This window comes from Cebidichthys violaceus, unplaced genomic scaffold, assembly GCF_023349555.1.
Source record: "Cebidichthys violaceus isolate CVI_PGR_0920_01 unplaced genomic scaffold, fCebVio1.0.p SCAF_115, whole genome shotgun sequence".
Classification (NCBI taxonomy): domain Eukaryota; kingdom Metazoa; phylum Chordata; class Actinopteri; order Perciformes; family Stichaeidae; genus Cebidichthys; species Cebidichthys violaceus.
Genome location: NW_027176280.1, coordinates 14,743 through 158,921, shown reverse-complemented (window position 1 = coordinate 158,921; position 144,179 = coordinate 14,743). Strand labels below are relative to the sequence as shown.

The following is a 144,179-nucleotide window of genomic DNA, read 5'->3' as shown; positions in this document are numbered from 1 at the left end:
ACTATGACTCTTTTGGACATGCTGTACTATGACTTTTTGACATGCTATACTATGACTTTTTTGGACATAATATACTATGACTTTTTGACATGCTATACTATGACTTTTTTGGACATACTATACTATGACTTTTTTGGACATGCTGTATTATGACTTTTTGACATGCTATACTATGACTTTTTCAACATACTATACTATGACTTTTTTGGACATACTATACTATGACTTTTTTGGACATGCTGTATTATGACTTTTTTGGACATGCTATACTATGACTTTTTTGGACATACTATACTATGACTTTTTTGGACATGCTGTATTATGACTTTTTTGGACTTACTATACTATGACTTTTTTGGACATACTATACTATGACTCTTTTGGACATGCTGTACTATGACTTTTTGACATGCTATACTTTGACTTTTTTGGACATAATATACTATGACTTTTTGACATGCTATACTATGACTTTTTGACATGCTATACTATGACTTTTTCACCATACTATACTATGACTTTTTTGGACATACTATACTATGACTTTTTTGGACATGCTGTATTATGACTTTTTTGGACATGTTACACTATGACTTTTTTGGACATAATATACTATGACTTTTTTGGACATGCTGTATTATTACTTTTTTGGACATACTATACTATGACTTTTTTGGACATGCTGTATTATGACTTTTTTGGACTTACTATACTATGACTTTTTTGGACTTACTATACTATGACTTTTTTGGACATACTATTCTATGACTCTTATGGACATGCTGTATTATGACTTTTTTTGGACATGCTGTATTATGACTTTTATGGACATACTATACTATGACTTTTTTGGACATACTATACGATGACCTTTTTGGACATACTATACTTTGACGTTTTTGGACATACTATACTATGATCTTTTTGGACATACTATACTATGACTTATTTCGACATGCTATGACTTTTTTGGACATGCTATACTATGACTTTTTTGGACATACTATACTACGACTTTTTTGGACATGCTATATTATGACTTTTTTGGACATACTATACTATGACTTTTTTGGACTTACTATACTATGACTTTTTTGGACATGCTGTACTATGACTTTTTTGGACTTACTACACTATGACTTTTTTGGACATGCTGTACTATGACTTTTTTGGACTTACTATACTATGACTTTTTTTACTTTTTTGGACATACTATACTATAACTTTTTTTTGACATGCTATACTATAAATCTTTTGGACATGCTATACTATGACTTTCTTTTACATACTATACTATGTTTTTTTTTAACTTTTTTTGACATACTATATTATGACTGTTTTGGACATGCAATACTGTGACTTTTTTTGACATACTATACAATGACTTTTTTGGACATACTATACTATGACTTTTTTGGACATGCTGTACTATGACTTTTTTGGACTTACTATACTATGACTTTTTTTTGACATGCTATACTATAAATCTTTTGGACATGCTATACTATGACTTTCTTTTACATACTATACTATGATTTTTTTTTTACTTTTTTTGACATACTATATTATGACTTTTTTGGACATACTATACTATGACTTTTTTGGACATATTATACTATGACTTTCTTTGACATACGATACGATGATTTTTTTAACTTTTTTGGACATACTATACTATGACCTTTTTGGACATACTATACTATGACCTTTTTAGACATACTATACTATGGTTTTTTTCGACATGCTATACTATGACTTTTTATAACATGCTATACTATGACTTTTTTTACTTTTTTGGACATACTATATTATGACCTTTTTGGACATACTATACTATGACTCTTTTGGACATACTATACTATGATTTTTTTGGACATACTATACTATGACCTTTTTTGACATACTATACTATGACTTTTTTGGACATACTATACAATGACCTTTTTGGACATGCTATACTATGACTTTTTTGGACATGCTGTATTATGACTTTTTTGGACTTACTATACTATGACTTTTTTGGACATACTATACTATGAATCTTTTGGACATGCTGTACTATGACTTTTTGACATGCTATACTTTGACTTTTTTGGACATAATATACTATGACTTTTTGACATGCTATACTATGACTTTTTTGGACATGCTGTATTATGACTTTTTTGGACTTACTATACTATGACTTTTTTGGACATACTATACTATGACTCTTTTGGACATGCTGTACTATGACTTTTTGACATGCTATACTATGACTTTTTTGGACATAATATACTATGACTTTTTGACATGCTATACTATGACTTTTTTGGACATAATATACTATGACTTTTTGACATGCTATACTATGACTTTTTGACATGCTATACTATGACTTTTTCAACATACTATACTATGACTTTTTTGGACATACTATACTATGACTTTTTTGGACATGCTGTATTATGACTTTTTTGGAAATGCTATACTATGACTTTTTTGGACATACTATACTATGACTTTTTTGGACATGCTGTATTATGACTTTTTTGGACTTACTATACTATGACTTTTTTGGACATGCTGTATTATGACTTTTTTGGACTTACTATACTATGACTTTTTTGGACATACTATACTATGACTCTTTTGGACATGCTGTACTATGACTTTTTGACATGCTATACTTTGACTTTTTTGGACATAATATACTATGACTTTTTGACATGCTATACTATGACTTTTTGACATGCTATACTATGACTTTTTCAACATACTATACTATGACTTTTTTGGACATACTATACTATGACTTTTTTGGACATGCTGTATTATGACTTTTTTGGACATGTTATACTATGACTTTTTTGGACATAATATACTATGACTTTTTTGGACATGCTGTATTATTACTTTTTTGGACATACTATACTATGACTTTTTTGGACATGCTGTATTATGACTTTTTTGGACTTACTATACTATGACTTTTTTGGACTTACTATACTATGACTTTTTTGGATATACTATTCTATGACTCTTATGGACATGCTGTATTATGACTTTTTTTGGACATGCTGTATTATGACTTTTATGGACATACTACACTATGACTTTTTTGGACATACTATACGATGACCTTTTTGGACATACTATACTTTGACGTTTTTGGACATACTATACGATGATCTTTTTGGACATACTATACTATGACTTATTTCGACATGCTATGACTTTTTTGGACATGCTATACTATGACTTTTTTGGACATACTATAGTACGACTTTTTTGGACATGCTATATTATGACTTTTTTGGATATACTATACTATGACTTTTTTGGACATGCTGTACTATGACTTTTTTGGACTTACTACACTATGACTTTTTTGGACATGCTGTACTATGACTTTTTTGGACTTACTATACTATGACTTTTTTTACTTTTTTGGACATACTATACTATAACTTTTTTTTGACATGCTATACTATAAATCTTTTGGACATGCTATACTATGACTTTCTTTTACATACTATACTATGTTTTTTTAACTTTTTTTGACATACTATATTATGACTGTTTTGGACATGCAATACTGTGACTTTTTTTGACATACTATACAATGACTTTTTTCGACATACTATACTATGACTTTTTATAACATGCTATACTATGACTTTTTTTACTTTTTTGGACATACTATATTATGACCTTTTTGGACATACTATACTATGACTCTTTTGGACATACTATACTATGATTTTTTTGGACATACTATACTATGACCTTTTTTGACATACTATACTATGACTTTTTTGGACATACTATACTATGACCTTTTTGGACATGCTATACTATGACTTTTTTGGACATACTATACGATGACTTTTTTGGACATGCTGTATTATTACTTTTTTGGACATACTATACTATGACTTTTTTGGACATGCTGTATTATGACTTTTTTGGACTTACTATACTATAACATTTTTGGACATACTATACTATGACTCTTTTGGACATGCTGTACTATGACTTTTTTGGACATACTATACTATGACTTTTTTGGACATGCTGTATTATGACTTTTTTGGACTTACTATACTATGATTTTTTTGGACATACTATACTATGACTCTTTTGGACATGCTGTATTATGACTTTTTTGGACATACTATACTGACTTATTTCGACATACTATACTATGACTTATTTCGACATGCTATACTATGACTTTTTTTCGACATACTATACTACGACTTTTTTGGACATGCTATATTATGACTTTTATGGACATACTGTACTATGACTTTTTTGGACATGCTGTACTATGACTTTTTTGCACTTACTACACTATGACTTTTTTGGACATGCTGTACTATGACTTTTTTGGACTTACTATACTATGACTTTTTTTACTTTTTTGGACATACTATACTATAACTTTTTTTTGACATGCTATACTATAAATCTTTTGGACATGCTATACTATGACTTTCTTTTACATACTATACTATGATTTATTTAACTTTTTTTGACATACTATATTATGACTTTTTTGGACATACTATACTATGACTTTTTTCGACATATTATACTATGACTTTCTTTGACATACTATACGATGATTTTTTTAACTTTTTTGGACATACTATACTATGACCTTTTTGGACATACTATACTATGACCTTTTTAGACATACTATACTATGACTTTTTTCGACATGCTATACTATGACTTTTTATAACATGCTATACTATGACTTTTTTTACTTTTTTGGACATACTATATTATGACCTTTTTGGACATACTATACTATGACTCTTTTGGACATACTATACTATGATTTTTTTGGACATACTATACTATCACCTTTTTTGACATACTATACTATGACTTTTTTGGACATACTATACTATGACCTTTTTGGACATGCTATACTATGACTTTTTTGGACATACTATACGATGACTTTTTGGACATGCTGTATTATTACTTTTTTGGACATACTATACTATGACTTTTTTGGACATGCTGTATTATGACTTTTTTGGACTTACTATACTATGACTTTTTTGGACATACTATACTATGACTTATGGACATGCTGCATTATGACTTTTTTTGGACATGCTGTATTATGACTTTTTTTGGACATGCTGTATTATGACTTTTATGGACATACTATACTATGACTTTTTTGGACATACTATACTATGACCTTTTTGGACATACTATACTATGATCTTTTTGGACATACTATACTATGACTTTTTTCAACATACTATACTATGACTTTTTTGGACATGCTATATTATGACTTTTTTGGACATACTATACTATGACTTTTTTGGACTTACTATCCTATGACTTTTTTGGACATGCTGTACTATGACTTTTTTGGATATGCTGTACTATGACTTTTTTTGTACTTACTACACTATGACTTTTTTGGACATGCTGTACTATGACTTTTTTGGACTTACTATACTATGACTTTTTTTACTTTTTTGGACATACTATACTATAACTTTTTTTCGACATGCTATACTATAAATCTTTTGGACATGCTATACTATGACTTTCTTTTACATACTATACTATGATTTTTTTTTTACTTTTTTTGAAATACTATATTATGACTTTTTTGGACATACTATACTATGACTTTTTTCGACATGTTATACTATGACTTTCTTTGACATACTATACGATGATTTTTTTAACTTTTTTGGACATACTATACTCTGACCTTTTTGGACATACTATACTATGACCTTTTTAGACATACTATACTATGACTTTTTTCGACATGCTATACTATGACTTTTTTTTACTTTTTTGGACATACTATATTATGACCTTTTTGGACATACTATACTATGACTTTTTTGGACATACTATACTATGACCTTTTTTGACATACTATACTATGACTTTTTTGGACATACTATACTATGACTCTTTTGGACATACTATACTATGACTCTTTTGGACATGCTGTACTATGACTTTGACATGCTATACTATGACTTTTTTGGACATAATATACTATGACTTTTTGACATGCTATACTATGACTTTTTTGGACATAATATACTATGACTTTTTGACATGCTATACTATGACTTTTTGACATGCTATACTATGACTTTTTCAACATACTATACTATGATTTTTTTGGACATACTATACTATGACTTTTTTGGACATGCTGTATTATGACTTTTTTGGACATGCTATACTATGACTTTTTTGGACATACTATACTATGACTTTTTTGGACATGCTGTATTATGACTTTTTTGGACATACTATACTATGACTTTTTTGGACATGCTGTATTATGACTTTTTTGGACTTACTATACTATGACTTTTTTGGACATACTATACTATGACTCTTTTGGACATGCTGTACTATGACTTTTTGACATGCTATACTATGACTTTTTTGGACATAATATACTATGACTTTTTGACATGCTATACTATGACTTTTTTGGACATACTATACTATGACTTTTTTGGACATGCTGTATTATGACTTTTTTGGACATACTATACTATGACTTTTTTGGACATGCTGTATTATGACTTTTTTGGACTTACTATACTATGACTTTTTTGGACATACTATACTATGACTCTTTTGGACATGCTGTACTATGACTTTTTTGGACTTACTATACTATGACTTTTTTTACTTTTTTGGACATACTATACTATAACTTTTTTTTGACATGCTATGCTATAAATCTTTTGGACATGCTATACTATGACTTTCTTTTACATACTATACTATGATTTTTTTTAACTTTTTTTGACATACTATATTATGACTTTTTTGGACATACTATACTATGACTTTTTTCGACATATTATACTATGACTTTCTTTGACATACTATACGATGATTTTTTTTAACTTTTTTGGACATACTATACTATGACCTTTTTGGACATACTATACTATGACCTTTTTAGACATACTATACTATGACTTTTTTCGACATGCTATACTATGACTTTTTATAACATGCTATACTATGACTTTTTTTACTTTTTTGGACATACTATATTATGACCTTTTTGGACATACTATACTATGACTCTTTTGGACATACTATACTATGATTTTTTTGGACATACTATACTATCACCTTTTTTGACATACTATACTATGACTTTTTTGGACATACTATACTATGACCTTTTTGGACATGCTATACTATGACTTTTTTGGACATACTATACGATGACTTTTTGGACATGCTGTATTATTACTTTTTTGGACATACTATACTATGACTTTTTTGGACATGCTGTATTATGACTTTTTTGGACTTACTATACTATGACTTTTTTGGACATACTATACTATGACTTATGGACATGCTGCATTATGACTTTTTTTGGACATGCTGTATTATGACTTTTTTTGGACATGCTGTATTATGACTTTTATGGACATACTATACTATGACTTTTTTGGACATACTATACTATGACCTTTTTGGACATACTATACTATGATCTTTTTGGACATACTATACTATGACTTTTTTCAACATACTATACTATGACTTTTTTGGACATGCTATATTATGACTTTTTTGGACATACTATACTATGACTTTTTTGGACTTACTATCCTATGACTTTTTTGGACATGCTGTACTATGACTTTTTTGGATATGCTGTACTATGACTTTTTTGGACTTACTACACTATGACTTTTTTGGACATGCTGTACTATGACTTTTTTGGACTTACTATACTATGACTTTTTTTACTTTTTTGGACATACTATACTATAACTTTTTTTCGACATGCTATACTATAAATCTTTTGGACATGCTATACTATGACTTTCTTTTACATACTATACTATGATTTTTTTTTTACTTTTTTTGAAATACTATATTGTGACTTTTTTGGACATACTATACTATGACTTTTTTCGACATGTTATACTATGACTTTCTTTGACATACTATACGATGATTTTTTTAACTTTTTTGGACATACTATACTCTGACCTTTTTGGACATACTATACTATGACCTTTTTAGACATACTATACTATGACTTTTTTCGACATGCTATACTATGACTTTTTTTTACTTTTTTGGACATACTATATTATGACCTTTTTGGACATACTATACTATGACTTTTTTGGACATACTATACTATGACCTTTTTTGACATACTATACTATGACTTTTTTGGACATACTATACTATGACTCTTTTGGACATACTATACTATGACTCTTTTGGACATGCTGTACTATGACTTTGACATGCTATACTATGACTTTTTTGGACATAATATACTATGACTTTTTGACATGCTATACTATGACTTTTTTGGACATAATATACTATGACTTTTTGACATGCTATACTATGACTTTTTGACATGCTATACTATGACTTTTTCAACATACTATACTATGATTTTTTTGGACATACTATACTATGACTTTTTTGGACATGCTGTATTATGACTTTTTTGGACATGCTATACTATGACTTTTTTGGACATACTATACTATGACTTTTTTGGACATGCTGTATTATGACTTTTTTGGACATACTATACTATGACTTTTTTGGACATGCTGTATTATGACTTTTTTGGACTTACTATACTATGACTTTTTTGGACATACTATACTATGACTCTTTTGGACATGCTGTACTATGACTTTTTGACATGCTATACTATGACTTTTTTGGACATAATATACTATGACTTTTTGACATGCTATACTATGACTTTTTTGGACATACTATACTATGACTTTTTTGGACATGCTGTATTATGACTTTTTTGGACATACTATACTATGACTTTTTTGGACATGCTGTATTATGACTTTTTTGGACTTACTATACTATGACTTTTTTGGACATACTATACTATGACTCTTTTGGACATGCTGTAATATGACTTTTTGACATGCTATACTATGACTTTTTTGGACATAATATACTATGACTTTTTGACATGCTATACTATGACTTTTTTGGACATAATATACTATGACTTTTTGACATGCTATACTATGACTTTTTGACATGCTATACTATGACTTTTTCAACATACTATACTATGACTTTTTTGGACATACTATACTATGACTTTTTTGGACATGCTGTATTATGACTTTTTTGGACATGCTATACTATGACTTTTTTGGACATACTATACTATGACTTTTTTGGACATGCTGTATTATGACTTTTTTGGACATACTATACTATGACTTTTTTGGACATGCTGTATTATGACTTTTTTGGACTTACTATACTATGACTTTTTTGGACATACTATACTATGACTCTTTTGGACATGCTGTACTATGACTTTTTGACATGCTATACTTTGACTTTTTTGGACATAATATACTATGACTTTTTGACATGCTATACTATGACTTTTTGACATGCTATACTATGACTTTTTCACCATACTATACTATGACTTTTTTGGACATACTATACTATGACTTTTTTGGACATGCTGTATTATGACTTTTTTGGACATGTTACACTATGACTTTTTTGGACATAATATACTATGACTTTTTTGGACATGCTGTATTATTACTTTTTTGGACATACTATACTATGACTTTTTTGGACATGCTGTATTATGACTTTTTTGGACTTACTATACTATGACTTTTTTGGACTTACTATACTATGACTTTTTTGGACATACTATTCTATGACTCTTATGGACATGCTGTATTATGACTTTTTTTGGACATGCTGTATTATGACTTTTATGGACATACTATACTATGACTTTTTTGGACATACTATACGATGACCTTTTTGGACATACTATACTTTGACGTTTTTGGACATACTATACTATGATCTTTTTGGACATACTATACTATGACTTATTTCGACATGCTATGACTTTTTTGGACATGCTATACTATGACTTTTTTGGACATACTATACTACGACTTTTTTGGACATGCTATACTATGACTTTTTTGGACATACTATACTACGACTTTTTTGGACATGCTATATTATGACTTTTTTGGACATACTATACTATGACTTTTTTGGACTTACTATACTATGACTTTTTTGGACATGCTGTACTATGACTTTTTTGGACTTACTACACTATGACTTTTTTGGACATGCTGTACTATGACTTTTTTGGACTTACTATACTATGACTTTTTTTACTTTTTTGGACATACTATACTATAACTTTTTTTTGACATGCTATACTATAAATCTTTTGGACATGCTATACTATGACTTTCTTTTACATACTATACTATGTTTTTTTTAACTTTTTTTGACATACTATATTATGACTGTTTTGGACATGCAATACTGTGACTTTTTTTGACATACTATACAATGACTTTTTTGGACATACTATACTATGACTTTTTTGGACATGCTGTACTATGACTTTTTTGGACTTACTATACTATGACTTTTTTTTGACATGCTATACTATAAATCTTTTGGACATGCTATACTATGACTTTCTTTTACATACTATACTATGATTTTTTTTTTACTTTTTTTGACATACTATATTATGACTTTTTTGGACATACTATACTATGACTTTTTTCGACATATTATACTATGACTTTCTTTGACATACGATACGATGATTTTTTTAACTTTTTTGGACATACTATACTATGACCTTTTTGGACATACTATACTATGACCTTTTTAGACATACTATACTATGGCTTTTTTCGACATGCTATACTATGACTTTTTATAACATGCTATACTATGACTTTTTTTACTTTTTTGGACATACTATATTATGACCTTTTTGGACATACTATACTATGACTCTTTTGGACATACTATACTATGATTTTTTTGGACATACTATACTATGACCTTTTTTGACATACTATACTATGACTTTTTTGGACATACTATACAATGACCTTTTTGGACATGCTATACTATGACTTTTTTGGACATGCTGTATTATGACTTTTTTGGACTTACTATACTATGACTTTTTTGGACATACTATACTATGACTCTTTTGGACATGCTGTACTATGACTTTTTGACATGCTATACTTTGACTTTTTTGGACATAATATACTATGACTTTTTGACATGCTATACTATGACTTTTTTGGACATGCTGTATTATGACTTTTTTGGACTTACTATACTATGACTTTTTTGGACATACTATACTATGACTCTTTTGGACATGCTGTACTATGACTTTTTGACATGCTATACTATGACTTTTTTGGACATAATATACTATGACTTTTTGACATGCTATACTATGACTTTTTTGGACATAATATACTATGACTTTTTGACATGCTATATTATGACTTTTTGACATGCTATACTATGACTTTTTCAACATACTATACTATGACTTTTTTGGACATACTATACTATGACTTTTTTGGACATGTTGTATTATGACTTTTTTGGAAATGCTATACTATGACTTTTTTGGACATACTATACTATGACTTTTTTGGACATGCTGTATTATGACTTTTTTGGACATACTATACTATGACTTTTTTGGACATGCTGTATTATGACTTTTTTGGACTTACTATACTATGACTTTTTTGGACATACTATACTATGACTCTTTTGGACATGCTGTACTATGACTTTTTGACATGCTATACTTTGACTTTTTTGGACATAATATACTATGACTTTTTGACATGCTATACTATGACTTTTTGACATGCTATACTATGACTTTTTCAACATACTATACTATGACTTTTTTGGACATACTATACTATGACTTTTTTGGACATGCTGTATTATGACTTTTTTGGACATGTTATACTATGACTTTTTTGGACATAATATACTATGACTTTTTTGGACATGCTGTATTATTACTTTTTTGGACATACTATACTATGACTTTTTTGGACATGCTGTATTATGACTTTTTTGGACTTACTATACTATGACTTTTTTGGACTTACTATACTATGACTTTTTTGGACATACTATTCTATGACTCTTATGGACATGCTGTATTATGACTTTTTTTGGACATGCTGTATTATGACTTTTATGGACATACTATACTATGACTTTTTTGGACATACTATACGATGACCTTTTTGGACATACTATACTTTGACGTTTTTGGACATACTATACTATGATCTTTTTGGACATACTATACTATGACTTATTTCGACATGCTATGACTTTTTCGACATGCTATACTATGACTTTTTTGGACATACTATACTACGACTTTTTTGGACATGCTATATTATGACTTTTTTGGACATACTATACTATGATCTTTTTGGACATACTATACTATGACTTATTTCGACATGCTATGACTTTTTTGGACTTACTATACTATGACTTTTTTGGACATGCTGTACTATGACTTTTTTGGACTTACTACACTATGACTTTTTTGGACATGCTGTACTATGACTTTTTTGGACTTACTACACTATGACTTTTTGGACATGCTGTACTATGACTTTTTTGGACTTACTATACTATGACTTTTTTTACTTTTTTGGACATACTATACTATAACTTTTTTTTGACATGCTATACTATAAATCTTTTGGACATGCTATACTATGACTTTCTTTTACATACTATACTATGTTTTTTTTAACTTTTTTTGACATACTATATTATGACTGTTTTGGACATGCAATACTGTGACTTTTTTTGACATACTATACAATGACTTTTTTGGACATACTATACTATGACTTTTTTCGACATATTATACTATGACTTTTTACAACATGCTATACTATGACTTTTTTTACTTTTTTGGACATACTATATTATGACCTTTTTGGACATACTATACTATGACTCTTTTGGACATACTATACTATGACTCTTTTGGACATACTATACTATGACTTTTTTGGACATACTATACTATGACTTTTTTGACATACTATACTATGACTCTTTTGGACATACTATACTATGACTCTTTTGGACATACTATACTATGACTTTTTTGGACATACTATACTATGACTTTTTTGACATACTATACGATGACTTTTTTGGACATACTATACTATGACTTATTTCGACATGCTATACTATGACTTTTGGACATACTATACTATGACTTTTTTGGACTTACTATACTATGACTTTTTGACACACTATACTATGACTTTTTTGGACATGTTATACTATGACCTTTTTCGACATACTATACTATGACTTTTTTGGACATGATATACTATGACCTTTTTCGACATATTATACTATGACTTTCTTTGACATACTATACTATGATTTTTTTTACTTTTTTGAACATACTATATTATGACTTTCTTTGACATACTATACTATGATTTTTTTTACTTTTTTGAACATACAGTACTATACTATGACCTTTTTGGACATACTATACTATGACTTTTTTGGACATACTATACTATGACTTTTTTGGACTTACTATACTATGACTTTTTTGGACATGCTGTACTATGACTTTTTTGGACTTACTACACTATGACTTTTTTGGACATGCTGTACTATGACTTTTTTGGACTTACTATACTATGACTTTTTTTACTTTTTTGGACATACTATACTATAACTTTTTTTTGACATGCTATACTATAAATCTTTTGGACATGCTATACTATGACTTTCTTTTACATACTATACTATGTTTTTTTTTAACTTTTTTTGACATACTATATTATGACTGTTTTGGACATGCAATACTGTGACTTTTTTTGACATACTATACAATGACTTTTTTGGACATACTATACTATGACTTTTTTGGACATGCTGTACTATGACTTTTTTGGACTTACTATACTATGACTTTTTTTTGACATGCTATACTATAAATCTTTTGGACATGCTATACTATGACTTTCTTTTACATACTATACTATGATTTTTTTTTTACTTTTTTTGACATACTATATTATGACTTTTTTGGACATACTATACTATGACTTTTTTCGACATATTATACTATGACTTTCTTTGACATACGATACGATGATTTTTTTAACTTTTTTGGACATACTATACTATGACCTTTTTGGACATACTATACTATGACCTTTTTAGACATACTATACTATGGCTTTTTTCGACATGCTATACTATGACTTTTTATAACATGCTATACTATGACTTTTTTTACTTTTTTGGACATACTATATTATGACCTTTTTGGACATACTATACTATGACTCTTTTGGACATACTATACTATGATTTTTTTGGACATACTATACTATGACCTTTTTTGACATACTATACTATGACTTTTTTGGACATACTATACAATGACCTTTTTGGACATGCTATACTATGACTTTTTTGGACATGCTGTATTATGACTTTTTTGGACTTACTATACTATGACTTTTTTGGACATACTATACTATGACTCTTTTGGACATGCTGTACTATGACTTTTTGACATGCTATACTATGACTTTTTTGGACATAATATACTATGACTTTTTGACATGCTATACTATGACTTTTTTGGACATAATATACTATGACTTTTTGACATGCTATACTATGACTTTTTGACATGCTATACTATGACTTTTTCAACATACTATACTATGACTTTTTTGGACATACTATACTATGACTTTTTTGGACATGCTGTATTATGACTTTTTTGGAAATGCTATACTATGACTTTTTTGGACATACTATACTATGACTTTTTTGGACATGCTGTATTATGACTTTTTTGGACATACTATACTATGACTTTTTTGGACATGCTGTATTATGACTTTTTTGGACTTACTATACTATGACTTTTTTGGACATACTATACTATGACTCTTTTGGACATGCTGTACTATGACTTTTTGACATGCTATACTTTGACTTTTTTGGACATAATATACTATGACTTTTTGACATGCTATACTATGACTTTTTGACATGCTATACTATGACTTTTTCAACATACTATACTATGACTTTTTTGGACATGCTGTATTATGACTTTTTTGGACATGTTATACTATGACTTTTTTGGACATAATATACTATGACTTTTTTGGACATGCTGTATTATTACTTTTTTGGACATACTATACTATGACTTTTTTGGACATGCTGTATTATGACTTTTTTGGACTTACTATACTATGACTTTTTTGGACTTACTATACTATGACTTTTTTGGACATACTATTCTATGACTCTTATGGACATGCTGTATTATGACTTTTTTTGGACATGCTGTATTATGACTTTTATGGACATACTATACTATGACTTTTTTGGACATACTATACGATGACCTTTTTGGACATACTATACTTTGACGTTTTTGGACATACTATACTATGATCTTTTTGGACATACTATACTATGACTTATTTCGACATGCTATGACTTTTTTCGACATGCTATACTATGACTTTTTTGGACATACTATACTACGACTTTTTTGGACATGCTATATTATGACTTTTTTGGACATACTATACTATGATCTTTTTGGACATACTATACTATGACTTATTTCGACATGCTATGACTTTTTTGGACTTACTATACTATGACTTTTTTGGACATGCTGTACTATGACTTTTTTGGACTTACTACACTATGACTTTTTTGGACATGCTGTACTATGACTTTTTTGGACTTACTACACTATGACTTTTTGGACATGCTGTACTATGACTTTTTTGGACTTACTATACTATGACTTTTTTTACTTTTTTGGACATACTATACTATAACTTTTTTTTGACATGCTATACTATAAATCTTTTGGACATGCTATACTATGACTTTCTTTTACATACTATACTATGTTTTTTTTAACTTTTTTTGACATACTATATTATGACTGTTTTGGACATGCAATACTGTGACTTTTTTTGACATACTATACAATGACTTTTTTGGACATACTATACTATGACTTTTTTCGACATATTATACTATGACTTTTTACAACATGCTATACTATGACTTTTTTTACTTTTTTGGACATACTATATTATGACCTTTTTGGACATACTATACTATGACTCTTTTGGACATACTATACTATGACTCTTTTGGACATACTATACTATGACTTTTTTGGACATACTATACTATGACTTTTTTGACATACTATACTATGACTCTTTTGGACATACTATACTATGACTCTTTTGGACATACTATACTATGACTTTTTTGGACATACTATACTATGACTTTTTTGACATACTATACGATGACTTTTTTGGACATACTATACTATGACTTATTTCGACATGCTATACTATGACTTTTGGACATACTATACTATGACTTTTTTGGACTTACTATACTATGACTTTTTGACACACTATACTATGACTTTTTTGGACATGATATACTATGACCTTTTTCGACATACTATACTATGACTTTTTTGGACATGATATACTATGACCTTTTTCGACATATTATACTATGACTTTCTTTGACATACTATACTATGATTTTTTTTTACTTTTTTGAACATACTATATTATGACTTTCTTTGACATACTATACTATGATTTTTTTTACTTTTTTGAACATACAGTACTATACTATGACCTTTTTGGACATACTATACTATGACTTTTTTTGACATACTATACTATGACTTTTTTTGACACACTATACTATGACTTTTTTTGACACACTATACTATGTCTTTTTTAACCTTTTTTAGACATACTATACTATGACTTTTTAGACATACTATACTATGTTTTTTTTTACTTTTTTGGACTTACTATACTTGACTTTTTTAGACATACTATGACTTCTTTTACTTTTTTGGACATACTATACTACAGTATGTCATGAAAATATTTGTGTCATATGGAACAGACTTCAGTCCCTCCACACTGCATAGTTTAAGATACAGTATTTAATGAATACTTTAATCAGCTGTATCACAATAATCAAATCAAACTAAATAAAACCATATATTAATTCCATCATTATGACTGTTAGTTTAAAACTAACCTAAATCAATGCTGCTAATAGAATCCTCTCAATGTGATGATTGTTATGAACACAATATTCAGAAAAATGCATCAGACTTTATTTGTGGTTTCCACAGTTACACGCAAACAAATGCAACTTCTGTCCCAAAATAAACAACTGTTTTTGAATTGGCACAATAAAACTTTACAGTAAATACAAAATGAAGAGGAGAGGCTGAAGAATCCAAACAGTACTGATTCTTTATAACAGACGGCTTCAGAATCCAAACAGTACTGATTCTTTATAACAGACGGCTTCAGAATCAAACCAAAATCAAAAAACTGTGATCATATTTTCAGTGAACTTAGTAAATGAAAATAAAAAGCTGCTCCCTCAGGACAAGGAGACTTCAACAGTTCATCATTATGTTTCCTGGAAGGCTGGTCCTGGTGGTGAGCAGGGTCGGATGGGTTCATCACTGGTTTGTTGCTGGTTCATTTTGAGACTAGCTCTTTGAACTATCCGACAAGAACACAACGGCGTTGTAACCTTCTCTGTTTCGGGCGATTTCAACAGCAAAGAACTGAGTCCTTGTGGCTGAAATCAGAAAAATATTCATTGCTTGTTTTAAATAACAAAACATTTTCCACACTGAGTTACAAACTTACCAAATATAGTGTTCTCCTCTGTGTAATCTTTCTCACAGTCCAGACGAAGCAGAGTGCCGTAGTTGAAATCTTCGATGAGTCCTTCAAACTGGTTACAGAACGGACGCCAGACCTACACACACAAACACTTCACCACTTAAACACTGAATCAAATACATTTCATGGTTGGTTTTAGTCATAGTCATAGTTTGTTAAACATTGGGGGATGTCCTCACATCCAAAGTCAGCAGCATTCAGTTTGTTTAATTTCTCTTTGATCACAGAGCTCCTTATTTAATTTCAGAATATATTTCATGTAGTATGTTCTTGTTGCTTTGTGTTGAGACAAATGACACAAAATAAAACACTGCAATATATATATATATATATATATATATTTATATTATATATATATATTATATTATATTATATATATATATATATATATATATATTATATTATATATATATATATATATATATATATATATTATATTATATATATATATATATATATATATATATATTATATTATATATATATATATATATATATATATATATTATATTATATATATATATATATATATATATATATATATATTATATTATATATATATATATATTATATTATATTATATATATATATATATTATATTATATATATATATTATATTATATATATATATTATATTATATATATATAATATATATATTATAAATATAATATATATATATATATATATATATTATATTATATATATATAATATATATATTATAAATATAATATATATATATATATATAATATATATTATAATAAGCTTGGTGTTTATCATCTAAAAAGTGGTGCCGACCTCTTTGGCCTCGTCAGATTTCAGGTCGTCTGGTTTCAGCAGCTTGATGTCGAGCTCCTTGAAAGTTTCTCTGAAGGACGAGTAGATTTTATCATCCAGCTTCGTCAGTTTCAGGAACTTTGGATCGACCGATGAAATGAGCTGAAGACAGAAGAACAGTTTTAATTCATCCGTTAGTGGTTTACAATAAACAAAGATATATATTCATATACATAGTGTTAGTCCTATTTATTGTGGTCACACTATAACAACTTTATTAGAAATCACAGAATATTAATTTATTTGATTTGTTCTACCCTTTATCAATAATCACTGTCTATAATATGTTGTTATTGTGTTTATGCATTGAATGGATAACCACAAAATATAATACCACACCGTTATATGTTATTATATGTTAAATAGCGGATTACAATATATTTGATTCCTATACTTTGACTGCAGCATGATTTTATGTCTTAAATATCAAATGAATGTGCAAGGTTTTCTTTCTAATACATATTTGTGGGCGTTGATGGAGGAAAGTAAGAATTAATAAAGACTAAAATACAGTATCTATTAACATAAATCCAACTAACAAAAACTATTTCAAATCATGAAGTCTGTTTGATTCGTTGTACTGTTTTGTGTTGTTTGTGTTTGTGTTACACCTGTTTAGTCACCTTTTGTAATATGACGCACTCCACTAATAAAAAAAGAATTATGTGATCTCTATTCAATAATGAGAGCTCTCTATTTAACAATTAGTGCTCTCTATTTAACAATTAGTATTCTCTATTTAATAATTAGTATTCTCTATTTAATAATTAGTGCTCTATTTAATAATTAATGCTCTCTATTTAATAATTAGTGCTCTCTATTTAACAATTAGTGCTCCCTTTTAACAATTAGTATTCTCTATTTAATAATTAATGCTCTCTATTTAACAATTAGTGTTCTCTTTTAACAACTAGTGCTCTCTGCTTCCAGACTAAACTTTGCTTTAGAGACAAACAAACAAACATTGGTGTTTTCATCAGCAGAACTTTACTCTGAATTTAAGAGACTAAAGCTTTGAACTAAATAAATCCTCAGGTTAGAAATACTAACTTATACTAAATGATATAATTGACATATTTGAACATGTTAGTTTGTGTTTTCTCACGTTGAAGTAAACTTCTGCGTGGTTGTAGGCCTTCATCGCCCACATGACCTCAAGACGTGGCTGAGAGAAGGAGGAACACAAAGTTAAAAGGTTTGTCAGTTACTAACATTTTATTCTTCATGTTCTCATTTAAAATCTCTCCTCTAATAAAGGGTTCACTTTAACCAGATTGTGTAAAAACATTAAACTGTGAACTCCTCAGTGAAACTATGACGTCATGATTGATTCATCTGAGACCAACAGTCATGTGACAAGAAACCAGAGAAGCTTTGACCGAACTTCAGGAAGTGAACACAGAGAAGGGAGGAGAGGAGAGGAGAGGAGAGGAGAGGAGAGGAGAGGAGAGGGGAGGGGAGGGGAGGGGGGGAGGGGAGAGGAGAGAGGAAAGTAGGGGAGAGGAGGGGAGAGGAGAGGGGAGGGGAGGAGGGGAGGGGAGGAGGAGGGGAGAAGCTGAAACATGTCAATAGATTAATATTTATAACACATAGAGACTCGTTTTTTTCTTCTAACATTGTTAACATTTGTAGACAAATATATATATATAAATATATAAATATAAATATATATATACATATATATATATATATATATATATATATATATATATATATATATATATATATAACAGTTAGATTATTCAGAACAGAGAACATTTCACGGCGGTCACAAATACACATTCATAGAATAAATATTATGAGGTTTACTTTGTTGTATCGATGTAGTACCTGGATCTGTATTAGCATGTGTGTACTTTCTCTACTTTAATTCTAGTACATGAGTACTAGTACAAGTATCACTGAAGTAACATTTTAATTGCAAACATCACAGTGTGATTTGGATTAAAGGCTGAAAATATATAAACAAACACTTACGTCATTGCCATACGCATCTGCTGGGAGAGACAGAGCATGAGCAGCAGCTGAGGCTCCACCCACTCCCTGAGAACCAGAACACACTGTAAGTACAACAGGAAGTACTCATATCACACTGTAACTCCAACAGGATGTACCAATACCACACTGTAACTACAACAGGAAGTACTCATATCACACTGTAACTCCAACAGGATGTACCAATACCACACTGTAACTACAACAGGAAGTACTCATATCACACTGTAACTACAACAGGAAGTACAAATACTACACTGTAACTACTACAGGAAGTACAAATACCACACTAACTACAACATGAACGACACATATCACACTAACTACAACAGGAAGTACAAATACCACACTGTAACTACAACAGGAAGTACAAATATTACAGTAACTATGTTTCATTTTAATTGTTTTTCTGGTTTTCTGGTTATCTATTGATGGTTCACATTCACATATATATATTTATAGTTTAGCTGGAAGAAGAGCCTGAACACAACGTGAACTAATAATAATAAAGACAAAATAAACACATAATAAATCATAATAAACACATAAAGACATAATAATAAATCATAATGAAGACGTAATAATAAATCATAATAAACAATAATAAATCATAATAAACACAATAATAAATCATCGGGACTCTGTCACTCATCTGATTTAATAAATAAAACACATATAATATGTAATATAATAGATATAATACCACGTGTTAGAGCTCTGTTTCTACACGTGTTTTCATTCTAAGCTAGCTAGCATTAGCACAGTTAGCTCATTAGCACAGTTAGCTCCATAGCACAGTTAGCTAGCTCTCGTGCATCGGTAAACCTTTACACTTTCATCTTACTAATCCCTCAGACTCGTTACGGACTCATTGGTGGAGCAGCTCGGTAATAATAATTAATAATAATTATAACGTTAGAGAGCATTTACCAGAGAGGCCAGCGCTTCTTCAGACGCCATTTTCACTCAACCAAAGATCGTCTATGAGATAGAGATGTAAGACAACGACTGTTTAGCTGTACGCATGCGCTGTTCGTTCGAGTGATGAAATACAAAAGCAGAAATAATAGAATACGAATATTAAATATATGATTGTATCTGTCATGTCATTATACGGGTCACTATTCTGTTTATGGATCCCCACGGATCATTACAGTAACTATCATCGAACGGAGTGAACCGTCTTCATTATTTCTTTACTCTCTGTGCTCCTCTATGACGCCACGGTGCCGTCACGTGATTTAAAGGGCCAGTGTCACAATTAAAGACGAGTGAGACGTCACATCAACAAATATTTATTAAAGCGATATTTCTCAAAATGCTCAGATATTGACAACAAATGTAACTTTTTAAAATGATGAACCAGAATTTATTTTGACCATGGTCTACTTTCAATTACCGTTTGGACACGAATGAAAGAATATATTTAGTGTCAAATGAATCATTAAATCAGTTTTTTTGTGTAAAAATGTAATTTTTCGTTTTGAATATGACAAAAAATAACATGAATTCAAATGAACAGAATGATTTTTATTTGAATTTAAAGAATATATTTTAAACTAATAATGTATTATTTTTGTCATTATGATTTTATGTTATTAAAGTTTTCCAATTTTATTTCTTTAAGCATAATTAAAGCATAAAAAAAATGACTGTAATGTAATTATTTTCATTTCTTTATTTAATTTGTTGTATTTGTTATTTGTTTGTATGTTTGAAAACTTTAAAACAAGAAACAATAAAGTTAATTAATTAATTAAAAGATAAAGATTGTTTCAATAGTTGAAATGAATAAAAACGTATTTATTTTATAATTATAATTATTTCATATACATAAAGTATTGCATTATGTCAGACCTCTTTTTCATTATTTGACATCATGAGTTTATTCCGCCACCTTGTGGACAAAATGTGAACATCACCTTTTCTTCTTTATTTTCTCTCGTTATGTCACAAATATAAAGTTTAAGCTTTTATCCGTTTGGCGGTTTGAGTTTTATTGAGGTGAAAAATAATAATAAATAAAGCTACGGAAACACACAAAGAACATTTTAAATAGATACAAATTAAAATAAATAAAAAACAACAGAGAGAAAAACAGGTTTAGGTTAAAAAAGTGTTTCATTTTCACCTACATCTCTTATTGATTATTTCTTGTTGGTGCATTAATGTTAAGAATTCATGTTAATATTAACATTAATATGAATATTAACATGAATATTAATGTTTATATTAATATTAATGTTAATGCTAACATTCCTCTCTGTCTGCAGGAAGATGCTGAATCATGTTTCAGACATTATGTAAAGTCATCATAACACAGCGGTGATTGTTCACATCTTCCTCCTCCTCCTCCTCCTCCTCCTCCTCTTCCTCCTCTTCCTCTTCCTCTTCCTCCTCTTCCTCTTCCTCTTCCTCCTCCTCCTCCTCTTCCTCTGGAGGTCACATCAGCCCCCCTGCTCGGCTTAAAAGCAGTCTGCCGCCTCATCACATAGCCCCCCCCCCCTCCCCTTCCCTCCTCATCTCCTCCGCCCTTCCTCCTCATCTCCTCCGCCCTTCCTCCTCATCTCCTCCGCCCTCCTCGGCTCTAGTAGGAGCGGCTCGTCCCCGTCGGTCCTCCGGTCTTCCGGTCTGGTTCGGGCGGATCTGTGCGCTTCACTCTTCAGTGTTTGGAGGTAAGAGGACCGGGTCCATGAGACCGGATCCATGAGACCAGGTCCCGGATCTTTTCCGTGTTGAACCGGAATATTCGTGCTGTGTTTTTATCGTGCTGCTGCAGACGCACTTGTCTCCTCTCCTCCTTCCTCCCTCCTCCTCCTCCTCGTCCTCCTCTTCCTCCTCCATCGACCACGAGCTTCTGTTTTAACGTCGAACGATCGTTTCTCTCTTTGATCAAATCTCTATTTTAATATTTTAATATTCATCTGTTTCCAGCAGCGTGTTTATTACAATAATCATAATAATACTGTGACGATGATGATCGACACTCAGACATCAGGCTCCAAGTTTAATTATATTATATATTATATTATTATATGATATATTATTATATTATATTACATTTAATTAGTCCTCAAAGTCAGAAAATCATAGTGAATATGTTTAAATATATATAAGTCCTTAAATTATGTTTCTGTTTCACAAACAGAGACATCATAATTATATTAACAATAATAAACTACGTTAGCTAATATTTGAATTTTTAAGGCTCCATTAAAGATCAATAAGTTGATTAATGTTGGTGAAATATTTTAATATCTTGTTCTCTAAAACAAAAACAAAAACGCAACATTTATTAATAACAAAAGTTCTCTTTGGTCTGTAAGATTCTGAACATTTAAAATGATGTGTGTGTGTGTGTGTGTGTGTGTGTGTGTGTGTGTGTGTGTGTGTGTGTGTGTGTGTGTGTGTGTGTGTGTGTGTACTAATGGACCACACACACACACACACACACACACACACACACACACTTATTGACAGTTAAAGCTCTTACTGATAACAACATGAAGCTCTCAGGCGATCAGTTTGTCCTCAGAGACTCAAACAGCTGACGAGTAAAGTTCAGAAGTACTTCAATCATTTACTGCTGTAAAAGTACAAATACCTCAAACTAAAAGTTCCCCAATGTTCTCTAAATGTTCCTTCAGTTAAAGTACACTTAACTGAAGTATAATCAGCAGAATGTACTTATATTATACTTTATTATATATCATTGTACTTATGTTATATTATAATATAATATCATATTATTAAGTGTTTAACTATTCTCATCTAAACATCTTTTATTATGACGTCATTGAAAAAAACTGTAAAAACTGTTTCTCTCTCAGAGTCAGACGTCTGTAAATATGAAGCTGATTAGCTTAGCTTAGCATAAAGACTGGGAACAGAGGGAAACTGTTAGCCTGCCTCTGTCTAAAGAAACAAACTAATCCGGTCTGTCTACCAGAGGACAGGTGTGTGTGTGTGTGTGTGTGTGTGTGTGTGTGTGTGTGTGTGTGTGTGTGTGTGTGTGTCTACCAGAGGACAGGCGTGTGTGACTATCAGAGGACAGATGTGTCTGTCTACTAGAGGACAGGTGTGTCTGTCTACCAGAGGACAGGTGTGTGTGTGTGTGTGTGTGTGTGTGTGTGTGTGTGTGTGTGTGTGTGTGTGTGTGTGTGTGTGTGTGTGTGTCTACCAGAGGACAGGTGTGTGTGACTATCAGAGGACAGATGTGTCTGTCTACCAGAGGACAGGTGTGTGTGTGTCTACCAGAGGACAGGTGTGTCTGTCTACCAGAGGACAGGTGTGTCTGTCTACCAGAGGACAGGTGTGTGTGACTATCAGAGGACAGATGTGTCTGTCTACTAGAGGACAGGTGTGTGTGTGTCTACCAGAGGACAGGTGTGTCTGTCTACTAGAGGACAGGTGTCTGTGTCTACCAGAGGACAGGTGTGTCTGTCTACCAGAGGACAGGTGTGTGTGTCTACCAGAGGACAGGTGTGTCTGTCTATCAGAGGACAGATGTGTCTGTCTATCAGAGGACAGATGTGTCTGTCTACTAGAGGACAGGTGTGTGTGTCTACCAGAGGACAGGTGTGTGTGTCTACTAGAGGACAGCTGTCTATGTCTACCAGAGGACAGGTGTGTCTGTCTACTAGAGGACAGTTGTCTATGTCTACCAGAGGACAGGTGTGTGTGTCTACTAGAGGACAGGTGTCTATGTCTACCAGAGGACAGGTGTGTCTGTCTACTAGAGGACAGGTGTGTTTGTCTACTAGAGGACAGGTGTGTGTGTCTACCAGAGGACAGGTGTGTCTGTCTACCAGAGGACAGGTGTGTCTGTCTATCAGAGAACAGATGTGTCTGTCTACTAGAGGACAGGTGTATCTGTCTACCAGAGGACAGGTGTGTCTGTCTATCAGAGAACAGATGTGTCTGTCTACTAGAGGACAGGTGTGTCTGTCTATCAGAGGACAGGTGTGTCTGTCTATCAGAGAACAGATGTGTCTGTCTACTAGAGGACAGGTGTGTCTGTCTATCAGAGGACAGGTGTGTCTGTCTATCAGAGAACAGATGTGTCTGTCTACTAGAGGACAAGTGTGTCTGACTATGCTAAGAGACAGGAACATGCTAACAGACTGGAACATGCTGACAGACTGGAACATGCTAACAGACAGGAACATGCTAACAGACTGGAACGTGTTAGCAGACATAAACATGTTAACAGACAGGAACATGCTAACAGACAGAAACATGTTAACAGACTGGAACATGCTAACAGACTGGAACATGCTGACAGACTGGAACATGCTAACAGACAGAAACATGTTAACAGACTGGAACATGCTAACAGACTGGAACGTGTTAGCAGACATGAACATGTTAACATACAGGAACACGTTAACATACAGGAACGTCTTAACAGACAGGAACATGCTAACAGACTGGAACATGTTAACAGACTGAAAGATGTTAACAGACATGAACATGTTAACAGACTGGAACATGCTAACGGACAGGAACATGCTAACAGACTGGAACATGTTAACAGACTGAAAGATGTTAACAGACATGAACATGCTAACAGACTGGAACATGCTAACAGATGGGAACATGTTAACAGACTGAAAGATGTTAACAGACATGAACATGTTAACAGACTGGAACATGCTAACAGACTGGAACATGCTAACAGACTGGAACATGTTAACAGACATGAACATGTTAACAGACTGGAACATGCTAACAGACTGGAACATGCTAACAGACTGGAACATGTTAACAGACAGGAACATGTTAACAGACTGGAACATGTTAACAGGCAGGAACACGTTAACAGACTGGAACATGCTAACAGACAGGAACATGTTAACAGACTGGAACATGTTAACAGACAGGAACACGTTAACAGACTGGAACATGCTAACAGACTGGAACATGTTAACAGACTGGAAGATGCAGAGTTCAGATGAGTTCAGGTCTGGAGTCATGAAACAGGAAGTGAAGCTGTTTGTGTTTGAGTCTCTGGAGGAGGAGTGTAACCACAGAGAGACTGTTGAGGAGCAGCAGGGCGTTGGCCTGACTGGAGGAGCTGATAAACTGGGGGGGGGGGGGGGTGAAAGAGAAGACACGACATAAGGGAGGTGGTTCACAGGAAGAAACACCCTCCTGCTCCTCCTCCTCCTACTCCTCTTCCTTCTCCTCCTCCTACTCCTCCTCCTCCTACTCCTCTTCCTTCTCCTCCTCCTCCTCTTCCTCCTCTTCCTTTTCCTTTTTCTTCTTCTCTTCCTCCTCTTCCTCCTCCTCTGCAGCAGAAATTAGATTTCATGATTTTGTTGTTTTGTCCTCAGACTCGAGGTTCTGACGAGTCATTCTGAACCTCGTTGACAAAATGTTGTTTAATATTTCACATTTCATATTTAATCCTTCTGTTTGTTTCTGTTCCAGCTGGTTAAAACCAACAAGAGGAGTTTCTGTGCAGTCATGCAGAAGGTAATCAATAATTCATAATTATTAATCAATAATTCATAATAAATAGTCATAATTAATAATCAATAATCACTTAGAGACTCAGAATCAATATTACTGGATAATTTACAGAAAACGTTGACTAACTTTGTTTCTAAACTAAATTGGTTTTATATATATATATATATATATATATATATATATATATATATATATATTCCAGTATTTTTTTGTTCCGTCCTTCTGAATGAGAGGAACCGAAACACAATATCACTGAATACAGCAAACTGAATGTTAGTTCTATGGAGGACTAAAGATGTCATTATAAGACATGAAATATTAATTAAAGTAAATTACGCAATAAATAAATTCATGAAAAGAAAAAGAAAGAAACATAGAAATTAAAACCTTAATTATCAAATCAATTTGAAAATAAATAAATATTCATAGAAATAATAAAATAATGAATAAAATGTATTTACTTATTAAAAGGTTAACATGATTTCTATATTCAGCTTTTAAAATATATTCATAAAATAGAAAAATAAAAAATTAATTTCCATTATTTTTAATGACACAACATCACTAAATACAGCAAGCTAATCTTTATAGCATGTTAGCTTAGTAGCATATTGGTTGTTAGCATTGAGTTGAATCCAGCTCCATGCTAATGTTAGTTCAAACGTTATTACTCTGTTAACTGTTCACCTTTGTTTTCTAATAAGTTTGTTTTCACATATTTCATATTTTATGACTTAAAGCTTATTGTTGATACCTCAGATAGAAAGACGAATAAAACCATAAAAACAACATCCAGGTTGTAGAAAACAGGAAAGACTTCACCTCCTGAATGTGTGTGATGGTCTCAGGTGGAGGGACGGGGGACTCCGGTCAACCTGCCGTCATCCAGGGGCCCAAGCACCCCGGGGTCTCCTGCTACCGGCATCATGGTAACACCTGCTCCAACACACCTGAAACACACCTGAAACACACCTGAAACACAACTGACACACACCTGAAACACACCTGAAACACAACTGAAACACAACTGACACACACCTGAAACACACCTGAAACACAACTGAAACACAACTGAAAAACGCCTGACACACACTTGAAACACACCTGAAACACACCTGAAACGCACCTGAAACACAACTGAAACACACCTGACACACACCTGACACACACCTGAAACACACAACTAAAACAAACACCTGAAACACACCTGGAACACACAACTAAAACAAACACCTGACACACACCTGAAACACACCTGACACACACCTGAAACACAACTGAAACACACCTGACACACACCTGAAACACACAACTAAAACAAACACCTGAAACACACAACTAAAACAAACACCTGAAACACACAACTAAAACAAACACCTGACACACACCTGAAACACACCTGAAACATACCTGAAACACACAACTAAAACAAACACCTGACACACACCTGAAACACACCTGAAACATACCTGACACACACCTCAAACATACCTGTTCCTTGTGTGTGTGTGTGTGTGTGTGTGTGTGTGTGTGTGTGTGTGTGTGTGCGTGCGTGCGTGCGTGCGTGCGTGTGTGCGTGTGTGCGTGTGTGTGTGTGTGCGTGTGTGCGTGTGTGTGTGTGTGCTGCGTTCAGGCGCGAGTGAACGACCAGGTGGTCGGCTACAGAGACCTGGCAGCTCTGCCCAGAGATAAAGCCATCCTTCAGGTGGAGAGACCCGACCTGATGACCTACCAACCACACCTCACCTTCTCCCCCCTCGACCCGCCGCGCAGACAAGTACACACACACACACACACACACACACACACACACACACACACACACACACACACACACACACACACACACACACTAAACTGAATAGTCTGGAATATTCTCACCTGAAACACCTGTAGACATGTTCAGCAGGTGAAGTCTCTCCATTATTATTTTATCGTCCCTGAAAACACAAACGGGTCAGAATGTGAACTAACACATGAGAGAGTAATAATAATAACAAAAATAATATTAATATTATTAATGATACAATAATAATGATTAGGTTACTTTATGTAATTCTGGTTAATTAATTACAGTTTGTCTCATTCAGCCTGAAAACATGAACCTTCCTCAGTTTGAGTGTTAATGTGTCTCATTGTGTCTCATTGTGTATCTTTGTGTCTCATTGTGTATCTTTGTGTCTCTTTGTGTCTCTTTGTGTCTCATTGTGTCTATTTGTGTCTCTTTGTGTCTCTTTGTGTCTCATTGTGTCTCTTTGTGTCTCTCTGGTCTGCAGAGGTCTCTGTCTCCTCCTGCCTCGTCTCCCACCATGTCTCCTGAGGTAAGACCTGCTGCCTCCATCTCACAGCCTTCATCTGCTGCTGCTGACGATGACGATGACGATGATGATGATGATGAGTGGTTTCATACAGTAGATGAACCCTCCATGAGTCATTGGGGGGGTTTGACCCTCGTCTTCAGTTTCAATCACGTCTTTGTTCAAAATGAGACATTTAAAGTCTCTGGTTGTCCTCTGAGGACAGAGCGTCTCTGTTTCTGTCATGTTGTTCTTCATCATCAGGATTTTACTTTGAAAGGGCAAAGAGAAGCTTCCTTTTTCTACCAATTGGCTGAGAATAGTTAACAGACTTTCAACCAAAGTGATGGATTCTAATCTGTTGATGTAAGAAAGTTAATATGAAACAATAATTATCTCATTATGTTTTATTTCCAGGTGAAGGAACGCAGAGCAGAGAGTGACAGCGGTTCACCTGGAGGATCAACGCTGACACTGCAGAGTGGACGCAAGACCAGTGGAAGCCAGCAGCACTTCCACAGACCAGGTAACACACACACACACACACACACACACACACACACACACAGGTGTAACTCTACACCCCTGCAATAAAAAAGCATATTAAATCTAAATGTTGTCACACTTCATGGACACAAATGGGAAATCAAATTCAATCTTTTTATGTTTTAATACTCTAATAAAAGTCTGAACTTTGAGAACTATGTTTTCAGATAACGGAGCGAATATCTACAGGAAACCTCCCATCTACAAACATGGTGAGCTCTTCATCTTCATCAGTGTTTCTGTTGTTACTCTTCTTCACGTTGTTACTTTTCTTCATGTTGTTACTCTTCTTCATGCTGTTACTCTTCTTCACGCTGTTACTTTTCTTCATGTTGTTACTCTTCTTCATGTTGTTACTTTTCTTCACGTTGTTACTCTTCTTCATGTTGTTACTCTTCTTCATGTTGTCACTCTTCTTCATGTTGTCACTCTTCTTCATGTTGTCACTCTTCACGTTATTACTCTTCTTTACGTTGTTACCTTTCTTCATGTTGTCACTCTTCTTCACGTTGTTACTCTTCTTCACGTTGTTACTCTTCTTCACGCTGTTACTTTTCTTCATGTTGTTACTCTTCTTCATGCTGTTACTTTTCGTCATGTTGTTACTCTTCTTCAAGTTGTTACTCTTCTTCATGTTGTTACTTTTCTTCATGTTGTTACTCTTCTTCATGTTGTTACTCTTCTTCACGCTGTTACTCTTCTTCATGTTGTCACTCTTCATGTTGTCACTCTTCACGTTGTTACTCTTCTTTACGTTGTTACTTTTCTTCATGTTGTTGTCACTCTTCTTCATGTTGTCACTCTTCTTCACGTTGTTACTTTTCTTCACGTTGTCACTCTTCTTCATGTTGTTACTCTTCTTTATGTTGTTACTTTTCTTCATGTTGTTACTCTTCATGTTGTTACTTTTCTTCATGTTGTTACTTTTCTTCATGTTGTTACTCTTCTTTATGTTGTTACTTTTCTTCATGTTGTTACTTTTCTTCATGTTGTTACTTTTCTTTATGTTGTTGTCACTCTTCTTCACGTTGTCACTCTTCTTCATGTTATTACTTTTCTTCATGTTGTTGTCACTCTTCTTCACGTTGTCACTCTTCTTCATGTTGTTACTTTTCTTCATGTTGTTGTCACTCTTCTTCATGTTGTCACTCTTCTTCACGCTGTTACTTTTCTTCATGTTGTTACTCTTCTTCATGTTGTTACTCTTCTTCACGCTGTTACTCTTCTTCATGTTGTTATGTTGTTACTCTTCTTCACGTTGTTTCTCTTCTTCATGTTGTTACTCTTCTTCATGTTGTTACTCTTCTTCACGTTGTTACTCTTCTTCATGTTGTTACTTTTCTTCATGTTGTCACTCTTCTTCATGTTGTTACTTTTCTTCATGTTGTCACTCTTCTTCATGTTGTTACTTTTCTTCATGTTGTTACTCTTCTTCACGCTGTTACTCTTCTTCACGTTGTTACTCTTCTTCATGTTGTTACTTTTCTTCATGTTGTTGCTCTTCTTCATGTTGTTACTCTTCTTCACGCTGTTACTCTTCTTCATGTTGTCACTCTTCTTCATGTTGTCACTCTTCACGTTGTTACTCTTCTTTACGTTGTTACTTTTCTTCATGTTGTTGTCACTCTTCTTCATGTTGTCACTCTTCTTCACATTGTTACTCTTCATGTTGTTACTTTTCTTCATGTTGTTACTCTTCTTCATGTTGTTACTCTTCTTCACGCTATTACTTTTCTTCACGTTGTCACTCTTCTTCATGTTGTTACTTTTTTTATGTTGTTGTCACTCTTTTTCACGTTGTCACTCTTCTTCATGTTGTTAATTTTCTTCATGTTGTTACTCTTCTTCATGTTGTTACTTTTGTTTATGTTGTTGTCACTCTTCTTCACGTTGTCACTCTTCTTCATGTTGTCACTCTTCTTCATGTTGTCACTCTCTTGGTTTCTTCAGATGTCAACAAACATGTCGAAGGCGTCATTAAGTCAGCAAAGTTTCCAGCTGCTCAGCCTCCAGACCCAAACCTGCCGTCCAAGATAGAGACAGAGTACTGGCCCTGCCCCCCCTCACTGGCATCCATGGGTAACACACACACACACACACACACACACACACACACACACACAAACCTGATGCTCACCTAAAACCTGCCGCTGATCCGGTTTAATTGAAATGAAATGTCTGTAGCTCGACCTAACTTTGAGCTTGATCTTTCGTAGAGATCGAGTGGAGGAAGAAGAAGGAGCTGCAGGAGGAAGACGAGTTTGAAGACCTGACAGGAGAAGCTGAAATCCTGCAGGAACAAGCTCTGGAAAAGGTTTGCTAGTGAAACATCAGAGCAACACACAAACAGAAATAACCAGAAGTAACTGATGGTTTCTGTGTTTGTGGTGAAACCAGATCAAGTCCAACCTGGGTCGCCTCATCCTGAAGGAGGAGAAAGAGAAGGCCGTTCATGTTCGGAGGAAGACACAGTCGCTGCCGGACAGAACGCACATGCACACCAGTAAGACTCTTCTGTGGGCGGCGTCTTCGTGTTCCGGATGAATCTGATCTCAACACTCTTTCTTCTGTTTGTCTGCAGGTTTGTCAGCCAGTGCATCAAAGTCTCCTTCATGCTCCGGTCCGGGTCTGACCCGAGTAAGTGATCCATGTGATTGTGAACAAGTTCAATTACAACCCGAGGTAGAACACATGACGTACCGATGATCCACTGAGAGCTGAGTGTTCTGATTGTTGGACAGTGAATACAGGAATACTGGTTTTATATGTATTGTCAGTAAACATACATAAGTATACATGAGTTTGTATAACTGTTGATGTGGTGAATAGGATGTCATGGTGTTTGACATGTAAATTCAATGTTATTGTTATCTGGTACTTGTTCTGTAGATGGAGATTAAATCTATTCAATCTAAATATTTCTATTTCTAGGGAGCATAAAAAACACATTTTGTTGAAATATTTAATATCAAATGTAAAATGATTTCCTTTGTGTGTTTGCAGATGCAGTCTGCAGAGTTTTCCACAGACGGAGATAAAGGAGAACCAGGTAGAAGTTCTACCTGGTGGGGTTCACTTTTACAACGTTCCACAAATGCATCACGAATACAGGAAACACAACATATCCTTGAAAGAGTAGTAATAATACTACTACCTATGGTAGTAGTACTATTAGTACTACTAATAGTAGTACTAATAGTACTAATGTACCGTAGGTAGTAGTACTATTGCTACTGTAGTAATAGTACTACTACCTACGGTACATTAGTACTATTACTACTGTACTGTAGGTAGTAGTACTATTGCTACTGTAGTAATAGTACTACTACCTACAGTACAGTAGTAATAGTACTAATACCTACAGTACAGTAGTAATAGTACTACTACCTACAGTAAAGTAGTAAAGTAGTAATAGTAGTAATACTTACAGTTTAAACTAGAGTTAGCTTCAAGGCCAACGGTTAGCATTTCATTAGCTAACTACTTTATGTTGAGAGTTTGATATGACGATCATATTTTATTCCACTTCTGTTGATGAATAATTGATGAAGTCACACTGAATCTGATATATATATACTGATATATAAAAGGTTTCATGACTCACCTCTCACAGTATCTGCCCGTCTCTTGAAATCCTCTGATCTAGAACACAACATAACACAACATAACACAGCATTATAACAGTTCTAAACATTATTTAATAACTTTTGCACACGTCACAGTCACATATATAATAATTTGAGAGCACAAAATAATATGACAGGACATAAAATCGTTGTTTATTCACTGTTGGATCTTCCTGTCGTTGTGTCTTTACAGCTGCTCAGGTAAGCATGTCGTCTGCATGTCGCCTGCATGTCTCCTGCTAGTTGTGTCCATGTCAGCTGTGTGTTGCCTGCATGTCGTCCACGTCATCTACGTGCCATCTACGTGTCATCTACGTGTCATCTACGTCATCTATGTGTCATCTACGTGTCATCTACGTCATCTATGTGTCATCTACGTGTCATCTACGTCTCATCTGCAGACAAGTTGCCTGCGTGTCATCTACGTGTCATCTACGTGTCATCTACGTGTTATCTACGTGTCATCTACGTCATCTACGTGTCATCTACGTCATCTATGTGTCATCTACGTGTCATCTGCAGACAAGTTGCCTGCGTGTCATCTACGTGTCATCTACATCATTTACGTGTCATCTACGTCATCTATGTGTCATCTACGTGTCATCTGCAGACAAGTTGCCTGCGTGTCATCTACGTGTCATCTACGTGTCATCTACGTGTTATCTACGTGTCATCTACGTCATCTACGTGTCATCTACGTCATCTATGTGTCATCTACGTGTCATCTGCAGACAAGTTGCCTGCGTGTCATCTACGTGTCATCTACATCATTTACGTGTCATCTACGTCATCTATGTGTCATCTACGTGTCATCTGCAGACAAGTTGCCTGCGTGTCATCTACGTGTAATCTACATCATCTACGTGTCTTCTACATCATCTACGTGTTATCTACGTGTCATCTACGTGTCATCTACGTGTTATCTACGTGTCATCTACGTCATCTACGTGTCATCTACGTGTCATCTACGTCATCTATGTGTCATCTACGTGTCATCTATGTGTCATCTACGTGTCATCTACGTGTCATCTGCAGACAAGTTGCCTGCGTGTCATCTACGTGTCATCTACATGTCATCTACATCATCTACGTGTTATTTACGTGTCATCTACGTGTCATCTACGTGTTATCTACGTGTCATCTACGTCATCTACGTGTCATCTACGTGTCATCTACGTGTCATCTATGTGTCATCTACGTGTTATCTGCAGACAAGTTGCCAGCGTGTCATCTACGTGTCATTTGCAGACAAGTTGCCTGCGTGTCATCTACGTGTCATCTACGTGTTATCTACGTGTCATCTACGTGTTATCTACGTGTCATCTACGTGTCATCTACGTGTTATCTACGTGTCATCTACGTGTTATCTACGTGTCATCTACGTCATCTACGTCATCTACGTGTCATCTACGTCATCTACGTGTCATCTACGTCATCTATGTGTCATCTACGTGTCATCTATGTGTCATCTACGTGTCATCTACGTGTCATCTGCAGACAAGTTGCCTGCGTGTCATCTACGTGTCATCTACATGTCATCTACATCATCTACGTGTTATCTACGTGTCATCTACGTGTCATCTACGTGTTATCTACGTGTCATCTACGTCATCTACGTGTCATCTACGTCATCTACGTGTCATCTATGTGTCATCTACGTGTTATCTGCAGACAAGTTGCCAGCGTGTCATCTACGTGTCATTTGCAGACAAGTTGCCTGCGTGTCATCTACGTGTCATCTACGTGTTATCTACGTGTCATCTACGAGTTATCTACGTGTCATCTACGTCATCTACATGTCATCTACGTCATCTATGTGTCATCTACGTGTCATCTGCAGACAAGTTACCTGCGTGTCATCTACGTGTCATCTACGTGTTATCTACGTGTCATCTACGTGTCATCTATGTGTCATCTACGTGTCATCTGCAGACAAGTTGCCTGCGTGTCATCTACGTGTCATCTACGTGTTATCTGCAGACAAGTTGCCTGCGTGTCATCTACGTGTCATCTACGTGTTATCTACGTGTCATCTACGTGTCATCTATGTGTCATCTACGTGTCATCTGCAGACAAGTTGCCTGCGTGTCATCTACGTGTCATCTACGTGTTATCTACGTGTCATCTACGTGTCATCTATGTGTCATCTACGTGTCATCTGCAGACAAGTTGCCTGCGTGTCATCTACGTGTCATCTACGTGTTATCTACGTGTTATCTACGTGTCATCTGTGTTATCTACGTGTCATCTACGTCATCTACGTGTCATCTACGTCATCGACTTGTCATCTACGTGTCATCTGCAGACAAGTTGCCTGCGTGTCATCTACGTGTCATCTACGTGTCATCTACATGTTATCTACATGTCATCTACGTGTCATCTACGTGTCATCTATGTGTCATCTACGTGTCATCTGCAGACAAGTTGCCTGCGTGTCATCTACGTGTCATCTACGTGTTATCTACGTGTCATCTACGTGTTATCTACGTGTCATCTACGTGTCATCTACTTCATCTACGTGTCATCTACGTCATCTGTGTCATCTACGTGTCATCTGCAGACAAGTTGCCTGCGTGTCATCTACGCGCCATCTACGTGTTATCTACGTGTTATCTACGTGTCATCTACGTCATCTATGTGTCATCTACGTGTCATCTGCAGACAAGTTGCCTGCGTGTCATCTACGCGCCATCTACGTGTTATCTACGTGTTATCTACGTGTCATCTGTGTTATCTACGTGTCATCTACGTCATCTATGTGTCATCTACGTGTCATCTGCAGACAAGTTGCCTGCGTGTCATCTACGTGTTATCTGCAGACAAGTTGCCTGCGTGTCATCTACGTGTCATCTACGTGTTATCTACGTGTCATCTACGTGTCATCTATGTGTCATCTACGTGTCATCTGCAGACAAGTTGCCTGCGTGTCATCTACGTGTCATCTACGTGTTATCTACGTGTCATCTACGTGTCATCTATGTGTCATCTACGTGTCATCTGCAGACAAGTTGCCTGCGTGTCATCTACGTGTCATCTACGTGTTATCTACGTGTCATCTACGTGTCATCTACGTGTCATCTACGTCATCTGTGTCATCTACGTGTCATCTGCAGACAAGTTGCCTGCGTGTCATCTACGTGTCATCTACGTGTTATCTACGTGTTATCTACGTGTCATCTGTGTTATCTACGTGTCATCTACGTCATCTACGTGTCATCTACGTCATCGACGTGTCATCTACGTGTCATCTGCAGACAAGTTGCCTGCGTGTCATCTACGTGTCATCTACGTGTCATCTACATGTTATCTACATGTCATCTACGTGTCATCTACGTGTCATCTATGTGTCATCTACGTGTCATCTGCAGACAAGTTGCCTGCGTGTCATCTACGTGTCATCTACGTGTTATCTACGTGTCATCTACGTGTTATCTACGTGTCATCTACGTGTCATCTACTTCATCTACGTGTCATCTACGTCATCTATGTGTCATCTACGTGTCATCTGCAGACAAGTTGCCTGCGTGTCATCTACGTGTCATCTACGTGTTATCTGCAGACAAGTTGCCTGCGTGTCATCTACGTGTCATCTACGTGTTATCTACGTGTCATCTACGTGTCATCTATGTGTCATCTACGTGTCATCTGCAGACAAGTTGCCTGCGTGTCATCTACGTGTCATCTACGTGTTATCTACGTGTCATCTACGTGTCATCTATGTGTCATCTACGTGTCATCTGCAGACAAGTTGCCTGCGTGTCATCTACGTGTCATCTACGTGTTATCTACGTGTTATCTACGTGTCATCTGTGTTATCTACGTGTCATCTACGTCATCTACGTGTCATCTACGTCATCGACTTGTCATCTACGTGTCATCTGCAGACAAGTTGCCTGCGTGTCATCTACGTGTCATCTACGTGTCATCTACATGTTATCTACATGTCATCTACGTGTCATCTACGTGTCATCTATGTGTCATCTACGTGTCATCTGCAGACAAGTTGCCTGCGTGTCATCTACGTGTCATCTACGTGTTATCTACGTGTCATCTACGTGTTATCTACGTGTCATCTACGTGTCATCTACTTCATCTACGTGTCATCTACGTCATCTATGTGTCATCTACGTGTCATCTGCAGACAAGTTGCCTGCGTGTCATCTACGCGCCATCTACGTGTTATCTACGTGTTATCTACGTGTCATCTACGTCATCTATGTGTCATCTACGTGTCATCTGCAGACAAGTTGCCTGCGTGTCATCTACGCGCCATCTACGTGTTATCTACGTGTTATCTACGTGTCATCTGTGTTATCTACGTGTCATCTACGTCATCTATGTGTCATCTACGTGTCATCTGCAGACAAGTTGCCTGCGTGTCATCTACGTGTCATCTACGTGTTATCTGCAGACAAGTTGCCTGCGTGTCATCTACGTGTCATCTACGTGTTATCTACGTGTCATCTACGTGTCATCTATGTGTCATCTACGTGTCATCTGCAGACAAGTTGCCTGCGTGTCATCTACGTGTCATCTACGTGTTATCTACGTGTCATCTACGTGTCATCTATGTGTCATCTACGTGTCATCTGCAGACAAGTTGCCTGCGTGTCATCTACGTGTCATCTACGTGTTATCTACGTGTCATCTACGTGTCATCTACGTCATCTGTGTCATCTACGTGTCATCTGCAGACAAGTTGCCTGCGTGTCATCTACGTGTCATCTACGTGTTATCTACGTGTTATCTACGTGTCATCTGTGTTATCTACGTGTCATCTACGTCATCGACGTGTCATCTACGTGTCATCTGCAGACAAGTTGCCTGCGTGTCATCTACGTGTCATCTACGTGTCATCTACATGTTATCTACATGTCATCTACGTGTCATCTACGTGTCATCTATGTGTCATCTACGTGTCATCTGCAGACAAGTTGCCTGCGTGTCATCTACGTGTCATCTACGTGTTATCTACGTGTCATCTACGTGTTATCTACGTGTCATCTACTTCATCTACGTGTCATCTACGTCATCTATGTGTCATCTACGTGTCATCTGCAGACAAGTTGCCTGCGTGTCATCTACGCGCCATCTACGTGTTATCTACGTGTTATCTACGTGTCATCTGTGTTATCTACGTGTCATCTACGTCATCTATGTGTCATCTACGTGTCATCTGCAGACAAGTTGCCTGCGTGTCATCTACGCGCCATCTACGTGTTATCTACGTGTTATCTACGTGTCATCTGTGTTATCTACGTGTCATCTACGTCAGCTACGTGTCATCTACATCATCTATGTGTCATCTACGTGTCATCTACGTCATCTACGTGTCATCTATGTGTCATCTACGTGCCATCTATGTGTCATCTACGTGTCATCTACGTGCCATCTACATCATCTATGTGTCATCTACGTGTCATCTACGTCATCTACGTGTCATCTACGTGTCATCTACGCCATCTATGTGTCATCTACGTCATCTACGTGTCATCTACGTGTCATCTACACCATCTATGTGTCATCTACGTCATCAATGTGTCATCTATGTCATCTGTGTCATCTACATGTCATCTACGTCATCTACGTGTCATCTACGTCATCTACGTGTCATCTACGTGTCATCTACGTCATCTACGTGTCATCTATGTGTCAACTACGTGTCATCTATGTGTCATCTGTTTGTCATCTACGTGTCATCTACGTGTCATTTACGTGTCATCTGTGTCATCTACGTGTCATCTACGTGTCATCTACGTGTCATCTACGTCATCTACGTGTCATCTACGTCATCTACGTGTCATCTACGTGTCATCTACGTCATCTATGTGTCATCTACGTGTCATCTATGTGTCATCTACGTGTCATCTACGTGTCATCTACGTCATCTACGTGTCATCTACGTGTCATCTACGTGTCATCTACGCCATCTATGTCATCTACGTCATCAATGTGTCATCTATGTCATCTGTGTGTCATCTACGTGTCATCTACGTCATCTACGTGTCATCTACGTCATCTACGTGTCATCTACGTGTCATCTACGTGTCATCTACGTCATCTACGTGTCATCTATGTGTCAACTACGTGTCATCTATGTGTCATCTACGTGTCATCTACGTGTCAGTTACGTGCCATCTGTGTCATCTACGTGTCATCTACGTGTCATCTACGTGTCATCTGTGTTATCTACGTGTCATCTACGTCATCTACGTGTCATCTACGTGTCAACTACGTGTCATCTATGTGTCATCTACGTGTCATCTACGTGTCATCTACGTGTCATCTGTGTCATCTACGTGTCATCTATGTGTCATCTACGTGTCATCTGTGTCATCTACGTGTCATCTACGTGTCATCTACGTGTCATCTGTGTCATCTACGTGTCATCTATGTGTCATCTACGTGTCATCTGTGTCATCTACGTGTCATCTATGTGTCATCTACGTGTCATCTACGTGTCATCTGTGTCATCTACGTGTCATCTACGTGTCATCTACGTCATCTACGTGTCATCTATGTGTCAACTACGTGTCATCTATGTCATCTACGTGTCATCTACGTGTCATCTACGTCATCTACGTGTCATCTATGTGTCATCTACGTGTCATCTGTGTCATCTACGTGTCATCTACGTGTCATCTACGTCATCTACGTGTCATCTATGTCATCTACGTGTCATCTGTGTCATCTACGTGTCATCTACGTGTCATCTATGTGTCATCTACGTGTCATCTGTGTCATCTACGTGTCATCTATGTGTCATCTACGTGTCATCTGTGTCATCTACGTGTCATCTACGTCATCTACGTGTCATCTATCTTTAACCTTTAAGTCTTTACTGAACAGCTGCACTCGGCTCGAGTGTCTTTGAGTGTGTGTTGAATCTGCATCTTTACGCCAGGCTCCGATTGTGTGTGTGTGTGTGTGTGTGTGTGTGTGTGTGTGTGTGTGTGTGTGTGTGTGTGTGTGTGTGTAGAACGGAGATGCTCGGAGGGAGAGGATGGACAGAGGAAACTCTCTGCCCAGTATTCTGGAGCAGAAGGTGAGTTGATGTTGAGTCACTGAATCAAAGTGAATTAAAACGTGTTTCTGTTATTTTGTTCATGAATGACATCATCGTTTAGAATGTATGAAACATAAAACAACCAGTTATTGTTACAGATGTTTGATGACGTTAAGAAGTGATGATGTTACAGCTCATGATGTTGTGTTCAGATTCTTCCCTATGAAGCGCTGATTGTGACCCACAGAGGGCGCTGCAGGCTGCCACCAGGAGTGGACCGCACTCGACTGGAGGTGTGTGTGTGTGTGTGTGTGTGTGTGTGTGTTCATACTAAACAAATAGAGATTATGAAGTTAAACGGCATTTAAACATTTTGTTTATTTCATATTTAGATATATTTATGTATTATGACGACTACTACTCCTGAAAAAAACACAAAGGTTTTATTCAATGTAACTAACACTACAGTATAGAAATACTCTATTACAAGTATTACCATCCGAGTTCAATGATTCTGTTTTTATAAATAAAGTTTATTTAAACTGCTCTTCCTCCTCCTCTTCCTCCGCCTCCTCTTCCTCCACCTCCTCTTCCTCCTCCTCCTCTTCCTCTCTTCCTCCTCTTCTTCCTCCTCTTCTTCCTCCTCCTCCTCTCTTCCTCCTTCTCCTCTTCCTCCTCCTCTTCCTCCTCTTCCTCCTCTTTTTCTTCCTCCTCCTCCTCCTCCTCCTCCTCCTCCTCCTCTTCCTCCTCCTCTACCTCCTCCTCCTCCTCTTCTTCCGCTTCCTCCTCCTCTTCCTCCTCCTCCTCCTCCTCTTCTTCCTCCTCTTCCTCTTCTTCCTCCTCGTCTTCCTCCTCCTCCTCTTCCTCCTCCTCCTCTCTTCCTCCTCCTCCTCCTCCTCCTCCTCCTCCTCTTCTTCTTCACTTCCTCCTCTTCCTCTTCTTCCTCCTCTTTTTCTTCCTCCTCCTCCTCCTCTTCCTCCTCCTCTTCCTCCTCCTCCTCCTCCTCCTCCTCCTCCTCCTCCTCAGAGACATCTGGCTCCGGATCAGTTCCAGCAGATCTTCCAGATGTCGATGTCTGAGTTCGAGCGTCTTTCTTTGTGGAGACGAAACGAGCTGAAGAAGAAAGCTTCACTTTTCTAACAGGAAGTGACCTCATCCATTCAACTACTTGATGACCCGCCTACTTTTAGAGGAGGAGGAGACACACACACACACACACACACACACACACACACACACACACACACACACACACACACACACACACACACACACACACTAACTAACCCATCCTGTCTCTGGATGAGATCAGCTGGCCCTGATTAACCCTTTACTCACATGTATAACCTGCACTTATAATCACTACTGCTAGCAAACCTTCATCATCTTCATCATCAGAGGTCTGGTTTCATGAAGCTGGTTCACCATGGTTACCGCGTCTACCGACCAATCAGATCACTAGAAACATGAGAACTCATTCTACGGAAGCCCGACAGCGACAGAAGTCACAGCTTCATTATTTATGATACCAGAACAATGAATGCAGATTACATCAGACTGAAGAGAGTATTGATTCTACACTGAGGGAGGAAGATGAGGAAGAGGAGGGATGAGGAAGAGGAGGGATGAGGGATGAGGAAGATGAGGGATGAGGAAGAGGAGGGATAGGGATGAGGAGGAAGAGGAGGGATGAGGAAGAGGAGGGATAGGGATGAGGAAGAGGAGGGATAGGGATGAGGAAGAGGAGGGATGAGGAAGAGGAGGGATAGGGATGAGGAAGAGGAGGGATGTCGTCCCCCGTTAATCAGATTTTATTGATCAGGTCTTTCTGACTCTTTGATCTTTTATCTGACGTTTGTGTAAAGTAGAATCTGATTTTATTGTTTTTAGAGTTCCTCATTCAGACTGATGACATCATCGCTCTATATAGAGTGATCAATAACTCCTCCTCTTCCTGTTAATAACGGCTTCATGACGTCATTCAGTCCTCTGATGTTCACCATGATTCATGTTTTCAATGATTGTAAACTATTTATTTATTTGATGATTGTACTTTTCATGCTTTTATTTTGAAAATATCACTGTACAGTTGTTTTTAATTCCTCGCTTTAACTTCCACTTACCTTTATTATGAAGGAGTAGTTCGTACTAATCAACACGGCCTCGTCTTTATTGTCTCCGTCGTCTTCATCGTCATGCTCTCCTCCTCCTCTTCATCATCTGGTCTCATGTTTCTGTTTGATGTAAAGAAGTTAAAATAAACCAGTGAACAGATCGTTTGATCTCTTGTGTTCCTTTAATCCCTCGATGACATCACAACTTTTATTACTGATGTTAAACCAAACCGGATCTACTTTCTACCAGAGAAATAGTCCCAGTAGAAACATACTGATCAGATGACAGAACAAGTTGATCAATAACTTCATTGTTTTCTGAAGATCAAAGGTGTTAAAGAAATTCACTTGAAGCCGATGTAAAAGTCATCATCACAGGACATTTGTTCTTGCAGGAAGGAGACAGAGTTGAAACACATACTAGTCATGTATCAAGGCTGCTCACAGGTCTGTCTCCGAGTCTCTGATATTTATACTGCGGATAACACACAAGTGCGTTTGCACAGAATCATTTGCATAAAGCTACATTACATGTCTGGAACTCCTCCTTCTCCCCTTTCACACAAGCAAATGTCATCTTGACGTTTAGTGAGATTTACAATCGCCCCTTCCAGAAGGTCACAGTGACTGCTAAACGAGGCACATCTGAGGTAACGAGTGTGAAGAGAGTTCACACAGGAGCCACAGACTTCAGGGAGCTTTGTGTGTTAAACCATAAGAACTGATCATTCTAAAAGTTATTTTTCTCCAACATTTCCCTCTTGTTTATACAAAGTATAACTACTAGATTAGAATAAAAATAAATGAATGAATGTCCAATCAAACTAGTAATAAATGAATGCATAAAAACAAACATCAAAAATGTCATACGGATTATCCTAAGAGTAACATTTTAAACACAAAGGCGTGTCTTCACGAACATGCTGTGTACGTCGCTTCCAGCCCCTCATCACCTTGGTTGTAAATCTGTAAGTACACAGAGTCCGTTTCTTCATTTCAACATCAACTCATCACTAAAGAAACATTCTGAGTCTGAAAAGTGTCCTGTCAGTGCTTCCGTAGGTGAAATGATTGGTTCATTAAGCTCGAATACAGAGCCGGAGGTTTCTCTTTATTACATTTCATTTATATTAAATCTTGAATCCAGCAGCTGATTTGTTTTATTATGTTTTAAACCTTCATCAGTATAAACAACAATACTCTGTGAGGTACCTGAACACACCATCCTTGTGACTCGACGTCGTGTTCAAACTCCCCCGTACGAAGCAGCTTCCTCTTCGTACTCCTCGTCTTCATCGTTAACCTTTCCTGCTGCAGGTGATGAAGAGGAGGCAGAGTGTTGCTAGGCAACACGTTTCAATGCCTCTCGTCTTCCTCTCTGGACACAAAGCGCCCACGCAGGCCTCCGATTGGTCGGCCGAGAGGAGAAGAGAGACGGACGTCCTTGAAAGCCTCGTTGAACAGAAACACGACCACGTCCGTTTTATTTATCATTTTATTTGAATGAAGTGAAACATCTACAGAAACGAGGCCTCAGGTTCTCTTCTTATGTTTTATCAATTTAGCTGTAAAGAAAGAAAAAAGAAAATCTCTCGATTGAAACGTTTCTGTACATTCTGTGAGATATGTTCAGAAAAAAGAGGCCTCGAACGCACCACAGCTCCCGAAACAAAGAAAACAACAAATAAATGAAAGCAGGGTTCTCCTCCTCGAGTCTAAAGGGTTCTACTGTTCATATGAACCGGTTCTGTTCTTTAATATCTTTAACATGTGGAGACTGAGACCTGCAGGTCTTCATCAGGTCTTCATCGTGTTAATCTGAAGACGAGTTATCGTTTACACATTAATATCAACTCATCCGTTAGAAATCCTGCAGCCTTCAGGCCCCTGAACGCATCTTTGTTTAATAAAACGTCACCAGAACTCAAGGTCCACTTATTGATCTTCTTCTGGAGCTTTCTACCACTTCTCGATAAAGAAGAGCGACAGAGGAAAAGCAGTAAGAGACCCTTGAGTTAAGACTTCATCAAACCTGAACAACGAACCAGAGAAACCCTTTAAACCCCCCCCCCCCCCCCCCCCCCCGGATAATTATCCCTAAATCTAAATGTTGTAAAAAACAAAACAAAAAGCCGTCACATTGAAAAGAGGGAACAATTAAAATGTACATATAATATAATATAAATGTCAATACTCGCTCCTCAGAGCTCAGTCACACTATCATTGGCATAAGAAAGGGTGTGTGTGTGTGTGTGTGTGTGTGTGTGTGTGTGTGTGTGTGTGTGTGTGTGTGTGTGTGTGTGTGTGTGTGTGTGTGTGTGGACACGGTGTCACTTCCTCCCTCGCCAAAATAAAATGCTGATAGAAAGAAAGATGTCGTCCCAGAAACCAACAGACTGTAAAGTGGGTTTGCAAGACCAGATCAGACTGAACCGGACCAGACCAGATCTGGAACAGACCGGACCGGCCCAGATCTGGACCAGACCAGACCGGTTTCATCCCGTTAAATCCTCAAACTTTGATATTTAATAGATGAAATAAATTAAGCGCGGTGAGAGTCGCTCGGACCGAACGACCTCTTCTCCTGCTCTTAAAAGGAGAGAAGAGGGCAAGGGAAGGAAGCAAGGAGAGGAGGAAGGAGAGGAGATAAGGTGGGTGGGGGGGGGGTTTAGGCCTGTGCGTTGGTGCCGTTCTTGTCCGGCAGGTTGTTGGGGGAGGGGGGGGCCTCCTGCTTGCTGTCCCGGCGGGGGGGCATCCTCTCGTTGATCCGATCGAGACCTCGAGCTTCCTCAAAGCTCTGGATCTTATGCTGAGGGTCGAAGCCTTGGAGGGCTGAGAGGAGACACCAGAGGACACCTTAATATACTTTATAATATACTAAATATACTGACTTTATTATGTTTGGAAAGACACGTTTACATGAACTAAATATTCCTATATCCTTTCTTATTATAATATACTAAATATTCTGAAGACTTTACTATATTTAAAAAGACACGTTTACATGTCAACACAATATCAACATATCCCTCACATCTGAATATTCAAATAAAATATGTTTATATTTATTGTCTCTATTTTCACATCAGAATAGTATCATGAACGTGGTCAGTTACTACTGGCTTATGAATTCAGTTATTACTGTTTTATGAATAAGTTATTACTGGTTTATGAATACAGTTACTACTGATTTATGAATAAGTTATTACAGGTTTATGAATAAGTTATTACTGGCTTATGAATATAGTTATTACAGGTTTATGAATACAGTTATTACAGGTTTACGAATAGTTATTACTGGTTTATGAATACAGTTATTACTGGTTTATGAATACAGTTATTACTGGTTTATGAATACGTTATTACTGGCTTATGAATATAGTTATTACAGGTTTATGAATATAGTTATTACAGGTTTATGAATGCAGTTATTACAGGTTTATGAATAAGTTATTACTGGTTTATGAATACAGTTACTACTGGTTTATGAATAAGTTATTACAGGTTTATGAATAAGTTATTACTGGCTTATGAATATAGTTATTACAGGTTTATGAATACAGTTATTACAGGTTTACGAATAGTTATTACTGGTTTATGAATACAGTTATTATTGGTTTATGAATACGTTATTACTGGCTTATGAATATAGTTATTACAGGTTTATGAATATAGTTATTACAGGTTTATGAATGCAGTTATTACAGGTTTATGAATAAGTTATTACTGGTTTATGAATACAGTTACTACTGGTTTATGAATAAGTTATTACAGGTTTATGAATAAGTTATTACTGGCTTATGAATATAGTTATTACAGGTTTATGAATATAGTTATTACAGGTTTATGAATAGTTATTACTGGTTTATGAATAGTTATTACTGGTTTATGAATAAGTTATTACTGGCTTATGAAAATAGTTATTACAGGTTTATGAATAGTTATTACTGGTTTATGAATAGTTATTACTGGTTTATGAATACAGTTATTACTGGTTTATGAATAGTTATTACTGGTTTATGAATAGTTATTACTGGTTTATGAATAAGTTATTACTGGCTTATGAATATAGTTATTACAGGTTTATGAATGCAGTTATTACAGGTTTATGAATAAGTTATTACTGGTTTATGAATACAGTTACTACTGGTTTATGAATAAGTTATTACAGGTTTATGAATAAGTTATTACAGGCTTATGAATATAGTTATTACAGGTTTATGAATATAGTTATTACAGGTTTATGAATAGTTATTACTGGTTTATGAATAGTTATTACTGGTTTATGAATAAGTTATTACTGGTTTATGAATAAGTTATTACAGGTTTATGAATAGTTATTACTGGTTTATGAATAGTTATTACTGGTTTATGAATACAGTTATTACTGGTTTATGAATAGTTATTACTGGTTTATGAATAGTTATTACTGGTTTATGAATAAGTTATTACTGGCTTATGAATATAGTTATTACTGGTTTATGAATAGTTATTACTGGCTTATGAATATAGTTATTACAGGTTTATGAATAAGTTATTACTGGCTTATGAATAGTTATTACTGGTTTATGAATAAGTTATTACTGGCTTATGAATATAGTTATTACAGGTTTATGAATACAGTTATTACTGGTTTATGAATAGTTATTACTGGTTTATGAATAGTTATTACTGGTTTATGAATAGTTATTACTGGTTTATGAATAAGTTATTACTGGTTTATGAATAGTTATTACTGGTTTATGAATAGTTATTACTGGTTTATGAATACAGGATACTGGGAGCACTGGTTAGACGAGTAGAGAACACTTACTTCAGAACAGGACGAGGACGGCATGAAGACAAAGAAACAGACTTTTAGTAGAGACATTTCACTGCTGTTATTCTCATTATTAAAACAAACAAATATCAATAACATTATAGTAGTAGTAGTAATTATTATATTACGATTATAGTACAAATAATAATCATAGTAGTGCTACTACTAATAACAATAATAATGCTAATTATTTACTGCTATGATGTAAATAATGTCATTAATAAATAAAACAGGTCTGTTACAGTCAGAGAGGCGTTTGTGTTATTTTGTCTACCCTCGTTGATATAAAAGGGGTGGACAAAATAATAGAAACAGATGAGCAGGAAGACACAAAGTGAACAACATCACTTTGTTGTTACTTTAGTTTGAGTTCAGTGAACTTAAAAAACTGATTACTGATGTCTGCTCACAAGCACTATTAATAAAGCACATATACTATCCTACTTATAATACTAAAGTAATAGTTATTAAAGCACATATACTATACTACTTATAATACTAAAGTAATAGTTATTAAAGCACATATACTATACTACTTATAATACTAAAGTAATATGAGCCACATTAAAACAGGATTTAAACCTCAGACACAGAATGAGTCATAAGAAAGGAGACTTCATCACATCAAGAGACAGGTAAAGACAGGTAGAGACACAGAGACAGGTAGAGACTCAGAGACACACAGGTAGAGACACAGAGACAGGTAAATACAGGTAGAGACACAGAGACAGGTAAATACAGGTAGAGACACAGAGACAGGTAAATACAGGTAGAGACACAGAGACAGGTAGAGACAGATGGAGACACAGAGACAGGTAGAGACACAGAAACAGGTAAAGACAGGTAGAGACACAGAGACAGGTAGAGACAGATGGAGACACAGAGACAGGTAGAGACACAGAAACAGGTAAAGACAGGTAGAGACACAGAGACAGGTAAAGACAGGTAGAGACACAGAGACAGGTAAAGACAGGTAGAGACACAGAGACAGGTAAAGACAGATGGAGACACAGAGACAGGTAGAGACACAGAGACAGGAAACAGACGGTTGCATACCTTTTGCCTCCTCTGCCTCTACGGTGGCTGTGAAACATGAGTAGAAGAGCCCAAAACCAAGAGAGAGAGAGAGAGAGAGAGAGAGAGAGAGAGAGAGAGAGAGAGAGAGAGAGAGAGAGAGAGAGAGAGAGAGAGAGAGAGAGAGAGAGAGAGAGAGAGAGAGAGAGAGAGAGAGAGAGAGAGAGCGTTATCAATGCATTCAGTCAGTTACATTATCACAAGCCCCTCCCACATCCACCATGGGGTCAGAGGTTAGAGCAATAATCATCATCATCAGAACATTAATGTTGGACAAACAACATGTGGGAGAGAGTCGACACCATGCTGCTCTAGAAGAGGAACCAGGGGCTAGCCTAGCTTAGCATAAAGACTGGAAGTAGAGGGAAACAGCTAGCATGGTTCTGTCCAAAGACCAAAGACTGTACTAAATCATAAAAAATATAATCGTCTTTACACCTCACATGAAAATATGATCTGATCTCTCTGTCCAAAGGGCTGAAGACTCCACAGGCTGCATTATTATTACTATCATCATTATTACTATTACCATCATCATTATTACTATTATTATTATCATTACTATTATTACTATCATTACCATTACTTGTATTACCATCACCACTGCTACTACTGCTGCCATTATTGCTATCACTACCGCTATTATTGCTATTATTACTATCACTACTGCCATTATTGCTATCACTACCATCACTACTGCTATTATTGCTATTATTACTATCACTACTGCCATTATTACTATCACTACCATCGCTACTGCTATTACTACTATCACTACTGCCATTATTGCTATCACTACCATCACTACTGCTATTATTGCTATCACTACTGCCATTATTGCTATTATTACTATCACTACTGCCATTATTGCTATCACTACCATCACTACTGCCATTATTGCTATTATTACTATCACTACTGCTATTATTGCTATCACTACCATCACTACTGCTATTGTTGCTATTATTACTATCACTACTGCCATTATTGCTATCACTACTGCTATAAATGCTAGTATATGCTATTATTACTATGGTTAAAAGAAAACACATAGGTATGGCTGATATCTCCAACACTAGACAGCGCACACCAAAACTATGTAGAATAAAGAGGACAAATGAGCTGTCCCTTTAAGTGTGAGGGTCTCTTTCTTTAATTATAATTCAATCTTGATTTTATATTAGTTACATTATTTTGACCATCTTTTTTTAATATAATAAATAAGTATAGACTATATAATACATTACAATTACTATATATATATATATATATATATATATATATATATATATATATATATATATAATTTTTTATTATTTATTTATTTTTTCCAGCTGACATTTCATTATCATGTTTATAATTCTACATTTGCATGTATCTGTACTTTTCCTCGTTCTTTCTTTTGAATCTATTTTTCATGCACAGATGAAAATGTGTATGCGTCTTACATGTTGCACTTAGGGTTTAAATCATTAACATTGTAAATTGATTCTACTGATAACAGTATAAATATGAACAGAAGTTTCCCTGAAGTCTCCGTAGAGCAGCATGGTGGAAAGGAAACATCTTCACTGTGTGTAGTGCTGATGAGGGTTCAGGGTCAGTCTCTCAGAGGGTTCAAGGTCAGTCTCTCAGAGGGTTCAGGGTCAGTCTCTCAGAGGGTTCAGGGTCAGTCTCTCAGAGGGTTCAGGGTCAGTCTCTCAGAGGGTTCAGGGTCAGTCTCTCAGAGGGTTCAGGGTTAGTCTCAGAGGGTTCAGGGTCAGTCTCTCAGAGGGTTCAGGGTTAGTCTCAGAGGGTTCAGGGTCAGTCTCTCAGAGGGTTCAGGTTGTTGGTTCTCACCGCTCTGCAGAGTTCTCCGACCGCCGGACAACACTCCCACCGGTAGCGTTCCTGTCGGGGTCAGACCCTTCAGCTGCAACACACTCTCGTTCTCCTCTCTGTGAACGAACACACACACACACACACACACACACACACACACACACACACACACATCAGTGATTCAATTATAACTTTATTAAACCAGCTATTTACAAGTTCACAATCCATGTTTTTTATCCGGTGTTCCTCAAGGATCCATCATAGGACCACTGAGTGTATTCTTATTCTTTTTAAAGGGACAGTAGTGATGTTTTTAAATGTATGAGGTACTTCTTCATAGTCAGTGTATTACTACAGTAGAACCAGATAGTGGTATTAGTACTTGTACTGCAGTAAAGGATCAGAGTACTTGAATGTAAACTAGTGATGAGTTGAAGAAGAGAAGACGTTCTCCTCGTCAACAGAAAGCAGAAATGAAGAACCTTGAATCACACATAAGAACTAAAAGAGGAAGAGCTGAGGCTTAAAATAACTTTCTTCATCATTAAAGGACAACCGATGGTGACACACTTCCTCAGGAAAAGAGGACAATCAAGAAAAGTCATTAGTTTTAGGTGAAGTGGAGCACAAACAGACGTCTCTTTATTGGAGTTCTATTACGATAAACATATTTATATTGTGAACCAGAGAGAAGAGAAAGCAGCACCTCTTTAGACCTGATGACTCCTCTGATGAGGCTGAACATGAAAACACTCATCTACACTCAGAGGTAGAAACTCACCTGAGCACAGAGAACACTCGAGCCATCTTTCCAATCGCCCGGATCTTATTTCTGATCACCTCCTTCCTGACGGCTGGAGTTCCTCCTGGACAACAAGAGGAACATCAAAGCTCTACATGTTCTGAAGCTCTACAGCCTCAACATCTACACTATGTGGAACAACTTCAGTTCAGCTGAAACTGTCTGCTCATTTAAATCAGAGTTTAAAACTCTGTTGCTTCAGCTTTCAAATTATAGAAACATTCCTTATTATCTGTAACCATTTATTCACTTACTTTTTGTTTTTATTGTCTTTTACTGCAAATGATTTTATTATGATTTGATTGTTCTCATATCTTATTGCGCTTTAATTTCAACGTCTTTTGAACCTTAACTATTTGTTTGGTCTCTTGAATAATATATTACTAATTGGCTTTTTGCTTTCATTGTATTATTGTAATAATTCTAGATTTAGTTTGAGGTCCTCAGACTAGAAGTAGACATTTCATCTTCAGTCTACACTCTGGAGCTCCTGATCAACACACAATCTGTGCATTAAAGGATCTTTATGAATAAAGTTTGTTCAATCATCATTAACATGGACACTCGGTCCTTTAACCCGTTCACACTTCAACTTCCTCCTCTACATAATTATTACATTCAGTGATGAAGAAGCTGCTGCACTGCAGCTCACCATGGCAACACCACACTTCTATTCAAGACACACACACACACACACACACACACACACACACACACACACACACACACACACACACACACACACACACACACACACACACACACACACACACACACACACACACACACAGAGAGAGAAAAGCAACATGTGGAATTGTGTGGTTGTTCCAACAGATAGAGGAAGAAGACGAAGCAGCAGCAGAAGAAGCAGAAGAAGAAGAAGAAGAAGGGCCTTTATGAAACAAAGAAGAGTTTGGTCCTTCAGAAGGGAGGAAACTGAACCATGTGTTGAAGTCTTTCATTAAACTCTGGGATGAAATGAAAAGCAGAAGCAGAGAGGTGTGAAGATGATGAAGATGATGATGATGGTGCTACTTCCTCTTACCTTCACACGTGTCGTCTCCTTCTGACATCAGCTCGTCGTCAGAGCAGATGTTCAACACGTTCACCAGCATCTCTGTGACTGAGAGCACAAGTTCATTCAGTCACAACATTAACGGGTTCATCAAGAGCTTCACTCTGCTAACCATCAAAGAACTAAAGACACTCACTTTACTGTCTCTATTCCAGAAGCTGGAACCAAAGAAGATTTGCTATTCTTGCTTTTAAAATGATCACATTGATTTATAAAAGAGCTGCCAACTAATCTTCTATTCAGTGTTAAATAACTGTCACTTTTCAGCAGCGAGGCGATTCAAAGTGCTTTTACATAAAACATTGAAAAACCAAGAAGATAGAAAATGAAAACAAGTTAAAAGAGAATAAGTTAGAGTATGAAATGAATAATCATTTGATTTATAAGAAGGCAGCTTCATGTAACACGTTTACACAGAGCTGAGAACTCGTTGTTTACACCATGATGTGTACATGTTTATACCATGTTGTTTACACCATGTTTACATGTTTACACCATGTTGTTTACATCATGATGTTTACATGTTTATACCATGTTGTTTACACCATGTTGTTTACATGTTTACACCATGTTGTTTACACCATGATGTTTACATGTTTATACCATGTTGTTTACATATTTACACCACGTTTACACCATGAAGTTTACATGTTTACACCATGATGTTTACATGTTTACACCATGTTGTTTACACCATGATGTTTACACCATGATGTTTACACCATGATGTTTACATGTTTACACCATGTTGTTTACACCATGTTGTTTACACCATGATGTTTACATGTTTACACCATGTTGTTTACACCATGATATTTACATGTTTACACCATGTTTGCACAGAGCCAGAAGAAATATGGATGTAAAAGAACAACAGTATTTTATCTTGTATTGTTTAGATCGATGTGTTGTTTGCCGTGTGTTGAAGCTTCTGCAGGTTTGAATTATTACGTTTTTCACCTCTGCCTTTAAGTGAATGCTGCTTAAAGCTACGCAGCGTTGACACAACATGTGACACGTATGATCATAGTGATGAACCTCATTAAAACATCACTATGACATCACAGCCTCACCTTTCTCTCCGACGAAGGGCAGCGACCAGGTGAAGACATCCATGAAGTTGGGCAGCCAGTAGGGGTGAGGAGAGCAGTTAAACTGACGGATGTTCATCACGTTATTCTCATATTTCAGCACCGCCGCTGGGAACACAACAGACACATTAACATTCTCTACTTCCTGTCTCCAACACACACATTAACATTCTCTACTTCCTGTCTCTAACACACACAAACATTCTCTACTTCCTGTCTCCAACACACACATTAACATTCTCTACTTCCCGTCTCCAACACACACACAAACATTAACATTCTCTACTTCCTGTCTCCAACACACACATTAACATTCTCTACTTCCTGTCTCCAACACACACATTAACATTCTCTACTTCCTGTCTCTAACACACACATTAACATTCTCTACTTCCTGTCTCTAACACACACAAACATTAACATTCTCTACTTCCTGTCTCCTGTTGCCAGGGCTTCAAGGTCTCCTACCCGTTTCCATGGTTGCTCTCACCTTTGTTATTGTACACATCCAGGTAGTTTGGAGCAGAGAAGATGGTGATTAGAGAAGGGAAGCCTGTCGTCTGACTCTTCCTGTACATTCGATACCTGAAGGACACAGTTTAGAAGATAAGATTCTATTAGATAAAGTATAATAAGATAAAAGATAAAATAAAAGATAAACCAAAGCTTTACTTTGATCTGCAGCTCAGAGACAAATGGAGGTAAGAAAACATACAAACTATTTAATATAAATAATCAACCTAAAACATTTCATCAGTCTGGACGTCCAAACCTTTTTGTCAGGATACCTTTAAAACAAAGTCATGTTCAACTGGACGTCGTCTCCAAAGGTTGAAAACAGAAAAGACGTAAACCTAACGAGTATTCAACAAGAATAAAGTAACGACTGTTTCACACTCGGGATTATTTTCATCGTCGGTCATTCTTTCCTCAATTAATGGAGTAGTTGTTCGTTCTATAAACTGGTGAAAAATGTCCGTCTTAAATTCAACACGATGTCTTCAAAAGTCTCGTTTTGTCCAAAAACTGAAAACATTGATGTTGAAAAAGCTGGAATCAGAGAATTATGTTTTGTTTCTTAAAAAATGACTCAAACTGCTAAATTGATTATCAAAATAGTTGAAGACTAATTTAATAGTTGACAACTAATCTAATAATTGATTCACATTAAAATTCATGAAAGGATTATTCATCTTTTGCAGCTGCTTAATCTGCCAAAACAAGACAAAAACTCATTCTAAAAGTGAACCTTGAAGTGAAATCTGAACGTATTTAAGTGCAGATATGTTATTATGTAAATGAGCCTCATACATTAAAGATGGAAACTTACAGTGAGATTATTATTCTTCAGACTGAAGACTCATTTATTAGTCGTGACAAAAAAAGTATTACGTCATCATCATGAAAATGATGCACAATTCATACTTTATCAATTCACCAGTCAGAATCATTAAAGTATGCAGTATTACATATAATACATGTGCAGTAAATGTTATACACACAAATACTAAACAGTAAATAACAATAGTAATGATAATATGTGTACTTTTGGTTGTTTAGTCACAAAATATGAACACAGAATTATTATCATTATTATATAGTAATATTAGTGAAGGAAACCACTCACCCTGCATCCTGAGCTTCATGAGCTCGTATTACAGACAACAGGTTGTTGTTCATCAGGAAGTCACATACTGCTGGGTAACTGGAACCACAGAAGAAGAAGAACAGCATTACTGGTTGATGTTAGCATGCTTACATTAGTTGATGTTAGCAGTTAGCATGCTTACATCAATTGATGTTAGCATGCTAACATCAGTTGATGTTAGCATGCTTACATCAGTTGATGTTAGCATGCTTACATCAGTTGATGTTAGCATGCTTACATCAGTTGATGTTAGCATGCTAACATTAGTTGATGTTAGCATGCTAACATTAGTTGATGTTAGCATGCTTACATTAGTTGATGTTAGCAGTTAGCATGCTTACATTAGTTGATGTTAGCATGCTAACATTAGTTGATGTTAGCATGCTAAGTAGAAGAATGCTGCTATAATCAAACTAAAATATGGATCAGCAATGATCAGTTTGACCCTCAGTTTAACCAACACATCTTTGATTTGACTCAGACTCTGAGTGTCTTCACATTAAAACCAGGAGTCGTGTTAAAGTGTTTGTCTTCACAGACATGAGATGTTACATTTAGTCCAGTAAGCAGCTCTGTAAACCAGAGGCGGAGCAGAACATCTCTCTGTGATTCCTTTAAACAAACTAACAGCAGGATATAAAAGAGGCTCTGAACAGGTTCTGACCTCCACATTGATGTCAACATTCAGAACAAATATTAAGACCGAGCACAGAATGCTAATATTTAGTTTCAGGATTTAACCAGAGATAAACCTTTGTTTGTAGAAGCTTCAGATGGTCTCAGGTGAATGTGGAACAGGTCCTACCTGTAGAAATACGAGCAGCCTCTCACGCTGTTGTGGCTGAAGTGTTCCTGGGTCTTCTCAGATCCGTAGTCCTCACCCGGGTCAGACCACAGCAGGTCACACATGGGCCCGAAGGCCGGAGGCTCTTTGAACCGGTCCAGCTGTGGACCAGAGAGACAGAGCAGAGAGACAGATTAGAGACCAGAGACACAGATTAGAGACAGATTAGAAACCAGAGAGACAGATTAAAGACCAGAGACACAGATTAGAGACAGATTAAAGACCAGAGACACATATTAGAGACAGATTAAAGACCAGAGACACAGATTAGAGACAGATTAGAAACCAGAGAGACAGATTAAAGACCAGAGACACAGATTAGAGACAGATTAGAAACCAGAGAGACAGATTAGAGACCAGAGACACAGATTAGAGACATATTAGAAACCAGAGAGACAGACCAGAGAGACAACACACGGTTTAGACTCTATTATTAATCTATTTATCTGTGTTTTTTAGAGTAAATGTACCAGTTTTATCTCAGAAATCCAGCTGTTTATCTGAATATTACTCACCGTCTCCATTGGCTCTCATGATTATATTTACAATGAATCATTTTTATATCCGAACCAGGATTTGAAAATGAGACTTTTTCATTCTGGATTAATCTGCTGATTATTATCTCCATCGGTCGACTGTTGAGTTTGTTCTAATAGTTTAAAACATTGAGAAACGGTGTCACACCTCTACAGTGTGTTAAATAAGAGAAAGAAGTAAAATGAGCAAATCCTCACATTTCATCTACTTTATGAATGGCTTTGAAATATGTCTTAAACAGCTGAGCTTCACTTCAGAGGGAATCTTGAATAACATCAGCTGTATTGTTCTATCGTTCTACATCGTGTAACGACGGTCCCGTAGAGGAGGAGCGCGGTCAGGCTTCGTGTTAGCGGCTCACCTTCCGGATGTCGTCCAGACAGGTGACCTCGGGGCTCAGGCCTCCGTGAACACAGAGGAACTGCTGGTTGAGGAGAGCGGCCAGAGGCAGGCAGTCGAACGCATCCATACAGGCGTCATAGACCCTCTCTGAGTACTTGATTTTACCTGTAGGACACACACACACACACACGTCACACACACACACACACACACACACACACACACACCTGTACAGGGCTAGGGCTTGTTTTGGAGGTGTGAGTGATGAGGACTTACACTCCTGTTTGAAGGTGAAGTACTCTGTGAGATGCCGGCACTCGTGGTTCCCTCTGAGGAGGAAGAGGGTGTTGGGATGGTTGATCTTCAGCGCCCACAGGAACAGAACACACTGTAGACACACACACACACACACACACACACACACACACACACACACACACACACAAATATGATGTAGTAACACACTGTAGAGAGACATTAAAGGTAAATATCATCCAGTAATCCTGCTGATTTAACTGGTTCCTGCTCTGCAACCCTTTTGATTGATTGGTGGATTTTAAAGACAAAGAAACAAAGCTTCTTTCTTTCACTATTGTTGACACAGTTGAAGTGTTTGGACTGTGACTGAACTTCTCTGTTGTCTCTTCTTTACAGACTGTAATGAATGTTACATGAAGCCGTGAATGTGCGGTTGAAGTGGAGACTTTAATTCAACGGATATAAATGAACCGTTGAGGACATAAAGACACGTTCACATGTTCATGTTTACATGTTCATGTCTACATGTTCATGTCTACATGTTCATGTCTGACAGACGGTTTCATGTTCACTCGTTTATTTCATGACAAACTAAGAGGATAAAAAGGTGAAATGTTGAATTGTAGTGTGAGTCTCTACCTCAATGCTGAAGTATCCTCGGTCTACGTAGTCCCCCAGGAACAAGTATCTGGTGCTGCTGGGTGATCCTCCGACCTCGAACAGCTTCATCAGGTCAAAGAACTGTCCGTGGACGTCTCCACACACTGGACACACACACACACACACACACACACACACACACACACTATATTTAAAGTCTGATATTTATTTTCTTTGATCTAGAAACTTGTCAGATATTTAATACATTTCTATAAAATAAAGAAAATGCCAAAAAGAAACATATTTAAATGTCTTGTTTTGTGCGACCAAAATCAGAAAATGTTCACGTAATAAACAAAGGAAACATCTTACAAAATGTAACCTTTGGATTTTAGGGATTTATTTTGTTTATGTAGCTTCCATTCATTGTATAAAACATCAGAAAACAATTAAAGATGAGTTATATTGAAACGTCTGTTTGTATATATTATATTTAGAAATATTTACTTTACTTTGATTTAAAACTCACATGAGGAGCTGAAAGCAACAACTGTACATAATTAAAATGATGTTTAAATAATAAAGTTAGATATTTTACCTGTGATGGGCGCCTCCACCTCCAGCATACACTTCTCCTGGCGTAGGATGGCTGCTCCGTCGTTGATGATCCTCAGAGCCGTCTCCTCCTCCAGACGGCCCTCCTTCACCAGGTGAGCCTTCAGGACCTCCACGCTGGGCCTCCCGTCCACGTACAGGTCCTTTACAGACAGACGGGTACCGGGGGGGTACGGGACCGCTACCGTGGGACGGACAGACGGACAAGAGTCACTCACACACATAGTGACTATCGGTAACACAGAGGAAATAAACTCAGGAGGTTTGATAGACTATTATTACCCGTCTTTATTTTCCAATTATAATAAAACAAAGGGTAGAGTAGTAGTAAAAAGTAGAGCGTTTAAAGGGTAGAGTGTTTAAAGGTGGTGTATTTAAAAAGGTAGAGTGTTTAAAGGTGGTGTATTTAAAAAGGTAGAGTGTTTAAAGGTAGAGTGTTTAAAGGTAGAGCGTTTAAAGGTAGAGCATTTAAAGATGGAGTATTTAAAGCCTCTTTGATTTATTCACATTACATTTATATTATTTGACTTACTGTTTACTACCTTTAAATATAAATACGTAATGCTTCTCATTAGACAAATATTTACTACATTATATGTATTTTTACATTGCAGTATTATTGTTATTTAACTAACCAGAGCACAAGTTGACATATTTAAAATCAGAAGACATTCACTTTATGAACAGAGGAGACAAAGAAAACATTTCAGAAGCTTTAATTATTGAATTCGAGGGATTTTTTTGTTGGAAAAGTTGTTAAAATTGGGGAAACATCTTAACTTTTGTCTCAGATAATTTTTACATATTAATGAGCAGTTTAAGGAAGTGAAACTGTAACCAGAGAATTAATAATGTTTGATCTCCATCAATAACGTGGACTCGTCTATCATCAGAAGCTGCTGCTGATGAAGTGAAACCTCTGATCTGACACAAATTAATTCAGACTTGTATTTATCTTTGTCACCACTGACTGGAAATAAAAGAATAAGTAAAAGAATAAATAAAATAAATAAAAGACCAAAACAAGAAATAAAAAAATAAATACGTAAAATAAAATCAGCCAAATCTTTCCTGGTTCCAGGTTCTTAAATGTGAAATGTTTTCTCCGAATATATGAACTCTGTAGATTATTGTTCTATATAAACTTGTTATTCTGACTCATAAACTGTTTTCTGGAGACGTCGTGAAAGTTTAAACGTGTTGAGACTCGACCTGAAGACAAAGGAGGAAATACCAGAACTCTTAACACCAGAGACTCACAGAGAGACAAGATCCTCATATCTACACAAATACTAAATCAACATGTATCTGAACCAGGAGACAACCTCTGGTTCTTTAAAGTTCTCCTGTTCTTCACGTGTTAAAGCAGCATTCTCTCTAGTGTCCACCAGGGGGCGACTCCTCTGGTTGTATAGAAGTCTAGTCTAAAATGACTCATTTAGTACATTATGGTCCATTTAGAGTCAAACAGACCATAAAGAGGGGACGCTTTAGGGGCGGGGCTACACGCTGATTGACAGGTCTCTGTGTCACTTGGTCTCCAGTGTCTGGTTTCTTCTTCTGGTGATGAACCAGTTCAGAGCGGCAGCTCAATGTGTGACCTGGTTTGGTTTCAGAGTGTGTGTGTGTGTGTGTGTGTGTGTGATCTCATTTCCTTCTCTGAAGCTCCTTCATGTGTCCTCATAAAAAGATGTAACAGTTCATCTCACGCTGTATTCAGGAAAACACTAAATATCTGAAAATATGAGTTCTTTGTCCTAATTTGCTCTTAAAACATGAAGTATTTAGTGTACATGAAGCTCCAGGTATTAAACACGTTGTGATTGTACTAAAGACCTCATTTAGATTTGACTCTTATGATTGCCTCTCTGTTGCGCTGAATTAAATCACTTCACTTTCATTCATATCAGAGAAGAACACGTCTCTCGTTGATTTGTGATGTTTTCAAGTCTTGAGTTCAGTGTTTTGTCCGTCACCATCTTTTTTTTTTGCAACCAGTGAACAGGAAGTGACCATATCTGGACTGAGGAGGAGTGACATAGAGACCTGTCAATCACTGTGTAGCCCCGCCCCTAAATCATCCCCTGCTTTATGGTCTGTTTGACTCTAAATGGAGCATAATGTACTAAATGAACATCATGCTGTATTGAAGAAGACTGTAAACTAGAGATTGAGACCATAAATTCATGTTTACAATGTTTACTGAGGGAATAAATCAAGAGAGAAGTAGAGTCATTTTAGACTAGACTTCTATACAACCAGAGGAGTCGCCCCCTGGTGGACACTAGAGAGAATGCAGCTTTAACACGTGAAGAACTGAAGAACTTTAAAGAAGACGTCCACGTGTCAGTGAACGTCTCATTTATAGCAGGACGTTTCATAAAGTCTTTTACTTCCTGGTTGTATAATGTTGTCTCTCTGGTCAGCTGACAGTCAAATGTAAACAAAACCAAAAACAATCAAACAGACGGTTCTTTGTTTCTGTGCTCTCTGATTGGTTAACAAGCAAACATCAGCAGGTCAACATCAGAGCAACAACAAACAACATCAACACAGGTGAATAAATACATTCAGAACCAACTCCATACTGTCTGTCTGTCTGTCTGTCTGTCTGTCTGTCCGTCTGTCTCTCCGTCTGTCTCCGTTCTCAAGAATCCATCTTTAACGAGTTGACGCTCTGCTGCAGCTTCACTCTGATAATCCTCGTTAACCCTCTGAGCCAATCAATGGAGGCCGTTGAGCTAGAGACACACGACCTCATCGTCCTGCTGGTTGAATAAATACCAACAACTAGTTAATAGTGAAGTCTATCTGTAGGAAACAACGGTATTATAATTATTTATTTAAGCCATCATTTACGGCTGCAATTATCTTTTTGTTTTACTGTTATAATTATCATATTGTTTGTATTGTGTAATAATGTGCAAATTGTTTTCTATAATAAAGTATTTCACAACGTCTTCACAACCCAAACATTCATGATGTGTTTCATGTCGACCAGCTGAGTAGTTCATGATTCACTATCTGAAGACCAGCTTCACCAGAACCAGGACCGGTTCATATCTCCACATCTAATCTTTAACATTCAAATATATTTACATATTTTCACATGATGTTTCTATCAAAGCGGCAGAAACAAAACAGAGCGAACCATCGAGGAAAAGTGTTTCTAAACAAGGAAACAAAGTTTAAAATAAAACCAGAAGAGCTGGTTTTATTTTAGACCCGGTTGGTTTCAAACTATCAGAAAACAACCATCTTTAAGGTCTGTGACGCGCTACAGACTCACGGGCTACAGACTCGCAGACTACAGACTCACGGGCTACAGACTCGCAGACTACAGACTCACGGGCTACAGACTTGCAGACTACAGACTCAGACTACAGACTCACAGACTACAGACTCACGGGCTACAGACTCACGGGCTACAGACTCAGACAACAGACTCACAGGCTACAGACTCACAGACTCGCAGGCTACAGACTCACAGACTAGCGGGCTACAGACTCACAGACTACAGACTCACGGTCTACAGACTCGCAGACTACAGACTCACAGACTACAGACTCACAGACTACAGACTCACAGACTACAGACTCAGACTACAGACTCACAGACTCGCGGGCTACAGACTCACAGACTCGCGGGCTACAGACTCACAGACTAGCGGGCTACAGACTCACAGACTCGCAGACTACAGACTCACATCCTACAGACTCGCGGACTACAGACTCGCTACAGACTCGCGGGCTACAGACTCACTACAGACTCACGCGCTACAGACTCACGCTACAAACATCTTCTACCACCTGGAGAGTAAACACAGGAGATGAGTCGTGGTTTACTCCACCATATGTTCATTTCACACTAAAGTTCTTAATCAAATGTTTGTTTATTTCACTCAGGAGTATACAAATATATTTATTTAAGTTGGACTATTACCAGAAAACATGCTATATATTGTGATATGTATCGGTATAGAGATATGAAATGAGTAATCCAGGATAGAAGGTCTTCATTTTCTAAAAACAGCTGTTGGAAAGAGAAGACTTGTCTTATATCCAGGCCAACACACCCACACGCACGCGCGCACACACACACACACACACACACACACACACACACACACACACACAGCAGCATTTCATTTACATCCACAACCATAAAAAGATGTCATCACACGACGTTATGTTTCCACCTTAAATCACACTTCCAGAGAAGATGAATGCATCTGAACGCATTCTATCAGCTGGATGTCAGAAGTTATATTTATATTGCAAATAGTAGTTAATATTAAATGTTTACGCTTAGTCTCGCTGCTCTACGTTGTCATCTTTAACGTCCTTGTTTTTATGCTTTATGTGTGTTCTTGTTTATTTGTATATTCTATGTTTGTTCGTTGAGAGTCAGATTCAAACTGATTCTGACACATAGCTGACATCTGGACGTCCGGACAGCTAAGCTAAGAAGCTAAGAAGCTAACTCGTTAGCTTAGTTTGGATTGATTAACTTCTTCATAACCGGACCATCTCATCGTAAAGGTGGTGGTGCTAGTTTAAGGTTAGTGAGCGCCACGATCCACCCAAAAACAAACGAGTAAATGACCGGTTAACGTGTGTTGTTACCGTTACACTGAACACTCTGCTCACATTTAGCTCTTCGTTAACTTCCTGCAAGAAAAGAACCGTGAAATGAACGTGACAAACCTTTAACGGGTCTCTCGGTGGTGGACAGTTTGCTCGGTTCTTTCTCAGACATGCTTCCTCCTTCTGGAACTGCAGGTTTGAGGGAAAAAAAACAACCTAAATGTCTAAACTAGACTTAGCTTAGCTTAGCTTAGCTTAGCTAGCTAGCTGATGCTAGCAGGAGCTAGCTAAGTTCAGCAGGACGAGCCGAGCCGAGTTAACCCGGACTAGTGGGGGAGATGGGAGGGGGGAGAGTTAAAGCTCTTTAAAGAACAAATTATATATATATATGTTTTAATGTCATCCGTTTCTGCTCCGCGGTGCTGTGGTGCTGCCAAGCCGCTGGTCAGTGACTCTCAGGCGGATCCGATGCTCCAGGAAACGGCCCTGGTCCTCCTCTGGTGGTGGTGCGTTCAGGAGCAGATCATAACGTCAGATGATGCGTTCAGGAGCACAACCAGCGGTGCGTCAGATCAGAGCTCAACTTTATCCCTTTTTATTCTCGCACGAGCTGGTTCCTGCTTGGAGCTCGCGCTTCTCTGTCGTGATCAGAGGTGTCGTCCAGAACCCCCCCCCCCCCCCCCCGTCTGTCTGCCGGATTATTACAATAATCCGAAAACTACACTACCCACAAACCCCCGCGGTGAGAACATCTTGTAAGGAAATCCGCTTGCTGTCGGATTTCCTTACATGTTTTCGCCGCGGGGGTTTGTGGGTTGTGTAGTTTTAAATGCGATATTTAATGCGCCGCGGTCACGGTCCGCTGAGCCACACACACACTCACTGTGTTTAAAAGCAGCTTCACTCAAATATTCTTTATCAACTCATTTTAAATAAATTAAAAAATATTTACAATCGATCTTTTGATTTGGAGTAACGTTACAACCTTATTAAATATAAAAAAATGAAGTTAAAAGTTTTTAGGAATTTCATTTAATAGTAATTTAAATGTATTAATCAGTCGTCTGTCACTATATATTTATATTAATATATTAAAGACAAAATATAATTATTTATATTAATGTATTAAAGACAAAATATAATTATTTGTATTAATGTATTAAAGATATAATAAAATGTGTTTAAGAAGTTTGGCATCGTGACAGTTTTAGACATTTTACAGATTTCAGCTGGATGAAATATTACACTATATAACATATTATTATTACACTATATAACATATTATTATTACACTCTATAACATATTACTAATATTACACTATATAATATATTATTAATATTACACTGTATACTATAGTCATATTAATATTACACTGTATAATATATTATTATTAATATTCTTATATTATAGTAAAAGCTGCTGATTATGTGAATAAAACCCTTTAATAATAATAATAATAATAATAATAAACTCCTCATGTTTCTATAAGAGTGAAAAGAATGACTGCAGCGCCGCCTCGTGGATGCTCATCAAACTACATGAACAATAAGAATAAATAAGTAATTTATTACTATTAAGCACATTTAGTTGAGCTCAAAGTGACCAAACATCAGACCTCAGGAGAGTCCTCTGGCTTACAGTAACACGTCTCTACTGCAGTTATTATTCAGTAGAATATTTAATAAAGTAGAAAATAAATTAAGTCATAATAATGAGACAAAATAAAAGGAGAAAGAGTTGTTTATCTTTTTAACTTTAAACGTATTTGTTTCCTGTTTGTTCGGTAGATGAATAAAAGTTGAGATTCTGTAAAATAGAAGCTGAACTAATAACTAATAACATAACTAAGAACTAATAACATAACTAAGAACTAATAACATAACTAAGAACTAATAACATAACTAATAACATAACTAAGAACATAACTAATAACTAAGAACGAATAACATATAACTAATAACATTTAACATAACTAATAACATAACTAATAACATAACTAAGAACTAATAATATAACTAATAACTAACATAACTAATAACATAACTAATAACTAATAACATAACTAATAACTAACATAACTAATAACATAACATATAACTAATAACATAACTAATAACATATAACTAATAACTAATAACATATACCTAATAACTAATAACATATAACTAATAACATAACTAATAACATATAACTAATAACATATAACTAATAACATATACCTAATAACTAATAACATAACTAATAACTAATAACATAACTAATAACTAATAACATATAACTAATAACTAATAACTAATAACATATAACTAATAACATATAACTAATAACATAACTTAACTAATAACATAACATAACTAATAACATATAACTAATAACTAATAACATATAACTAATAACAAAACATAACCACTAACATATAACTAATAACATAACGAATAACATATAACTAATAACTAATAACATAACTAATAACTAATAACATATAACTAATAACATAACATAACTAATAACATATAACTAATAACATAACATATAACTAATAACCAATATCATATAACTAATAACATATAACATATAACTAATACCTAATAACATAACTAATAACATAACTAATAACCAATAACATAACTAATAACATATAACTAATAACATATAACTAATAACTAATAACATAACTAATAACATATAACTAATAACTAATAACATATAACTAATAACATAACTAATAACTAATAACATATAACTAATAACTAATAACATATAACTAATAACATATGACTAATAACTAATAACATAACTAATAACCTATAACTAATAACTAATAACATATAACTAATAACATAACTAATAACATATAACTAATAACATATAACATATAACTAATAACATAACTAATAACCAATAACATATAACTAATAACCAATAACATAACATATAACTAATAACATAACTAATAACCAATAACATAACTAATAACAATAACTCTGAGTTGCATTTATTTTGTTTCTTCTTCCTCCTCTTCCTCCTCCTCTTCTTCCTCCTCCTCCTCCTCTTATATACTGTACTACACCTCAGAGGTACATATTGTACCTTTACTCCACTACATTCATTAATATTAATCCAGAATATCATCAGATAAAATGGTAAAACATTTTACTCATCAATCAATACTTTTACTTCAGTAAGGTTTAGATTTCAGGACCTTTACTAGTAGTGGAGTATTTTGATAGTGAGTATTAGTACTTTTAATGCAGTAAAGGAGTACTGGAGCAGTTATTGTACAATGAGTTGACCAGTATTTTAGACAAACTTTGAAGATCAGACCAAAAAAAACTTTATTAACAATACAATATTTTCTGTAAATAAGAAACTCCAGAATCATCATCATGAAAAGAATCCACCTCCATCTACAGTCTTCAGTGTCTCACCTGCCGGCACCAGGACAGGTGATGTCATACAGGTGATGTCATACAAGTGATGTCATTGTCTCACCTGCTGGTACCTGGACAGGTGATGTCATACAGGTGACGTCATACAGGTGATGTCAGTGTCTCACCCGCTGGTACCTGGACAGGTGATGTCATACAGATGATGTCAGTGTCTCACCCACTGGTACCTGGACAGGTGATGTCAGTGTCTCACCCGCTGGTACCTGGACAGGTGATGTCAGTGTCTTACCCGCTGGTACCTGGACAGGTGATGTCATACAGGTGATGTCATTGTCTCACCCGCTGGTACCTGGACAGGTGATGTCAGTGTCTCACCCGCTGGTACCTGGACAGGTGATGTCAGTGTCTTACCCGCTGGTACCTGGACAGGTGATGTCATACAGGTGATGTCATTGTCTCACCCGCTGGTACCTGGACAGGTGATGTCATACAGGTGATGTCAGTGTCTCACCCACTGGTACCTGGACAGGTGATGTCATACAGGTGATGTCAGTGTCTCACCCACTGGTACCTGGACAGGTGATGTCAGTGTCTCATCCGCTGGTACCTGGACAGGTGATGTCATACAGGTGATGTCATACAGGTGATGTCATTGTCTCACCCGCTGGTACCTGGACAGGTGATGTCATACAGGTGATGTCATTGTCTCACCCGCTGATACCTGGACAGGTGATGTCTGTGCCTCACCCACTGGTACCTGGACAGGTGATGTCATTGTCTCACCCGCTGATACCTGGACAGGTGATGTCAGTGCCTCACCCACTGGTACCTGGACAGGTGATGTCATTGTCTCACCCGCTGATACCTGGACAGGTGATGTCAGTGCCTCACCCACTGGTACCTGGACAGGTGATGTCATTGTCTCACCTGCCGGCACCAGTACAGGTGAGGAGTCACCTGTCACATACAGGCTGCAGCAGCAGCGTCTGTGAAGACGAAGAAGTTCAGAGAGAAAGCAGGAAGCTGCAGATGTTCAGATGGAAGAAGACGAGTTCCTTTAAGGTCGGGAAGAGTTTTATCGTCCACCATCTTCAACACGTCTCCGTTCAGCTTCACACACCTGCAGCACAAACACAAAGTACTTTAACTCAAGTACTGGACTTAAACTATACCACCTTATACTTCTACTCCTCTACACGTATAGGTATAGTTACACTAAAAACACATAATGAGCAGTAATCACTACTAATCTACCTGGTAGAGTACAACGTGTCCCACCATCAGGTGTTTAATGTTACACACAGATTATCATAGGAAGAAAGAAAGGTTAACATGGAGGACATTAACATTAAGGGTTAGAGATGGAACATAACAACATTGAATACAAGCAGAGATTAGATCACACAGCTGGTTTATTTACAACCTTTATCTTTGTTATTGAAGCTGCTAATAGATTAGATGATTAAGGAAAGGCGTTCTATCCAGGAGACAACCTCTGCTTCTTTAAAGTTCTCCAGTTCTTCATGTGTTGAAGTTGCATTCTCTCTAGTGTCCACCAGGGGGCGACTCCTCTGGTTGTATAGAAGTCTAGTCTAAAATGACTCTACTTCTCTCTTGATTTATTCCCTCAGTAAACATTGTAAACATGAGTTTATGGTCTCAATCTCTAGTTTACAGTCTTCTTCAATACAGCATGATGTTCATTTAGTACATTATGCTCCATTTAGAGTCAAACAGACCATAAAGCAGGAGATGCTTTAGGGGCGGGGCTACACGCTGATTGACAGGTCTCTACGTCACTCCTCCTCAGTCCAGATATGGTCACAGACTCAATGTTTCCATGAACACCTGAATGGATTTAGAGACCGTTAACGCGTCATCACTGAATCACAAGTCGCTGTCCCACACTGAGACGAGAGCCTGAACGTTACATAACAGCAGCATCTGTTCCTCTGTGTCATGTGACGTCTTCACTGATCCAATCAACAGGCAGCATCGTGCTGCATTCAGGTACCCATCAACCAGCAGACAAAGTGAGGAAAACGTTTCACTTATAAACATGTAACGGGAAACAACCCAGAGAGGATTCTGGGATATTAAAGGATGAACAGGCTCCTTTTAAGATTTAAGTCTCTATTCAGTTTAAACAGTTAGATTTAAAGGAGAACGCTAAAGAGGAACTACTAATTGTTATAACTATATACACACGTTTAAATATAGACATATACATGGATTAATAATACTGCTGCATTAATATGTATGTAGCATGTTAACCCGTTTAGTTTAATCTACATTAAAGCTTCTTATTCTATAAGATCACCACATGTTCCTGTGAGAACCTCGTATCTCTACAAAGAACAAACTGTTCTCAGCGTTGTGACGGAGCTTCTTCCAGCTGATCAGTAAAGACTTCATGTAGCTAAAGGCTAAATGAAGGAAACCTGAAGCACATCTGGAGATACGATGTTTTCACTGGACAGGAAGTGGTTGACTGTTTCAGATTAAAAGCATGAGATGAAACGTGACTTTCCACATGACACACGATCAATGGGTGTATTGATGAAGATCAATGGGCGCATTGATCACCTGGAGTAGAGCCCCTCCTTCCCCGGCCGGTCGGACTGGAGGACAAACGCCTCGACTGTGTTTGAGGAGACGACAGCAGGAACAGAGATGCTGGCCGGCTTCTGACCGAGGTTCATAGAAATCAACGTGACGGCTCCGCCTCCGTAACTATACAGGAGCAAAGACACGAGTCAGCACATTACCCACAGACAGAATCACTGAGTGAGATGTTAAAGCTGGAGCACCTCTTCTTGTCGGCACAGTGCAGATAAAGTCTCACTCTGTTCCTCTGAGCAACGACGGAAAACCCAACTTTCAAAACCTCCGGACCAACGAGTCTCTTGTAGAGAACAGACAGCCAGTAGTCCTGAGAGAGGACACATGACACAGGACACAGGACACAGGGTCAGCATTTAGGAAACAAGCTGACAACACACCAACTGACACGCTATCATCATGTGACGTTAGCGGACTCACACGTTAGCAAACAGCCAACCTACATGAGATTCAAGTTAGAATGTTTAGAGCATTTCTGTTGTTTCTCTGGTCAACGAGACATTAATTTAATCTAATAGTCATTTAATAAAATCATCACACATTAGATGTTCAATCTGTCAACACAATTAATAGAACATACATTTAAAAAATGCACCTCAGTCCTAAACTTGAGTAATTATATCAGTGGTTATTGTTAAAAAGGATACATATGTAATGTTAAACTATTGCTAAACACTGAATTCATTTAATAAATTAAGTTATGAAGTTCTAAAACATCTCACAGGAAGAGGATCCAGGTTTTCATCCACCAGGTGATAACTCCCAGAACCAATGAACACCTGCCGCATCACAACATCCAGACCCAGTCTGGCTGCCAGGCCCAGTTTATCCAACCACCTGTAGACAGGTAAAGTCACAGCACTGAAACATGAGCTAATAACGTGTTGATAACACATCAACGTGTGTTAATAACGTGTTGATAACACATCAACGCGTGTTAATAACATGTTGATAACACATCAACGCGTGTTAATAACATGTTGATAACACATCAACGTGTGTTAATAACATGTTGATAACACATCAACGCGTGTTAATAACATGTTGATAACACATCAACGTATGTTAATAACGTGTTGATAACACATCAACGTATGTTAATAACATGTTGATAACACATTAACGCATGTTAATAACATGTTGATAACACATCAATGTATGTTAATAACGTGTTGATAACACATCAACGTATGTTAATAACATGTTGATAACACATTAACGCATGTTAATAACATGTTGATAACACATCAACGTGTGTTAATAACGTGTTGATAACACATCAACATATGTTAATAACATGTTGATAACACATCAACGTGTGTTAATAATGTGTTAATAACACATCAATGCGTGTTAATAACATGTTGATAACACGTCAACGCGTGTTAATAACATGTTGATAACACATCAACGCGTGTTAATAACATGTTGATAACACATCAACGCGTGTTAATAACATGTTGATAACACATCAACATATGTTAATAACGTGTTGATAACACATCAACGTATGTTAATAACGTGTTAATAACACATCAATGCGTGTTAATAACACATCAACGTGTGTTAATAACATGTTGATAACACAACATGTGTTAACATGTTGATAACACATCAACATGTGTTAATAACATGTTATTAACACATCAACGCGTGTTAATAACATGTTGATAACACATCAACATGAGCTAATAACATATTGATAACACAGCAACATGAGTTAATAACATGTCAATAACAAATAACATCACATCGTGTTAATAACACATCAACGTGTGTTAATAATATGTCAATAACACAGCAGTGTGTTAATAACATGTTAATAACACAGCAGTGTGTTAACAAATAACATCACATCGTGTTATTAACACATCAACATGTTATTAACACATAATTAACGTAAACATGTTAACACAGAAATGTGTTAATAACATAGAAATGTGTTAATAACACATCAACGTGTTAATGATAGAAACGTGTGTAAACATAAATGTGTGTTAATGACACTAAAAGATGTGTTAAAAACACAGTAACAAAACAGAAACATGTTTTAATAACACCGACGCGTGAACATTATACAGAAACGTGTGTGTGAGTGAGCAGCTTTCAGTTTTGTCATGAGACCAGAGGGCTGCTGGGTAATCAGTAAACTCAATAAACTACACGTAGACCTCCTGAGAGACCACGACCCTCCTGTTTAAGATAATCAGGCAGGAAATCAGACCTTCAGCTCCCGACTGAGTCCAGTTCACTGGTTTTTAGAACAAATGCAGCTCTTAGAACTGATCACAGGTTCATCAAATAATGCAACTTTTGGGTTAATTTAAATAGTTTCCTGTTTCAAACTGTTCAGTTGTTTTCTAAATAACTGTACAGAGTGATGATGTTATACTTCAACTTATTCTACTGAATGTAGAGCTGCAATGTGACGTCTTTAAAACAGTCAAAAACACAGATATTTAATTTATTACCATAGAAGACAAAACAAAACAGCAAACATTCACATCTGAGAAGCTGCAACTAGCTTTTTAAAGATTGTTGTCCCTAAAAATGACCAAATGATTAATTATTAAAACAGTTTCTGCTCAACTTTCAGTCAAACGACTAATTGACAAATTGAATAATTATTAGACCTCCAACTAAATGTTCACCTGTTGTGTCTTTTTGGCCTCTGGACTCGGTCTTGACTGGATTTGGACTCGGTTTGGACTCGGTCTTGACTGGATTTGGACTCGGTCTTGACTGGATTTGGACTCGGTCTTGACTTGATATGGACCCGGTCTTATTTAAAGTCTTACTTAAAGACATAAAGAATGAACTCACATGAATCCTGCGACGAACGTGTCCGACAGACCAACAGCTCCTCCTCCGTACGCTGAGCTCGTCTCTCCGAGCCAAACCGGTTTATCAGGAGAAACCAGCTTCACTTTCTAAACCAGAGCAGAAAACATCCACTTTAACACTTTAATATCTTTATGTCACTCATATCAAACACGAGGGGTCAAAGTATCCGTCTACTTCTGCACATTATTACCTTCAGGACTTCTTTGGTCTTTAAGGCCAGAGTGTCGAGAACTTTAGGATCCAGAAAATCCTCCAAAGACGTGTCTCTCCCGTTCACGTAATAACTAGGAAACAGGACAGAGTGAAGGAATGAATACTTTTATTATTCACACACATTGAGCAATAAAAACATCAAACATTAACTTTAATAAACGCTTTGCAGTCTCTTTAACATAGAATCCACATAATCTCTCTTCAATAAACAATATGGGAAGAATTTGGTAACGTGGCAAAAGTGGAAGTAAATGGAGTGTGTGTGTGATGTGTACTTTATAAAGTACACACTGAGTACACAGTCAGTGTGTATACATGTACTCTGAGTTAAAGTACAGGTGAACTCACTGGTGCCAGGTACAGGCGTCTACAGCCTCTGCTCCGGTCTGAAGGAACCTGCAGCAGAAACAAGTCAATGTGATTTAATCTGGATTAGATATTATTGTTGTTATTATAATCATCGTTATTATTGTTGATAATTCAAGAATTGTTGTATGAAATGTTGGGTTTGTTATTTTATTATTTGCATGTTATTAAAACATTGTGTATTATTAAGTTGTGCTGACTCTGCGGTGACCTCTCACCCCTCCAAGACGTGGGCCCGGTGGTCTCGAGGCTGACCCACGTCCGGTCCAAACAAACCGGCATCGTGGTAGAATGTGGATCGTGACATCATCTCTCTGAGACGAGTGAAGTCTCGTCCCAGCTGATACCCGTCCACTCGGACCCCGGCCTTCTTCTGGAAGCTGTTCGGTTCTGATAAAGTCACATGATGTCACTTCCTGTTGCTGTTTAACCAGACAGATAAAGTCACATGATGCGTGTGTGTGTATATATATATATATATATATATATATATATATATATATATATATATATATACACACACACACACACACACACTTTGTCCCGATAGCGTACCGTTGCCGAGCTCCCAGGACATCCGGTACCGTCTGGACTCACAGTACTTCAGCAGCGAGGCGGCGTTGCTGCTGTTCCAGATGTTGTCGGCGGTTCTGAGCAAAGCGTTCAGCCCGAAGATCAGATCCATCCCAGAGCAGTTAGAGAAGGAGTTCAGGAGGTCCACAGTATACTCTGAGAGCAGAGGACAAGTACTCAGACCCTTTACTGCAGTACAAGTATTAATACAGTACTACAGCTTTCAAAACATCACTGCAGTAAAAGTACACAATCAGCTAAAGTAGTGGTCCAGGTGTTGAGCCTTGAGGGACTCCTGATGTTTATTTCAACAGTTCATGAAGATGAGTCTCTACGTTGATCGTTTAAAATAAGTTACTGAGTACTCTGATTACAACACGTCATGTGATCTTAAGGAGAACATTCTGAGAATACCTGTGAACTTCACTCTTCTGTACTTCCTCTGCAGGTCTTCTCTGATCAGGATCAGCTGTTGTTGGGTCCAGTCTTTCTTCAGTTTGTCCTCGAGCCACGAAGGAAGCTCCATCTGATCACATGAGCCATCTAATCACAGGATTATTGATATATATATATATATATATATATATATATATACATATACATATATACATACACACACAGTAATATCCAGAGGAACCTGTTGGTACCTTCAGAGGAACCAGAGTCCTGATGAGACCTCTGAGGGCTGAAGACCATGAAGTCTTGTCTCGTCCCCCCAAACCTCAGGAAACATGGACTTAAAGCTTTGGCCAGAGTCCTGATCTTTGGAGAGCTGAGAGGACAAAACAACACATATCATTATTATCATTATTATTATTATTATTATTATTAATAATAATAATATTGATAGTTTATTATTCTCTGACCAACTGAACTTCTGAATGTAAAGCTTGTGAAGAATACAAGATACAAATAAATAATTTTAATGTGGACTGAGAGGATCCACTGAAGTACAAATACATGAAAATGTCATCTTTAAACAGAATGAACACTTTTATTACAAGACACAGTTATTAATATTCATCCATCATTGAATATTGAACAAACACTAGAGATGAAACAATACAGTTTAAATACATAAAATACATGAAGTACAATGAAGTACCTGTACTCACATGAAGTACAAGTACCTGAGTATATTTAAATCTCGTCACGTGACCTGATGACATCATTGTTCAATGTTTGACTGAAACTCAGAGTTTAAGCTCTTTATAAAAACATGTTTTCCTCTGAGCTCATTTTCATATTAATAGAATTAATAATAGTTCATATTAATAATATTAATATCATTATTAACATTAATAAGAGTTCATATTAATATTATTAATATTAATAATAGTTCATATTAATAATAACAATAATAATAACAGTTCATATTAATAACAATAATATTAACTTTGAGAGGATCTTAGATTTTAATTGGCTTTAAAGGAAGTTAACAGATCAGAGAAGTGTAACAAAATGAAGCAGATTAAATCCACTGAAACATCTGTATTACAAAATAAACATCTGTATTATGAAATAAACATCTGTATTATGAAATAAACATCTGTATTATTAAATAAACATCTGTATTATTAAATAAACATTTTCTGTATTAATATATCCACCATTATTAAACATCAGTATTATTATATTCATCATTATTAAACATTTGTATTAATATATTCATCATTATTAAACATCTGTATTAATATATTCATCATTATTAAACATCTGTATTAATATATTTATCATTATTAAACATCTGTATTAATATATTCATCATTATTAAACATCTGTATTAATATATTTATCATTATTAAACATCTGTATTAATATATTCATCATTATTAAACATCTGTATTAATATATTTATCATTATTAAACGTCTGTATTAATATATTCATCATTATTGAACATCTGTATTAATATATTTATCATTATTAAACATCTGTATTAATATATTCATCATTATTAAACATCTGTATTAATATATGTATCATTATTAAACGTCTGTATTAATATATTCATCATTATTAAACATCTGTATTAATATATTTATCATTATTAAACGTCTGTATTAATATATTCATCATTATTAAACATCTGTATTAATATATTTATCATTATTAAACGTCTGTATTAATATATTCATCATTATTAAACATCTGTATTAATATATTTATCATTATTAAACGTCTGTATTAATATATTCATCATTATTAAACATCTGTATTAATATATTTATCATTATTAAACGTCTGTATTAATATATTCATCATTATTAAACGTCTGTATTAATATATTTATCATTATTAAACGTCTGTATTAATATATTCATCATTATTAAACATCTGTATTAATATATTTATCATTATTAAACATCTGTATTAATATATTCATCATTATTAAACATCTGTATTAATATATTTATCATTATTAAACATCTGTATTAATATATTCATCATTATTAAACATCTGTATTAATATATTTATCATTATTAAACATCTGTATTAATATATTCATCATTATTAACACCTGTATTAATATATTCATCATTATTAAACATCTGTATTGATATATTCATCATTATTAAACGTCTGTATTAATATATTCATCATTATTAAACATCTGTATTAATATATTCATCATTATTAAACATCTGTATTAATATATTTATCATTATTAAACATCTGTATTAATATATTCATCATTATTAACACCTGTATTAATATATTCATCATTATTAACACCTGTATTAATATATTCATCATTATTAAACATCTGTATTGATATATTCATCATTATTAAACATCTGTATTAATATATTCATCATTATTAAACATCTGTATTAATATATTCATCATTATTAAACGTCCTCTATGAACAGCCTGATTCAGCGGCTCGTCGCGGAGCAGCGGACGCCGACACACACGCACCTCAGCAGGGACATGAACTTCTCCTCTGACGACAGACTCGCGTCGATGGTGACGGACAGAAAGCGTCGGTCCACGCGGCGGATCACCGCGGAGAGATCCAGCTCCACGGCAGAAGAGTTCCGGTCCGGGTCTCTGATGAGCTGGACTCCGGATCCAGTAGTCTGGTTCCAGAGAACCAGGACCAGGACCAGCAGTAGAACGGCGGACTCCATGAAGACAGACTGGAGCTCCGACACTTCCTGTTTCACAGCCGGAGACCAGCGACCTTCTTCCGCATGGACTGTTCACACCGAGCCGGATCTACTTTTAGTACTATAAAGTACTACATCAGGTCACACCTTCACAGTACTGAAGTATAAAGTATTTGGTTAGTTCGGAGGAGATTTTGTTTGAAAATCACTTTAGCACAAAAGTAATCAAAGTACTTAAATACAAAAGTAATCAAAGTACTTAAATACAAAAATAATCAAAGTTATTATGAAATGTAGATGTACGCTGAATCCTTATGAAATAATTAAACATCTTTTTTAGAAAATGTAATAAACTAATGAAATACGAAACATCCATAATTACAACATTCTTATTCATAAGCAAAATCCTTAATTACATAATATTGTAACTTCATGAAGTACAAAATAAGCTAAATTCTCATTAAAAAGGTAATTTCCTTCAGACAAAAGTTCTAAATTCCTTCATGAACATGTTATAACAAACAGTACATTCCTTGATTACAAAAGTAAGTAAATTCATGAAGTAAAATAATAAACAAAATTCTATGGGATAAATTTCCTTAATTACAAAATTGAGCAAAATGTTTACAATTTAAGCAAAATCCTTAATTAATTAAAGCATTCTTATGAAATATACAAAATCCTTCATTATAAAAAACATGCAAAATCCTAAAAACATTCTTCGATACATTCCAGTTTAAATGGACCCAAGAGGATTGAAATATGGGTATTAGGCTGCGTTCAGATATCGAAAACATAACTTCTATTAATATAAACCCTTTAATGCAAAAAATGAAGTTAAATTTAGACAAATGGAAATTGATAAATCTTACTTTATGGGGATAAAATGAATATGATTAAGATGGTGGTAGATCCACAGTTGAATGACATCTCTATGATGATACCAGCAACCATTTCTGAATCCTCAAACAATAAAATCATCTAATGAAGGCGTCTTTATGAAATGACAAAAGGCCGACAATTAGTATGAAAAAAGTCTTTGCCTCAAGAGATAGTGAGGGACTAGCTCTTCAAACATGGACATATATAACAGCATTGAAATGAATAAACTAGCGCGGCACTGGACACATTATGAATCCAACCCCACGTGGGTCAAAGTGGAGCGGGTCCTGACAGCACCATCTCAGGTTCTGAACTCGCTATCACAAAAACACCAGAAAACAGATGGAACAAAGATTCTGGAGATCTCAACACAAACAAACATGTTTCTATGGGATACATGTTGTCAGAGATCTCTATGGAGATGGCTCCTTTAGATCAGTTCAGGACCTTTAAGAAGTGTTTGGACTGAAACGAGAAGAGACAAGAGAATAAGGGTCCAGAGTTCCTAAGTGCTTCCCGTACCTTAGACACTCTATGTTTTATAGGAAAATGTAAAATATTCAAACTAGAATGTGCGAAGGCCTGAGACTGATATGGCAAAAGGATCTTAGCAATGAGATTAGGGAAGATGTATGGAAACAATTCATAACAAATGTAAGCTGGGCTTCAAGGGATGCAAGAAGCAAGTTCATCCATTACAAACGTGTACATAGGTATTACTTCACACCCCTGAAACTGTATGAAATGGGCTTAAAGCAGGAGAGCAAACGCTGGAAATGTACTGAAGAAATGGACACTTTTCTACATCTGTTCCAAGGTGAGGCCTTTTGGAAGGTGGTACTGAAGAAACTAGAAGGGTGGCTCTAACGGCCTTTACCCGAATCCCCACAACTAAGTCTACTCTGAGACAAATGGCTTGTCCCACCGGGCCTCACCAAAGCAGAGGCCCGGCTGACATTAACTGGTTTCATTGTGGCAGCAAGACTCATTCTGAGAAACTGGAAGAGCCCACAAACACTCACAGAATGGATCCAAGTCACGACAGAGACGCTGCATTTGAAGGTATGACTGCCAGAGTCAGAACATTTCAAGCAGAACTGACCAAGTTGTGTGTTGTGTGTGTTATTGTGTGTTGTTGTGTGTTGTTGTGTGTTGTTGTGTGTGTTATTGTGTGTTGTGTGTGTTGTTGTGTGTGTTATTGTGTGTTGTGTGTGTTGTTGTGTGTGTTATTGTGTGTTGTTGTGTGTTGTGTGTGTTGTGTGTTGTGTGTGTTGTTGTGTGTTATTGTGTGTTGTTGTGTGTTGTGTGTGTTGTTGTGTGTTGTTGTGTGTTGTGTGTGTTGTTGTGTGTTGTTGTATGTTGTGTGTGTTATTGTGTGTTGTTGTGTGTTATTGTGTGTTGTTGTGTGTTGTTGTGTGTTGTGTGTGTTGTGTGTTATTGTGTGTTGTTGTGTGTTGTGTGTGTTATTGTGTGTTGTGTGTGTTGTTGTGTGTTGTTGTGTGTTGTGTGTGTTATTGTGTGTTGTTGTGTGTTGTGTGTGTTATTGTGTGTTGTTGTGTGTTGTTGTGTGTTGTGTGTGTTATTGTGTGTTATTGTGTGTTATTGTGTGTTGTTGTGTGTTGTTGTGTGTTGTGTGTGTTATTGTTTGTTGTTGTGTGTTGTTGTGTGTTGTGTGTGTTGTTGTGTGTTGTTGTGTGTTGTTGTGTGTTGTGTGTGTGTTATTGTGTGTTGTTGTGTGTTGTGTGTGTTATTGTGTGTTGTATGTTGTGTGTGTTGTTGTGTGTTGTGTGTGTTATTGTGTGTTGTTGTGTGTTGTTGTGTGTTGTGTGTGTTATTGTGTGTTATTGTGTGTTATTGTGTGTTGTTGTGTGTTGTGTGTGTTGTTGTGTGTTGTTGTGTGTTGTTGTGTGTTGTGTGTGTGTTATTGTGTGTTGTTGTGTGTTGTGTGTGTTATTGTGTGTTGTATGTTGTGTGTGTTGTGTGTGTTGTTGTGTGTGTTATTGTGTGTTGTGTGTGTTGTGTGTGTTATTGTGTGTTGTTGTGTGTTGTTGTGTGTTGTGTGTGTTGTTGTGTGTTGTTGTGTGTTGTTGTGTGTGTTGTTGTGTGTTGTTGTGTGTTGTGTGTGTTATTGTGTGTTGTTGTGTGTTATTGTGTGTTATTGTGTGTTGTTGTGTGTTGTGTGTGTTGTTGTGTGTTGTTGTGTGTTGTTGTGTGTTGTGTGTGTGTTATTGTGTGTTGTTGTGTGTTGTGTGTGTTATTGTGTGTTGTATGTTGTGTGTGTTGTGTGTGTTGTTGTGTGTGTTATTGTGTGTTGTGTGTGTTGTGTGTGTTATTGTGTGTTGTTGTGTGTTGTTGTGTGTTGTGTGTGTTGTTGTGTGTTGTTGTGTGTTGTTGTGTGTGTTGTTGTGTGTTGTTGTGTGTTGTGTGTGTTATTGTGTGTTGTTGTGTGTTATTGTGTGTTGTTGTGTGTTGTTGTGTGTTGTGTGTGTTGTGTGTTATTGTGTGTTGTTGTGTGTTGTGTGTGTTATTGTGTGTTGTGTGTGTTGTGTGTGTGTTATTGTGTGTTGTTGTGTGTTGTGTGTGTTATTGTGTGTTGTATGTTGTGTGTGTTGTGTGTGTTATTGTGTGTTGTTGTGTGTTGTTGTGTGTTATTGTGTGTTGTTGTGTGTTGTGTGTGTTATTGTGTGTTGTTGTGTGTTGTGTGTGTTATTGTGTGTTGTATGTTGTGTGTGTTGTTGTGTGTTGTGTGTGTTATTGTGTGTTGTTGTGTGTTGTTGTGTGTTGTGTGTGTTATTGTGTGTTATTGTGTGTTATTGTGTGTTGTTGTGTGTTGTTGTGTGTTGTGTGTGTTGTTGTGTGTTGTTGTGTGTTGTTGTGTGTTGTGTGTGTGTGTGTTATTGTGTGTTGTTGTGTGTTGTGTGTGTTATTGTGTGTTGTATGTTGTGTGTGTTGTGTGTGTTATTGTGTGTTGTGTGTGTTGTGTGTGTTATTGTGTGTTGTTGTGTGTTGTTGTGTGTGTTATTGTGTGTTGTTGTGTTGTGTGTGTTGTTGTTGTGTGTTATTGTGTGTTATTGTGTGTTGTTGTGTGTTGTTGTGTGTTGTGTGTGTTGTTGTGTGTTGTTGTATGTTGTTGTGTGTTGTGTGTGTTATTGTGTGTTGTGTGTGTTATTGTGTGTTGTTGTGTGTTGTTGTGTGTTGTGTGTGTTGTGTGTGTTATTGTGTGTTGTTGTGTGTTGTGTGTGTTATTGTGTGTTGTTGTGTGTTGTGTGTGTTGTGTGTTGTTGTGTGTTGTTGTGTGTTGTGTGTGTTATTGTGTGTTGTGTGTGTTGTTGTGTGTTGTTGTGTGTTGTTGTGTGTTGTGTGTGTTATTGTGTGTTGTTGTGTGTTGTTGTGTGTTGTGTGTGTTGTTGTGTGTTGTTGTGTGTTGTGTGTGTTGTTGTGTGTGTTATTGTGTGTTGTTGTGTGTTGTGTGTGTTATTGTGTGTTGTATGTTGTGTGTGTTGTGTGTGTTATTGTGTGTTGTGTGTGTTGTGTGTGTTATTGTGTGTTGTTGTTGTGTGTTGTTGTGTGTTGTGTGTGTTATTGTGTGTTGTTGTGTGTTGTTGTGTGTGTTATTGTGTGTTGTTGTGTTGTGTGTGTTGTTGTTGTGTGTTATTGTGTGTTATTGTGTGTTGTTGTGTGTTGTTGTGTGTTGTGTGTGTTGTTGTGTGTTGTTGTATGTTGTTGTGTGTTGTGTGTGTTATTGTGTGTTGTGTGTGTTATTGTGTGTTGTTGTGTGTTGTTGTGTGTTGTGTGTGTTGTGTGTGTTATTGTGTGTTGTTGTGTGTTGTGTGTGTTATTGTGTGTTGTTGTGTGTTGTTGTGTGTTGTGTGTGTTGTGTGTGTTGTGTGTTGTTGTGTGTTGTTGTGTGTTGTGTGTGTTATTGTGTGTTGTGTGTGTTGTTGTGTGTTGTTGTGTGTTGTTGTGTGTTGTGTGTGTTATTGTGTGTTGTTGTGTGTTGTTGTGTGTTGTGTGTGTTGTTGTGTGTTGTTGTGTGTTGTGTGTGTTGTTGTGTGTGTTATTGTGTGTTGTTGTGTGTTGTTTGCATTCTCACAGGCCGAGTCTTTGTATCTGTGTATGATGTTGGTGTGTTTGGATAAATAAAAATGATGAAAAAAGACCTTAATGATAAAATTCCTTAAATATTGTTGTCAATTCATGAAGTACAATAATAAGAAAAATTCTTGTGAAATAACAGATTGTCAACATCGAGAATCGTTCTACAGAATGTAGAAGATATGAGTCAATGTTTCATGTTTGTTCTAATACATCACATTAACATTGATCCTGATAGTCTTTGGTTTCTGCTTGGACTCTGGTAAACCTGCTCTCAAGTCTACTTTTAAATGAAACTTTATATCTGTGAGGTGTTTTTAAAGATTCACGTCTTCAGCAGGAACCAATGGGCTTGGAGGTGAGAGCCACAGACAGGAAGTCAGAAGGTATGGAGAGACCAACACATTGTTGAGAGTAACAAAGACAGGCTGTAATAATGTGATATCATATTCAACCTTCTGGTTCAAGGGAACATGCGTATCAAAGGGAGCTGATGGTGGTTGTGTGATAGAGAACATCTGGATGTGAGATGAGCTCCTTGGAGGAGCTACTCTGCTCCCTGAGCTCCTTCTTCTTCTTCAGCTGCAGGAACACCCAGGATATAATGATCCAGCTCAGTGTTCTTCTGTCTGAACGGCATCCGCCCCCTGCTGGCCTGGAGAGACATGACAGCACACTCCTGTCTTCAGTTCACTGAACACAGAGCGAGAGCTTCATTTCAGTCGCTGGTCTAAACAACAGACGTGTGTCAGTACCTTACAGTAGAAGTAAAGGGCAACGTTCACCACCAGCAGAGTCAGCGGCAGGACGATCGCTTTGATGATCAGAGGTAATGGATCTGAAGAAACACATGGACAGTCATCACATCACACGACATCATGAGTCCAACAGCTCCATTGACCCTGAAACCTACAACCACTGACACGTATTACTCTTCATGTTTACTTCATGTTCACTGTTTGAACCACAGACATTAGAGAAGAAGTGGACGTAGTCCTCAAGACGTCACTCACTGGTTTGTGGACTGTGGCCGTCACCATCTTGGTTTTCACAACCAGTGAACAGGAAGTGACCATATTAGGACTGAGGAGGAGTGACGTAGAGACGCCGTATACGTCTCTGGTCGAGACCTGTCAATCAGCGTGTAGCCCCACCCCTAAAGCATCCCCTGCTTTATGGTCTGTTTGACTCTAAATGGAGCATAATGTACTAAATGAACATCATGCTGTATTGAAGAAGACTGTAAACTAGAGATTGAGACCATAAACTCATGTTTACAATGTTTACTGAGGGAATAAATCAAGAGAGAAGTAGAGTCATTTTAGACTAGACTTCTATACAACCAGAGGAGTCGCCCCCTGGTGGACACTAGAGAGAATCTGGTTAGTCTTGGTTTCATGTTACAATGATGTTATCACCTACGTCCTGTTTTCATCACCAGAGCTCCTGGTCAGAGCTGGACCATGCTACGCTATGATTGGCCAGTCAGCTTTAGAGGGGCGGGACTTAGTGAAGAGTCAATAGAAAGCGTAATCGCTGTCGTTAACGACTGTCTCAGCGTTTGGTTTCCAGGATAACCCTGGTTCTCTGAGTGAGGTATTGGAGCACACCGCCCTTCTTGCTTCTGATTGGTGGAGGAACACTTAAAAATGGAGAGTTGGGGGTTAAGGGGTGTTATGACTGATGTGGTGGCAGTGGAGCTTTGTGATTGGTCACGTCAGAAGGTGCTTCAGTTCTCAGAGAACCAGAGTTATCCTGGTAACCAAACCTGCTCTGTCCTACAGTAGATTGTTAGCTGTTGTCTTTGATAGACTGTGTTTAGGTTTGGTTACTATATGACATGTGTAACACAATGACAGGAGTCACAGAGTCATTCCACAAACAACAACATGGACTCTGTGGTCAGCTGATCATCTTCAGTCAGTTTGGACCAATCATCTTCAAACCTGCATGTAAACAGTCAGATTACCCGAGACAGTGATGGAGAGCAGACGGCTCTCAGAGGAGAAGGTATGATTAAAAACATAGAGGTGATAAACACAGCTGTAGCTTCCTTGGTGGGCGGGCTCTGCAGCAGGAAACAGGAAGTGGACAGAGTGATTGACAGCTGGTTGGGTGTAGTTGTGTGCTGAGTTGGAGGAGGTGAAGGTGAGCTGGAAGGAGCCTCCTGGGTACTGTGGCTGGATGGAGCAGAGGATGGTGAAGTTGGAGCGCCTGAGCGCCCGAGCCCCCTGCTGCTGGGCCTCAGAGACCCCGTACATTGAGGAGGACACAGTGATGATTGGCTGAAGCAGCAGGTCTGTAAACACAGAGAGATGATGAAAGTTCATGTTTACCCTCCGTTGAACAAGATGGACCATGAATAAGGACGTGATGTCACAGGTCTGACAGACAGACAGACAGACAGGTGTGTCCTCTCAGGTGAAGCTCAGCAGTCTATGGAGGGTTTGAAGCTTCCAGAAACAAGCCCACCTCTCTACACTTCAGGATGTCGTTGTCCTGGATAACTTTACAGTTCAGTCCAATGGAAACCCACTTACTGTCACTGTGACAGAGGAAGGAACATACTGGAAACATTGCTGTCAGAGATGATGTCATAGATGATGTCACTGATGGGCTTACCTGAGCAGATGAGATCCACGATGGAGGAAGAAGAATATGATGTTAAACAATCCCTCAGAGCAGATCCAGAGTGAACACAGTCAGAGTCGATCCTCCACACAGATCTCTGTGAGGACTCCTCTCTCTGTCTGATAGAAACAGCAGAGCCACAGTCCAGATCTCTACAGGCAACATCTGCTTCCTTCAGGTTCCAGTCAGAGTCTTCTACTGGTCTCCAGTCTCCTTGATGTTTCACCTCCAGTGTTCCTGCACAGCGACAGGCTCCTCCCACCAACCTGACAGGTTCTGAACAGAAACAAGAGAGTCGTCAGTAAAAGAACAAAGTGAGTTTCAGTAGAACAGAAGTGAACCAGATCAAAGCTGCAGCTCCTCTTCTACCTGAGCAGGTGAGTCCAACAGCTTTGCCAGGTGAGCAGGTGTTTCTATCTGAGCCTGAGCTTCTACAGTCCAGCAGAGCAGACTCATTGCCTCCACACTGGAACTCTTTGGTCCACATTGGAGCCTCCACTTCTCCATAGAGCGCCCCCTGGAGGACTGAAGGAGCCCCACAGCCAAGCTCCCTACAGACCACCTCTGCATCCTGCTGGTCAAAGTCATCTTCACACACTGAGGACCACCACTGGTTAGACTGGTTGGACTTCACCTCCAGTCTGCCTGAGCACAGACTAGTCCCATTCACCAGCCTGACAGAGTCTGAAGAGATGATAGAAGATGAAAGAGAGAGAGAGAGAAAAGACACCAGACACTAAATAACAAGATGTCATGAAACAATAATTCAGATTAAAGAGAGATTAAATAATACAGTAAGTCAATAATATTTATAATAATAATAATCAGTAATCAGCTAGCTAAGTTAGCTCAAAACACAAATATCAAAGATCATGAACTCAACATATTTAGTCAGACTGGAGGAGGATTCTTTTCATGTTTACTGAGATTCAAACAGCGTCTGTCTTGTCTGCAGTGTGAGCGTGGTCTTACCAAAATAGGACACTTTGGAGCTGCATTAGGAAACGGAGCTCAGAAGCTCAGAGACGGATTAGTGCTACTGGGTTCATCATGTTGTGCTAACAGAGAGAATGTTCCTCTACTTCCTTTATTATCATGTAGAATTCAGCAGCAAGCGTTGTGGTGAAGATGTTCAACATGAAAGAAGGGAGGGATGTTGCCTTGAAGACTGTGAGTTGTGTTGGGACCAGGACTCTACAGAGAATGGTATTCTGGACTCACTTGGAGGAGAAGGGCTTTGAACACAGAGACCTACTGCTGCACACTGATGTAAGATGCTGAGCAGAGGAACATTGTTGTTGACATTCAGTGAGACTTTCTGAATCTTTCATCACATGCAGAAGATGCACAGCTAGAGGACTACCAGTGGCTTCTGGATTCAGTGTTTGTGACAGATCTCCCTCTACTGTTCAACGAAGCTGATTTAGAGCTGCAGGATTCTGATGAACATGTCATCAACAGGATCAGTGAAGGAAACACGTTTAAAAGACACAACTGCTGTCAAGTAGGCTTTAACGCTGTGAACTTTCCTCACATGCAGACAGAAGTGAAACATCAGGACAAAGACATTGTGCAGCTTGACATCTATGAGGAGCAACATGAGAACATCAGAAGAGCTTCACTGAGAGCTAAATAGTATCAGTGTTCCACCTGGACAGCTCTGCTGCTGAGACAGAGATTCTCTCACTGCACATTTACATTGAGATCAAATCAAGGGAAACACCTGGCATGAATGAAGAGTTATGGGACTTACTGATGGAACACAAGTATCCACACCTCAGAAGATGTGCCTTGAACTTGATGAAGAAACATGTCTCCACTTCAGCAACACCAGGTGCTGAGCCAGTAGAGTTAAACATGCAGAAAAGTCACGTTTGAAAGCAGACAAAGGGGAATTTAACGGTACACTGAATAAGGAAGAGACAGGTGAAGGCTCATGAAGGGATAGAGCCACCTCAGACAGTGTTTTATACACAGATTCCCAGGATGTAGTCAGGGAGGGACTGGACCACAACATAGGAAGTAGATTGACACATACATGATGTCACTGATGGGCTTACCTGAGCAGGTGAGATCCATGATGGACGAAGAGGAATCTGATGTTACACAATCTCTCAGAGCAGATCCAGAGTAAACACAGTCAGAGTAGATCCTCCACACAGATCTCTCTGAGGACTCCTCTCTCTGTCTGATAGAAACAGCAGAGCCACAATCCAGATCTCTACAGGCAACAGCTGCTGTCTTCAGGGTCCAGTCAGAGTCATGTACTGGTCTCCAGTCTCCTTCATGTTTCAGCTCCAGTGTTCCTGCACAGCGACTGTCTCCTCCCACCAACCTGACAGCTTCTGAACAGAAACAAGAGAGTCGTCAGTAAAGAAATTAATTTAATTAATAAAATATAAAACTAAAACTTGAGTGCTGGTTCTGCTTCATTGGTTCTTTATTTCTCTTTTCTTTCTCTATTCACCTGTTGATGTGTGATTTCCTTCAGCCTGGAGTCCTGGAGAAATAGACACATATTTGTTGTTTTAAGTAAATGTAATAGAAATGTATTTGCAATTTATAGTTGAACCTGCAATAAAAAACAAGACTGTGTTTTAGATGTCTCCTTCCATTTCAGCCAATCACAGAAGAGTAGATTAAAGGGTCATATTTTTCTGTGACAATACAACAAACAGGAAATGTATTATTTTTTTAATTTAAATTCGTATTAACAAGGGCTTCCCTCAGAAGGCAGAGCATCCTGAGGGGAGGGACTAAAAACAGAGAAATGTCCAAAGTTAATAAGACAGCAGGTCACATCCAAACATCTCCAACACACCCACCATCACATAGAACCACAACAAGCTTTGTGTTGCTTGAGTGTACTTCAGTGTGAGAAGCTTTCAGCATTTGGAAAAACTTGTCCATGCATTTATCTTCAGTGGACTGGACTACTGTAACGGTGTGTTTACAGGTCACTGTAAAAAGTCAACCTTACACTGCACTGCAACTATTACTCTGTTTTTAGCTTTTTAGTGTTTTAATGACTGTTTTTAATGTTTCAATGAATGTTCTTAATTGTTTTTAAATCTCCTTTTCTTTTGCTTTATGTTTTGATGCTTTTAATGATTTTATGTGAAGCACTTTGAATTGCCTTGTTGTTGAAATGTGCTGTACTAATAAACTTGCCTTGCCTTCAGACAGAAGCAGTCATTAGCTGAGAACTGTTGAAGTTTCTCTGAGGACAGTTGTTTAGCATCTCTCACCTCATGGCTGAACCTGTACTTGGACTCTTTAGACCTGTCCTTGTCTCCTCTCCTAAACGCTTCCTCCTTTTACAACCTTAAGAGTGATTTATGCTTGCTGCATCCGTGAGGGGTCTCCAGTGTTTCCCCACCAGTGACTGGAACACGATGCTGCTAACTACTACTGATAATAACAACATATTACATTGATTACTATCAGGCAGTAAAGGGTTTAAAAGGGTTTAAAAGGGTTCAGCCAATCAGAGGCAGCGAGTCATGATGGTCTCTCAGTGTTTCCTGTAAGCTCTTCACAATAAATCCCCCATTGTGATTGTCTCGTTGAGGTGTTTTAATGTGAAGCAGCAGCAGTAAATGTTGAGTCAGCATATAGTTGTGTGTTGTAATAGTAGCGTGAAGTGATTCAAACCTTCACTATTCAATCTGAATGTAGAATACTACTTTCATTCATTTATTCATTCATCTTCGTCCGCTTATCCGGGGTCGGGTCGCAGGGGAATACTACTTTGACTGTTTAATCCACAGTTTGGTTATTGGTGACTGATCCCAGGGTTTTGCCCCGTTATTGTTAATATATGTTAATAATCCTATTGATATTAATAATTGTATGAATGTCAATAACTTAATTTCCATACTTGCTAATAACCAAACAGGCTTCTGCCAGATCCCATTAGGCTCTGATCCTCCTGTAGCAGAGTGAACAGGAAACAGGGAGGCTGATATACAAACAGCCTCACTGATCACATGCTGCATCGTTTCCTGTCTATTAGTCATGAGTGTGAATCTATGGAGGACTCTACCACCAACACTATAAAACACTGCACACAGAGACCATTACTGAATAAACAATGGCTACATGAATATTCATTTACTACAATATAAACAATGACTTATGATTTGATTAACATGTTGGATTTTAACTTGAATGTATTCGATTTGACAAAGTTCAGGAAACATCATCACGTTTTACAAACTAAGAGGAAACTTATGAGGTGTTTTTATTTTAACATGGAGGCTGGTACAGTTCATAGTCAATAATGAATCACTTTAATTCATTATTATTCACGAGGAATTATTTATTTATTTTGAAACTTTTTTATTTGATCGCAACAACCTTGAAGGACGCGACAATACGACCTCACTCGAGTGTATGTGTGTGTGTGGATGTGTTTATGTGTGTGTGTGTGTGTGTGTGTGTGTGTGTGAGTGTGAGTATGTATGTGTGTGTGAGTGTGAGTGTGTGTGTGTGAGTGTGAGTATGTATGTGTGTGTGTGTGAGTGTGAGTGTGTGTGTGTGAGTGTGAGTGTATGTCTGTGAGTGTATGTGTGTGGGTGTACATGTGTGTGTTGGTGTGTGTGCGAGTGTATATGTGTGTGTGTGTTTATGTGTGTGTGCGTGTGTGTGTGTCTGTGTGTGTTTGTGTGTGACTGTGTGTGTGTGTGTGTGAGTGTTTGTGTGTGTGAGTGTATGTGTGTATGTGTGTGTGTGTATGTGTGTATGTGTGTGAGTGTATGTGTGTGTGTGTGTGTGTGTGTGTTTGTGTGTGTGCGAGTGGATGTTTATGTGTGTGCGAGTGTGCGAGCATGAGTGTGAGCGTGTGTGTTTGTTCTCTGGTTTAAAGATATAACAGTAATATTGTAATAAAACACATCATCTGCAAATCAGAGTCCTACCTGAGCTCCACAGCAACAGCAGCAACATCAACAGGGGATCCATGACGTCCAGGTAGACCGTCTCTGTCCGTCTCTCTGCCCGTCTCTCTGCCCGTCTCTCTGTCCGTCTCTCTGCCCGTCTCTCTGTCCGTCTCTCTGTCCGTCTCTCTGCCCGTCTCTCTGTCCTTCTCTCTGCCCGTCTCTCTGCCCGTCTCTCTGCCCGTCTCTCTGCCCGTCTCTCTGTCCGTCTCTCTGCCCGTCTCTCTGCCCGTCTCTCTGCCCGTCTGAGTGTCTCTGTGCTGTCCTCGGTGTATATCTGGGTACAGGAACAGGTGGAGCTTTACTGATGGCTTTCTTTAGTTTTACAGAGAAGAGTCTCTGTCACATGATCAGCTTCTTCTGTCCATTGTTGAGAGATCGTAGAAAAGTATGAAAGCATAAAAGTATAACTATTATAACCTGTGACTTTTTGATTCAAAGTATAACCATTAAACATATAAACTGTTTTATTTGATATGATTAACCATATAAACTGCATTTACGCCTTATATAAAATAGTCACTCAAAACTTATCCTTCCTCTTCTGAACAGGACCAAACCAGTTAAAACCAGTTACATTCTGTGTGTGACTAAGAAGCAGGAGGACTCATGTGTGAGTGACACATGAAATGAAGGAGGTGCAGCTTTTTAGCAGCATAAAAAGGAGCAGAGAATCAGTTAGTGGAGCTGGGCCTGGATAAAGGTGGAGGTCTAAACAGATGTGAAGGGAGAGCAGTACAGCTTCCCGCTGTCACAGTATTTTAAATACATTAATAAGGCAGGGTATGCTAAATGCAGCCTCTGCTCCAAGGAGATAAACTACAGCAACAAGGGCTCACATGCCCTCTCATCACACTGCCAGACACTGTTCACTGAAATGACCACAGCCAGTGTAGCAACAGCCCCAACAGTCCCAACAGTACCAACAGTACCAACAGCCCCAACAGCCCCAACAGTACCAACAGCCCCAACAGCCCCAACAGTCCCAACAGTACCAACAGCCCCAACAGTCCCAACAGTCCCAACAGTACCAACAGCCCCAACAGCCCCAACAGTCCCAACAGTACCAACAGCCCCAACAGCACCAACAGCACCAACAGTACCAACAGCCCCAACAGTACCAACAGCCCCAACAGCCCCAACAGTACCAACAGCCCCAACAGCACCAACAGTACCAACAGCCCCAAACAGCCCCAACAGCCCCAACAGCCCCAACAGTCCCAACAGTACCAACAGCCCCAACAGCCCCAACAGCACCAACATCACCAACAGTACCAACAGCCCCAACAGTCCCAACAGTACCAACAGCCCCAACAGCCCCAACAGCCCCAACAGTACCAACAGCCCCAACAGTCCCAACAGCCCCAACAGTACCAACAGTACCAACAGTACCAACAGCCCCAACAGCCCCAACAGTACCAACAGCCCCAACAGCCCCAACAGTCCCAACAGTACCAACAGCCCCAACAGTCCCAACAGCACCAACAGCCCCAACAGTCCCAACAGTACCAACAGCCCCAACAGCCCCAACAGCCCCAACAGTCCCAACAGTACCAACAGCCCCAACAGCCCCAACAGTACCAACAGCCCCAACAGTCCCAACAGTACCAACAGCCCCAACAGTACCAACAGCCCCAACAGCCCCAACAGTCCCAACAGTACCAACAGCCCCAACAGCCCCAACAGTCCCAACAGTACCAACAGCCCCAACAGTCCCAACAGCACCAACAGCCCCAACAGTCCCAACAGTACCAACAGCCCCAACAGCCCCAACAGCCCCAACAGTCCCAACAGTACCAACAGCCCCAACAGCCCCAACAGTACCAACAGCCCCAACAGTCCCAACAGTACCAACAGCCCCAACAGTACCAACAGCCCCAACAGCCCCAACAGTCCCAACAGTTCCAACAGCCCCAACAGCCCCAACAGTACCAACAGCCCCAACAGCCCCAACAGTCCCAACAGTACCAACAGCCCCAACAGTCCCAACAGTACCAACAGCACCAACAGCACCAACAGTACCAACAGCCCCAACAGTCCCAACAGTCCCAACAGTACCAACAGCCCCAACAGTCCCAACAGTACCAACAGCCCCAACAGCACCAACAGCACCAACAGTACCAACAGCCCCAACAGCCCCAACAGTACCAACAGCCCCAACAGTCCCAACAGTACCAACAGTACCAACAGCCCCAACAGTACCAACAGTACCAACAGCCCCAACAGCCCCAACAGCCCCAACAGTCCCAACAGTACCAACAGTACCAACAGCCCCAACAGTACCAACAGCCCCAACAGCCCCAACAGTACCAACAGTACCAACAGCCCCAACAGCCCCAACAGTACCAACAGCCCCAACAGCCCCAAACAGCCCCAACAGCCCCAACAGTCCCAACAGTACCAACAGCCCCAACAGCCCCAACAGCACCAACATCACCAACAGTACCAACAGCCCCAACAGTCCCAACAGTACCAACAGCCCCAACAGCCCCAACAGTACCAACAGCACCAACAGTCCCAACAGCCCCAACAGTACCAACAGCCCCAACAGCCCCAACAGTACCAACAGCCCCAACAGTCCCAACAGTACCAACAGCCCCAACAGCACCAACAGCCCCAAACAGCCCCAACAGCCCCAACAGCCCCAACAGTACCAACAGCCCCAACAGCCCCAACAGTACCAACAGCCCCAACAGCCCCAACAGTACCAACAGTACCAACAGCCCCAAACAGCCCCAAACAGCCCCAACAGTACCAACAGCCCCAACAGCCCCAACAGTACCAACAGCCCCAACAGCACCAACAGCACCAACAGTACCAACAGCCCCAACAGCCCCAACAGTACCAACAGCCCCAACAGTACCAACAGTACCAACAGCCCCAACAGTACCAACAGCCCCAACAGTCCCAACAGTACCAACAGCCCCAACAGCACCAACAGTACCAACAGCCCCAACAGCCCCAACAGTACCAACAGTACCAACAGCCCCAAACAGCCCCAACAGCCCCAACAGTACCAACAGCCCCAACAGCCCCAACAGCCCCAACAGCCCCAACAGTCCCAACAGCCCCAACAGTCTCAACAGCCCCAACAGTCCCAATAGCCCCAACACCCCCAACAGCCCCAACAGTCCCAACAGCCCCAACAGCCCCAACAGTCCCAAGTTGCTCCCAAGAACCCTGAAGTAATGAGAGAGGGTTAAGGTGCTTCTACCTTCATTTCAGCAGGTTGCTAATGCAGAGGTGAGTATAGATTGGAAGCTTGCAGTTAAATCACAGCTATTACTCTTTAGCTCTTGCTAAACTACCTCAGCCATGAACTCCCTAAATACAGACAGTTTATTAAATGTCCACTAGAGAGGAGAACGTTGTAGACCACTGTTACACCACAATATGGCCTATCACACGTCCCTCGTGCTGCACTGGGTCTCTCTGACCACGTCATGGTCCATCTGATTCCTGCATACAGGCAGAAACTAAAGCTCTGTAAACCTGTGGTGAGGAAATATAAGCAGTGGACCAGTGAAGCTCTGGAGGATCTTCGGGCGTGTTTAGTCTGTACAGACTGGGATGTCTTCAGGACTACCAACAGTCTGGATGAGGACACAGAGGCTGTGACGTCATACATCAGCTTCTGTGAGGACGGCTGTGTTCAAACCAGCACCAGGGTGAGTTACAACAATGACAAACCCTGTTTGAACAGAACTCAGACAGATGAGGCTGAACAGGGATCAGGCATTTAGGAGTGAGGACAAGGACTTGTATAAAGAGTCAAAATACAGGTTTAGTAAGGCGGTGAGAGACGCTTAACGACACCTGCTCTCAGCAAGTGACTCTGCTTCTGTCTGAGAGGTCTCAGACAGATCACCAACTACAAGACTAACCCCCCCCACTCTATGAACAACCTCCGCCTGGCAGACGAGCTGAACGACTTCTACTGTATCACACTAAATACTACATCATACTGAATACTATACAATACTGAATACCATACAATACTGAATACTATATCATACTGTATATATCATACTGAATACTATACCATACTGTATATATCATACTGAATACTATATCATACTGTATATATCATACTGAATACTATACCATACTGTATATATCATACTGAATACTATACTGAATACTGAGTACTTACTACACATTACTTTTTGAATGCAGTACTTTTACTTGTAGCAGAGTATTTCTTCACCAAGGTATTAGTACTTTTACTGTAGTAAAAGATCAGACTACTTCTTCCACGTCTAGAAGTAAAACCATAAACGGAGTCTTTGTGCAGGTGAACTTCCTGTGACATCACCGGTCAGGTGTGACATCATCACCTCCATCTCTGTGACATCACTGCCTCCTGTGTCCTAAAACAGATATGAGTTGATCTTCAGACTGTTAATCCCTTACACAATGACACTGTTCTTTATGAACTCAATGTTAGTGATGTGAACATGAACATGATTGAGTGATGCCTCTAGTGGACAGCAGGAGAACAACAGGACTTTAGATTAAAACATGAAACATTATGAATCATTTTATGTTGTGATGGTTTAATGGTTTTTTTGTGTATTTATTTTTGATACACACTTTATTATAAAAGCTGATTTTGACCTAAAAACATAAATAAAATAGATGTAATATTTAATATTTATGCCAAATGCACATCAACAGACAAAATAACCAATACATTAAAAATCAAAGTGACACAAAGGTGGAGTGAACTACTTTAACCACATGATTATGATTATTAGAGTTAAATTGATCTCCACATGTTAAAGTGAATATTAAAGCTTAATCCTCTGACTGAGCAGCTGCTTTTATTATCAGAGTAAATGATGGAGCAACACGTCGAGTCCTTATTGAACATTATTTTAATAACAGATGAAACAGTGGAAAACAAACAAAGAACAATAAAGAATAAAACGTCTCAAAGAACTCAGGCGAGTCGCCGCGCTTCAGTCGGCTGATCTGAAGGTTTCATCAGCAGCTCGTCTGCTTCCTCCTGAAGAGCTGAAGCTCTCTCATTGAGCAACATCTGGAACACAGAGACACGTCATCTGATGGACACACACACACACACTCATTAACATACTATAACGTGACATCATCGTAGTAGCAGTGACGACGGGAACACTCACTTTAGCCGAGGCTACGATCTGATTGGCTCGTTTCTTGAACAGGTTTTCTATCGTGTCGCAGAGAACGGACGGGTCGGCGTTCGCCAGGTGAGTCAGCGTTCTGTAGCCGGCGTTATAGAGCTGCTTCGCTCTGGACTGGAGAGGAAAATATATGTTTATATGTAAATATCTGAAATGTTTTCTGATGGTCAAACAAGACAAACTAAATGAACGTTTAACTGACGGTTTACACTAAAATATGACATAAATACGTTCATTAGAACAGAGAACGTCTTCTCTTTAGACAAAAAGGAGTATTAACAACACCTGAGTGATGTTCTGTTGATGGAACAATGGAGTAAGTTAATAAAACCTGCCCCCCCACACTGACCTCCATCACTCCAGACACCTCCATCAGAGGGATGAGTTCAGAGGTCACACAGTAGCTCAGCCTTCTGGTCAGCTCAGTCAGAAGAGCTCTGAACGGCCACAGCTCCTCCAGCTCCTGATGGACAACAGGAAGTACTATTATGGTCCTCAGCAGACCTGAGACCAGTCTATGAGACATATTCTATGTTAATGAGACGTATTCTTACATATGATATCTATTATATTGTATGTAGCAGTGGTGGGCCGTCAGGGCCAACAAAGCCTAAACACAATCAATAAGTCATAGCTATTTTATCATTTAATACGTTTTCATAAATACACTACATGTATTCTAATTATTTTTCCCATTATCGTATTTTCTCATTGCACAGCTCCTGTCTTCCAGTGCAGCTTGTTTTAAGTAGAGCTCTTATCCAATCAGATCTCACCTCTATGTCTCTATGTAAGAAGAGAGGCCTGAGGCCTCAGTTTAAGTAAATGGAGACGATATTGTTGATTGTCATCGTCTTCAACCAATCAGATCTTTAGTTTGACATGTTGGGCGTATTCTTTGACGTGCCAGTGTACCGAGGTAGTCTACAAGTACGTCAGCATTAAGGTGCGCCGTGATTGGTCAGTGGGCCAGCGTGACTTTTGTCAAACAGAAAGCTAGCTAGTCAAGTTGAAACATATGTAAGAGAAGTTATGACATTTTCAGCGTTTTGTTCAGTGTGTGGATGAATACGTTGTAGCACTACATTGTTGCTGGATTGATTTGTTGCTTTGTTGTCATATAAATATATGTGACTGGTTCTTGTGAGTTTGTTCTTGTCATTGTGTTAATTACATTAGGACAGCACTGAAGGCCCAGGTATAAAATGCACGGCCCGCCACTGGTATGTATGCATGCATGTATGCATGTATGCATGTATGCATGTATGCATGTATGCATGTATGTATGTATGCATGTATGTATGTATGTATGTATGTATGTATGTATGTATGTATGTATGTATGCATTGTATGTATGTATGTATGTATGTATGTATGTATGTATGTATGTATGCATTGTATGTATGTATGTATGTATGTATGTATGTATGCATGCATGCATGTATTGTATGTATGTATGTATGCATGTATGTATGCATGTATGTATGTATTGTATGTATGTATTCTATGCATTGTATGTATGTATTGTATTGTATGTTGATACCTCAGTGAAGTGCAGCACACAGGAGCAGAAGGCTGAAGAGGAGCTCAGTAAACTCTGAATGAATCCTCGACTCAGCTGGAACCGATCGGCTACGCTCCACAAGTTAGTCTCCTTCAGCAGAGAGAAGAGAACCAGAGCCAGATACATCCGACCCACCACCTCCATGTTTACAGTCTGAAACCACAACAACAACATGTTTATAGTCTGAAACAACAACAACATATTTATAGTCTGAAACAACAACAACAACAACAACATGTTTATAGTCTGAAACAACAACAACATGTTTATAGTCTGAAACAACAACAACATGTTTATAGTCAGAAACAACAACAACAACAACAACATGTTTATAGTCTGAAACAACAACAACATGTTTATAGTCTGAAACAACAACAACATGTTTACAGTCTGAAACAACAACAACATGTTTACAGTCTGAAACAACAACAACAACAACATGTTTATAGTCTGAAACAACAACATGTTTATAGTCTGAAACAACAACAACAACATGTTTATAGTCTGAAACAACAACAACAACAACATGTTTATAGTCTGAAACAACAACAACAACAACATGTTTACAGTCTGAAACAACAACAACAACATGTTTATAGTCTGAAACAACAACAACAACATGTTTACAGTCTGAAACAACAACATGTTTATAGTCTGAAATAACAACAACAACAACAACAACACCTCCATGTTCCGGTAGTTTCTCACCTTTCTCACCGTCTGTCCTGCAGCTTTTCTAGCTATGAAACTCTCCGGTACTCCGACGGCTGCAGACATCTTCTGCTCTGCAGCTGTGAGCAGAGTGAACTACAACAGAACAACAACGATGGTTAGTGACTCAGATCTAAGAGGAAGGTGAGGTCATAAAGTCCATCAGTGACTGTTACCTGTCTGAAGAACACCATCCAGTCCGGTCTGCACTGTGTGATCATGTCGTAGGGCGTGACCAGGTAGACCAGGTGGAGGCAGCTGTTGAGCAGCAGACCCTCCAGACCTTTAGAGAGGTCTTTGTACAGAACGTCACTGTAGGTCAGATCCACTGAGCCTGAGGAGTCAAACATCTGCATGAAGATAACTGACAACAGATTCCAGCTGATCAATGCTTTCAAAAACTTAAATTTTCCTTGAACATGAAATGAGCGGATATAAAATATAACTTATTTAACTTTCACCAGCTTAATCTACTATTATTCATTGATTCTGTTATATTTTTGACTTTTCTGATCTTATTTCGTCATTAATAATCATGGAGCTACTGAATAAAAAGTCAGAGGATCATTAAAGTCGGTAGGATTCATCCTGACAGGAACATGAATGTGTGGACAAGATTTCATGACAATCTGTTTTATGTCCATATTTCAGTCTGGAGCAATGTTTTGTAAGAGAAAGACTCACCTTTAAAGGTAGCTCTACCTGTCGGTAACAGACAGACTCACCTTTAAAGGTAGCTCTACCTGTCGGTAAGAGACAGACTCACCTTTAAAGGTAGCTCTACCTGTCGGTAAGAGAAAGACTCACCTTTAAAGGTAGCTCTACCTGTCGGTAAGAGAAAGACTCACCTTTAAAGGTAGCTCTACCTGTCGGTAACAGACAGACTCACCTTTAAAGGTAGCTCTACCTGTCGGTAACAGACAGACTCACCTTTAAAGGTAGCTCTACCTGTCGGTAACAGACAGACTCACCTTTAAAGGTAGCTCTACCCAGCTTGGTGACCTGCAGACTTTGAGCTGTCACCGTGATGAGATCTTTGTCCTTCAGGAGGTCCACACTCTGCTGCACCGCCTCCGTCAGACTCGTCTCTGCACACAGGTGCTGCTGCTGGACGGACAGCAGCGTCCCACACAGGAAGTCCCTCACCTGGTCCACCGTCGAGGTGATCTAGAAACACATGAATGTTGATATTCACGATCAGCTGCCTCGGGGGTGAGGAGCTCACGTTTGGATACGAGGAAAGAACTAACGGAGCGGTTTACGTTTAATCCGATGAGCGACAGGATGAGACTCAGGAGGCCTTTTCCATCGTCATGCATCAGGTTGCTGTAACAGTTCTCCATTGGAGCACAAACGAGTGTTTTAGCCTGAGAATCAAGACCGAATAAAGGTCAAAAGTCTGCTGAAATGCACCCTGGGAGTCGTAGTTGACTCTCTCCTAATCTCTCAGTTACCATGTGTCTGTCCTTGTCCTGCAGGATGAGGACGCTCTCTCCGGCGACGTCGATCCCAGCTCGACCGGCTCGGCCGACCATCTGTTTGTACTGACTCCTCTTCAGGAAGTCTGAGGCCACGAACGGAGAGCGCAGGATCACTCTGAGGAGAGCAGGACGTCACACATTTAATATATATATATATTTAATGAGACACGGACAATGTTTACATGTACATAAACATCTTGATATTCTGCATCATCTCTTATTCTGATAGCGTCCTGATAGCGTTCTGCTCACCTGCGGGCAGGTAGGTTGATCCCTGCAGCCAGTGTGGAGGTGCAGGTGAGGAGACAGAGCACCCCGTTGGAGTACGCCTCCTCCACCAGCTTCCTCTCCTCGGAGGTCAGCCCGCTGTGGTGATACGCCAAACCGTACGGCACCGTCCTCCTGAGCACCGGACACATGGAGCCGTTACCGCTGGCCTTCAGCTCTCTGAGGAGGACGGCCTTCTCCTCTTTCCTGAGGTGGAGGAACTCCCTGAGAGAGAGGAGGAACCCTGTGAGTCAGTCGGTCAGAAGAGACAACACTCACCCTCTCAGATATAGTTAAGACACTCACTCCTTCAGGTATTTGCAGATCATCCCCACCACGTTCTCGCAGTTCTTCTTGGTTGGACAGAAGACCAGACAGGAATGTGCTGGAATGACTTCAGTCACCAGAGCGATGATGTGATCCGGATCCACCTTCTGCATGGAGCTGGAGTACTGAGGGAGGACCAGTTCACAGTCAGACAGTCGGGATCATTAGGGTAGATGTTTGGAGGTACTTCATCAGTGCTACATTCAGTTTAATAGAAACTAAAAACTGTATATTATAAAAGACTTAATTTACCTTAAAGTTGAGAAGGCGTGAGAATTTAAAACATTCCTCTTCCTTTGGGTCCACTTCATAGATGGTGTCGTTCAGTTTAACGTACTCCTTCAGCTGGACCTGAACACAGCAGAGAACAGGTTTACAACTAGTAATACCACTACTACTATTACTACTACTACTACTACCAATACCACTACTACTACCACCAATACCACTACTACTACTACTACTACTACTACCAATACCACCACTACTACTACTACTACTACCAATACTACTACTAATACCACTAATACCACTACCACCAATACCACTACTACCACTACTACTACTACTACCAATACCACTACTACTACCAATACCACTACTACTACCACCAATACTCTACTAATACCAATACCACTACCACCAATACCACTACTACTACTACTACCACCAATATCACTACTACTACTACTACTACTAATAATAATAATACCAATACCACTACTACTAATACTACTACTACCACTACTAATACTACTACTACCAATACCACCACTACAACTACTAATACTACCAATACCACTACTACTACTACCAATGCCACACTACTACTACTACTACTACTACAATACCACTACTACTACTACTACCACCAATACTCTACTAATACCAATACCACTACTACCAATACCACTACCACCAATACCACTACTACTACTACTACTACCACCAATACCACTACTACTACTACTACCACCAATACCACTACTACTACTACTACTACTACCACTACTAATACTACTACTACTACCAATACCACCACTACAACTACTAATACTACTACTACCAATACCACTACTACTAATAATAATACCAATACCACTACTAATGCTACTACTACCAATACCACTACTACTACTACTAATACTACTACTACCAATACCACTACTACTACTAATACTACTACTACTAATACCACCACTACAACTACTAATGCTACTACTACCAATACCACTACTACTAATAATAATACCAATACCACTACTAATACTACTACTTCCAATACCACTACTACTACTAATACCAATACTACTACTACTACTACTAATACTACTACTACTACTAATGATACCACTAGCACTACTACTAATACTACTACTACTAATAATACTAATGCTAATACTACTGCTACTACCACTAATACTACTAATGACAAGTTAAAATCACTTACAGGCCTGAAGTCATTTGTGTAATTCTCTGCCCTCAGAAACATCTGCAGGTCTTTGATGTTTCCCAGAGTGGCGGTCATTCCGATAATCTGAGTACTTTCTGGAAAAGAGTCAAGAAGAATCATTTAATTCAAACGTTTTTTTTTTTATGGTTTTAACCACAGATTAAAGCGAGAAGACGTGACTCACTGGTCGTGTAGAGAACTTTGGCCAGTGTCATTTCAATAATGGCTCCTCTGCTGCCGTCACCCAACATGTGGAGCTGTAAGACACATGTGGACATTAAGCCTCTCACCTCCACCTTAGCTTACATCTGAACCCCTGTGCTGGTTCACCTCATCCACCACCACCAGACCCAGGTCGTCCATCCTGCCGGTCTCGATCAGAGAGTTGACGAGGCTGTGGGCTTTCTCTATCGTAGCGACGTACACCGACCGGTTGTTTCTTCTCCTCACAGGAGGAAACCTTCCTTTACTGCCGGCGTACTCCTCCACCATGAAGTCCAGCTCCAGGCCGAAGCTCGCTAACCCACGAACCTGCAGAAAAAGAAACAAAAGGTAGTTTCTAGTGGTTCAGAATGAGGTGCTTTGAAGGTTAGGAAAGGTGTCCCACAGGGCTCTATTCTGGGTCCTCTGCTATTCAATATAAACATTAATAATGTGTCATCTATGCCACGTTGTAATGTACATTTATATGCAGATGACACCATTTTATCTCATCTTAATTACAGCTGCTAATTACAGCTGTAATGAAAGGTCCGTCCACTCTCCTCCCAACAAAGTAGTCTCCTAGCAGTGAGGAGGGGCCGTGCTAGCTAGCTAATTCTTGTCTCATTTGTGGTCTAAGTCAGTGACCCATAATCACTATTTTCAAAGCTCCTACTAGCTGTCAAACAGACCATAAATTAAATGGTATAAATGGAGCAGCCGTGGCCGTCCGGTAACCATAAGATTGGCGGTTCGATCCCTGGCTGCTACGTGTCCTATGCCGAAGTGTCTTTGAGCAAAAACACAGAACCCCTCATTGCTCCTCGGGCGCTTTACAGGAGCCCACTGCTCCACAGGTCAGATTTCATACATGTACCTAATGTAAATGATGATTGTAATAATGAAGGACGCCCAAACACTTCAAAAGATTCTTTCTCTGACTGACTTTATTCTCCGGGACTTTATTCTCTGGGACTTTAATCTCCGGGACTTTATTCTCCGGGACTCTATTCTCTGGGACTCTATTCTCCGGGACTCTATTCTCTGTGAGTTCACACACTAGCAGTGAGAGCACTTTTCTTTCTTGCGGTACCTTCTCCTGCACCAGAGAGATGTATGGTAGGACGAACAGACAGTCCTTCCTCCTGCACAGCAGCTCTCTGAGGACGAGGATCTCTGCAACCAGAGTTTTCCCTCCGCTGGTGGGCAGCGAGTAGATCAGGTTCTTCCTCTGCTGGACACAGTCCAGGTTCAGACACGTCTCCTGCCAGTCTGGAACAGGGAACACAAACACTCATTCTGTTTGAAGACACGTTAAAGGAATCCACCGACCAGCTCGTCTAAAGCTCAAGAAGTGTTAAAGGACACAATTGGCTGTTTCTCGCTAAATGTTAAACTATTCCAGTTTGCAAGTCAACAGAAAAATCTACAACCAAACATACAATTATTTTCATATCATCAGATAATCTGCAGTAGAAATGAAACAATTAGTCCATCGACAACCGATTAATCAGCAACTGTTAACACCTGCTGAACACCTGCTGAACACACGCTGAACACCTGCTGAACACACGCTGAACACCTGCTGAACACCTGCTGAACACACACTGAACACCTGCTGAACACACACTGAACACCTGCTGAACACCTGCTGAACACACGCTGAACACCTGCTGAACACCTGCTGAACACCTGCTGAACATCTGCTGAACACACGCTGAATATCTGCTGAACACCTGCTGAACACACACTGAACACCTGCTGAACACCTGCTGAACACACGCTGAACACCTGCTGAACACCTGCTGAACATCTGCTGAACACACGCTGAACACCTGCTGAACACACACTGAACACCTGCTGAACACACACTGAACACCTGCTGAACACCTGCTGAACACCTGCTGAACACCTGCTGAATATCTGCTGAACACACGCTGAACACCTGCTGAACACCTGCTGAACATCTACTGAACACCTGCTGAACACACACTGAACAACTGCTGAACACACACTGAACAACTGCTGAACACCTGCTGAACACCTGCTGAACACCTGCTGAACACACGCTGAACACACGCTGAACATCTGCTGAACACACGCTGAACACCTGCTGAACACACGCTGAACACCTGCTGAACACCTGCTGAACACACGCTGAACACCTGCTGAACACCTGCTGAACACCTGCTGAACACACGCTGAACACCTGCTGAACACACACTGAACAGCTGCTGAACAGCTGCTGAACACCTGCTGAACACACACTGAACACCTGCTGAACACACGCTGAACACCTGCTGAACACACGCTGAACACCTGCTGAACACACACTGAACACCTGCTGAACACACGTTGAACACCTGCTGAACATCTGCTGAACATCTGCTGACACGCTGAACACCTGCTGAACATCTGCTGACACGCTGAACACCTGCTGAACACCTGCTGAACACCTGCTGAACACCTGCTGAACACACGCTGAACACCTGCTGAACACACACTGAACAGCTGCTGAACACCTGCTGAACACCTGCTGAACACACACTGAACACCTGCTGAACACCTGCTGAACACCTGCTGAACACACACTGAACACCTGCTGACCTGCTGCTTGTTTAAAACTAACCGTATAGGTCCTTGATGCCTCTCAGTGTGAACATCAGCTCCTTCACTTTGGTGGGGAGTCCGTAGAACGGCCCGAGGTCGGTGGTCTCAGCACAGACCTCCTCCATGGCCTGCAGGGCCACGCTGATCTCCTCAGAGACGACAGCTTCCTTCAGCCCGACGCTGCGTGAGACGCTGGACGGAGCTGCAGCGTTACTGAGCATTGTCCTCTTCATCTCCTCCGTCACGCTCCTCCTCGCTCTGCTTTTATCCTCGATGTCTCTGAGAGGAGTCGAGGTTTTGTCTCCGTCCTGCAGTCGGCTCCTCTTCGCGGCCCCGTCGACTCGCTCCTGGAACTCCTCGAAGGGTTCGTCAGTGAGGACGTCCAAGATAGAGTCCGTGAGGACGTCTTCTCGCGTCTGTCTGGCTCTCAGAGCGGTGAAGTCGGACCGATCGTCGTCACGACGTCGTTCGTTCTGCTCGGCGGCGTCCAGCCTCTCCAGCAGAGAGCTGTCCTCCAGGATGCTGTCATAGTCCCCGAACAAGTCCTCACTGTCACTGCAGTACTGTGAACACAACACAGACCTGTCACTCAACGCTCCTCCAATCAACGGAGCCCAACTGATCGGCTGACTCATCACTTCAGAGACGCGTTAGCAGCTTCACCTCCTTAAAACCAGCAGCAGCTGAGAGACACCGGGTCTGACAGCCGATTGGTCAGTTAGGCATGATGTCACAGCCCCACACCGATGACGTCATCGCATGACAACGTTCATTTGAGAAAGGTCACGAGCTTCTTCTCTTGACACATTATATTAATATGATCAATAACATCACTGATGCTTGAAGACTTCACCTCAAGTTCTGGAAGTTATTTTAATTATTTGGTGAATAAATTGTCACAAAATAATGAAACATGGAAGACGTTCATGTTATTATCGTGTCATTATCGTGTTACTATCATGTTATTATCAGAGAAGAACACATTCACATTCATAGATTCATTATTCTGTCTCTCAAGACTAATAGTTCAACATCACAGCCTCTAAAATAACTCAGAGTACAATAATATGATATAATGAAGTAAAATAAGTCAGAGTACCTCAGCCATGACGCTGCTGAGCCTCCAGTCTTTACATTTCTGTGGGCAGGTAGCTCCTCCCCTTTTCCTGACAGGTGTCAGGTGAGTCCTCGGCTCCTCCCTCGACCTCTTCCTCGAGGACACTCGTTTTATTTGGAGGTCTCGTCTCCCAGAAGCCTTCATCACCGGTTCATGTTAGCTAGTAAACACACCCCTGAACATCACCACCTGTTTATACTTTAACTAGTTAACGACAAGTTAACGTTACGGTAAATAACGACTAGTTAACCTAGTTAACGTTAGCTCACTGCTGGCAGTTGGACTCTTTGATTTGTTCCATAAACGAGCTATTTTACTAAAAACACTGCAAACGAATCTCAAACTTCCATAGAAACGTGTAAAGTGTGTTACTTCACGCGCTGTCTTTTGTTCTAATGAAGAAGGTTCGACAGCTCCGCGAGCGTCACATTCAAACATGTCCCCGGAAGCATCATCATCGTCAGAGCGAGAGGGAAACCCCGCCGTCGCTTCCGTCTTCGGTTTACCGGTTAACTGAGAGTACTCTGATTACTGTTGTACCGAGGATGAGAGTACTCTGATTACTGTTGTACCGAGGATGAGAGTACTCTGATTACTGTTGTACCGAGGATGAGAGTACTCGGTTTACTGTTGTACCGAGAATGAGAGTACTTGGCTTACTGTTGTAATCAGAGTACTCACGTGCGTTACTTAATGTACTACGTCTTTATAAACATTAGTATTGTATTGTGTTGATTAAAGGAACACGTCGTGTTCACGTGACCCGCTCACTCACTCCGCGGTCTTTTCTATCTTGTCTTGATGTATCTTTGAGGAGGGTCACGTTTTATCTGTTCCGAAAGAAAACATTAATTTTCGTTCATAGCAGAAACATAAAATCTACTTTTAACAAAAACTCACACATCACACATTAAAGCGATATTTACAATTAAAGCTACATTTCACGTGTAATTGTCCTCAAATTAATGAGCAACAGCTTTATAGGTGGTAGGAACTAATAATTAGAAAATTCAACGAAGCACCGGAGTTCCTGTCGGACAACTTCCGGTCCTGTGTCAGGTCACAATGCTCGCGCTGAGAGGGTTAAAGAGGCTAAAGTCTGTTTTATCACAACACGGAAACACAAGTAAGACTTTATTATTATGTGTGAATGTTTATCAAGTTATCATTAACCATCGCTTCATTTCTTTATTTTAACTATGTGGTTAATTCAGTGATAATGTTGCTAATGCTAACGTTAGCATAAGAGCTGTTATGAACATTTAAATCTGTTCCTGCAGCTTTAAGAAGCGTCACAACGACGTCACATGAAGTGCGACACAAAGACGACACGGTAGGTTTCATATATATATATATATATATATATATATATATATATATATATATATATATATATATATATATATATATATATATATATATATATATATAAATGTTCATTTACACTTATTCGACTATTTATAGGAACTTTATATGTATTTATATTTTATTTAACATATTAATAAGACTACAATACTTTGTATTGAATACATGCATATAAATATAAACATCTAAATAAAATAAGAGGGAATCATTTACGTCATCATGAGGTTGACCTGAGTGTATTAATATGTGATTATTATTATTATTGTTATTATTATTTTACCTTGGTGTTGAAGCTGGTGAAGATGGAGAACCCGTTCAAAGAGCCTCAGAAAGGATGCGTCCTCTGCAGCGTCACAGTGGACTTCAAGAACACTCAGGTGGGTCACACACCTGTTCACATCTATTTACACCTGTTCACACCTATTCACATCTATTTACACCTGTATACATCTATTTACACCTGTACACATCTATTTACACCTGTTCACATCTATTTACACCTGTACACATCTATTTACACCTGTTCACATCTATTTACACCTGTACACATCTATTTACACCTGTACTCATCTATTTACACCTGTACACATCTATTTACACCTGTTCGCATCTATTTACACCTGTTCGCATCTATTTACACCTGTACACATCTATTTACACCTGTTCGCATCTATTTACACCTGTACGCATCTATTTACACCTGTACGCATCTATTTACACCTGTTCACACCTGTACACATCTATTTACACCTGTTCACATCTATTTACACCTGTAGACATCTATTTACACCTGTACACATCTATTTACACCTGTTCACATCTATTTACACCTGTACACATCTATTTACACCTGTACACATCTATTTACACCTGTTCACACCTGTACGCATCTATTTACACCTGTACACATCTATTTACACCTGTTCACATCTATTTACACCTGTACACATCTATTTACACCTGTTCACACCTGTACACATCTATTTATACCTGTACACATCTATTTACACCTGTACACATCTATTTACACTTGTACACATCTATTTACAGGTCACATCTATTTACACCTGTATACATCTATTTACACCTGTACACATCTATTTACAGGTCACATCTATTTACACCTGTATACATCTATTTACACCTGTATACATCTATTTACACCTGTACTCATCTATTTACACCTGTACACATCTATTTACACATGTTCACATCTATTTACACCTGTACACATCTATTTACACCTGTACACATCTATTTACACCTGTACTCATCTATTTACACCTGTTCGCATCTATTTACACCTGTTCGCATCTATTTACACCTGTACACATCTATTTACACCTGTTCGCATCTATTTACACCTGTTCACACCTATTCACATCTATTTACACCTGTATACATCTATTTACACCTGTACACATCTATTTACACCTGTTCACATCTATTTACACCTGTACACATCTATTTACACCTGTTCACATCTATTTACACCTGTACACATCTATTTACACCTGTTCACATCTATTTACACCTGTACACATCTATTTACACCTGTTCACATCTATTTACACCTGTACACATCTATTTACACCTGTACTCATCTATTTACACCTGTACACATCTATTTACACCTGTTCGCATCTATTTACACCTGTTCGCATCTATTTACACCTGTACACATCTATTTACACCTGTTCGCATCTATTTACACCTGTACGCATCTATTTACACCTGTACGCATCTATTTACACCTGTTCACACCTGTACACATCTATTTACACCTGTTCACATCTATTTACACCTGTAGACATCTATTTACACCTGTACACATCTATTTACACCTGTTCACATCTATTTACACCTGTACACATCTATTTACACCTGTACACATCTATTTACACCTGTTCACACCTGTACGCATCTATTTACACCTGTACACATCTATTTACACCTGTTCACATCTATTTACACCTGTTCACATCTATTTACACCTGTACACATCTATTTACACCTGTTCACACCTGTACACATCTATTTATACCTGTACACATCTATTTACACCTGTACACATCTATTTACACTTGTACACATCTATTTACAGGTCACATCTATTTACACCTGTATACATCTATTTACACCTGTACACATCTATTTACAGGTCACATCTATTTACACCTGTATACATCTATTTACACCTGTATACATCTATTTACACCTGTACTCATCTATTTACACCTGTACACATCTATTTACACATGTTCACATCTATTTACACCTGTACACATCTATTTACACCTGTACACATCTATTTACACCTGTACTCATCTATTTACACCTGTACTCATCTATTTACACCTGTTCACATCTATTTACACTTGTACACATCTATTTACACCTGTACACATCTATTTACACCTGTTCACTAACAAACATGACCTTGTTTCCTCGTCTCCTTCCCAGCTGCTGTCTCAGTTCATCTCTCCTCACACAGGTAGAATCTACGGTCGTCACATCACAGGTGAGCAGATCGACGTTAAAGCAGATCAGAGTCTTCAGGTCCACTTCAGGTCCACTCAGTCTCTTTTGTTTCTCAGGATTATGTGGAAGGAAACAGAAAGAAGTGTCCAAGGCCATAAAGAAAGCTCACTCCATGGGTATGTTTCACCCAAATATTAATATATAATAACAGATTACATTTAATATTTCATGTTTTTACACAATCTGGTTAAAGTGAACGCTTTATTAGTGGAGAGATTTATGAGAACATGAAGAATGAAATGTTTTAAATATCACAATTTTAAGCTTTGTTTTGTTTGTTTGTTTGATAAAAAGCTGATATAGATAGATAGATAGATAGATATTAATTATTGATATATTTAATTGACCTTTTCTCTCTCCAGGTTTCATGTCTGTGACCCACAAACATCCTCAGTTCATGAGGGACCCAAACATCTGTGGAATCAAACATCTGGATTAGTGATCAGTGTTGTTGTTGTTTATTAAAGCTGTCAGAACTCTCTCAGGTCACATTGTCATTATTTTATCATCCGTTTAGCATTCTTTCATATTTCATCCATTTATGTTTCTTCTATTAAACATCAGAAAAGAGCAAAAACATTTCCGTCAAAAATATTCACCTCCCTCAAATATAAGAAAACATTTGAGAATCTGAAACCATCAAATGTTTGAATTACTTCTCTAAAGGTTTCCTATTTGATCAACAGTGTTTGATACTTTCATCAGTAGTTAGCTTATGTTAGCATAGCAGGCTAACATAAGCTAACTAAGACGGTGGACATGACACCAGCTGCATGTTAGCATGTTAACAGGCTAACTAAGACGGTGGACATACCAGCTTAACATTAGCTTATGTTAGCATGCTAACAGCTAACTAAGACAGTGGACATGACACCAGCTGAACATTAACATGTTAGCATGTTGTCATAGCAACAGCAGACTCGTAATAAAACTAGTTTCTATTAAAGTAACGACTGAAACAGTTTTTAACAAAAGTCCTCTTCATCTTTAAACATTGAAGAGAAACAAGTGAACGAGGATTGAATCCACGTTTGAGTTCCGCCGTTTTATTCTGAAGGAGGCGTCGTTTTATTCTGAAGGCTGGCTCTTCCTGCGTTTCGTGTCCCGCCCCCCCGGCGTCTCCTTCGGTCTCTTCCTGCCGGACCTCGTTTCAGGAGCCGTCGTCATGGAGACGGCATCAGAAACAGGAAGTGAGTCCAGAGTCAGAGTGTGAGAGTGAAACAGAGGAGAGCACAACAAAGACCTGAAGACCTGCTGGAGGACCTGGTCCCTCTGATCCACGGGACCACCTGGAGACAGAGAGAGACCCGAGTCCTGAACCTAGACAGAGACCTGAACCTAGACAGAGTCCTGAACCAAGACTGAATCCTGAGTCCTGAACCAAGACAGAGACCTGAGTCCTGAACCAAGACAGAGACCTGAATCAAGACTTCATAGATTATAAATAATTGATTAATGATGAACACAGTAATAAAATATCTGGTCAATGATTTTGAAATGTTTTACAAATCATTTGGTAAACATTAACAAATAATACAAATAAAATGTAAAAATGAATGCAACAATAAACTTAACTTAAGTTTATTTAACAATACCGTATTTTTCGGACTATAAGGCGCACCGGATTATAAGGCGCACTGTGAATTAACGTATCTATGTTCACACATAAACCGCACCGGATTATAAGGCGCATTAAGCAAAACAACACAGTCCGGTAAATCAAACTTTATTCAACTCAGTTGTAACAACAAATACCGGTACAGAAAAATACACTCACTTATCGATTCATTCCTCTTCCACAAATCCATCGAATTCTTCATCTTCAGTGTCTGAGTGAAACAGCTGTGCAATTTCGGCATCAAGAATGCCCGAATCCCTCTCGTCATTTTCCGAGTCAGTCTTGTTGCCGTTATCGGTACTTGGCTGTTCAGTGATGATTCCAGCTTTCGTGAAAGCTCGGACGACGGTTGTGACCGATGGTTACTTGTTGTGCTTATTGATCGATTTTGACTTTTAGTTTAGACATTACATTCCTGTTACGGGGTCGATCAGGTAGTGACACAGCGTACCGTAATGCTCCGAATATCCATTGAGCGGAGCGGCTTCGTTGCTTACCAAAGTCGTACTTACACATTTCGGCAGATTTTTGAGCGCATTGTACCACATAAAATCAATCAATAAGCACAACAAGTGACCATACATAAGGCGCGCTGGATTATAAGGCGCACTGTCAATTTTTGAGAAAATTTAAGGATTTTAAGTGCGCCTTATAGTCCGAAAAATACGGTACATTTGTTTATTATTTGTAAATGTAATTGTCTGAATAATAATATTTAGTAAAAATCAAACCTTTTCCTGCTGAACTTTTCTTCTTCTTCTCAACGAGTTTCTTCCTGAGAGTCGAAACGTCACTCTGGAGTGTTTCTACCAAACGTTCACTTTCCTCCAACGTCCTGCAAGCTTTCTGTCAACGAGGAGAGTGAGACGTTAAAACACAGATGAGGAGAGTGAGACGTTAAAACACAGATGAGGAGAGTGAGACTTTAAAACATAGACGAGGAGAGTGAGACGTTAAAACACAGACGAGGAGAGTGAGACGTTAAAACACAGACGAGGAGAGTGAGACGTTAAAACACAGACGAGAGTGAGACGTTAAAACACAGAAGATGAGAGTGAGATGTTAAATCACAGAAGATGAGAGTGAGACGTTAAAACACAGAAAATGAGAGTGAGACGTTAAATCACAGAAGATGAGAGTGAGACGTTGAAACACAGACAAGGAGAGTGAGACACACACCTGCAGCTCCGTCTGCAGAGAGTCGTTCATGGAGTTCACGTCGTTCACTTCCCTCAGCAGCCCATTGGAGGAGAAGAACTTAGAGCTGTAGCATCAGAAGAAGAAACACATCTGAAGTTACAGGATACTCTGCTGCAGTGAGTCCAGAGTCCAGTGAGACCTCTAGTGGTGACGGTCAGAACTGCATTCTGATGTTTGGCTGAATATCAAACCGGTCTTTCTTTCCAATATAAATTTAAAAAAAACAAGAAACACCTACAACGTGTTACTTTAAGGCTCTGACCAACAAAATACTTGTTCTTTGTCTACCTTGTTTCCATCAGAGGAGCACATGAACAGGACGGTACCTGTGTGTGTTCATGGTGACGGTACCTGTGTGTGTGTTCGTGGTGACGGTACCTGTGTGTGTTCATGGTGACGGTACCTGTGTGTGTGTTCGTGGTGACGGTACCTGTGTGTGTTCATGGTGACGGTACCTGTGTGTGTGTTCGTGGTGACGGTACCTGTGTGTGTTCATGGTGACGGTACCTGTGTGTGTGTTCATGGTCACGGTACCTGTGTGTGTGTTCATGGTGACGGTACCTGTGTGTGTGTTCGTGGTGACGGTACCTGTGTGTGTTCATGGTGACGGTACCTGTGTGTGTGTTCATGGTCACGGTACCTGTGTGTGTGTTCATGGTGACGGTACCTGTGTGTGTGTTCATGGTGACGGTACCTGTGTGTGTTCATGGTGACAGTACCTGTGTGTGTGTTCATGGTCACGGTACCTGTGTGTGTGTTCATGGTGACGGTACCTGTGTGTGTGTTCGTGGTGACGGTACCTGTGTGTGTTCATGGTGACAGTACCTGTGTGTGTGTTCATGGTCACGGTACCTGTGTGTGTGTTCATGGTGACGGTACCTGTGTGTGTGTTCATGGTGACGGTACCTGTGTGTGTTTATGGTCACGGTACCTGTGTGTGTGTTCGTGGTGACGGTACCTGTGTGTGTGTTCGTGGTGACGGTACCTGTGTGTGTTCGTGGTGACGGTACCTGTGTGTGTTCGTGGTGACGGTACCTGTGTGTGTTTGTGGTGACGGTACCTGTGTGTGTTCATGGTGACGGTACCTGTGTGTGTGTTCGTGGTGACGGTACCTGTGTGTGTTCGTGGTGACGGTACCTGTGTGTGTTCATGGTGACGGTACCTGTGTGTGTGTTCATGGTGACGGTACCTGTGTGTGTTCATGGTGACGGTACCTGTGTGTGTGTTCATGATGACGGTACCTGTGTGTGTTCATGGTGACGGTACCTGTGTGTGTTCGTGGTGACGGTACCTGTGTGTGTTCGTGGTGACGGTACCTGTGTGTGTTCGTGGTGACGGTACCTGTGTGTGTTTGTGGTGACGGTACCTGTGTGTGTTCGTGGTGACGGTACCTGTGTGTGTTCGTGGTGACGGTACCTGTGTGTGTGTTCGTGGTGACGGTACCTGTGTGTGTGTTTGTGGTGACGGTACCTGTGTGTGTGTTCGTGGTGACGGTACCTGTGTGTGTGTTCGTGGTGACGGTACCTGTGTGTGTTCGTGGTGACGGTACCTGTGTGTGTGTTCGTGGTGACGGTACCTGTGTGTGTGTTCATGGTGACGGTACCTGTGTGTGTTCATGGTGACGGTACCTGTGTGTGTTCGTGGTGACGGTACCTGTGTGTGTTCGTGGTGACGGTACCTGTGTGTGTTCGTGGTGACGGTACCTGTGTGTGTTCGTGGTGACGGTACCTGTGTGTGTGTTCGTGGTGACGGTACCTGTGTGTGTGTTCGTGGTGACGGTACCTGTGTGTGTTCATGGTGACGGTACCTGTGTGTGTGTTCATGGTGACGGTACCTGTGTGTGTGTTCATGGTGACGGTACCTGTGTGTGTGTTCATGGTGACGGTACCTGTATGTGTTCATGGTGAGGTTGTAACCGGCCGCAGAGCACGACGTCGACTCCTTCCAGTACGCCAGCTGCTCCAGTAGACCCAGGTTGTTAACCAGCACAGGGACGTTTACAAACTGCCTTCAACAAATATATAAATAAATAAATATATAATACAATACATATATATATCTCAACATCACAAACAGAAACGCTGACATAAAACTACAGATTCATCTGTTTGAACATTGTTGTAATATTATAGACTATATATCATAGGTGTAGTCTTTGTAGAATGAGGAATATCTGCATATTAAACCTTTAAATGAAGGAAACAGAATCCTCATGATTCTTGTTTCTTCTTATTTCATGTTTCTTGTAGTTTATTGATGGATTATTTTGTCTATAAAATCGTGAAGAATGCCTCCTTAAGTGACGTCTTCAGACTAAAATGAAAGATGTTTTTTTTACCTGCTGCGTGAGATGAAGGCGGCGTACTCCATCTTGTGGGTGGAGCCTGTCGGAGTCGACCTGCTGGGCGTCAGCAGCACAAAGATCACGTGAGGGTTGGACAGACATGTCTTCAGTTTCTCGTGGACCACTTTCTCTCTGAACGTCATCTGTTGGTCTGAGTTCCTGCGCTGTCTGTACCAGCCAATCACATCCTCCTGAAGGTGATCAATAGAAACACAATCTACTAGAGGTGATCAATAGAAAAACAATCTACTAGAGGTGATCAATAGAAAAACAATCTACTAGAGGTGATCAATAGAATCACATTCTACTAAAGGTGATTAATAGAAACACATTCTACTAAAGGTGATCAATAGAAACACATTCTACTAAAGGTGATCAATAGAAACACATTCTACTAAAGGTGATCAATAGAAACACATTCTACTAAAGCGATACATTGTGCAGCTCTTCTGCTGAGGAACTAAACATTGAAGTCTGATGTTTTACCTTCTTATTGTCGGCCAGGATCTTCTTCACAGCGTCAACGTTCACGTCTCCAACACTGTTGTAGAAGCTGCACACACAGACGTCAGGATATCATTATGTATATTATATGTGCGTGTGTGTGTGTATATATATATATATATATATATATATATATATATATATATATATATATATATATATATATATTATATGTTAAATGTGGTTTAAATCTCGTTCTCACTCGTTCAGCTTGAGGCAGCTGATGTGCTTCTGGATATCTGTTAAAGAAATAAAGATGTTTTAATGAGACAGTGAGGACGCTTAACTCACTGTATGTTATATATAAATACATTTTTATATATAAAATATAATATATATATAAATATATAATAATGATAATAAATATATTTACTCACTGTATATTTCATATAAATATATATACAAATATATATATAATTATATATATAATAATATAAATATATTTCCTCACTGTATATTTTATATATATATATAATATAATAATAATAAATATATTTCCTCACTGTATATTTTATATACATATAATATAATAATAATAAATATATTTCCTCACTGTATATTTTATATATATATAATAATATAAATATATTTCCTCACTGAATATTTTATATATATATATATATAATAAATATATTTCCTCACTGTATATTTTATATATATAATAATAAATATATTTCCTCACTGCATATTTTATATATATATATATATATATATATATATAATAATATGTATATCTTTACTCACTGTATATTTTATATATATATAATAATAAATATTTTTTCTCACTGTATATTTTATATATATATATAATAATATAAATATATTTCCTCACTGTATATTTTATATATATATATAATAATAATAAATATATTTCCTCACTGTATATTTCCTCGATGGTGATGTTGTCAGCCTGAGAGTCACTGATGGTGATCTGCTCCTCAAACTTACTTTCTCCGAGGATCAAACCTTCCTGACGAGACAATAAAACTGAATTATTAATATCAGATAAATTAATGTGTCTCTGGACGGCTGTTACTGATTAATAAATCATCATTAATAAACCTGTGTGGCCCTGAAACAATTAATTAAATGTGCTGTGTATAAAATATGAAAATAAAATAAATATAAGGAATACAACAGGAGTAAAAACACAAATGAATAGTATTTAAAATAACTAAACAATACGGTAAACATGCATAAATATAAAACAAGTAGCTGATTATTCAACAGAAAATGATTTGTCTATTTAGACATTTGATTCATTGTTTCAGGTTGATCAGTAATGAACATGATCAATAGTTGAAGTGAAATAGTAAAAAAGAATACAGATATTTAATAAATCCTGACTTCAGTTCTGTTGTGTATGTAAAGCTTTGCTGTTCTAGTGTGAGCACTTTGAACCGAGGGTCCGTTCATCTCGCTCACTGGTTTAAGCTTCAGGTCTCAGCAGGAACACAGTCACTAGTGGAGGGGGCGGCTCTTTGAGTCCATGTGGGACTCATCTGAGAAGCACTTGTTGGATTAAATATGATGCCGAATCCACCAGCAGACCCTAAAGACTTATGAAATGAATTCAATCATATGTGACACGTTGTACATCATTATGTATAATCGGTGTCTCGTTAAATGTGAATATTTGTGAACGGAGTCTGGGCTGTCGGGACCGTTAACTCTCAGCTTGGTTTTTAAAAAGTTGCAGAAATATTGTGGCGGGAGTTTTCTCTTGACGTAAACAACAAACACGTCTCTACGTAGCGAGTAAACAAACGTAACGAACGTGTTTCTCACCACGTCTGAGTCACTGTTGACATGCTGGAACATCAGAGAAGACAACACGATCCCGGAAACCCGGACGGTCGGATCCGCCATCATGCCTGTTGACGTCGGCGCGGCCGGATGACATCACGAGCGTCACTGAAGCGCAACGCAGCCGCAGTAAAAACCTGCGTTTTTCCAGCGCAGAGGCTAACCGTCATGCTAACGCGTCATGCTAACGGAGGGGGCGTGTATTAAACAGCGACTCTTCGGCTTCGCGTTGAGACACGAGAAGAAGAAACAGTTTGTTTAGTTTTAACGGGACGTTTATGACTCTCAGGTATTTATTCTATCATTAATATATACATGCATACATGTGTATGTGTATATATAATTATATATATGTATGTATGTAACGTTATGTGTTGTTGTTGTTGTTGTTGTTGTTGTTTACTTCGACTAACGGTCTTTTCCGACAGCTCGAGAACAGAAGAAGAAGAATATTTACTTCTTAAATTCAATTAGCGAATTAGTATCTTCTGAAAAGTACACAAATACTATCAGTCAAAAGTACTCATTATGTGAACATGAACATCTTTTATGTTATAGATGATATATATATATATATATATATATATATATATATATATATATATATATATATATATATATATATATATAATACGTGTTTATGCTGTTTATAAATATATAATAGATTGTAAATATGTACAAAGATAATCACGTGTGTACTACGAATCTACAAATAAAAAGTACAATATGTACCTCTGGTGTATAAGAAGTACACTAAATAAAGTATAGATCAGTGAAGTACTTCACTAAATACATTCCAGGTACTTTTAATACTCATTACTATCGTCTGTGTACTTCAACACCTGTTTGTATAAAGTTGGATTTAAGCTTAAAAACAACAATTAGTTCTACACATTTATGCAAATTATTTATTATTAATTAGTTGTTTTGTTTATAAAACTGGTTAAAAACGAGCCAAAGATGTTCAGTTTACTGTGATATAAATTAATTATAAAAACGGACTAATGCTGAATAATACAATAAAGGTTTCTGCCCTAAATATCATTACTTTGATGGAACTATAAAAACATATAAATCGGAGAAACTGGGACCAAATAATGATCAAAAATAACTTTTCACTTTTTCTAGTTGATCGTTTGAGTCCAACATGAACATGTTGACCTGATGAGGAGTCAATAAAGTTATTACCATCCCATAATAGTTCGCTGGTCACATGATGCCGTGAGTCGCGAGGCCGCTCAGCTGTCAGCGATGGACGACTGGTGGTCGCCGGCCGCGGGACTCCTCCAGCTGTGGATGTTCGTGGTGGTCTTCCTCATCATGCTGCCCGCCATGTTCGGCCTCTCTCTGGGGGTCACCGGGGTCTACATCCAGATCCTGGTCCGGATCCTGGAGGTAACAGACCTCGTCTCTTCTTACTCAACGTGTTTGAACAGTTGTGAAATAAGCGGCAGACACGAGGTCAGTAACGTGTGTTTGCAGTGGGCCACGCTACGGATCCAGAGAGGCCGGCAGCAGCAGCCCAGTGTTCCTGTTCCTCTTCCCAAAGGTGAGTCACCTTTAACACAAAGAACCACCATTAACACTAATAAATCACCATTAACACAAATAAATCACCATTAACACAAATAAATCATCTTTAACACAAATAAATCACCATTAACACAAATAAATCATCTTTAACACAAATAAATCACCATTAACACAAATAAATCATCTTTAACACAAATAAATCACCATTAACACAAATAAATCACCATTAACACAAATAAATCACCATTAACACAAATAAATCATCTTTAACACAAATAAATCACCATTAACACAAATAAATCACCATTAACACAAAGAACCAGTCACAATAAGAACACACAGCAGAGCTACAGCAGTTTAAACAACACACATAAACATCTTTAAAATAAAAACTTATAGTGATATAAAAAATAAAGACAAAAAATATGATTACCACATATATTATACCATATATTATTACAAAAAACAAATACATAAATAATAGTTAATAATATTATTTGTTTAAATGTTTAAATCATTTCCATGTTGTCTGAGTGGGTTCATCTTCTAATTAAATATAAAATAATCAAATAAAGTGATGATTAAAATAATCATTAAAAAAGTGAAGAAATAAACGTGTGAAACAGTTTCAGGATCACCAGCTCTACTTCCTGTCAGGACGTCAGGTCATGTGACGTTTCAGCTGCAGAGATCATGTGACGCTGTGTGTGTGTGTGTGTGTGTGTGTGTGTGTGTGTGTGTGTGTGTGTGTGTGTGTGTGTGTGTGTGTGTGTGTGTGTGTGTGGTCAGTTCCAGCCTCTGATGCAGCATGAACAACACGTGTTCATAGTCTCAGGATGAAGAAACACACAGAGGAATGTTTTCTGTTCACCACTTTAACAGATGTATCTCCATAAAGTCATTATATATAATATATATTTATATTATAATAGCATATATATTGTTATAATAATATATGTATAATTATCATTACAATAATATATATTATATATTTTATATAATATGTCGTAACCCCGGTGCCGTGACAGTAACCCTGGTGCTGTGGTTGTAACCCCCGGTGCTGTGATTGTGTCCCAGGGATCATTGAGAAAGCCGGGGGCTCGATGGAGGAGGAGATGGGGCAGCTGAGGAGCTCGGGGTTTCTGGAGTTTTCTCTGAGTGACGCCTTCTACTTCTACCAGAAAGGTCTGGAGAGCATCGTGGACGACCAGGTGACCCAACGGTTCTCCTCCGAGGAACTGGCCTCCTGGAACCTCCTCACCAGAACCAACCAGAACTTCCGCTACATCAGCCTCCGCCTCACCGTCATCTGGGGGGTCGGCGTCTTTGTCCGCTACTGCGTCCTCTTCCCCCTCAGGTCTGAGACCAATCCTCCATCTGGTTCTAAAGAGGTCTGAGACAAAACACCCTCTGGTTTTAAAGAGGTCTGAGACAAAACACCCTCTGGTTTTAAAGAGGTCTGAGACAAAACACCCTCTGGTTTTAAAGAGGTCTGAGACAAAACACCCTCTGGTTTTAAAGAGGTCTGAGACAAAACAACTTCTGGTTCTAAAGGGGTCTGAGCCAAAACACCCTCTGGTTCTAAAGAGGTCTGAGACAAACCCTCTGGTTCTAAAGAGGTCTGAGACAAAACACCCTCTGGTTCTAAAGGGGTCTGAGACAAAACACCTGGTTTTAAAGAGGTCTGAGACCAAACCTCCATCTGGTTTTAAAGAGGTCTGAGACCAAATCTCCATCTGGTTCTAAAGAGGTCTGAAATAAAATACCCTCTGGTTCTAAAGAGGTCTGAGACCAAACCTCCATCTGGTTCTAAAGAGGTCTGAAATAAAATACCCTCTGGTTCTAAAGAGGTCTGAGATAAAACACCCTCCGGTTCTAAAGAGGTCTGAAATAAAACACCCTCTGGTTCTAAAGAGGTCGGAGACAAAACACCCTCTGGTTCTAAAGAGGTCTGAGACCAAAACACCCTCTGGTTCTAAAGAGGTCTGAGACCAAAACACCCTCTGGTTCTAAAGAGGTCTGAGATAAAAGGTGCCTCTGGTTCTAAAGAGGTCTGAGACCAAACCTCCATTTGGTTCTAAAGAGGTATGAGACAAAACACCCTCTGGTTCTAAAGAGGTCTGAGATAAAAGGTGCCTCTGCTTCTAAAGAGGTCTGAGATAAAACACCCTCTGGTTCTAAAGAGGTCTGAGACAAAACACCCTCTGGTTCTAAAGAGGTCTGAGACCAAAACACCCTCTGGTTCTAAAGAGGTCTGAGACCAAACCTCCATCTGGTTCTAAAGAGGTCTGAGATAAAAGGTGCCTCTGGTTCTAAAGAGGTCTGAGACCAAACCTCCATTTGGTTCTAAAGAGGTATGAGACAAAACACCCTCTGGTTCTAAAGAGGTCTGAGATAAAAGGTGCCTCTGGTTCTTCACCAGAGAACACATAGAACCTATTTATTGATCACTGATCAGCAACAGAAGGACTCTGTAACGTCAGCTGGTCTCTTCTCTTCCTTCAGGATCACGTTGGCCACCATCGGTCTCTCGTGGCTCGTGATCGGAACCAGTCTGGTGGGATTTCTGCCTGAGAGCAGGTACGGCAACATGGCAACGCAGTGACCAGACAGAGCAACACAGAAACAAGTAACCAGAGAGAGCAACAAGCAACCAGACACAGTTCTACCTTTAGAACTAATGTGCGGTTCTTTCTCTGTATAATATGAATAATACTAATCAATAAATAATAAATGTATGTTTCAGTGTGAAGACTTGGCTCAGTGAACTCGTCCATCTGACCTGTTACAGGATCTGTTCCAGAGGACTGTCAGCCACCGTCCTCTACCACAACAAGTCAGTTATTGATTATTGATCACATGATCAGGTTCTATCTCAACATCATCACGTTCCTTTTGTGTCTGCAGAGAGAACAAACCTCAGAAAGGAGGAATTTGTGTCGCCAACCACACAACGCCCATCGACGTGGTGATTCTGGCCAACGACGGCTGCTACGCCATGGTGAGCGCCATCCCGTCTCTGACATCACATGTGTGGATGCGGTGATGTCACTGCTCTGCTCCCTGTCCCGTCCTCAGGTGGGTCAGATCCACGGAGGTCTGATGGGGGTCCTCCAGAGGTCCATGGTGAGGTCGTGTCCTCACGTCTGGTTCGAGAGGTCGGAGATGAAGGACCGCCACACTGTGACCAGCAGGTGAGGATTCACTGCAGCGGACGCAAAGATTCATCTTCAACGCGTAAAATCATTCAGAACTGATCAAAACTAAGTGGATCAGGACTTATGCTTGTTTTCTTACTTCATACGTTAATGAGACAAGTTAGTGACGTCATCGCTGAATTTTGTTCTCAACGGACCAACGGTGAGTTTAAATTATAAAGGTTTAAATCTTTAAATATTATATTTTATACACAGTATAACCAAGTCTCTTCCATCTCTCAACAGTTCTAAAGAACATTAACTAGTATTCTAATTAAAAGTTGACAGCAAATTTCTAACTGAGAACTAAGTGGAAACAAAGTGGGAAATAACTTAAAACTAACTGGGAACTAACTGGGAACTAAATGGGAACTAAATGGGAATTAACTGGGAACTAAATGGGAATTAACTGGAAACTAACTGGGAACTAACTGGGAACTAAGTGGGAACTAACTGGGAACTAAGTGGGAACTAACTGGGAACTAAGTGGGAACTAACTGGGAACTAAATGGGAACTAACTGGAAACTAACTGGGAACTAACTGGGAATTAACTGGAAACTAACTGGGAACTAAATGGGAACTAAATGGGAACTAACTGGAAACTAACTGGGAACTAACTGGGAACTAAGTGGGAACTAACTGGGAACTAAATGGGAACTAAATGGGAATTAACTGGGAACTAAATGGGAATTAACTGGAAACTAACTGGGAACTAACTGGGAACTAAATGGGAACTAAGTAGGAACCAACTGGGACCTAAATGGGAACTAACTGGAAACTAACTGGGAACTAAATGGGAACTAACTGGGAACTAACTGGGAAGTAACTGGGAAGTAACTGGGAACTAAGTGGGAACTAAATGAAAACTATCTGGGAACTAGCTGTTAACTAAATGGGAACTAACTGTGAATTAAGTTAAAACTAACTAGGAACTACTGGGGAACTAAGTGAGAACTAAGTGGGACAAGGTTTCAGTGGAGGATCCAGAAAGGAGATGCTGGTCAGTAAACGTGTCCTCTGTCTGCAGGTTGAGAGCTCACGTTGCAGCTAAGACCAAACTTCCCATCCTGATATTTCCTGAAGGTCAGAGTGTGCTGAAGTGATGATGATGATGATGGTGGTGGTTTTATAGTTTTATAACTTCTGTTTCTTGGTGAAACAGGAACCTGTGTGAACAACACGTCCGTCATGATGTTTAAGAAGGGAAGCTTTGAGATCGGAGGGACCATATACCCGGTCACCATCAAGGTGAGACAGGAACCAGGTCTTTAGAGAAATAAAGAACCAGACTGAGACCTCCTGAAGAGGGGGGGAGGGGCGTTTTAAAAACTGTCAGCTAGACTCTCACCTGGTTCACTAGAACTCACCTGGTGACATCACTTCCTGTCTGTGTCTCAGTATGATGCTCGCTTCGGAGACGCCTTCTGGAACAGCAGCAAATACAACATGGTGAGTTACCTGCTGAGGATGATGACCAGCTGGGCCGTCGTAGTCAACGTGTGGTACCTCCCTCCCATGACCAGACAGGTACACCTCCACCTACACTGTTAGACCACTTCACCCGTTACACCACCTCACCTGTTACACTACTTCACCCGTTACACCACCTCATCTGTTACACTACTTCACCCATTACACCACTTCACCTGTTACACCACCCCACCTGTTACACCGCCTCACCTGTTACACCTCTTCACCTGTTACACCTCTTCACCTGTTACACCACCTCACCTGTTACACCACTTCACCTGTTACACCACCTCACCTGTTACACCGCCTCACCTGTTACACCTCTTCACCTGTTACACCACTTCACCTGTTACACCACCTCACCTGTTACACCACCTCACCTGTTACACCACTTCACCTGTTACACCACTTCACCCGTTACACCACCTCACCTGTTAAACCACTTCACCTGTTACACCACTTCACCCGTTACACCACCTCACCTGTTATACCACTTCACCTGTTACACCACCTCACCTGTTACACCACCTCACCTGTTATACCACTTCACCTGTTACACCACCTCACCTGTTACACCACCTCACCTGTTATACCACCTCACCTGTTACACCACCTCACCTGTTACACCACTTAAAACTTAATGTGTATAATATGTGTATAATGTGTGTATAATATGTGTATATATAATGTGTGTTTAATGTGTGTATAATATGTGTATATATAATGTGTGTATAATGTGTGTACTGTGTGTGTATAATGTGTGTACTCTGTGTGTATAATGTGTGTACTCTGTGTGTGTATAATGTGTGTATAATGTGTGTACTCTGTGTGTATAATGTGTGTATAATGTGTGTACTCTGTGTGTATAATGTGTGTACTCTGTGTGTATAATATGTGTGTATAATGTGTGTATAATGTGAGTATAATGTGTGTATAATGTGTGTACTCTGTGTGTATAATGTGTGTACTCTGTGTGTATAATGTGTGTATAATGTGTGTATAATGGGTATAATGTGTGTATAATTTGTGTATAATGTGTGTACTCTGTGTGTATAATGTGTGTATAATGTGTGTATAATTTGTGTATATATAATGTGTATAATGTGTGTATAATGTGTGTACTCTGTGTGTACTCTGTGTGTATAATGTGTGTACTCTGTGTGTATAATGTGTGTATAATGTGTGTACTCTGTGTGTATAATGTGTGTATAATGTGTGTACTCTGTGTGTATAATGTGTGTATAATGTGTGTACTCTGTGTGTATAATGTGTGTATAATGTATGTACTCTGTGTGTACTCTGTGTGTACTCTGTGTGTATAATGTGTGTATAATGTGTGTATAATGTGTTCAGGACGGTGAGGATGCAGCTCAGTTTGCTAACAGAGTGAAATCTGCCATCGCTCATCAGGGAGGACTGCTGGACTTAGCGTGGTGAGTACTAATACTACTAACTATTACTTCAATATACTACTCTATACTTGTATTGGCCAAGTACTTTACTTTAGTACAACTTTATGTCCCTTTGTACTTCTACTTCACTTCACTTCATGGACAGATGTCATAATTAATATAATATATATTATTCTGTATCATGAGTAGCTCATTAAGTACATAGTGCTGATGATGTACTTGTACTTTCACAGTGTATTACTACAGCTTGTACCACAGTAAAGACGTGTCTGTGTTTCAGGGACGGAGGACTGAAGAGAGATAAAGTGAAGGAGTCCTTTAAAGAGGAGCAGCAGAAGAAGTACAGCAGCATCATCGTGGGACAGGAAGTCCTCAGGGAGAGACACTGAACCACCTTCATCATCTTCTTCATCTTCCTATCACTTCTGAAGGAGTGTGTGTGTGTGTGTGTGTGTGTGTGTGTGTGTGTGTGTGTGTGTGTGTGTGTGTAGGAGTGTGTCTCCACCAGCAGGAGGAGCTGTCTCACAACACAAACTATCAGACGATGTTTCACAGCTGAGTGTTGAGAACATTGATGATGACATGAACTTAAATATTATTATTATTGTTAATAATAATAATAATATTTATTAATAATAATAATTATTATTACAGTGAGGTCACAGATCTCAGATGTCTTTTTAAACTAAACATTGCTGCTCTTCTTCTGTGAACATAAATGTTATTGATCATAAAATATATTTCATGTATTTTATGTATTTTCTTATGATTCATTCTTGATTTGTTTTATTGAGCCAATAAATCAAATACAATCTACATTCAAACTTACATTGACTTCACCTTTGATCTTTTATTTTTTATTGTGTTAAAGTAGAAACATAAATAATAATTATGATCTTTAAATCACATTGTTTAATATATTTAGAAAATATGTATTGTTAAAAAGAAAACAGGAGAAGAAATATAAATACTTCAATAATTAATACTTTGTTAGAGGAAGAGGAGGAGAGAAAGAGGATGGAGGTAAATGACTGAATGCAACGAAGGACGAGAAGGAGAGGATGAAGGTTAACGGCTGAGTGTGACGGAGGAAGAGGAGAAGAAGAAGAAGAAGAAGATGGAGGTTAACGGCTGAGTGTGACGGAGGAAGAAGAAGAGAAGAAGAAGAAGATGGAGGTAAACGGCTGAGTGTGACAGGAAGAGGAGAAGAACAAGAAGAAGATGGAGGTAAACGGCTGAGTGTGACGGTGGAAGAAGAAGAGGAGAAGAAGAAGATGGAGGTAAACGCCTGAGTGTGACGGAGGAAGAAGAAGAGGAGAAGAAGAAGATGGAGGTAAACAGCTGAGTGTGATGAGGAAGAAGAAGAGATGAAGAAGAAGATGGAGGTAAACGGCTGAGTGTGACGGAGGAAGAAGAAGAGGAGAAGAAGAAGAAGAAGATGGAGGTAAACGGCTCAGTGTGACGGAGGAAGAGGAGAAGAAGAAGAAGAAGATGGAGGTAAACGGCTGAGTGTGACAGAGGAAGAGGAGAAGAAGAACAAGAAGAAGATGGAGGTAAACGGCTGAGTGTGACGGTGGAAGAAGAAGAGGAGAAGAAGAAGATGGAGGTAAACGGCTGAGTGTGAAGGAGGAAGAAGAAGAGAAGAAGAAGAAGAAGAAGATGGAGGTAAACGGCTGAGTGTGACGGAGGAAGAGGAGAAGAAGAAGAAGTAGATGGAGGTAAATGGCTGAGTGTCGGAGGAAGAAGAAGAGGAGAAGAAGAAGAAGAAGATGGAGGTAAATGGCTGAGTGTGACGGAGGAAGAGGAGAAGAAGAAGAAGAAGATGGAGGTAAACGGCTGAGTGTGACAGAGGAAGAGGAGAAGAAGAACAAGAAGAAGATGGAGGTAAACGGCTGAGTGTGACAGAGGAAGAGGAGAAGAAGAACAAGAAGAAGATGGAGGTAAACGGCTGAGTGTGACAGAGGAAGAAGAAGAGGAGAAGAAAAAGAAGATGGAGGTAAACGGCTGAGTCGAGGCCAGGCGTGTTTACTGTGACGCTGCTTTAATAAAGAAAGCAACGAGTGTGAAATAGCTTCAGAGTTATTGTTCCACACACAGAAGCTCCGCCTGTAATAACAATCCCACAACTCGGAGAGCTGGAACAGAAATGTTTGTTCTCCACTAACAAGATTGTGAATTATTAATGGGATCTAAAGCCGCGGCTATAACACGATTGTTGAGGTGGGATTGTTGGCGAGCGATGCTGCACCACCGTTTACTGGGATGTGTGTGTCTGCACATCTTTATATCCAATTTAATGGGATTCAGATAGATTTCAGAGGGACATCATAAAACACAGACCCCCCCCCCTCTCTTCTTCTGAACCCTCAGCTGATCCATACAATGAAATGCAGCTTCACTCACTAAATATGAACACGTTTACACAGAGGACGAGGTTTTAAAGGCTGGACGACGAAGCTCCATTAGCTCAATACTCTGCTCTGTGATGAAGGTGATGAAGGTGATGCTGAGGATCAATACTACTGATAGTACTGAAAAACATTTAACAGACAAAATACTAAGTTTACAAATGAATCTTCATAAATCACACGTGTTCAGTTGTGTCTCTGATATCACCAGGTCACATGATCACATGGTCACATGATTGGTTGGTTGGTTATTTCAACAATGGCGACTCCTGAAGAGGTTAGCGTAGCTGCTACTTTAGCATCAGTTCTCTCTCTTCATTTAAAGAAACTGAAGACTTTTACAAATAAAACGTCTTTTCTTTCTTCAATGAGTTTGATTGACAGCTGGTTTCATCCAATCACCTGCTACGTATCAATTGAAGTGTGAACGGTTTCTAATGACGTCTTCTCTCACAATAAAACATCTGATTCTAGACGAAGTCCTCTAAACCTCATGGTTTCACTTCAATAACAAACATTAAAGAAAAGTCTAAAAACTGAAAACAGAATTAATGACATGATTACTGGAAGAGAAGAAGAAACTAAACTTCTTCTTCTCTTCCATTAATGATGTCAGGACCCGTCAGAACTACCTGGTGACCCTCTGGAGGACCCCGACCTCCAGGTTGGGAACCAGTGAACTAAACTATCTGACCGTCTATAAAGTAGATGAAGACGTTTAAATCTTATTAAATCTAAACTCAAGGTTACTATTATACTATTACTATTATAATATTATATATATAATATATATAATATATAAATATTATATATATATATAATATTTATATATTATATATATATATATATATATATATATATATATATATATATATATATATATATATATATATAAAACTTCTCCGTGAATCGCCACCTTAACGAGGTGGAGGAGTTTGAGTGGCTCAGTGATCCTGGGAGCTATGTTGTCCGGGGAAGTAGCCCCTGGTAGGGTCTCCCAAGGCAAACAGGTCTCAGGGGAGAGCCCAGACTAAGAGCGGTTCAAAACAACCCTGATGAATAGCAGCCCACGGTCTTCAGCCACCTCGCCCGGACTAGGGAAACCGGGGCACCTTCCCGGAGCCAGACCCAGGAGGGGAGCTCATCAGCGAGCATCTGATGGCCGGGCCTTGGGGGCCCGGTCGGCCTCAGCCCGAAGAAACAACATGGAGCAGCCACCCTGTGGACCCACCACCCGCAGGGACAAGCATCGGGGTCGGTGCAATGCAGACCGGGCGGCAGGCCAGGCCAAAGGCCTGGGCGAGCTGTTCGCCGGCAGCATAGACTAGCTCTAGGGGCGTGGAGCGTCACCTCGCTAGCGGGGAAAGAGCTGGAGGTGGTGCAGGAGGTGGAGCGATACCAGCTAGATATAGTTGGACTCACCTCCACACACAGCACTGGCTCTGGAACCGAGCTCCTGGAGAGGGGCTGGACTTTGTCCTTTTCTGGAGTTTCCCATGGTGAGAGGCGCCGGGCGGGAGTGGGGATACTCACGAGCCCCCAACTGAGCGCCACTGTGTTGGAGTTCTCCCCGGAGAACGAGAGGGTCGCCTCCATGCGCCTATGGGTTGCGGGGAGCAAGGCTCTGACTGTTGTTTGTGCTTATGCACCAAACAACAGTTCGGTGTATCCGGCCTTCTTGGAGTCGGTGGGAGGGGTCCTGGAAAGGGCGCCACCTGCCAACTCCATAGTTCTCCAGGGGGACTTCAATGCTCACGTGGGCAATGACGGATAAACCTGGCTGGGGGTGATTGGGAGGAACGGCTTGCCGTCGTTATTGGACTTCTGTGCTAGCCACGGTTTGGCCATAACGAACACCATGTTCGAACATAAGGTGGCTCATAAGTGTACCTGGTACCAGAACACCTTGGGCCGGAGATCTATGATCGACTTTGTAGTCTTATCATCTGATCTGAGGCCGTATGTCTTGGACACTCAGGTGAAGAGAGGAGCAGAGCTGTCAACTGATCACCACCTGGTGGTGAGTTGGATCAGATGGTGGGGGAACCGGCTAGAAAGACCCAGCAAGCCCAAACGTATAGTGAGGGTGAACTGGGAACATCTGGCGGAGGACACTGTCTGGGAGGTCTTTAACTCCCACCTCCGGAAGAACTTTTCACACATCCCAAGGGAGGTTGGGGACATGGAATCCGAATGGACGGGGGGCATTGTTGGACGGTGGAAAGAGCACTTTGAGGAACTCCTAAACCCGACTAACATGTCCTCTGGAGAGGAGGCAGTGCCTGACGATTTGGGGGGGTGCACCCATATCCCTGGCGGAGGCCGCTAAGGTAGTCAAAAAGCTCCTTGGTGGCAAGGCGCCAGGGTGGATGAGATCCGCCCTGAGATGCTGAAGGCGCTTGACACTGTTGGGCTGTCTTGGCTGACACGCCTCTTCAATGTCACATGGGGGTCGGGATCAGTGCCCATGGACTGGCAGACCAGGGTGATGGTTCCCATCTTCAAAAAGGGGGACCGGAGAGTGTGCTTGAATTACCGTGGTATCACACTACTCAGCCTCCCGGGGAAGGCTTATGCCAGGGTGCTGGAAAGGAAACTCCGACCGATTGTTAAACCTCAGATTCAAGAGGAACAGTGCGGATTCCGTCCCAGCCGTGGAACAGTGGACCAGCTCTTTACCCTCGCAAGACTACTGGAGGGATTCTGGGAGTTTGCCCAACAAGTCTACATGTGCTTTGTGGACTTGGAGAAGGCTTTTGACCAGGTCCATCGGGGGTTCTTGTAGGGGGTACTGCGGGAGTATGGGGTGTCGGACCTGTTACAACTATATATTTATATATATATATATATATATATATATATATATATATATATATTGTTCACACTGGATATTCTCTTGTTATAAATAATAATTTTTGCTATTTCATTTTAATATTGTTTATAAATATATTTATTTTTTAGTTCTATAAAACGCTTTCACTTTTAAAACATTTCAGCTCGACAGAAAATAATAAAAACAACAAAGAGAAAGTGTGTGTGTGTGTGTGTGTGTGTGTGTGTGTGTGTGTGTGTGTGTGTGTGTGTGTGTGTGTGTGTGTGTGGGTAGGTGTGTGTGTGTCCTACATAAAGAATCAAACTGACCTCAGGTCTGTGGTTCTGAGCCTCTTCCTCCTCATTTGCATAAACTAATGAAATCACTTTTAATTGGTCCACAATTGATTCTGTTTTCTTGCTTTGATTGAGCAACAAGTGAGTGTGAAGATGTTCAAGTGGAGATTTGATTGATCTGTGGTTTTATTCAGTTCATAACAAGAGGAGGAGGAGGAGGAGGAGGAGGAGGAGGAGGAAGAAGAGGAGGAGGATGAAGAAGAGGAGGAGGAAGAGGAGGTGGAGGAAGAGGAGGAGGTGCAGGAGGAGGATGAAGAAGAGGAGGAGGTAGAGGAGGATGAAGAAGAGGAGGAGGTAGAGGAGGAGGATGAAAAATGTCCTCCAGTGAGATACATGAAGGTGTGAAATTGCGACTCCTCTTTGCCCCCCTGAGCCTCAGAAGGTATTTCTTGTTTTATTGACAGAGCGTCTGATTCGCTCTTCCTCCTCCTCCTCCTCCTCTCTGATTGCTTTTGTTTCCAGGTCACCTCCTATCTATCGCCGCAACTTTTCCAATTTCTCAGAGCTGCTTGTATGAAGACAGAACGCGTCTCTGAGCTAAATGTACATAAACCTTCAACACAAGAAGCAACACGGAGAATGTGTGTGTGTGTATGTGTGTGTGTGTGTGTGTGTGTGTGTGTGTGTGTGTGTGTGTGTGTGTGTGTGTGTGTGTGTTTCATGCTCGGTGGGCAACACAGACCGTCAACGCCCCCCCGACACAACTTCATCAAAGGAACAATCAAATAAACGGTTCATTAATATGAAATTATCTCCGCATGAAGATTAATTGCATTAAAGTGATGAAGAGGGTGATGGATGGAGACGGAGGAGTGATGAATGGAGGAAGCAGCAGAACTAAATTGAAAGTGAACTCATCCGTTCTCCGCTCAGCTAATGATAAACGTCCAACAATACATGTTCGGGTTTAAACAGACGCACAGAGGCATTGTGGGCCGTCAGGTAACAGAAACATCTTCATCACTGATGTAGACATCTGTTCTTCATCACACCCTGGAGCTACTTCATCTCAGTATTTCTAGTATAAGTATTAAAGTATTATCATCAAAATGTACTGAAGTACTATGTAGAATTACACATTTTATAATTATTGAAGCATTGATGTGTTCAGCTCATTTTAATGACTTTATGTAATCTGTAATAATAAATCATCATTTATTAGTTGATTACCAATCTGAATCTGTAAAGTAACTAAAGCTGTATGTAGAAGTATAAAATACTCAAGTAAAGTACTTGAGTTAATGTTCTTAGTTACTTTCCACCACTGTCCATGTCGTGCCTTTTCATCTTATTATATTAATATTTATGTTTTATGATCCTCTTATAAAATATGATATGTGTATATATGTGTATATGTACAGTATATATATATACTTATTGAAATATGTGTGATGACTCATCTTCATCTCTGAGGTTTGAACATTAATAATTCAAATCAAATGTGAGCATTGATAATAAAGAGATAACAGTAACAATGTAACAATGTAACAACTGTAACAATGTAACAATGTAACAACGGTAACAATGTAACAACGGTAACAATGTAACAACTGTAACAATGTAACATCGCAACAACTGTAACAACTGTAACAACTGTAACAATGTAACATTGTAACATCGTAACAATGTAACAACTGTAACAATGTAACATTGTAACATCGTAACAATGTAACAACTGTAACAATGTAACATTGTAACATCGTAACAATGTAATAACTGTAACAATGCAACAACTGTAACAATGTAACAATGTAACAGCTGTAACAATGTAACAGCTGTAACAATGTAACATTGTAACAACTGTAACTGTGTGAGTCTTAAAGAGACGGATGCATTTATATGTCTTCAACATCTGGACAGATGAGCCTCAAACCTCCAGAGGTGATTCAACCATCAGGTTTAAATCAGTCCTCAATGTTTCTTTGTCTTTCAGAGATCAGATGAAGACGAGTGTAAATGAGGTCTTAGTTTCCGGGTTTCCCTCGTCTCCAACGTCTCCAACATCTCCAGCGTCTCCAGCGTCTCTAACACGGATTCTGTCTTTAACGAGACTTCATTGTCTCCACTGTTTCCTCCAGAGACAGATAACTTTAATCAGTTTTCTAAATAAGCAGCAGAAACAGAGATGAGGATTGATTGCCACAATATTTTTTAAAAAGCCAAACAAGCGACAGGCAGCCAAAGTTACAGATGATCAAACTGGTATTAAGAAAGCGTCTGGCGGCGCTCCAGCTGACAGCCTCTATTGTAAATGATATCGCCATCTGTGAGATTACAACAGTTGTGGAATGAAGAAGAGGATCTCGATCACTCTTCACTGGGCCTTCATGGAGTTATTCACATTACACACTATCAGAACATGCAGAGTTTATATCTGCAGTCTTATAATGCATTATAATTCATCTAACGTCTGTATTTACAATAAATAATCAGTCTATAAACCGTTAATAAACGTTTTCTAACACTACGTATTGTTGTTGTTAGTAAGGTTTTGGTTCCATCGCATTTAATCTGAATCCTTTTGAATCTCATCAAGTTTTCATTATTTACAAGAACTAAAATGATAAATTCATAACTAAAGTTATAACTAAAGTCATAACTAAAGTTATAAATAACAACAACTCAAAATAGAAGTGTTTCTAGTGAAAGCTATAAAATATAAAGTACAACTACACAGAACAAGATTAAAAACACAAGTTTCTGTTTGAAATATTACAGCGATAGTTTTTCTCCTAATTTATATTTATGGTTTAATATTACCATCAGTAGGAAGCAGTTACACTCTGGACCAATCACTGTCCTGGACAGACGAGGACACGCCCCCTCATTAACATATAACCGTAAGCAAAAATTACATTTGTGGATAATAGGAGGTATGAACATTAATAAACTAGAAAAACAACAAAGGTTGAATAAATGTTACTGACTTGAGATGTACGGAGCACATGAAGCTCAATGCTGAACATCTGATCAGATATGAAAGCGTCACTCAGCTGATCAAGGTGTTAAACCGTGGCGTCTTCTTACAGAAACAACGTTTCAAAGAAAATGGCGTCGCTCATGTTGTTCGGGTTCATCTTTGGCTCGTCCGCTCCGAGCGTCATCCATCACGAGCCGCACTTCCTGATCAGCGTCTCCGGGGCGACGAGGTTCAACCGGAGCAAAAAGCATCGCTGGCTTCTCCGCGTCTCCAATTTCATTCTGAGCAGCAGCAGAAAAGAAATAAATAAATAAAGCGGAGATCAGTTCAGCGGAGCGGCAACGCTCGGCAACTTCTCAGCGAAATGAATACTTTTTAATTCCTGAGCCGGGATGGCCCCGGGCCCCGGGACAATGTTGATGGATGATGTTTTAATGCCGCTGAATGTTATTTTTACCGAACAGGGAAAACTATAAATTTTTACTTCATTGGCAATGATTGTGCCCTATGCATAAAGGCGCGGCGGCTGTGCGTTGCCCATGAATAATCGCCTCTCGCAGCAGATGTTACTTTGCAGAAAGCAATTCCTCGGATAAGATTTGCAGAAGATTAATTGTCTACAGCTGTTTCATGGCCCGCTGCAATCTTAATACATTTATGATAAGTTTAAAAGCTCACTAGAGGCAGCGGAGCCTCCCGAGAGAAAGCGACGCTTCATTCTTACATCTGGATTCATATTCATCATTAGCTTTTATGCAGGACGACGAGGAGGCCGGCCGTCATTAGCGCACGAGACGCGACGGTGTCTCCTCGTCTCCTTTATCCTCTCCTCAGACCCTTGCTCTCATCTCTCCCCCTTTTTTGAGTGACTGAATTATTCAGATTTGTGCAAATGAGTTGTTTTCATTTTTCTCCCCCTGGAAGTGGAAATTGAAAGTGACCCAGCGTGACCTCCATCTATTACTCAAGCTAAATTGCAGAGAGTGTTCAGCGCGGATCATTGTGAGCACGCCGGGCTTTGTTAAACCGGCGAGCCGTGACCTCCGCTCGACGCGCAGCATCTGTACCAGTTTTGGAAGAATCGCCGTGTTACGACCCGCGATGCTCGCTTTTATAAAGCTCCATTTAAATATTCTGCACAGAACAAAAGCAATCATGTTCGGAGCGCGGCGGCGGGTCGAAGGCCGGCGCTCAGCAGGACGCCGCTTTAAGGTGACTTTTTGAAGAAGCATTTCATGTTTAAAAGTTCCTGACACGACGCAGAGGACATGAACGCTGCAAGGCTTTCATTTAACCCTCCTCCTTCTCCTCCTCCTCCTCCTCCTCCCCTTCCTCCTTCTCCTCCCCCTCCCCCTCCTCCCCCTCCTCCTCCTCCTCCTCCTCCCCTTCCTCCTCCGCCTCCTCCCCTTCCTCCTCCTCCTCCCCCTCCCCCTCCTCCTCCTCCTGTCCTTCCTCCTCCTCCTCCGCCTCCTCCCCTTGCTCCTCCTCCTTCCCCTCCCCCTACTCCCCCCTCCTCCTTCCCTTCCTCCTCCTCCTCCTCCCCCTCCTCCTCCCCTTCCTCCTCCTCCCCCCCTCCTCCTCCTCCTCCCTTCCTCCTCCTCCTCGCGCCTCCCTCCCCTTCCTCCTCCTCCTCCCCCTCCTCCCCCTCCTCCTCCTCCTTCTCCTCCTCCTCCTCCTCCCCTTTCCTCCTCCTCTCCTTCTCCTCCTCCTCCTCCCTCCTCCCCTCCTCCTCCCTCCCCCTCCCCTCCTCCCCCTCCTCCTCCACCCCCTTCCTCCTCCTCCTCTCCCTCCTCCTCCTCCTCCCCCTCCTCCCCCTCCTCCTTCTCCTCCCCCTCCTCCTCCTCAGGCTTCGTGTCTCCGTCCATGTCCAGTGTTTATTACACCAATCATCTCACTGATTAGGAAGGAGACCCTGAGGCCTGAAGCCATTTTAAAACACGTCATATTTAGCATTTATGATCAGAATATGAACATTCATAACTGCTTTATTACATAGTATTAACTTCTCCTATAAAGACATATTGTATATTAGTATATTACAGTCAACAAACACATTAATAGACTCTTTTATCTGCTTATGTTAGTGTGTCATAAACCATGTATTACATGTTTATATACTATTATGTTTGTTATAACAACATAACAGCTTGTGTAATAACAAGAATCTATGAGATATTTAAAGCTGAACCGATGAACTGTTTTAAGTTGTCTAACGATGACAGTAACATGTTTTAAATCAGTCAAATTAATATTGTTGTGTTTTTGAAACAGGATATTAAAAATGTGACGTTTTATCGACAGAGAACACAAACAGATTAAAATAAACAGTAAAACGCTAAAGTGCTAAAACATGAAGATACATAAAGTTTTCACACTTTATGTATCTACACGACACACACACACACACACACACACACACACACACCACACACACACACAGACACACACACACACACACACACACACACACACACACACAGACACACACACAACACCACACACACACACACACACACAGACACACAGGACACACACACACACAGACACACACACACACACACACACAGACACTATTAATGTGACTGTAGTTTGTGTTATGAATGCATCTAATAATCCAAATAGATTGAGGCCACACAGGGAGAAGTGGGCATGTGAAGGAGATCATCAATATCCTGATCACACAACACACACCACACGCACACCACACACACACACACACACACACACACACACACGCACACACAGTGCTGTGTAGAGGCTGACAGGAAGTGGCCATAAATAATCAGACTAACCACCATCATCACGGCCTTTACCTCGTTCCTGCGACACCTCAGACATCGAACATGACATAATACGCTGTAATAAAACAAAAGCTTCACTTCATGAATTTGCATGATTTATATGAAGGCTATGGAACGAATCGAGCGTCATGAATATGCAGAAACATGGAAGCATTGCAGCTGCATAATTTATTCTCATGTGATAGAGGGACTTAATTACTAATTGGTTTCCTGTTTCTCTCTCTGCTCTCGGCTCATTAAGACGTTTGTGTTAATGAACTGAACGTTCTTCTGTGGATTGTTTTTAATTCTTAAAGTGCCTTTAGAACGTCTCCTATGAGACCTTTAGAACTTCTCCTATGAGACGTTCTAAAGGTCTCCTGTGAGACGTTCTAAACATTTACTAAAAGATGGTCAGAACGTCTCCTATAAGACGTCAGAACGTTTCCTGTGAGACGTTCTAAAGGTCTCTTGTGAGACGTTCTAGCTGTGATCTCATTGAGTCCTCTCACATCGTCACTCCTCCCCTTCCTCCTCTTTCTCCTCGCACACCTTCCCGCCGTTGTACAAACAGATACCTGTCACGTATGAAGAATAGGGCCGCTCCTCACAGACGCCTCATTCTCTACGGATTATTTACTTTTAATGGGCGGGGGGGGAGAAAAGCACTTAATATGTGCTCACACGAGGCGTGATGTATGGGGTCACGGCAGCACCGCCCCGAGCTGCTCGCTGGATATAAATCTATCTGCAGGTTCTCACCGCGACACGCCGCACAGCAAGGAGCTGACGAGCAGGAAGCTGCTGCCTGGACGCCTGCTTTACTCGTGGTTAAGAGTATCGAATGTATATTTAATATAGTATTAAAGTGTCACGCCATGAAGTCAATCTACACAACTACACCTCGTGATGGTTTAAGAAGGTTCTTCTCTTATTGTCTCCTGAGAAAAGGAGCTTAATTAGACACAAATGTCTCCCTGAAGCTAAACGCTGAAGCTCATTTTAAACTCTGAAATGTTTGTGACGTCACAGTTTATTGATGACATCACTGTTTACATGTCATGTGATTACATAAAGAAGAAGAATTAGATTTTAGAAATAGAAAGTCTTAAAATCTACACATGAGTGAATATTTATCATTCAAATCAAACAGTTTACAGGATGTTCAACCTTTGTTCCTTTACAACACATTTAATACTTGACTTGTTTCTTCACAGGGTTTGTATGAAAGTAATTAAGTAGTTTATGAATATGAGATATGAGTGTATAGACTCTCTATAGTGGAGGTTTATCTCCACTGACTCGTTAGCTTGTGAACGGCGTCGATGAAGTTACAGTTTCTACGAGACTAAAACTAAACAGAAAGACAAGAACTAAAGTTGAAACATTCAGTGAATCAAGACAATAAAACAATAATAATGCTGACGTTCAACAGGTTTACGTCTTAGCTTAGCCTGTTAGCATGGCTAACATAAGCTCGTTATCAGAATCCAGCTGAGGCTGATGAAGGTCTGGAGTTCTATTTCTATTTCAGTCTTTGTCTCTGAAACGTCTCTCTACGTTTTAACAAAACATATTTTATCGTGGATTTCAGACGCAGCTGGTTGTGATCAAAGTCTTCACTTTGATCTCAACCACACTTCTGTAAGTTTAGTTTGGGATGTGACAGAAAATCTAAAAACTAAAAAGACCATCATTGAGATGGACACCGTGGGGACACCGCAAGGGACACGTGGGACACCGCGGGGACACCGCAAGGACGATAGCGGGACGCGTCCCCCAGCTTGGTGACAGCTTTGGGGGATGAGATATGTCTCCTCCTCCCTGACGAGACGTGTACGGACGAGGCCACCGCCATTTAAATTGTGCCATTTATTCGCCATTTCTGTGTTATTAATATTCATGATCAATCACCAGCAAAGAGCCACCGGCCGTGTGTTCTACGATGGTTATTAATGACGACCCGAGCGCTTACTTCTCCCACTCATGCGGCCCTGAACTCTTAATGATCAAAAGTATTAATTCCCACAGAATTCCATTATTAATATCCTGGATGAGATAAAAAAAAAAGTAATATTAATGTAAGGCCAACATAAAGACGGAGTCATTATTTAAGTCCTGTCAGCCGTGTCTTATTTAAATAGCGGCGTGATAAGGCTTTATTTTAATTTAAATAAAGACATTCATTTCTGTAATGCTGAGTAATCAGAGCAATATTTAGCCGTTTAACTGAAAAGCTTGTTAGATCGATCATTAATCTTTACCGGTTATGGATCATCGTTGATTATCATCTGCTGAATTAGGACCTGATGCACTGAAGTGTCTCTGAACATTAAATGAGTGTGAGGTCACATTTTAATTAAACGTCTATCAGCTCTTTAGGAAAACAGATGTTATTTAATATGAGACGAAATGAGAGGAGCGCATGTGTTTTATTAGATCCATAATGAAGGTGTAGATCACTTCTTTATTATTTCATACGGACGTCTTCCTATGAGCAGCGTTGACATTCACCACCACAGAAACAAACATATATATATACTGTATATGTGTACATCCTCTGTAGAGTTAAACATATATATATATATATATATACAACCTCTGTAGAGTTAAACATATATATATATATATATACATCCTCTGTAGAGTTAAACATATATATATATATATATACAACCTCTGTAGAGTTAAACATATATATATATATACATCCTCTGTAGAGTTAAACATATATATATATATATATATATATATATATATATACATCCTCTGTAGAGTTAAACATATATATATATATACATCCTCTGTAGAGTTAAACATATATATATATACATCCTCTGTAGAGTTAAACATATATATATATATACAACCTCTGTAGAGTTAAACATATATATATATATATATATATATATATACAACCTCTGTAGAGTTAAACATATATATATATATATATATATATAACCTCTGTAGAGTTAAACATATATATGTATACATCCTCTGTAGTTATTGATCACGATCAAGTGAACTGAACATGATTCACAATGAAGATTAACGTTTCATAAATGATGAACCTCGACATCTTTAACACAAAATAGAAACAAATTAATTTACTGAGCTTCTGAATTCTCAAAAGATTATTTGTAGATTTTGTCCAAATTATCACAAGTTTGTCTTTTTTATCCCAAAACAACTAACAACAAATGTTCTCTTTAATGTTCTAGGATTGTATTAGAGATGTGATGAAGGTTCTCTTTAATGTTCTAGGATCATATTAGAGATGTTCTAGGATCGTATTAGAGATGTGGTGAAGGTTCTCTTTAATGTTCTAGGACCGTATTAGAGATGTGATGAAGGTTCTCTTTAATGTTCTAGGATCGTATTAGAGATGTGATGAAGGTTCTCTTTAATGTTCTAGGATCGTATTAGAGATGTGATGAAGGTTCTCTTTAATGTTCTAGGATCATATTAGAGATGTTCTAGGATCGTATTAGAGATGTGGTGAAGGTTCTCTTTAATGTTCTTGGACCGTATTAGAGATGTGGTGAAGGTTCTCTTTAATGTTCTAGGACCGTATTAGAGATGTGGTGAAGGTTCTCTTTAATGTTCTAAGATTGTATTAGAGATGTGGTGAAGGTTCTCTTTAATGTTCTAGGATCATATTAGAGATGTTCTAGGATCGTATTAGAGATGTGGTGAAGGTTCTCTTTAATGTTCTAGGATCGTATTAGAGATGTGGTGAAGGTTCTCTTTAATGTTCTAGGATCATATTAGAGATGTTCTAGGATCGTATTAGAGATGTGGTGAAGGTTCTCTTTAATGTTCTAGGATTGTATTAGAGATGTGGTGAAGGTTCCTCTGACTATTTGAACTCTTTGTATGATTTGTTTCATGGTGATGAAGATGTTTTCTACATCCTGTTATTCTCTTGTTTCTATATTTCTACATTAAATTGTGTGATTGAACGTCTGTCTTTAATCTCATTTGAGGGCGTTTCTTAAATAAATCATTGATGGTGTAAATGTGTTTGTGACTCTTCTGATAGGATCCAGTTGTTTCACGTCCACATGATGATTCCATGGAGCTGGATGAAGATGACAGGAGGAGACGGTGAGACGATGTCTGTGTCTCTTTGCAGTAAACAGCATTTCATCAGAGAGGAGAAGGAGGAGGCGGCACTTGTTGATGGAGGTGGGGGTGTGTTGGGGGGGGGGGCATGCTTTTAATAAGCTGTAATATTGTGGCAGCAGGTTTGTGGCCGGCTGCTGCTGATTGATGGGCTCTCTGATGAGACGCCACAAGAGCAGCGAAGATCGACCAAACAAGCAAACATACAAATTATTAAAAAAGGAGGGGTCGGCCTCTGGCCCCCGGAGGAGAGTGAGTAACCTTTAGTTAAGATGAGACCGTTTCCAGAGAGCCATTTATCGTCTATTGACTGGAGAAACCGTCTTTTCAGATCTGCGGAAATTGTCTTACATTGCAGATGAGATCTGTCGCTTGACACCGGATCTGGAGGCCAAGGCGACAGCAAATATCACATTAGCTGCTGGGAGCTGGAGAGATGATATCAGGCTGTTTGAGCTCTGGACAAACACAAGCACATATCCTCCCATCTCCCAAACACACACACACACACACACACACACACACACACACACACACACACACTAACACACACAGTACACACAGCACTTACATCCACACGAGGCGATTCCTCTCGATGTCCGGGGTTAACGACCAGAACCTCCTTTATGTAGAAGGAAACGGTTCAGAGGGTTCACGTCACGTCACGTCCTGCAATTAAAGTTCACCTTTTTATTAACAGTGAGCGACCACAGAGAGCCTCAGCTGCTCATTCAGACCTTCATCCTGCAACGACCAGGTTCTCTACATCGTGTTAGAACTAGGTACTATAGAGAACACACAACGTATGGATATGTTCAAGAAGTTATGATGTCTACGGACAAGTTCTCCTCTACACACAAAGGTTCTCCTCTTCACACAAAGGTTCTCCTCTTCACACAAAGGTTCTCCTCTTCACACAAAGGTTCTCTTCTTCACACAAAGGTTCTCCTCTACGTACAAGTTCTCCTCTACACACAAAGGTTCTCCTCTACACACAAAGGTTCTCCTCTTCACACAAAGGTTCTCTTCTTCACACAAAGGTTCTCCTCTTCACACAAAGGTTTTACTCTTCACACAAAGGTTCTCTTCTTCACAAAAAGGTTCCCCTCTTCACACAAAGGTTCTCTTCTTCACACAAAAGTTCTCCTCTTCACACAAAGATTCTCTTCTTCACACAAAGGTTTTCCTCTTCACACAAAGGTTCTCCTCTTCACACAAAGGTTCTCTTCTTCACACAAAGGTTCTACTCTTCACAAAGATTCTCTTCTTCACACAAAGGTTCTCTTGTTCCTTCAAAGGTTCTCTCCTTCACAAAAAGGTTTTCCTCTTCACACAAAGGTTCTCTTGTTCCTTCAAAGGTTATCTTGTTCCTACAAAGGTTCTCTTTTTCCTAATATATCTATTTTATTTTTATCAATTATTTAATTACTGTTTTAGTTTATTTTTAACGGTCTCACTGATCTTTCTGTTATTGTTTTTGCAGCTTTGTGAACTCTGTTTCTAAAGGTGCTCTATACATAAAGTTATTAATATCATTATCATTATTATGAATATCATTATCATTATTATTAATATCATTATCATTATTATTATCTTGTTTGCACAGAATCTTTTGAGAAGAAGATCTACAGAAATTTAAACCGCTGCCGTTGGACGTTTTCCAGGATTTGTAGCATCGTGCAGCATCGATCGTGTTGCACACACACACACACACACACACACACACACACACACACACACACACACACACACACACACACACACACCAAACAACCACTTCTTCACAGTCAGACAATCCCACTGATTAAGAGGAAGAAATCTGGCTTTTTGTGAGAGAGTTTACACTCAAGTGGCGTTTCTCATTACCTCTGGACCGGGATGTTTTGACAGCGAGGATCCTTCACGTGTCACTCAAGTCTATCAAAGCAGCAGCCGGCTCAGCCACACACACATATGTTTGGATTAAACAGTCAGAGTCATTACAGCCAGTGTTATTGACCTTTTAAGATACAACTTTAATAGCTTTTGTCTCCCCTCCCCGTCCGTCTCGCTGAGGAACACGAGAGGCTGCCGTGCTGATGAAGTCCCCTCAGGGTTTGCCTGGAATTGGAATCAAATACTTTAGATCCCCTCTTCCTCGGAGGTAATGCCGCCGGCTTTGTGGCAGAGAAAGGAGAAATTAAAGCAAAAGCACACAATGAGAACGAGGAGCAGGCGATCGGGATTAGGAGACGGGACGCTCATCTTCCAGAGGCCAGCCGAGCTAGACGAAGCCTGAGTGTGGATTTAAAGACGGTGCGTCGCTGTCCAACACGAGACGAAGACAATGATAAAAAGACTCATGAAACAATAAAGAGAGGAACATCTGTAAACAGATGATCTCATCTGTTATTGTGTCGATACAGTTAAACATTTATTCTAGTGGATCATTGATACCAAACACTGACTCTCTCTGATGTCACTGACCAGCAGCAGTGGGCGGGGCCAAAGGCAGGTGACATTTACATGTTTTAATATTCATAGATTCTGTTTTTACCTTTTTATGATTGAAACCATGTTGAACTAAATATGAATCATAGATCAGTGTTTTAATAAACTATAAAGGGTTTTAACTTATTTCACTCGGTTCTTTTATACATTAGAATTTTATAAATATAATACTGTATATTAAATATATTATATATATATATATATATTATACTGTAGAATATATATATATAGTACAGTATAATATATATATAGTACAGTGTAATATATATATATATTGTACAGTGTAATATATATATATATATATATATTGTACAGTGTAATATATATATATATATATTGAACAGTGTAATATATATATTGTACAGTGTAATATATATATATATATATTGAACAGTGTAATATATATATTGAACAGTGTAATATATATATATATATTGAACAGTGTAATATATATATTGAACAGTGTAATATATATATTGTACAGTGTAATATATATATTGAACAGTGTAATATATATATATATATATATATATATTGAACAGTGTAATATATATATTGAACAGTGTAATATATATATATATTGAACAGTGTAATATATATATATATTGTACAGTGTAATATATATATATATTGAACAGTGTAATATATATACATATTGTACAGTGTAATATATATACTGAACAGTGTAATATATATATATATATTGAACAGTGTAATATATATATTGAACAGTGTAATATATACATTGAACAGTGTAATATATATACATATTGTACAGTGTAATATATATACATATTGTACAGTGTAATATATATATTGAACAGTGTAATATATATATATATATTGAACAGTGTAATATATATATTGAACAGTGTAATATATATATATATTGAACAGTGTAATATATATATTGGACAGTGTAATATATATATTGAACAGTGTAATATATATATATTTTGAACAGTGTAATATATATATTGAACAGTGTAATATATATATATTTTGAACAGTGTAATATATTGAACAGTGTAATATATATATATTGAACAGTGTAATATATATACATATTGTACAGTGTAATATATATACATATTGTACAGTGTAATATATATATTGAACAGTGTAATATATATATATATATATATATATATATATTGAACAGTGTAATATATATATTGAACAGTGTAATATATATATATATATTGAACAGTGTAATATATATATTGAACAGTGTAATATATATATATATATATATATATTGAACAGTGTAATATATATATTGGACAGTGTAATATATATATTGAACAGTGTAATATATATATATATTTTGAACAGTGTAATATATATATTGAACAGTGTAATATATATATATATTTTGAACAGTGTAATATATATATTGGACAGTGTAATATATATGTACATTGAACAGTGTAATATATATATATTTTGAAAAGTGTAATATATATATTGAACAGTGTAATATATATATATTTTGAACAGTGTAATATATATATTGAAGAGTGTAATATATATATATATATTGAACAGTGTAATATATATATTGGACAGTGTAATATATATATTGAACAGTGTAATATATATATACATTGAACAGTGTAATATATATACATATTGTAATCACGTGTTGTTGTTGCGGTGGCTGAACAGACCCAGGTGAGTTAGTGTCTCAGGTGTGTGAGGTTAATATCCGTGTGTCTCGGCTGCTCTTCATCATCTCAGGTGTGCTGAAGATGGACGATGACTCGTCGTTTTGTGAATCTGAGCACAGAAGCGGGTCACGATCCGTCCTCTCACTTTATATCAGAGGAACATAATGTGAGAGAACTTTCCTAAACCGGGACCTTTTTATCAGGATCCCCCCCACTCACCTGTCCAAATCAGTCTTATTGTTTCTGTGCAGCCCCCCCCCCCCCCATGTCCTGTTATTCACTGTCTGCAGCCATCAGCCGCTTCAATCTCACCATCAGGGAACTCTCAGCTCTTTGTACAACAGCCTCAGTAATTGAATTTGCTGCAGAAAGAGCGGACTGGAACATTTCATTTCACTCCCGACGTGAGAGAGTGTGTGTGTGTGTGTGTGTGTGTGAGAGAGAGAGAGAGTGTGTGTGTGTGTGTGTGTGAGAGAGAGAGTGTGTGTGTGTGTGTGTGTGTGTGTGTGTGTGTGTGTGATCTATTCTCTCCTTTTTTTCCCGTCTCACTCCGTTCTGCTCTTCTCTCCTCTGGATCAGAACCTGAATGTTCTGATGTCATAAACTGTTTATAAAATATATATTCTATATTCTATTCAGACTAAAATTACAAATATATAAAAAGAGGATTTTCTGAGACGTTTGAGGACATTTTATGGACCTCTAAGATAATATAATATATATATAATATAATAATATATATAAGATAATATAATAATATAATATGATATATAATATAATAATATATATAATATAATATATGAACCTGAAGATCAATTCCTAACGTTCAGTCTGTAATAAACTCTCATCTCTTCTTCACGTGATGTTAAATATTAAATCAATCAATCAGAGTAGAATATTAAAATATTAAAGGTGAACTATTGAGACGCTGACTCATCAGTTCATCATCAAACTACAGACTGTAGAGGATCATGAACGAGACAACAAACAACAACAACAAACAACAACAACAACAACATTATGAACTAATGACACATGAACAACAATGAAGTAAAGAATCATTTAAAACACACCAACATGAGGATTAATGTGCACCGTTCAATAAACTCAACATGAAACAATGAACACGTTTGTCTTTATATTTATGAATAAACAATAAATTAATGTTTGTCTTTATATTTATAAATTAATAAAATAAGTGAAACAATAAATAACATTAACGTGTTTCTTTTGTTTTGCTCTCATGTTCTGATCTTGTTTTGATGTGAGGCAGAAATAAACTCGTCCTCCACCGTCCTCTGCCCCCCCACTGACCTCCTCCTCCTCCTCCTCCTCGTCCTCGTCCTTCTCCTCCTGTCAGCTCACTCTGGGGCTTCTCTCCTAAATACCTTCCACAAATGATGGTTTTCAGAAGCAGCATTAACAGGCTTGATTACATGGAATGGCCCTTTTAATTTACAGCCTGTTGTATTGATCACAGGAGTGCAGATTAAAGCGTTCAATGAAGCCAGTGATGAGGTATTAACCAGCTGGAGCCCCGGGGCCCCCGGGGACCGGAGGGTCGGTGGGGGGGAGGGGGTCTCTGTTACAGTTATCCTCGGTAATGAAGAGCCTCTATGCAGCGACATGGAGCCCTGCAGCAGAGACACCATCACCATGATGAGCTCCTCCAGTCACTGCTCCTCCTGCCTCCTCATTCCGCCTCCTGTCTCCTCCTGCCTCCTCCTGCCTCCTCCCGTCTCCTCCTGCCTCCTCCTGCCTCCTCCCGTCTCCTACTGTCTCCTCCTCCTCCCGTCTCCTCCCGTCTCCTCCCGCCTCCTCCCGCCTCCTCCCGTCTCCTCCCGCCTCCTCCCGTCTCCTCCCGTCTCCCCCCCCCCCCCCCCCCGAAATACCTAGGATTTACTTAGCCGGCTGGACCGATGCAATTTTTATGACCTTATTGCTTTTCTACCATGGTAATAGTTTTGAATCAATTTATCAATCTTCAGGAGCCATCAGGCTTGTTGCCCTCAAAGATCAGGTCCAGGTCATCCCATCATTGCTCCTCGATGCTCTGAGATGGAAAGCCCCCCCCCCCCCCCCCCCCCCGCCCCCCGTACCCCATCACTGCCACGGTCCATATGAGAATGCTCCTCAAACAGCTCAGCAAACATGCTCCACCAGTTTAACCCCCCCACCACGCCGTCTTTAAGGTTTCTTATTATCTGGACCTGGAGAGGCCCCGCCACAATAAGAGCCTCTCCACTTTCACAAGTGTGTGTGTGTGTGTGTGTGTGTGTGTGTGTGTGTGTGTGTTAGCATGAATCAGAAGCTGGCGCTTTAAGTAAATGCTCGTGCTCCTCACAGTTTGTTTTATCTGTGCTCAGCATTGA

General features: G+C 38.6%; 9 protein-coding genes and 1 long non-coding RNA gene across 15 annotated transcripts; 3 read left to right on the top strand and 7 right to left on the bottom strand.

Moving 5' to 3' along the window:
- Nucleotides 1–17,079: 17,079 nt before the first annotated feature.
- On the bottom strand, nt 17,080–21,597 carry pbdc1 (polysaccharide biosynthesis domain containing 1). The gene is made up of 6 exons (XM_068705356.1): nt 21,449–21,597; nt 20,501–20,566; nt 19,629–19,688; nt 18,485–18,625; nt 17,652–17,763; nt 17,080–17,580 (listed from the first exon to the last, which is right to left on the bottom strand). The coding sequence occupies exons 1-6, from the start codon at nt 21,476–21,478 to the stop codon at nt 17,489–17,491; spliced, it is 501 nt and encodes a 166-aa protein (XP_068561457.1). The 5' UTR covers nt 21,479–21,597; the 3' UTR covers nt 17,080–17,488.
- Nucleotides 21,598–23,005: 1,408 nt separating this feature from the next.
- On the top strand, nt 23,006–42,742 carry dmtn (dematin actin binding protein). Its single transcript, XM_068705372.1, has 15 exons — nt 23,006–23,193; nt 26,951–26,995; nt 27,841–27,921; nt 28,626–28,769; nt 29,269–29,313; nt 29,707–29,815; nt 30,003–30,047; nt 31,786–31,914; nt 32,052–32,149; nt 32,233–32,338; nt 32,417–32,472; nt 32,839–32,884; nt 40,439–40,506; nt 40,680–40,760; nt 41,494–42,742. The coding sequence occupies exons 2-15, from the start codon at nt 26,987–26,989 to the stop codon at nt 41,605–41,607; spliced, it is 1,131 nt and encodes a 376-aa protein (XP_068561473.1). The 5' UTR covers nt 23,006–23,193; nt 26,951–26,986; the 3' UTR covers nt 41,608–42,742.
- A 2,081-nt stretch (nt 42,743–44,823) lies between these two features.
- On the bottom strand, nt 44,824–63,344 carry ppp3ccb (protein phosphatase 3, catalytic subunit, gamma isozyme, b). The gene is made up of 14 exons (XM_068705371.1): nt 62,814–63,344; nt 58,091–58,288; nt 57,532–57,656; nt 56,911–57,022; nt 56,654–56,799; nt 55,717–55,856; nt 54,891–54,968; nt 53,754–53,848; nt 53,246–53,371; nt 52,143–52,220; nt 51,077–51,161; nt 50,314–50,411; nt 48,457–48,483; nt 44,824–45,404 (listed from the first exon to the last, which is right to left on the bottom strand). The coding sequence occupies exons 1-14, from the start codon at nt 62,863–62,865 to the stop codon at nt 45,250–45,252; spliced, it is 1,515 nt and encodes a 504-aa protein (XP_068561472.1). The 5' UTR covers nt 62,866–63,344; the 3' UTR covers nt 44,824–45,249.
- A 2,668-nt stretch (nt 63,345–66,012) lies between these two features.
- Nucleotides 66,013–75,892, bottom strand: hpse (heparanase). 2 transcript variants are annotated; one of them, XM_068705369.1, is made up of 12 exons: nt 75,624–75,892; nt 73,349–73,473; nt 73,116–73,244; nt 72,684–72,857; nt 72,347–72,518; nt 72,111–72,158; nt 71,740–71,833; nt 71,529–71,635; nt 69,428–69,542; nt 68,894–69,015; nt 68,670–68,816; nt 66,013–67,203 (listed from the first exon to the last, which is right to left on the bottom strand). In XM_068705369.1, exons 1-12 carry the CDS (start codon nt 75,833–75,835, stop codon nt 67,044–67,046), a joined length of 1,605 nt encoding a protein of 534 aa, XP_068561470.1. In that variant the 5' UTR covers nt 75,836–75,892; the 3' UTR covers nt 66,013–67,043. The 2 variants fall into 2 exon arrangements, with proteins under 2 accessions (XP_068561470.1, XP_068561471.1); XM_068705370.1 differs by having other exon boundaries at nt 67,065–67,203; nt 68,929–69,015.
- Nucleotides 75,893–82,661: 6,769 nt separating this feature from the next.
- LOC137868528 (scavenger receptor cysteine-rich type 1 protein M130-like) lies at nt 82,662–85,557 on the bottom strand. The gene is made up of 5 exons (XM_068705359.1): nt 85,483–85,557; nt 83,792–84,106; nt 83,414–83,698; nt 82,967–83,090; nt 82,662–82,737 (listed from the first exon to the last, which is right to left on the bottom strand). Exons 1-5 carry the CDS (start codon nt 85,499–85,501, stop codon nt 82,662–82,664), a joined length of 819 nt encoding a protein of 272 aa, XP_068561460.1. The 5' UTR covers nt 85,502–85,557.
- A 111-nt stretch (nt 85,558–85,668) lies between these two features.
- LOC137868524 (uncharacterized) lies at nt 85,669–88,477 on the bottom strand. Its single transcript, XR_011102224.1, has 3 exons — nt 88,342–88,477; nt 85,890–85,922; nt 85,669–85,767 (listed from the first exon to the last, which is right to left on the bottom strand). It is a non-coding gene; the product is annotated as an uncharacterized lncRNA (long non-coding RNA).
- A 4,743-nt stretch (nt 88,478–93,220) lies between these two features.
- helq (helicase, POLQ like) lies at nt 93,221–104,195 on the bottom strand. Of its 3 annotated transcripts, none has more exons than XM_068705361.1 (18): nt 103,238–104,195; nt 102,158–102,701; nt 100,622–100,800; nt 99,658–99,858; nt 99,512–99,584; nt 99,325–99,422; nt 98,127–98,225; nt 97,854–97,999; nt 97,533–97,772; nt 97,254–97,395; nt 97,062–97,166; nt 96,771–96,966; nt 95,976–96,133; nt 95,797–95,895; nt 95,068–95,241; nt 93,874–93,987; nt 93,504–93,638; nt 93,221–93,422 (listed from the first exon to the last, which is right to left on the bottom strand). In XM_068705361.1, exons 1-18 carry the CDS (start codon nt 103,397–103,399, stop codon nt 93,387–93,389), a joined length of 2,901 nt encoding a protein of 966 aa, XP_068561462.1. In that variant the 5' UTR covers nt 103,400–104,195; the 3' UTR covers nt 93,221–93,386. The 3 variants fall into 3 exon arrangements, with proteins under 3 accessions (XP_068561462.1, XP_068561461.1, XP_068561463.1); XM_068705360.1 differs by having other exon boundaries at nt 93,221–93,400; XM_068705362.1 differs by lacking the exon at nt 97,062–97,166 and having other exon boundaries at nt 93,221–93,400.
- Nucleotides 104,196–104,271: 76 nt separating this feature from the next.
- mrps18c (mitochondrial ribosomal protein S18C) lies at nt 104,272–107,642 on the top strand. Its single transcript, XM_068705368.1, has 6 exons — nt 104,272–104,381; nt 104,536–104,588; nt 104,914–104,997; nt 107,084–107,141; nt 107,218–107,277; nt 107,524–107,642. The coding sequence occupies exons 1-6, from the start codon at nt 104,321–104,323 to the stop codon at nt 107,598–107,600; spliced, it is 393 nt and encodes a 130-aa protein (XP_068561469.1). The 5' UTR covers nt 104,272–104,320; the 3' UTR covers nt 107,601–107,642.
- On the bottom strand, nt 107,604–114,710 carry abraxas1 (abraxas 1, BRCA1 A complex subunit). Of its 2 annotated transcripts, none has more exons than XM_068705365.1 (9): nt 114,616–114,710; nt 113,707–113,797; nt 113,030–113,066; nt 112,810–112,876; nt 112,318–112,514; nt 111,868–111,987; nt 109,959–110,043; nt 109,511–109,625; nt 107,604–108,450 (listed from the first exon to the last, which is right to left on the bottom strand). In XM_068705365.1, the coding sequence occupies exons 1-9, from the start codon at nt 114,697–114,699 to the stop codon at nt 108,230–108,232; spliced, it is 1,017 nt and encodes a 338-aa protein (XP_068561466.1). In that variant the 5' UTR covers nt 114,700–114,710; the 3' UTR covers nt 107,604–108,229. The 2 variants fall into 2 exon arrangements, with proteins under 2 accessions (XP_068561466.1, XP_068561467.1); XM_068705366.1 differs by lacking the exon at nt 107,604–108,450 and adding an exon at nt 108,463–108,561.
- Nucleotides 114,711–114,830: 120 nt separating this feature from the next.
- Nucleotides 114,831–123,074, top strand: gpat3 (glycerol-3-phosphate acyltransferase 3). 2 transcript variants are annotated; one of them, XM_068705363.1, is made up of 13 exons: nt 114,831–114,922; nt 115,835–116,028; nt 116,116–116,182; nt 117,244–117,523; nt 118,672–118,746; nt 118,913–119,002; nt 119,074–119,167; nt 119,245–119,360; nt 120,392–120,447; nt 120,527–120,612; nt 120,763–120,891; nt 122,188–122,267; nt 122,527–123,074. In XM_068705363.1, the coding sequence occupies exons 2-13, from the start codon at nt 115,885–115,887 to the stop codon at nt 122,633–122,635; spliced, it is 1,326 nt and encodes a 441-aa protein (XP_068561464.1). In that variant the 5' UTR covers nt 114,831–114,922; nt 115,835–115,884; the 3' UTR covers nt 122,636–123,074. The 2 variants fall into 2 exon arrangements, with proteins under 2 accessions (XP_068561464.1, XP_068561465.1); XM_068705364.1 differs by having other exon boundaries at nt 114,844–114,922; nt 115,762–116,028.
- The last annotated feature ends 21,105 nt before the right edge of the window (nt 123,075–144,179 follow it).

Bases quoted from the DNA above. Each gene is read 5' to 3' on its own strand.
- abraxas1 (XM_068705365.1), bottom strand. From the start codon at position 114,699: ATGATGGCGGATCCGACCGTCCGGGTTTCCGGGATCGTGTTGTCTTCT. The intron at 113,067-113,706 runs GTGAGGAAATAT...TTTCTTTAACAG, and splicing joins CACCATCGAGGAAATATACA to ATATCCAGAAGCACATCAGC. The intron at 109,626-109,958 runs GTGTGTGTCTCA...CCTCGTTGACAG, and splicing joins CTCTGCAGACGGAGCTGCAG to AAAGCTTGCAGGACGTTGGA.
- pbdc1 (XM_068705356.1), bottom strand. From the start codon at position 21,478: ATGGCGTCTGAAGAAGCGCTGGCCTCTCTG. The intron at 19,689-20,500 runs GTAAGTGTTTGT...TCCTTCTCTCAG, and splicing joins CAGATGCGTATGGCAATGAC to CCACGTCTTGAGGTCATGTG. The intron at 17,581-17,651 runs GTAAGTTTGTAA...TTCTGATTTCAG, and splicing joins AGAGGAGAACACTATATTTG to CCACAAGGACTCAGTTCTTT.
- LOC137868528 (XM_068705359.1), bottom strand. The intron at 83,699-83,791 runs GTAGAAGAGGAG...GTTTCTGTTCAG, and splicing joins TGTTGGACTCACCTGCTCAG to AACCTGTCAGGTTGGTGGGA. The intron at 82,738-82,966 runs GTACCCAGGAGG...GTTTACATGCAG, and splicing joins CTCTGCTCCATCCAGCCACA to GTTTGAAGATGATTGGTCCA.
- mrps18c (XM_068705368.1), top strand. From the start codon at position 104,321: ATGCTCGCGCTGAGAGGGTTAAAGAGGCTAAAGTCTGTTTTATCACAA. The intron at 104,998-107,083 runs GTGGGTCACACA...TCTCCTTCCCAG, and splicing joins TGGACTTCAAGAACACTCAG to CTGCTGTCTCAGTTCATCTC. The intron at 107,142-107,217 runs GTGAGCAGATCG...TTTGTTTCTCAG, and splicing joins CTACGGTCGTCACATCACAG to GATTATGTGGAAGGAAACAG.
- helq (XM_068705360.1), bottom strand. From the start codon at position 103,399: ATGAAGGCTTCTGGGAGACGAGACCTCCAAATAAAACGAGTGTCCTCG. The intron at 99,859-100,621 runs GTACCGCAAGAA...CTTTTTCTGCAG, and splicing joins TCTCTCTGGTGCAGGAGAAG to GTTCGTGGGTTAGCGAGCTT. The intron at 96,967-97,061 runs GTAAACCGCTCC...ATGTGTTTCTAG, and splicing joins TGTCGCTCATCGGATTAAAC to ATCACCTCGACGGTGGACCA.
- hpse (XM_068705369.1), bottom strand. From the start codon at position 75,835: ATGGAGTCCGCCGTTCTACTGCTGGTCCTGGTCCTGGTTCTCTGGAAC. The intron at 71,834-72,110 runs GTGAGTTCACCT...CCTGTTTCCTAG, and splicing joins GACGCCTGTACCTGGCACCA to TTATTACGTGAACGGGAGAG. The intron at 69,016-69,427 runs GTGAGATGTTTT...GTCCTCTCTCAG, and splicing joins AAAACCTGGATCCTCTTCCT to GACTACTGGCTGTCTGTTCT.
- dmtn (XM_068705372.1), top strand. The intron at 29,816-30,002 runs GTAACACACACA...CTATGTTTTCAG, and splicing joins GCAGCACTTCCACAGACCAG to ATAACGGAGCGAATATCTAC. The intron at 32,885-40,438 runs GTAGAAGTTCTA...GTGTGTGTGTGT, and splicing joins CGGAGATAAAGGAGAACCAG to AGAACGGAGATGCTCGGAGG.
- gpat3 (XM_068705363.1), top strand. From the start codon at position 115,885: ATGGACGACTGGTGGTCGCCGGCCGCGGGACTCCTCCAGCTGTGGATG. The intron at 119,168-119,244 runs GTGAGCGCCATC...TCCCGTCCTCAG, and splicing joins ACGACGGCTGCTACGCCATG to GTGGGTCAGATCCACGGAGG. The intron at 119,361-120,391 runs GTGAGGATTCAC...CTCTGTCTGCAG, and splicing joins CGCCACACTGTGACCAGCAG to GTTGAGAGCTCACGTTGCAG.
- ppp3ccb (XM_068705371.1), bottom strand. From the start codon at position 62,865: ATGTCTGAGAAAGAACCGAGCAAACTGTCCACCACCGAGAGACCCGTT. The intron at 58,289-62,813 runs GTTTGTCACGTT...GTCCCACGGTAG, and splicing joins CACCGAGAGACCCGTTAAAG to CGGTCCCGTACCCCCCCGGT. The intron at 55,857-56,653 runs GTGAGCCGCTAA...TCTGGTCCACAG, and splicing joins GTCTGGACGACATCCGGAAG to CTGGACCGGTTCAAAGAGCC.